The 121,896-nt window shown below is 36.8% G+C and overlaps 12 protein-coding genes across 24 annotated transcripts in view; 11 read left to right on the top strand and 1 right to left on the bottom strand.

The window, feature by feature from the left end:
- The window catches only part of coq7 (coenzyme Q7 homolog, ubiquinone (yeast)), a 3,517-nt gene extending 2,162 nt beyond the window's left edge, over positions 1-1,355 (top strand). For 2 of the 3 annotated variants that reach the window (XM_079884318.1, XM_079884320.1), the window contains exons 5-6: positions 924-992; positions 1,110-1,354. In XM_079884318.1, the coding sequence (XP_079740444.1) occupies positions 924-992; positions 1,110-1,187 (147 nt within the window). In that variant the 3' untranslated portion in view covers positions 1,188-1,354. Of the gene's footprint in view, positions 1-923; positions 993-1,109 lie in introns of all 3 variants that reach the window. The other variant, XM_079884319.1, reaches the window with a different exon arrangement.
- A 10,813-nt stretch (positions 1,356-12,168) lies between these two features.
- On the top strand, positions 12,169-20,061 carry notum2 (notum pectinacetylesterase 2). The gene is made up of 12 exons (XM_079883619.1): positions 12,169-12,375; positions 12,559-12,893; positions 13,100-13,152; positions 13,742-13,837; positions 13,912-13,972; positions 14,067-14,143; positions 14,228-14,327; positions 15,052-15,240; positions 16,994-17,094; positions 17,199-17,346; positions 17,547-17,594; positions 18,872-20,061. The coding sequence occupies exons 2-12, from the start codon at positions 12,580-12,582 to the stop codon at positions 19,170-19,172; spliced, it is 1,488 nt and encodes a 495-aa protein (XP_079739745.1). The 5' UTR covers positions 12,169-12,375; positions 12,559-12,579; the 3' UTR covers positions 19,173-20,061.
- A 7,213-nt stretch (positions 20,062-27,274) lies between these two features.
- ccr7 (chemokine (C-C motif) receptor 7) lies at positions 27,275-30,453 on the top strand. Of its 2 annotated transcripts, none has more exons than XM_079883809.1 (3): positions 27,275-27,463; positions 27,654-27,694; positions 28,742-30,453. In XM_079883809.1, the coding sequence occupies exons 1-3, from the start codon at positions 27,448-27,450 to the stop codon at positions 29,957-29,959; spliced, it is 1,275 nt and encodes a 424-aa protein (XP_079739935.1). In that variant the 5' UTR covers positions 27,275-27,447; the 3' UTR covers positions 29,960-30,453. The 2 variants fall into 2 exon arrangements, with proteins under 2 accessions (XP_079739935.1, XP_079739936.1); XM_079883810.1 differs by having other exon boundaries at positions 27,376-27,463; positions 28,907-30,447.
- Positions 30,454-38,139: 7,686 nt separating this feature from the next.
- cycsb (cytochrome c, somatic b) lies at positions 38,140-39,929 on the top strand. The gene is made up of 3 exons (XM_079882904.1): positions 38,140-38,292; positions 39,126-39,300; positions 39,394-39,929. Exons 2-3 carry the CDS (start codon positions 39,132-39,134, stop codon positions 39,537-39,539), a joined length of 315 nt encoding a protein of 104 aa, XP_079739030.1. The 5' UTR covers positions 38,140-38,292; positions 39,126-39,131; the 3' UTR covers positions 39,540-39,929.
- A 5,719-nt stretch (positions 39,930-45,648) lies between these two features.
- Positions 45,649-55,459, top strand: nfe2l2b (nfe2 like bZIP transcription factor 2b). The gene is made up of 5 exons (XM_079882770.1): positions 45,649-45,762; positions 48,809-49,021; positions 49,171-49,329; positions 52,748-54,127; positions 54,325-55,459. Exons 1-4 carry the CDS (start codon positions 45,727-45,729, stop codon positions 53,987-53,989), a joined length of 1,650 nt encoding a protein of 549 aa, XP_079738896.1. The 5' UTR covers positions 45,649-45,726; the 3' UTR covers positions 53,990-54,127; positions 54,325-55,459.
- mtx2 (metaxin 2) lies at positions 54,924-59,357 on the bottom strand. Its single transcript, XM_079882771.1, has 10 exons — positions 59,147-59,357; positions 58,718-58,765; positions 58,565-58,611; positions 58,374-58,446; positions 58,122-58,198; positions 57,949-58,041; positions 57,266-57,304; positions 57,014-57,139; positions 56,810-56,886; positions 54,924-56,257 (listed from the first exon to the last, which is right to left on the bottom strand). The coding sequence occupies exons 1-10, from the start codon at positions 59,184-59,186 to the stop codon at positions 56,053-56,055; spliced, it is 825 nt and encodes a 274-aa protein (XP_079738897.1). The 5' UTR covers positions 59,187-59,357; the 3' UTR covers positions 54,924-56,052.
- Positions 59,358-61,151: 1,794 nt separating this feature from the next.
- Positions 61,152-73,401, top strand: lnpk (lunapark, ER junction formation factor). 7 transcript variants are annotated; one of them, XM_079882894.1, is made up of 14 exons: positions 61,152-61,209; positions 66,241-66,289; positions 66,367-66,408; positions 67,548-67,735; positions 67,967-68,025; positions 68,129-68,169; positions 68,300-68,383; positions 69,018-69,069; positions 69,151-69,333; positions 69,936-70,041; positions 70,400-70,470; positions 70,551-70,715; positions 70,953-71,039; positions 72,198-73,395. In XM_079882894.1, the coding sequence occupies exons 1-14, from the start codon at positions 61,172-61,174 to the stop codon at positions 72,377-72,379; spliced, it is 1,347 nt and encodes a 448-aa protein (XP_079739020.1). In that variant the 5' UTR covers positions 61,152-61,171; the 3' UTR covers positions 72,380-73,395. The 7 variants fall into 7 exon arrangements, with proteins under 7 accessions (XP_079739020.1, XP_079739024.1, XP_079739022.1 ...); XM_079882896.1 differs by lacking the exon at positions 61,152-61,209 and adding an exon at positions 65,780-65,816; XM_079882895.1 differs by lacking the exon at positions 61,152-61,209 and adding an exon at positions 65,816-65,844.
- Positions 73,402-73,987: 586 nt separating this feature from the next.
- atp5mc3b (ATP synthase membrane subunit c locus 3b) lies at positions 73,988-76,328 on the top strand. The gene is made up of 5 exons (XM_079882902.1): positions 73,988-74,068; positions 74,282-74,369; positions 75,039-75,116; positions 75,428-75,618; positions 76,026-76,328. Exons 2-5 carry the CDS (start codon positions 74,331-74,333, stop codon positions 76,138-76,140), a joined length of 423 nt encoding a protein of 140 aa, XP_079739028.1. The 5' UTR covers positions 73,988-74,068; positions 74,282-74,330; the 3' UTR covers positions 76,141-76,328.
- A 540-nt stretch (positions 76,329-76,868) lies between these two features.
- On the top strand, positions 76,869-84,568 carry chrna1 (cholinergic receptor, nicotinic, alpha 1 (muscle)). Its single transcript, XM_079882901.1, has 9 exons — positions 76,869-77,062; positions 78,546-78,688; positions 78,819-78,863; positions 80,034-80,143; positions 80,292-80,487; positions 81,056-81,293; positions 82,060-82,283; positions 83,397-83,636; positions 83,831-84,568. The coding sequence occupies exons 1-9, from the start codon at positions 77,017-77,019 to the stop codon at positions 83,957-83,959; spliced, it is 1,371 nt and encodes a 456-aa protein (XP_079739027.1). The 5' UTR covers positions 76,869-77,016; the 3' UTR covers positions 83,960-84,568.
- Positions 84,569-84,950: 382 nt separating this feature from the next.
- Positions 84,951-98,594, top strand: wipf1b (WAS/WASL interacting protein family, member 1b). 3 transcript variants are annotated; one of them, XM_079883620.1, is made up of 9 exons: positions 84,951-85,054; positions 85,309-85,385; positions 92,801-92,887; positions 93,443-93,572; positions 93,827-93,997; positions 94,339-95,082; positions 95,177-95,389; positions 96,787-96,900; positions 97,095-98,594. In XM_079883620.1, exons 3-9 carry the CDS (start codon positions 92,837-92,839, stop codon positions 97,145-97,147), a joined length of 1,476 nt encoding a protein of 491 aa, XP_079739746.1. In that variant the 5' UTR covers positions 84,951-85,054; positions 85,309-85,385; positions 92,801-92,836; the 3' UTR covers positions 97,148-98,594. The 3 variants fall into 3 exon arrangements, with proteins under 3 accessions (XP_079739746.1, XP_079739748.1, XP_079739747.1); XM_079883622.1 differs by having other exon boundaries at positions 84,999-85,054; positions 85,312-85,385; XM_079883621.1 differs by lacking the exon at positions 84,951-85,054 and having other exon boundaries at positions 85,262-85,385.
- Positions 98,595-99,898: 1,304 nt separating this feature from the next.
- gpr155b (G protein-coupled receptor 155b) lies at positions 99,899-113,600 on the top strand. Its single transcript, XM_079883623.1, has 17 exons — positions 99,899-100,043; positions 101,262-101,735; positions 101,833-102,011; positions 102,098-102,318; positions 105,030-105,198; positions 105,294-105,449; positions 106,808-106,891; positions 107,287-107,407; positions 107,555-107,639; positions 107,793-107,883; positions 107,982-108,177; positions 108,750-108,821; positions 108,925-109,028; positions 109,176-109,271; positions 109,372-109,436; positions 109,523-109,660; positions 111,378-113,600. The coding sequence occupies exons 2-17, from the start codon at positions 101,318-101,320 to the stop codon at positions 111,424-111,426; spliced, it is 2,244 nt and encodes a 747-aa protein (XP_079739749.1). The 5' UTR covers positions 99,899-100,043; positions 101,262-101,317; the 3' UTR covers positions 111,427-113,600.
- A 1,054-nt stretch (positions 113,601-114,654) lies between these two features.
- On the top strand, positions 114,655-120,581 carry ola1 (Obg-like ATPase 1). 2 transcript variants are annotated; one of them, XM_079883625.1, is made up of 11 exons: positions 114,655-114,771; positions 115,400-115,500; positions 116,082-116,225; positions 116,322-116,449; positions 116,664-116,839; positions 116,965-117,045; positions 117,670-117,767; positions 119,704-119,844; positions 120,036-120,132; positions 120,208-120,330; positions 120,409-120,581. In XM_079883625.1, the coding sequence occupies exons 2-11, from the start codon at positions 115,400-115,402 to the stop codon at positions 120,508-120,510; spliced, it is 1,191 nt and encodes a 396-aa protein (XP_079739751.1). In that variant the 5' UTR covers positions 114,655-114,771; the 3' UTR covers positions 120,511-120,581. The 2 variants fall into 2 exon arrangements, with proteins under 2 accessions (XP_079739751.1, XP_079739750.1); XM_079883624.1 differs by having other exon boundaries at positions 114,657-115,312.
- Positions 120,582-121,896: the final 1,315 nt, after the last annotated feature.

Consider the following 121,896-nt stretch of genomic DNA (forward strand, 5'->3'; position numbering starts at 1 on the left):
CCGGATACAGAATTGATTAGTTCATCTTTTGAGTCTTCGGGTTTGAGTCATTCGTTCTGACAAAAGATCTAATCATTTCTCTTTCCGGTACTGACAGCAGAGCCTCTATGGGACTGACAGGAAGAATGAAAGACTCGGTCCCGAACCCAAAGACTCGAGAGATGAACTAATCATTTCTGTTTCCAGTACAGAACCCATAGGATGTTGCGCATGCGCGGTCAACACAAAATGAACGAATCACTCTCTGAGACAACTCGGTAGTCCCGAGTCATATTAAAGATTCGATCAAAATGAACGAATCGTTCATGACCAACCCATCACTAGTTAATTCATTCTGTTCAGTCCGTCAAGGTCAGACAGTAATAACATGAACACAATGGAGAGCACACTTTCTCTCCACTGCCATTTTTGTGGTGTTTATTTTGTTATTGAGAGGAAAGCGCGCAGCTATGGAAGCTTTTTTCCGCCACAGAATAAAACATTTTAAAAGATAACTGCGACTTTTATCTCACAATTGTGAGTTTACATCTCGCAATTCTGATTTTATTTCTCAGAATTGTGAGATATAAAGTCAGAATTGCGTGTTATAAAGTCAGAATTGCGAGATATAAACTCACAATTGTGTGTTATAAAGTCAGAATTGAGAAGTCAGAATTGCGAGATGTAAACTCGCAATTGCGAAAAATATTTGTTTGACCAGACTTCGTTCTTTATAACACTAACCTTCATTCAATTTGAACTTTCTGTGATATTTTATTCATTAAAAAAAATACTAATAAAGCATGTGTGTTTGGGCTTCACTTAGAGTACTTGTGCATTTGGCGAATTCATCTTGTTTTAGTTTTTTTTTAGCAAAATGCAAAAAGGTGGATATCTCTAAAATACACACTAAAACATAAACTAAATGTTTTTAATTCAATCAGATTATTAAAGAATTCCGTGATGATGAAATAGAACATCATGACACAGGATTGGAGCATGACGCTGAGTCGGTGAGTTTTGCATGTGGGTTTCCTTGTTGGAATCATGGGAAATGTACATGTTACACTGTTTTGCAGTGGGGTTTTTTTCATGTCAAGTATTTTATTAATTTGTTTGTCCCTCTTTAGGTGCCAGGATACTTTCTTTTGAAAACAGCTATACAGGTTGGCTGTAAAGCTGCCATCTTTATTTCTCAGCGTATTTAGAGTCATTTTAACAATGTATCACATGTAAATATGGTTTGTTTCTCATTCATGTAAACAGTTGATGTAAAGAGAACACATTTTGAAAGAGTTTAAATGATGCTGAAAGAACATTTGGTATCCACAAGTTTTATAATTCAAACATAATATACCCAAATAAATGTATTCACAAAATCATTGTTTTATGTTTTATTTGACCTGGAGAGGACATCCTTTACAGAGAGGCTATAACAGAAACTATAGCAGGATCAAATTAAATATGACATCATTATCACAGTTAAAAGTTTATATTTTGATAAGAGGTTTTAAGTAAAGTCAGATGACTTGGGCTTGAAGATTGAAATTATTGTAATTTGGAAGTAATGAAATATGAAATGCATATTATCGTGTATGTTATCCTTATGGCGTCACCTGGTGGTCAGAATATGGAAAATTACTTAAAGGGATAGTTCACCCAAAAATGAAAATGCTGTCCTCATTTACTCACCCTCATGTTGTTCCAAACCTGTATGATTTCCTTTCTTCTGCTGAACACAAAAGAAGATATTTTAAAGAAGGTTGATAATTAAACAGTTGCTGGTCCCCATTGACTTCCATAGTATATTTTTTTCCTACTATGGAAGTCAATGGGGGTCGTTTGGTTACCGACTTTCTTCAAAATATCTTCTTTTGTGTTCAGCAGAAGAAAGGAAATCATACAGGTTTGGAACAACATGAGGGTGAGTAAATGAGGACGGCATTTTCATTTTTGGGTGAACTATCCCTTTAAAGGGATTGTCCACCTATGATGAAACTTCTGCGATCATTCTTTCAAACAAAGTCATTGCAAACCTGTATGCATTTCTTTCTTCTGTGAAATATAAAATAAGATATTTTGAAGAACTGTTAAAGAACAGTTTCGGTTCCCATTACCTAAAAAATACAGAAGTAAGAAGGGTTTGGAGTGACTTGAGGGGGTGGACTATCTTTTTAGGGGTGGGTTATCCCCTTAATGCAAGAGATAATGTAATGGACAGCTCTATGAAAATCTACCTTGCTATGAAGGCCAGACCTCCAGAGAACATTTGTCGGAATATTTTAAGATCGTAAGAACAGTGGAAGACATTTACTTGTCTTCATGTAACAAGCACTTTAGTTTACAGTGCGTACGTTTCCTGGAAATAAACTCCATGACCTTGAAATTACTAGTACTATGTTCCAACATTTGAACTACAGGAACATGAAAACAGACACGAATGTAACATCTGACACTTATAAGCAGAGATTCTGTGAACTGAGCAGTTTGTCTTTCCTGTAAACCAATTTTTCCACGTCACAATGGATCAGATGTTTCAGTGTTCGGATGACATCACCTTCCAGCCATACTGCTGCACACGGAGACAAACTACTGGTGCGCTCTAGTTCACATATATAAACAGTGCGTTCATAAATCATAAATCATGTCCCTCAGTTTAGCTCCTGTTGCAAAACACTCATAAATTTCAAAGGGTTTGAGAAGAGGTTAAACAACTGTCTATTGTTACTGATTTTGTTTAGAACAGGCATTTTGTAAATGACAGCTGTCAAACCCTTCTGAGACGCCACATTGCTTCATTAGGTGTGTTAATTTCTCAAGAATTCAGAATTCTCAGAATTCAGAGTGTGTTGATTTAAATGAATCTCTTGGCTTTTGCTAATAGACTGCTAAATAGTGTTTATCTAACTTCAAGTACACATTAATGGCATTGGGGTCATTTGTTGCCTATGCAAGAGTGCATTCTTCCTCCACTTAAACACTAACCTAAATATCAATGTCTCTAAGCACTGATTTGATGTTTTTTTTGTTTTTGTTTTTTGTTTGTTTTTTAAATAAGTTGTCTCTTAATAAGCATTGAAATTATTTCCTAATTTATGTACATTCATTTTTTCGTTCACTGTTCACTGCAGTCGCACATCCATATTGATTGTCATAGTATGAAATTTTCAAAGATACAAGTTCACAATATATAAATCTAAACTCATTGATTGTAAATTGTGTTTCTATAGACTTCTAGTTCACCATTTCTCTATCCCCACAATGCCCCAACATGTCCGTTACGCTGTTGCCATCATTAATTTGTTAAATATAGAATTTCAGTATAGGCTACACTAAATATTTGAACTTCTGATCGCCGTCTTTCTAATAACATTTTACAAAATTCATCTATTGATGCTAATATTCAGCTGCTTAAAGTACTTAGCACATGGTGAAAACTTGCTAAAATACAGTGTCGTTAACAGGGACATTGAGGCGCTCATTGGCGCCCCCTTCAAGTTCGTGGTGCCCTAGCAGCTCTCTTCGTTGATGCCTATAAGCAACCCTGAATGGATTAAATACATGCAATGCATACATATGTAATGCCTAAAAATAGTTTAATGTTAGATATCAAGTTTTTAAAAGTTTTATACTGTGAAGGAAATGGTTACTTAAAACTAAAATTACATTTTCTTGCAGTATTAAAGGGGTGGTTCAGGATTTTCGACATCGGACCTCATTTTCAAGTGAGCCTGGTTGTTATTCATCAGTGGAGACAGTTTTCAAAAAAATTCATCCAGTCCTTACTTTTGGATAGTTCGCCTATGCTAGGCTAGCGCAAGTCAACGGTGCACGTTAGCCTGCCATTAAAACAGTTTTACCCACTCCACAGTACACCAAAAGCAAATAAATTATAACGCCAGACTATCGATGTAAATGTCTGTTGAGAGAGTAATGTTAGAAATCAAACTACCCTTTCATCACATTGCATTAGTTATAATTTGTTCCCTGTATTTATAAGCAGTCTACAGCAGCTGCGGAGTTATATTTGGTTACCTAGGAAACCGAGAGAGAACCGTTCAACATAACAATCACGCAAGTGTATTTACCATAGACAGTATGGTATTTACCTGCCGCTGACAATGTGATGAAAGGGTAGTTTGATTTCTAACATTATTCTCTCAACAGACATTTACATCGATAGTCTGGCGTTATAATTTATTTGCTTTTGGTGTACTGTGGAGTGGGTAAAACTGTTTTATGGCAGGCACCGTTAACTTGCGCTAGCCTAGCATAGGCGAACTATCCAAAAGTAAGGACTGGATTAATTTTTTTGAAAACTGTCTCCACTGATGAATAACAACCAGGCTCACTTGAAAATGAGGTCCGATGTCGAAAATCCTGAACCACCCCTTTAACATTTATATGCTTTTGAAAAATAATTGTGTTGAATATAACAATAGAGGAAACAAAAGAAAAGTACCAAGGAATCCAAATGTGCTTTTAGCTAGTAAGAGAGAATTATTCAAATAAAGAGACAATCATATTAAGAAAAATGATGCAATGAATCATATCTTTGCCATGCACGTATTCTGTTGTAGCCTACTCTTTTGTTCAGGGGAATTCTCTCTGAAATTGGTCTAAGATCCTCCCTGCCGTGATTAAAAGCATATTCAAAGGCATTGTCTGGAGTCTGTCTGATTACTGCTGTGCGGCAGGCTAGACACTATATCTTACTGATAGTGCTGAAGGGAACACTAGAGACCTTATTCCCAAGTTATAGTGTTATAAAGGGGCGACACATCTGACTCGATGCAGGTGTCAAAGATGAGACGCCTAGTAGAGTATTGCATTTTTTAGGTGTCGAAGAGGATACGCCCCATTTAACTTAAGTCAGGTTTGCTTAGGAAAAATCTACCACAATATTTAATTTTATTATGGATAATATGGAAAAATAAATGGAAACAATATTTTTTTCCCATTGCTGCAGATTTAAAAAAATAAATAAATAAATTGACATAATGTTATTCTGCCCCTCTATTCTCTGGACGACAGCAGAATTTGCACTTCTTAAAGCCCACCTGAGTCAGTCAGGGGTTTATTTCTGTTTTAGATTAATAGTGCTGACAGCTTCGTTGTATGATGTAAGATGTTTAAAAAAAGCAACAAGTATTGAACTGCGTATTTGGCATCTGGATTGTGTGACAAAATTACTATAACATAAAAGCATGAGTGATGAGAGTCCAGTCAAGCTGCAGGTGTTAATACCAGTAAACCATAAAACCGACAACTATATTATCTCACTGTTTTAGAGAACAGAGAGAAAATACCAAAACTTTGAGTCAATGCACAGATGTGTTTGCAAAAAACAAAACAAAAAAAAAGACCATAAAATAAAGGATGTTAAAATAGAAGTAAACAATGTTATTTACTTTTCTTATTTCTTATTCTATATTTTTACTTTGCATTTTTTTCTTATCCCAACTCCTGTCTTCCAGGTGTACCTATTTGTCATGGACCATAAATGTATTTATGTAAGCACAGGATATATAGCATACAAAGCAACCAATTTGCACTTATTACTGGGATAATCCCCTCTGAGCAATCTGAGGTTACCTTTTCAGTTGCAATGGGTTAAACCTACTTGGGAACATATCAACCTTTATGTCAGCACCCCAAATACTTAACCATAATGCCTCCTACAATAATGTCCCACAGTGCCAGAGCCAACAGTAACCACAGAAGCAGTTCCTGTCTTTACCACTTCAGTCTGTCATCATAAATATAACATCAGTCTATCAGATCGACTCAGTTAATCTCACTCACTTCTCAATCTGTTGTTGTGATGAGGCTTTTTTTAAATGCATGATCACTTCATCAAACATGGCAGATGTTAGCTACATAATAATTAGGTTTCCATGCAAGCACTGTGTTTGATTTGTTTTTCTTCTTCTATTTTTCTGCCCTAAAATTGTATAAGAGTCAGAGACCGTGAATCATAGAGACCCCAAACTTGGCAAGATGGTCCCAAATGTGCACAACTATCTATGTTTTAAATCATAACTTTGGAACCGTAAAGGCTAGAAACAAAATACTCATAAAAACTTTTTCTGTCATTTCCTGCCAAATGGTCCAATTTGCATGAAATTTGGCACATGCCATCTTGAGACCCTTATGATTACAATTATCTAAGGAATTTCTAAGAATCTACTGTAAGAGATGCAAATATAAAAGCCAATGAAAATTTGGGGTGTTGCTTTTGTGGTTTTCAAGTATTACTTGGATAAACCAACAAACATTGATGCCAGCAACTAGTCAGTTTGCAGCAGCTAATCAGGGCCGACTATTCAGAACTAAACATGTTTGTATGTAGTGTCAAACTGAGGCTGTGTACCAAATTTTGTAAGAATCTGCCACAATGTGCTGCTATAATAAGCTAATTTTATATATACAATTAATCCGTCATTCAAATTTTTTTGAAAACCCTACTTTGTATACTCGTCCTAGGCTGTTTGTCCAATTCACACTAAACTGGGTATCCACCATCTCAAGATACTGCAGACAAATAGTTATCAAAATAATTTTGATTCATTTAGTTTGTTGTGGTGATAGGCTGATATATTTGTGGGTGTGGCCAGTGACAAATTGGCCTATATCTTGTGAATATAATGTCCAAACTTCACAAAACATGGTACATAATGGACAAAAAGACAGTCTGAGGAAACATGCCAAATGTCATGAATTTCTGATGGTCAGCTGATGCTAACAGTAAATTCGATCAGCCGTTTATCTCAATAATACTGACAGATGAGTCTTTTTCCATCAGTTTGGATGGCTGAATATTTTTTCAGTCTTTGTAAGTATCACATTTTTGTGAGCTCTTTTATTAAAACCTAACTTATAGTGTCATTGGAGATTCAAGACTTGATGACTTTGTAGTAAAAACACATAATATTTGGAAAAATGCAGGCACGAGTCATTGGTGCTTGGACCCTGATGATTCAAAATGATTCAAATTTATTTTTATATTTATTTGTAATAAGCAGGATTACTCGCAAGATTAAGTATTTAAATACTTTATAATTTGTTTTTAAATTTGTCAAATTAAAATACTTTAATTTGTTTATGAGGAAACATACATCAGGAAACATATAAGTCATGCATAAAGACTAACTGATAATTATGCATTAATAATAATGTGTGTTTTGGATCCTGTGTAGCTGTATGTCTGAGAAAGAACTGTTTCACCTAAACTCACTTCTCAGAGGAATCCACTTTTATTGCAAGGAAATCGGCATCAAAAATAGACTTAAAGAATTCAAAACATTATGGCTCCTGTATCTGTGAAAAATTGTTGCTGTAAATTTTGAGTACAATGGTAATATAAATCCACACAAACCATGAAAACTTTCGGATGCACATCATTTTGTTTCTTGCCAACATCTGAAGCATCCAATAAATCCCTGAATGTTGAACACCCTCTCTAGCTCATACAAAATACCTGTATAGATTTGTCAGGTATTTTTATGCATAAGATGAAAGTGTGTCTGATCATGTTTGTATTGTAAACCCTAGTCTGCTGTTAAACTAATGTCTCTTCCTCCTTATATTTCTCTGGTTTATCACATAAACAAAATGCTGTCATTATTTACTCACCCTCATGCCTTTCAAAAACTGTATGATGTTTTTACCACAACCATTATTCTTATTTTTAGACCTTGTAGGTTAATGAGTATATTATACAGAAATCTCAATGTATTAAACTGATGACCAAACTGTGGCGTATATTTTGGCCACCACTCCATTAGTATAAGTGTATGAGTTGGGGTGTAATAACATTAGCGCATAGAACAGGTGAGCATATGTATGAATGTATAGATGTTTGTCTTTGTAAGTCATGACATTGTTTGAGGAGCCTACAGTTGTGTTGGCACCTCCAACGGCTGCATTTCGGATCAGATGGGGCAGCTTATGTGAGGTCCCAGAGGGTGGCGTGACCCCAGGGAACATTAATCAATGGCTTTGACAGGAGTGTGGCTTCAGCAGCATGACTTCAAGGCCATTCTGCTGCTCAGCACTGTCATGAGTTTGTGCTGGCTCTTCAAGCTATTTGCCCAAGCATTTGATAAGGCCCCACATGACCCAACTAGTGGACTCTAACATACACTTACAGACGGATCCCAATAGTGCTCAGGATTTAGATAGGTTTTGTAAAAAAAAGTGATATAGGGGGTAAAACTCTTGAACAAAGCACTTCAACCCTAGGAAACTCAATGGCAACTGCCCTTGTAAAAAGTATAGGCTACTACATTTTTTTCCCGGCTGACATGTAAAGTAGCAGTGTTTCTATACAGTCCAAAAACACTGGGATCTAGACAGACAGTCAGTGTAAGTTGCCCCCTTTAAGGGATAGTTCACCCAAAAATTAAAAAATTCTGTCATTAATTACTCACCCTCATGTCGTTCCAAACACGTAAGACTTTCGTTAATGGAACACAAATGAAGATCTTTTTTATCAAATCTGAGAGCTTTCTGTCCCTCCATTGACAGCTACGCAACTACCACTCTGATGTTTCGAAAAGTTCATAAAGAGATTGTAAAACTAATCAATATGAATTAAGCGGTTTAGTTTAATCAGAGAACATAAACAGAAGCTCAACCGAACCTGCTTGACATGCTAGAACAAACCTCATTGTTTCTTGCGGAAGCTCAAATGTGCTGGGTAACACGAGAATGAACCTCATGCTTGAGCTTCTGTTTACCACAACTGATGTCTGAGTTGATGAATGTTTATATGTGAATAAAAGCCTCAATTCAATCTGTTCATCATATAAAGCAATTCAATGACGTCCAAGGTGAACGTTAAGCTTTCTCCAATGTTAGAACCGTGGAGGTTGGTATCTCCCGTAATAAGACCATCTCAGTTACTGCATAATTGGTCCAGAACACTTGAGTAAATAGACGCTTTTCGCACTTTCAGGTTTGAAACGTGGAAGTAAACGATAGAAAGGCAAACTTTTGATTGCATTTTAAGGAAATTTCATAATTACGGTTACTCCAACATGACAGGAAGTCACCATTTACAGTTGCAGTACATGGGAGACCACAGCAATTACTTTTTGCGTTCCCATTTGCTCCAGCAGCAAAAGATAAAATGCAGTATTGCATTTCAATGACTTTCTAAAAAATAGATGGAGATAGATGGATTACTGCTAGTCAGAAGAGAGAGATATGTTAATTATTGTTTCTAATTTAATGCCAGGGTTATACTGTATAAGTGTACAGTGTAGAGTTAAAAATGTACACAAAAATATGGTTACACTTTATTTTAAGATGACGTAGTTACATTGTACATACTCAAATAAGTACAGAAAAATACTATTGAACTACATTAGGTTTGGTTTATGGTTAGTTACTTGTAATTATTCATAAATTAGTGTTATTACTACAGTAAGTACACGTAGTATCTTGTGACTACGTCACCTTAAAATAAAATGTTACCCAAAATATTTTAAAATATGTATTGAGCAACTTGATTAATGATATATATCAAGGTCAAAAATTGTGTCATCACACATTGTGTGGAAAAAAGTTTATTGCTTAATTGTTCAGAAACACACAAGTAAATTGTTTTCACAGTGGTTAGTGCATCATAGGTCAAAGAACAATGCAACACAACAGGTGTAGTATGTTCAGCCATGTAATACTACACACCTACAACGTTCTAATACACCTCAGTTGGGTGTGGAATGATGCGATGAAGCTCTTGCATGATACAAGTGACTTTTGAGTTGCACTCTTGCTGTGCAATCTCAAAATGAAAATCATGCCACTTGTTTTCTATGGCTATTACATCATGGAGCCTGCCAAGGCCATCAATCCCATTGACTGCTTACAGAAGGTTAACATGTCATCTACCATAACGCCTGCTTCAGCACTTTAGTGGGCGTCTCACACTTTGCACCAATCCAGCAAAGCCTGAGATGTCAGTGCTGATGACAAACAGCCATAATCACCGAACTGTTCTCAGCAAAAATCATCACTCCTCTTGGGGCTTACACTGTGAGCGTGCAAGTCACCTGCACCTTTGCATATATATTTCTCTCTCATAAAATGCACTTGAGCACTGCTGACAGTCAAAACTATCTATGATTTTCAAATGATCCCATACATCCCATGGTTCAATTCAACCTACAGCTCTAGATGAACTTGGATCTTGCACTGAACAAGCCGAACAACTGCCTGGTGTGCAAATCGCAAGCATTCAGCTTAGGTGTTTAGATGATGTGATCCCTTTGGATCACGACCTTTACACATTACACTGCTCTGAAAATCAGATCTATACAGTTCTCGGAGGCGCGGCATGCTTTGATGCCTGTCAGCTGAGAAATGCTCTCGCCTGCCTTCAAATGCAGTGTTGACACACACACGGACACAGACAAAGTGCTCGGACCACTCAAGTGCTTAATGTCAGGAACTGACCTTGGCTGTACATTCCAAACAAACCGAGCGCTAGTTCTTTGCTGGCCAATGGCTTGGTCACTTGATTATGACATGGAATTGGTTTCCATTTTAGCGAAAATCAGACATTATGGTCATCTGTTCCTCTTCGTGTCATTTCTGGTCAAAAGTCACGGAGTTGCTTCGGGTTCAGACCCACAGACAAAGCCTAACTATCTGTAGCATCTAGCCAGCTTCTGCAAAAATCTATTGAAGCAGATATCAAAGACAAAAAAAGACAAAGCAATGCCATCTAAAAGCTTTTTTCAAAACATTCTGGCTTGTATTGGAAAAAGCAGGTGAAGGATTTACACCTTTTTTTTCTCTGTTTTTCTGCATTTTGAGGTCTGCTTCGCAGATTGTTGCAGTGAATTTTGGGAAGACAGGAGCACTGTGCGTGCTTCTAAATACAGAAAGAATGAAGAATGTTTTAAGCTCAGTAGATCAAATTCAGAAATGTCATTTGATTAGCTGTTTAGACATTTTTGTCTAAATATTTTCACATATCTGAAGCGTTTCTGGCAACACTTTAAAGACTTCAGGTCTTACAACACAATGAAAGGTAAAACATCTTGAGTCTTAAACTGTGCCTACGAGAAGTCCAGGTTAAGCAATCATAATCTTTTATTATATTATATTATATTATATTATATTATATTATATTATATTATATTATATTATATTATATTATATTATATTATATTATATTGTTGGTTGGTTTCTAAATAATTTTTTCATTGTCTACGCTGTAAAAAAAAGTTGCTTCCTTATTTTTAAGGACAATCAACTTGGATGTTTAAGTCATTTCAACTTAAATTACATTAAACTGACTTTAAAAATGAGTTGAATCTTGTATAACTTATTTTAAAAAAGTTGAAAACTGCTTAACTTATTTTGATGAGTTAAAGCAATGTAAAAACATTTGTTGTCATAATTTTTTACAGTGTATATGTATTAGTAGGATTTTGTTGTTGGTTTTATTGTACATTTATTGAAATAATATTCCTTTTACCTTTTATTGATTCTTGTTGAGTATACCAATCTTTTTTAAGTTGTACCCAGCGATTTCTGGATAAAACTGGATTGACAATTGATTACCACAATATTTGTAGAAAATTCTCATGTCACAGTCTAATAAAGAGACCTGTGCTTGTATTTAGATGGAAGTATAATGCTTTAGTTGGTCAGATGCAAAGATAAAAAGTTTTCCCATGCCGAAGATGTAACAAACTTTCCATGACATCATTCATTTACATATAAATTTCACCATGATAGATACGCAGAGTGGATAATGACAGCATCAGTCTCAGCTGCAGCTTTATGTGAAGGTCACACTTTAACCCTAGCATTAAAATCAGCAGATACTTTGTAATTCTGTGCACAATTCACTGCCATTTTACAAACATCTCTTTCTTTAATTTAAGAGTTTGCATTTTCAGAAGAGACACTCAAAGGATTATTAGGAGTGAGTGAAGAGTTTCTCCATATTTGAGTGAGCTTGGGAGAGGTCTGCTCCAATGACCTAGAGCCACATGCCATGTAGCTGCTGGGTTATGCAGGTATTTCAACCATGTAGGTGTTTAAATCAAAGTCGAGGGGAGGGCGGGAGGGCTTGTTGTGAGACTAAGTTAGGTGGGGAGGGGAAGTCTGTGAAATATGGTTGGGAGAGCGCATGTTATCTTTTCTCCTCGCCATTAGACGTCCAGGTTTGGTGTGTCATTGGTTGCAGCCCAGAGCTGGCACCAGCTCAAAGGGGATGTTGAGAAATGCTGCCCATATGGTGGCACTATAAAATCTAGCACAGACCACAACCAAAGACAAGGATCTGTTCAGGACGCCAGCACAGCATCAATTCAAAAACCACATTTCCCGCAGCGCCTGAGGATTTTTGGGGACCGGGACCAGTTGCTTAAAGGGGTGAGTGTTCATTTTAAGACTGTGGCCATAAGGTTGAGCACTTGTAATTTCATTGGTGGTGTCAGATTAAGTCATTAAATGAATTAAAAGCAGTGTCTTTTCAAAGCATGGGCCCTTTATGATCAAAATTAAGATGTTGCTACAAATCGTTTCATGCGGACTGTTCTGTTTGGCCTTTTTTAGGGAGGTCCTGTCGGATTTGATATGAATATTCTGTGTCGTGTTATGTTCCTGCTTCTGCTGGGACTCATTTCTTGCCAGAACAACAATCGCAATGTTAAGCCAGGTGGAAAACCTGCGAAGAAGCCTAACACCCAAGCTGTAGAGGCAACCCAGCATGGTCCTGAAGATGACCCAAACCCTGGGCTGGCAGGTGCTGCCGATTCCAGTAAAGAAACAAATCCCGGAGGTCGCGGCACCACCCAACAAAGCGCATCTGTCAACAAGCCCGTTGATGAAATGAAGCTGTACTTTCTTAAAAACACATTAGTGACATGCAACGACGGTACTGCCGCTGGGTAAGACACAGCAATGATATCTTCACTGCTAGCCAGAGGTGCATTTAATGAACTTTTGTACTGTATTAAACTGTATGTGTCAAGTTAATGAACTGTAAGACCATTAGCTACAAAATTGTAGCAGTGTGGTGTTGTCACATTAAATATTGGTCCTATGACCGTTTTTGATGTTCCACAGACCATCTATATTTATTTGTGTCCCACAGGTTTTACCTAAAGGAGTTCAAAGGAAGTAAGAGATGGCTGATATTTTTGGAAGGTGAGTATTTTAAACAAAGTTAATTTTGTCGAGAGAGGTCAGCGGGCTTAAATGCGATGCTCTGCGTTATTTTGACTGCTGGTCATCTTCTTAGACGTCATTTTTCTTGCTTTTTCGGAGCACGTCACATCAAGCTGGTTCACCAGTATGTGGAGAAGATATATAGTTTCACTGGACAAGAAAAGTAACATGCAATGTTGAATTAGCCAAGTCAAAATTAAACAATACAAGAAGGCGAGAGCACATAAATAATGCAACGTCTCTCAACAAGAGGAAGTGACTTTAAATAGAGGGGGAGAGACTAATAAACTTACTAAACATGTAATTGTTACAATAATAAGCCGGAACTGTTCTAACAGGCTGACGTGGATTCATTGGACTGTTTTTGTTAAAAGAATAAAATAATATAGTAGACTAATGTATGGTAGATTAAATCTGTATCCTCTCTACCGCAAGTTGTTGTTTTTACCAGAAGGGAGGAATCACAAGTTAAATACAGCAAATTTGTGCCAATATTCAAACTGTCTAAGCTTTTGAATCTGCACAAAGGATGGCTAATGTGAGGTTAATTCAAATTAATCATATTTAGGTGGCTGGTGCTGCTACAACAAAGAGACCTGCGATTCCAGATACAAAGCTATCCCCCGACTTATGAGCTCGACTGACTGGCCTCAGACACGCAAAGGTTGATATTAACCAGACACACATCTGCTAGCATGCCATACTTCAGTGATTCTTAATGAAAACAATTATTTGCAGGAAGTGGTTTGCTATCAACACAAGCTGATGAAAATCCTCACTGGTATAATGCCAATATTGTGTAAGTTTCTGAAAAATTCAAGAGTGAGATTTATATCACCTATATAATTAACATCTGACTGACTTATGTATCTTATCTGATGTATCTTAACTAGGTTTGTTCCCTACTGTTCAAGTGATGTGTGGAGTGGTAACAAGGCAGCATCAAAATCCAAACAGGGAAAAGAAACAGGTATATTTCAGTGATACATTTGGTCTGACCATTACCATTTTTGTTACCAAAATTAGGATGCTCTATTTCTTTATCCTGCCATAGAATATGCTTTCATGGGATCTCAAATCATTCGGGAGGTGATCAAAGATCTTGCCCCAAAAGGACTGAAACAAGCCAAAGTTGTGATGTTGGCAGGAACGAGGTGAGATCTCACTGGCTGTGTAACCAAACTCTTGTTTGAAAATAAAGTTCATGACATTCACGACATTGATTTGTATCTGTATGTTACTCAAATTATGGAAATGATTTATAGTAAAAGATAGATTCATTAACAGTATTAATACAGTGAGCTTTCTGCATTGTCTGGCCTCGAAAAAGGGTTTAGAGGTTAACTATTATTATTATTATTGCTCAGACAATTATATTTGTGGATGTTCTGCAATTTATTTCCACAAAGAACTATAACTATTATAATTCCCATAATTGGATTTGAATTAACTTATAAACAGAGAACACTAGCAACCATTACACCTGTTGCTGCATATTGAGATCTAATAACAAGATGCTATGAACAATTGAAACAGAGCCATCTGGATTACCATGAAACCCTATTCCCGTCCATGGACCACCCCTTGAGTTTTACCACAAGACCACCTCCATACACTGACCGAAGCACTATTTTCAGCACATCCTGTTGTCTACCATTAAATTTTTAACTGCAGCCTGTAATGCTATAGACAATGACATAATATCTATATATGTGTCCTGCCATGCAGGATTCTTCCTAGGTTAGCAACATGCTTTGTTGGTTTTCCCAAAGTCATTTCATATTCAAAGTGATATTTGTAGTTCATTGGTTTGACTAACTAGATTTTGGGGGCTGAGGTAATATTTTGGGATTGAAAGGTTCTTATTCTGTCCTGCAGTGCCGGTGGAACAGGTGTGCTGCTGAACATTGATAAGGTGTCCAGTCTTCTGGAGCAGCTGGGTGCAGATGCTCAGGTGCGCGGCCTTGTCGACTCAGGCTGGTTTCTGGAAAGCAAACAGCAGAAAGTTCCTGACTGTCCAGACAGTGCTTCCTGCACCCCTGTAGATGCCATAAAAAAAGGACTTCGGTAAAGTATACACTCAAGCTATGGGGTTTTGGTTTTAATTTATTACACAAATACTTAAGAGTGAACTGAATAATAATTTAGGACACTTAATTCCATGTTATTTACAATTAAATTAAAATGTATTAAACTTTTATAATTCTAATTTATATTAAATGCAGTTAGTTGAATATGTAGTTGAACTAGTGCTTTTTTGACCCATTTATGTAGGACTTAAGTAAACCTTTATGTGTAATTTTTTGTTACACTTTATTTTAAGGTGTCTGTGTTACAGTGTAATTATACATTTAAGTACTGAGTAATAATAATTTACTACATGTACTTACTATGGTTGGTTGGTTTAGGGTTAGTTACATGTAATTATGCATAATTTATAGTTATTTCTACAGTAACTACATGTAAAATGTGTAACAAGGACACTGTAAAGTGTGTTACCTTCTATTGTCTTTGAAATATGGTGCACTGCTGAATGTACTTATAAGCATGTATTATGAACGTAAAATGTTTAATTTGGCATATTACAAAGTGTACTTAAGTGTGTTAAAAACAGTCATGTACACTTAAGTGAGCTTTTATTTCATTACAGTTTTTCTCAATCGCTTTGGCACATTTTTTTAAACATTCTTAACATTCTCCAAACTGTAAGTGCAATAGTCACAACTGTTTGCTGGAACATCACAACTCTATTGCATGTCTGCAAAACATAGTCACTCACCCAAAACACTGGGTCAAAATCTTTAGAAGTTTTATCACCATGGAAAAATTTGTTAAATATAAATTTTACTTTTTTGATAACACTAACTGCTTTGTTTTGTCTGTGTATCACACTGAGCATTTTAAATACAGATACAGACAGTAGGTAAAAACTGACTGGGAAAACTCAATACAGTAGTACACAAAAAGAAAATGAACATTTGTATTTACAGTACATTTATTTTTGCAGAAATGTGTTACATGTAAGCTGAAAATTCTTCCTTGTTCATTTTTACACACTCTTTTATGTCTTTCTCTAACACATACATATATATTCATGCATATCTTCCCATTGCTCTTCAATGACAAGAATATTCAGTTTACATGTAACACATTTCTACAAAAAGAATTACTGTAAAACTACAATTGTATTTATACAATACTGATGTAGCTGCTGCTGCTCAGAGTTGTGATGTTACTCCTTGTTCAAAAATGGTGGTGATTGTGCTGTCAGCAAACTCCATACACACACACACACACACACACACACACACACACACATATATATATTCTTATTTCAGTACAAAAAAAAATCTTTAGCAAACACAGAATGGATCATTTTGCATGCGATGGCTCACATGATGAAAGAATGAAAGAAAGAAAGTTGTGAAGATTTTGACAATTTCACTCATAAGTTTTGATCAATAAGCCATGTGCACTTAGTCATTGTACTTGTTGTTTTGCACACATGTGCCACAAGAAATTCAAATCTGACCTGAACAGGAAGCTAATTGTTGAGAGATCTGAACTTTTGAGGGGGAAAAAAAGTCTCATTTGAGAATTGAGCCAAAGCGATTGAGAAAAACTGCATTATACCTCCAAATACAAAAAAAAAAAAGTAAGATTCAAATTACACTACAAGTGCACAATTAAGTGCACTTCTTTTGTTGCTCATACTGTGCAACTATACTGTTTCTCATATAGGATTAGGCATTTGAATTAAACTTCAGTGCATAACTCATCCACATATTGTTATTTTCTGATGATTTAATATCTCTGTTAGTTTTTGGAGTGGTGTTGTTCCAGAAAAGTGCAAGCAACAGTATAAAAGAGGCGAGGATTGGCAATGCTTTTTTGGACACAAACTGCACTCCTACATAACCGGTGAGGGTGTGCTGTCTGTGCGATATGAATGAAAACATTCTCACAGAAGTGGCTAATGCTAATAAGAATTACTTCTTTTAAAATAAGGATGTGTCCCTTTGTAGCTCCGCTATTTGTTGTTCAGTGGTTGTTCGACGAGGAACAGCTACGAGTGGAGAACATTTACATGGGTGGCCAGTCACTCTCAGAGCAGCAGTGGACCTACATGCAGAACCTTGGAAAAGAGCTAAAAAACTCTTTCAAAGATGTTACGTGAGTACATTACTTTCATAATGTATTAAGTTACTAATAGCTGAATAATCACATCAAAATCATGTCATCAATAGTAATGTACAGTGTAAAATTTGATTATAATTACTCTTCATATTAGGAAGCAAACGTGTTGAATCTGTGTTTTGCTCAAGGTTGTATATCTTGTGTGTACTAAAATGTCTTTCTGTATGTTGTTTTAGGGCCGTGTTCGCCCCCTCCTGCCTTTCCCACACTTTGATAACCAAAAGGTAAGGACACGCAGGCACCCTGAGACACACTCCTCATGGGTGAGCTCACAGCCTGCATTTGAACACTCGTCCATCATGATGCATTCTAGGTGTCACCAAAATGCCACCTCATGGTTTCACACTTAATTAATGGCTCTGTCTATGAGCTCAGCTGAGAGAGCAGTGGGACAGATGATTTGTGAGGTGAACCGTGAAACTCAAGCTGCTTATAAAGAGACTGGTTAGACTGAGGGGACATTAAATTGCCAATTAGTTCAAACTTTCGTCTAAAGTGCACTCAAAGGGGCATTAGCAAGGGGGCCGCAGGATGACTTAAAAATACATAGATTAATATAATTAATATAATAGTTAATATATAATTAATATTAATATTAATTAAATAGTACACTATACTGGTACACTAAAAATGACATTGGGAATGCACTCTTTCCACACTTAAGCACTTGACATAGTGCTAAACACATAGTTTTACTTCTATAATGTGATTTATTTCCTAATTAAACAGCATTATTAATTTGGAAATGTAATGCAGGACTGTATTTTTTATTTATTGGGAATTGATTGGATTGTGAAAAGCGTTCCATTTCAGCCCTATATTGCCGCTTGCTAAAACAATGCCTAGCTGGTTAACATTATGTAACCCAATTAAAGTTACTAAGACAAAAATGTTCAGTGATCAGATTCCAAAAATTAAGAACCTTATTTTACGTTTTAAAATACTCGTATTCAGACTACAGTCACTTTTTTATTGATTACATGATTACATGTTATTCTCACAATGGCAGTCAAATATTCATAATTCATTGATTCTCCCTACTACTTCTTTATCTTTTAAATTTTCCTTTCTAAATAAGCCTACTGTTCAGAAGGTCTTCCAGGTTTGTGGAATTACACACACAGACACACAGCTTTTCATCACTGCATTTACAGACATCTTATTACTTCTGTTTTCTCAACATTGCAACATTGCATATCTAATCAACTCCCGATGAACACATTCATTCATATTTGAACCTGGAAGTTATGATTTGAAAATGAAAGTTATTTAACCATGGAAGGCTTTTGTCTTTTGTACAAATGTACAAAATCTCGTCATTTGTATGTAAATGGCAGAATTGCGACTATCTAGAGTGACGTAAAAGTCTCACTAATTCTGATATGACTATGAGGTCGCATTCAAAACAGATCTGTAGGAAAAGATCAGATTCTACGCGGTCTGTGCTGTTCACACTGTTATGAAAAACACAATTTTTCCTTTCGGATTTTTTCTCTTTCAGTAATTGGATGGATTTCCAGGTGAAGGGGACGTCACTTTCCCGTGCTCTGCAGTGCTGGGACAAAAGTCTTCAGGAGGCCAATAAGAACAGCAAAACCGCTCTGAAGGGCTGTCCCTTTCATCTCATCGATAACTGTCAATGGCCACAGTGCAATCCAACTTGTCCAGCCCTGATTGACCAGGCCACACAACAGGAGATGACTCTGCTCCAGGTGCTGGAAAGTATGGGCTTGGACCTGCAAAAGCTAGGCTTGGATGCGAGCGGGGATATTTCAGCCAGCATGGTCAGCAATGGTGGCTAAATTAGCATTAGCAAGTGGTGGTGTTCTTATCGACACGGTTCACCTCATCCATAAATTCGAGATTGTTCAGTGGCTTCCTCTCTGGCCACTTCCAGAGATGGACCTGGGTTTGTCTAGTGAACATGTCACTGGATTTCAGTACCGACAGTCTGCCTTTAAAACCATGTTCTATCAACAGGAATGATTTCGGATTTCAGGGTTCTCCCTGAGTGCCTCTAGACACAGTTAATCAATGGTTATCACAACTGCTAAATAATCTAATGCATCACTTCAGTTAAGAGAACTAGTGTCTGAGTTCAGTGTTTTAACTAAAACTGTCTGACAGCATCATACTGTACAAATAGAATCAAAAAGAGCTGAATTTACTGTTATTAAATCTGAAGAATGTACAAGTTGCGAATCAACATGGATTTAGTAGGATCTTTGCATCACGTTTTGGAGAAAACCAGTGAGCAGTCTAATAACTGCATGTATTTAAAAAAAAAAAAAAACGTGACAGGACATTGCAGTAACCACATTTTCCAAACATCCTGCCACAATACTTACTCTACGTTATCTCGTTCTCGTATCTTCATTATTTCAAGTGCATGCTGTTTTAAGACGTTGTAGTCTCTTTTGTAGGCGAGAGTCATAAAATGAAAGACATTGATGTGAATGGATAAATGTGCTAGCTGTTTATTTTTGCCTTATATATGTATAAGTGTGCAATTAGATATTGACAACCTTCCTCAAATACAAAAGCCTTCCTCATTCATTCAATCATATAATTATCTCGCATAATTACACTTCTTGCCTATTGTCATGATCTGTAATATCCATCAAGTTCTTTTGACATTTATAGTTTGTTTAAATTATCTTGAACACAAATAAAAGACGAATTTTAAACTTTAAATGAACAAGATGTCCTATTTTTTGGTCCCTATGAGGAAAACAGCTTATAAATCAAGTGATGTTTTTTTTTTATCATATTAAATTATTTTATTTTTTACTTTACAATAAGGTTCATTAGTTAACATTAGTTAACTCCCTTAGTTAACATGAACTAAGAATGACCAATACTTCTTCAGCATTTATTAATCTTAACATTAATTTCAACATTTTGCAACTACGGGCACTTAAAAGTCCCAGGAGTGAAATTTTAGATTTATGTTAAAATTTGTCATTTGATGTTTCATAAATATAAACGTGGTGTCAATAAACACCTTGACATAAAAAATAATTAATAAATAATATGATTTAATGTAAAATTATGAAGCATTTATAGGTCCAAACACCATTTTTGCTCATGTCCCACACCCGTGGTTTCAATGTTGAGATACTTCAAATTAGCTAATTCTTTTACAATATTACATTGTTTCAATTGAAATTGTTTAATATACAGATTAATTTACAGCATCTTAAAATTCTTTGTATTATTTACTGATAATTTTTATGATTTTTTTAACTAAATGTGCCTGTCCCACACTTTTGAGTCCTTACCGCAACAATGAAATAAAGCTTTTATTTTGAAATTTTATCGAACAAAAACAAGTCTAGTTTCTATGGAAACAGAAATGATCACTTGAGCACATTGCTGACAAACTGGGCCACCACAATACCTCAACTCACAAGATACCAAAAAAATAAGGTAAACATCATCTTTTCTACTCTAGTATTTATTGTGCGTCCTTACCATTCAGCTTAATAATTGTGTATTTTTGAACTACATTTTAAAAATAAATGTATATTTCTGTTGAATTCATGTATATTAAGATGCTAAGAGTCAAAACGTATGTGGTAGGCCTTGCTAGGTGCCAGTTAGCTAAAATATTAGCAAAAATGTAATTTCCACAACATGTCTTTACCGCAGCAAATTTAGGTGTTGCGGTAAAGACCTTGTGTTGCGGTAGAGCCAAATTCAAGATTTACTGTATATTAAATTACAAATATTCAGTATATTATTAGTACTGAAGTATATATTAGTATATATATTAGTATATATATATAAACATACCATTTTTTACATAAAAAAAAATAATTTTGTCCTTACCGACACAAGATGTCATTACCGCATCATTGCTCTATTTTCATTTTTTTTCACATTTTCATTTGCAAAAAAATAATTTTACACTTAAGTTGAGATGATTAACACATTGAAATTGCAACATCTGTCATAAAAAGTTAATTATGTTATCCTTTGTGCATATGGAAACAATTGACATCTAAGGTTACTGTAAATTTTTTACATGGCATTGAAAAAAACATGAAATTTCCTATTTTGTATATTATTTTTTTTATATCAGTATTTACAAAACTGCATCAAATTTGAAAAAGCTATTTAAATATATTACATTTTTTATATAAATTACTAAAGAAAAATGTATAAAATGAACGTTATTGTAACGTTGCGGTAAGGACACTTTTTAAGAAGATGACCTGAAAAACATAAAAAATAAACATGTTCCAGATTAAAATCTTAATGACTACATTCTATTTTGTGTACATTTTTATATGTATTACAGACTGTGATGGTTAAAATTGAAATTCATAGAGGTTGATTTTTTTTAAATTGGGATAGTCAAAAGTGCCCGTAGTTGCAGAAACACCCTAATACGTTATTAAAATCAAAGGTTGTGTTTGTTAACATTAGTTAATGCACTGTGAACTAACATGAACAAACAATGAACAGCTGCATTTTTATTAACTAAAATTAACAACGATTAATAAATACTGTAACAAATGTATTGCTCATTGATATGGGTAGGTTTAGTTGGATGTTTTCCAACTTTACAGGTCTGACTGACCTATAATGTGAATTCCACACCTTAAAATCTCCTCTTTGACAAAATAAAGGAAAATTGAAGGGGAATAGCACAGTTAACAGCCAATTTACATTACAAAACACTGTGATTGAACTGATCCGTTTGAAATGTGGTCTGAGCAATTCTTGTTCAAACCCAGAATGATTTCCTAGTTGTAAAAATGTGTGATCAACCACAATCTTATCAGATATCATATTTCTACTCTTCAAATGGCTGTATTGTTGCATTTTAACAATACCAGGTTTCACATCATCTCATTGAAAAGATAACTAAATTTACTGTCTGAGCAGAACATTATGGACTCGAATTTCAAGACTTCTGCATTCCTGTTTGAACTGCATTTCTTCTTTTTTTTGCTAGTCAGAAATATGTTTTAGAATTGTACTTCTTCATTTCTTATATTTCTTTAAAGGAAACTACTTAATAATATGGGGATGTTGAAAAGCTTACTGGCCATCTTTCCAGGGCATCCCCCGACTGTGGCCCGAGACGCTGGAATAGGCTCCCGCAAGGCGACCCTACAGAGGAGAAGCAGTTTGGAGAACGGATGAATTAATGAAAAGCTTTTAGGCTTGATGTCAATGTCTGGCAGGTCTGCGAGGTTTTGTTTCCCCATGCAATTTCCTAAAAGAATCAAATGGAAACTTTGAGTGGGAGTTTCATGGGTAAAAAGTAATCGCCATGTTTTCACATTCGTTATTAAGCAAAGACATGACTAAGACACTTCTCATCAGTGTTTGAACACTTGAGGGGAATTTCACTACTATATACATGCATAAACAATTCATTTTGAGAGGTAGAAAACGGTGAGGGAAAACAGGTCATATGTAACTATACAGACAAGACTAGACTGACTTCCTGTAAACAGCAGTTTGACTGCTGTACAGGTCTGAAGTCACTGAAGTTACATTTCTTGATGTTCATTGAATAATTAAGAATAAAATGTGTATTGCATTGAAACTTTTTCCTAAATGAAAGTAGAAAAGGTTTGTGCTCACATCGAAAGCAACATTGTTTATTTTGCATCTCTAGGCTATTCTTCTGATTAAAATGTATGCATTATATAAAAATTCAATGTTTCAGGTGCAAATTCTGAAGCATTTAACTTTAATTTCCCTTTGATAAGATACCAGGGCTGGCTAAACCACTAGAGCAATGCAAGCGATGCCTCATGTCTCAATAATACTTGATATACTGGAATTCTATCAGCGACGTTGGTTCTAGAAGGTTTTTTTTTTATTTTTTTCATCCATTTCTCACATAGAGATTTTTAAAAAGTCTTTGTTAAAGCGTTATAAGCCATGAACCAAGGTGAATCATAACATTACAAACTTTGATTTAAGAGCCGTTCCACTGAATGGGTGACATTTCTGTCCCCAGGACATTATAAAAAATGCACTTATAATGAAAATTAACTCTAAAATAAATTGTATTATTAAGCAAAGTGTCCCACACATTAAGCTAACTGCAAATTGAAAAAATATAATTAAAAACAAATAATAAAAACTACCTAGAACACTAAAAAATAGCATTTGTTGCATGTCCCCATGTCTGTATCTCTATACTTTACCCTGAAATAAAATGATTAAAATGTTTTTTGTTTTTTTGTTTTTTTTGCATTGGTGTGTGACTTTATATCCAATCTATGCTACAAAAAAAAAAAAAATTGTAGATAAAAAACACATTTTAGTTGAGTCCCTGGGTTTTCACTCAGTCCTGTTACCGTAACACATACCCTAACTCTCTAAAATTAAACTTGGTACATTCCACAAGACACATTTTTAACAGGAAGTTGCATCCTCTGGATCTTCTGAAGGCAATGGGAAGATCATAACTAAGTCCTCTTATTTTCATTTCTGTAAATTTGATGAAATTGTAACTATGACTGAGAAGGTCAATCTCAAATAGGCTACCTAAATTATTTCTTAGATGTTTTTTGTTTACTTTAAAAATATGAACTTTAGGTAAGTCAATAGAATTTGCTCAGTGTCCTTATGCTATTAGCATGTATGCTATGTGGCCATATGTCATGTATTTGATAACTTTTTGCTTAAAAACGCAATCCTGTTCCTTTCAGTCCTATTCCTTTCAGTACTGTTACTCATATGAAAATCAGTCAAAATTACAAAGGTATAAGACTTTGTACTTTACGCCTTCAGTGATAGAAAAAACTACAGTCCCATGAAGCACTGCAAACAGTAATCGAATTAAGAACAATGGAGGAATATAAAACTACTTTTTTAAAGTGTTGATTATATATATGTTAAGGTTACACTTTACAATAAGGTTCATAGTTAACATTAATTAATACATTAATTAGCATGAACTAATAATGAACTGCACTTATACAGCATTTATTATCCTTTGTTAATTTCAACATTTACTAATACATTATTAAAATCTTGTTAACATTAGTTAATGCACTGTGAACTAACATGAAAAAACAATGAATGACTGTATTTTTATTAACTAACGTTAACAAAGATGAACAAATACAGTAACAAAAGTATTGCTCATGGTTAATGTTAGTTAATACATTAATTAATGTTAACTAATGAATAGTATTGTAAAGTGTTACCTATATTTCTTTTATTTATTTATTTTTTAGCTTATTGCAAAATATGCACATATTTTGAAATATATAATTATTTTGAGAGCGTAGAGAGACCGACTTGATTACATAACTAATTAACAGTACTCCGTTTGGTGGAATTTTCGGTACAGCATCATGGGTAATTTAGTTTTTCACTATTCCGTTGTTAAACACGATTATTTTAAAACTAAGTTGAAGTAATATGGAATAGTTTTTACTTCCGGAACCCAACTGTTGCTCTCTATTAAGCATATTTCCAACTAATTTAAAATGTAAACACATAAAACATCACTATATATTTTAATAGCTAGTAAATAAGCTAAAGAAAAAAAATATATATATATATATATATATATATACACACTGTAAAAAATTTCTAACCTCTCCAAGTCAAAATTTTCTAGTGACTGGTCACATCTAAATTTTTAAATTGGCCCAAGTGCAATTCTTGTTGCAATAGTCTGTTAACATTGGCTCAATGAGAAATAATACGTCAGACTAATTGAAAAATGTAGATGTTATCAGTCACTAGAAATGTTTGACTTGGGGATGTAATTTTTTTACAGTGTATATATATATATATTGATCTTCTTTATTTGCCTTTTATGCTTGTTTGGCAAAGTGAAATCCACAATGTGATCTCGGGTTGCTTGGGTGGGGTTTTAATCTCCTCCACCATTTGACGTACCAAGATAATGTTGTGGTTTTGATAGGTTACATCTTCCTGTTTTCGTTAAAACCACAATTCTTCACAACTTCTATTAATTATAACGAAAGGTAGGCTATATAGAGATATATCCAACAGCGTTCATAGGCCACTGTCTTAAAGTGCACAAGCATGCTTGCGTGCACTTTGACAAACTTTCCATATAACGACATGCATCACTTTGTTTTTTTTTACTCGAGGTGGTTTGAGAAAAGGAAATTTCATCAGAGTGTTGCTTTCTTTGTGATTTTGGGGTGGGGGGTTGTGTGTTCCTTTTCTCTCTCTTACTCTTTGATCTCTTTTTGATGAAGCTTGATAGCTGTAAACAATCTATGACCTGCTTTTAAAGAGTGCAAATTCTTTCGCCTTTGCCCAGATTCTCTTTTTAAATTTTCGCTGATTATCAAATATTTTTTTGTCCGTAACCTTGATTTGTCGAGCTTTAATTTAAATGTATACGTTCTTTATTTTTTAGCATTAAAGTTTGTTTTTTTAAAGATTCTGCTCAAACTTAAGTCACTTATCATTAAATAAAAAATAAAAAAAACACAAACACCAATGGTTTTTACATAAACAGGTAAGTGTACAGGTGTGATCGTACCAACTGAGGTTTATTCACATTCACAGATTGTGTGAGCGGAGTGCAGCAGTTCCTTTACCTTGCAAATCACCTGAGTTGTGGCCGAAACACGTCTTCCTGCTTAGGCCTCTTTTCCTGGCAGCAATGTACACACAAACCCACAACTGCACGCGTGCAGCAGTGCGTTTACCTGTGCAAAGTTGAAACTTAGGGGGGTGGAGTAACAAGTGGTTGAGGACAGGGAACTTCAAATAACAGAATAGTGGGGAAAAGCATGTTAGCCAAAATAAATTTTTGCAGTTTTATAGTCTGCCCTTGTTTACAGCCTACACTTTAGTTCAGGATTTTGACAGAACTTGTACATTGTAAAACATCATAGAATAGTCAGAAGAAAGGCATGCTGTGGTGTGATACTTTACAAAAATGATGCTTTCTTATTATTCAATAAGCTTCTAGTGGATATTTACACTGAACAAAATTTTGTTTTTGCCCCCATTTTTCATGAGCCTATTTCTCTCAAATATTGTTTGCAAATCTGTCTAAATCTGTGTTAGTGAGCGCTTCTCCTTTGCCGAGATAATCCATCCACCTCACAGGTGTGGCATATCAAGATGCTGATTAGACAGCATGATTATTGCACAGGTGTGCCTTAGGCACTCTAAAATGTGCAGTTTAGGGGGGTCTGGGGGGGGGGGGGGGGGTCCGAAAACCAGTCAGTATCTGGTGTGATCACCATTTGCCTCACGCAGTGCAACACATCTCCTTCGCATAGAGTTGGTAAAGTTGTTGATTGTGGCCTGTGGAATGTTGGTCTACTCCTCTTCAATGGCTGTGCGACGTTGCTGGATATTGGCAGGACCTGAAACACGCTGTCGTATACGCCGATCCAGAGCATCCCAAACATGCTCAATGGGTGACATGTCTGGTGAGTATGCTGGCCATGCAAGAACTGGGATGTTTTCAGCTTCCAGGAATTGTGTACAGATCCTTGCAACATTCATGGGGCCGTGCATTATCACGCTGCAACATGAGGTGATGGTCGTGGATGAGTGGCACAACAATGGGCCTCAGGATCTCGTCACGGTATCTTTGTGCATTCAAAATGCCATCAATAAAATGCACCTGTGTTCGTTGTCCATAATATATGCCTGCCCATACCATAACCCCACCGCCACCATGGGCCTATCAGTGCCTTAATGGATAAATATGGCTATTACATTTTCAGAATTCACTTATTATGACGCAGTGTTTAAGAAATTAAATTGAAACAGTGATGATATAAAAACAATGCAAATAGATAATACATTTTGTTTTCATTATTAATGATATATTATTAATATTATTAATGCTGGTTTAATTCAGTGAACATAGCAGAGGGAAAGTATTTTACATGTTAAACAAACGTATGGTTGTGCAAAGGTTAGACAGATGTTGTTTTTCTTGAAACAGTACAGGTTGTGGTAAAAACCCTTTCCTCTGGTTCAGAGTTAAAAGTGGTGCTTCACCTTTTCAACACAGCATGAAACAGAGCTCTCGTATTCACTGTGTTGTTAGCAGTCCCGGTGAAACATTCAAAGAGAAAGTCATCTGAAATCATGCATGCATTTTCCGGTAAGCAAATCAATTTATCTGCTCAATTAAACTGTCAAAATATATATAAATCTTTAAAAAATATAGAGGATGTGGTCAAAGAAGAGAAGTGATCCATTAGTGAATTCGCTTTAAACCTGCTTGCCTTTTACTATGAATGAAGTTTATCATTATGTGTACTCTCTGACACACTGTCTTTTTTCATTGACAGTCTTTTGTCCTGTGTTGCTGATATGGTCGTGTCACATAAAGGTAATTTCATGGATTAAACCAGGAAAAACCGCACTCACCTTTAAATTTGACCTCTAATTCCAGAGGGATATTTCACCCAAAGATGAAATTTCTGTCATCCTTTATTTGCCCTACTCGTTGTTCAAACCCTGTATGACTTTATTCTTTCATGGAACACAAAAGGAGATTTTAGGAAGAATGACAAAATCAGTCACCATTCACTTTTAATGTACCTATTTTGCATATGATGAAAGTGAATGGTGACTGAAGCTGACGTTCTGACATCTTTTGTGACCTACAGAAGAAAGAAAATCTGTAACACTTTACAATAAGGTCCCATTAGGTAACAATATTACTACAAAACTAATATTAACTAACAATGTGCAATACATTTGTTACAGTTTTTAATACTCTTTGCTAACGTTAGTTAACCTGTCCATGTCAGCTCAGGTCCATTAAATGTTATTAACAGATACAAAATTTTATTTTAATAATGTATTAATAAAAGTTAAGCTAAGATTAACTAACTAAGATTGATAAATGCTTTAGAAGTATTTTTCATTGTTTGTTCATATTAACTAACACTGACTCATTTTAAATTTAGCATTAACTAAGATTAATAAATGCTTTATTGTTTGGAACTCTCTTCCTCTTAAACTTAGGGATGCTCAGACTTTGGGGATTTTTAAAGCTCAACTTAAGACATAATTGTTAAGTATTTTTCTTTGTTAGTTCATATTAACTAATGTAATTAACTGTTAACAAATTAAACCTTATTGTAAAGTATTAGTAGAAAAACTAATGGGTTTGGAACGAGATGCCAGAATTTTCATTTTGGGAGAACTATTTCTGGAGGTCTACTTATTTCTCTGTACACCTTTTAAATCCAGGATTGTATAGTAGAAAGCTTTTTCAAGCACTGTACATTTCAGCTCTAAACAGGAATCATGTACATCATGTACTTTCTTGGGGTTGTACATTTATAGTGTAATGGCACATTTTGTTGAGTAACTGATTACTTGGAAGGTTTTTGCATTATTTCATTCTTCTGCATTACCTTTATTTCAGAAAAGTTGGTCCAATGAGACAACTGAATTTCAGAAAAGTTGGACCAATGAGACAACTGAATTTCAGAAAAGTTGGACCAATGAGACAACTGAATTTCAGAAAAGTTTGTCCAGTGAGACAACTGAATTTCAGAAAAGTTGGTCCAATGAGACAACTGAATTTCAGAAAAGTTGGTCCAGTGAGACAACTGAATACCAATCCACAACAGAATATGACGATTCCACAGATATGGATTATGGTGATAGTGTATTCCTTTGCGAAAAAAGGTCCAACCGTACATTCCGCAACTGGTTCCTGCCCACCATCTACACCATCATCTGCCTCCTGGCTCTCGTGGGGAACTTTCTGGTCATCCTAACCTACCTTTACTTCAAGAGGCTGAAGACCATGACTGACGTCTACCTGCTCAATCTAGCCATGGCTGACCTGCTGTTTGCAATTTCGCTCCCCTTCTGGGCAGCTAGTTTCATGAGCAAGTGGCATTTGGGTCTGTATCCATGCAAGGCCATGTTCACCATCTACAAGGTCAGCTTCTTCAGCGGCATGTTCCTTCTCACCTGTATCAGCGTAGATCGCTATTTCTCCATAACCAAGGCCGTCTCTGCTCATCGCTGTCGCTCCAGTGCGGTCTATTATGGACAGGTATCTTCCCTGATTACATGGGTGATGGCGGTGATCTTTTCTGTACCTGACTTGCTGTTCTCTGAAGTCAATGTCAATGGCACCTGTATAGCAAATGGCAACAACTATGAGGACTACCGCATTAGGATGCTGGTAAGCCAGATGGTCCTGGGTTTTATACTTCCAGCGATCGTCATTGGATTCTGTTACATCTGTATCATCAAGACCCTAGTCCAAGCCAAGAACTTTGAGAGGAATAAAGCCTTCAAGGTTATCATTGCAGTGGTAGCTGTCTTTGTGTTCAGCCAACTACCCTACAATGTAGTCATGGGAGTGACCACTCACCAAACAACGGATTGCGGCAAGGACAACATTCGTCTTTATGCCATGGATGTGACCAGGGCCGTGGCCTTTTTGCGCTGCGCTGTGAACCCATTCCTGTACGCGTTCATTGGGGTGAAGTTTCGCAATGATCTCCTGAAGCTATTGAAAGACTTGGGATGTCTCAAAAAGAGCCACCTCATGTACACCCACTGCGGTAAACGAAGATCTTCTGTCGGCCTGGACACCGATACCACCACAACGTTTTCCCCCTGAATGCTCATATCTACTTGAGAACAGACTCCAAAACAAAAAAAAAGTTTTGCCAGTTTCAGTTATATAGTGGTAAATTGTTTCATAAGCTCAATTTAGAGGAAACCGCCTGTGGAGGACTGAATGGTGACATATATGCAGACATTACTGCAAATTTGCTATGCAGTGTTACTAATTACTTACTGTACAAAAACTTCTTCCTGCTTTGTAACAATAAGCTTTTCACTTCTTGTTTTTAAATTTCCCTTTGAGAGAAGAATTCACTTTCAGTCTTTGTGTTACATGGTATAGCCATTTTGTTTTCAATATCTTGTCTTCAACATCAGTTTGTCTATATTGAATGATCTTTTAAAAATGAGACATTTTTAAGTTATGCTAACTGTTCAATAAATAAGCCGCATAATTCTCTTTCATGGTGAAATAGTTCTTTAAAATATGCCTTCTTCTTTATTCTTCATGTCAGAGTTGTTTTAAAACTGAATAAATATAATTTTTTTAAATATCTGACTCAAGTTGCTTTGCGTGTTATAACATTTCTGTCAACTTCACATCTTCTGCACATCAAAATAACTTCATTCTCCTGTCTGTGTGGGTAGTTACACAACACATCACCTTAAAATAAAAACCTAGCTCGCGCCACGTGAAGGGGAACCACAGTTAGAAATACCAACATAAATGCAAACATTGTGAACTATTTCATCCTATGGTTTCTCACCCTCTTTACTAGTTGTGAGGAAGACATTTATACGCATTGTCTGTGGTCACAGTATGTACTACATATGTGGTTGTGATGAGTGAGTCTGTCAGAGGTAAAAATTTCCGCCATGCAGAAAAGCAACATACACCTTGATTTCATTGATTCATTTTTAAGATATTGTCCAAACATTTGGTCTCAAATTGCACATGTGCAACCCACAAAAAACACTCAAAGAGAAACAATTAGTTGGATAGTATGAATAGGTATGAATAGTGTAAGTGCCAGAGGCTTTAATGTTAATTTCACAAATATTGCATGATTTTTTAGAAGGCTATATTTTACATGCACCATCTGTTACTGGTTAGTCATTACTGAAGGGATTTTGACAGCCTGTCTGAAATACCCATGAGCAAAGATGAGAGATGTCGCACTTTTAGGGGATTCTTCTCAAGCTGTCAGAGTGCCAGTGCTTTCTCCAGGTATTACAGATCACCTTACATTAAAACAAAACAGAAAAAAATGCCTTATTCAGAAATATGTATATTTTCTTAATGAATTTGTCTGGTTTTATTCTCAGCATTATCATACACAAGTTTTTTGTTGTTATTGTTGTTGTTGTTGCTGCAGCAACAGCATGCTGTTTTGTTTTTAGATTTTTTGCACATTGTCGGGGAATTACAGTTAGACCACATAGAAAGACCAATATGACCAGGTGTCAAAGTTGAAGTTCAAATAGTTGACAGAGAGTTAACTGAAGACAAAGTTCTCCACACTTCCATAGGCCGTAGAAAATGAGTAATAGGATCCAGCTTCAAACCAACTTAATATACAGAAACACTAGTACTCACAGTCATGTGGATAATCAGAGGATGGCATTTCTACAGATTCAGATAAGTTAACAGATAATTCTAGCAGCATCCAAACATGGTATTTTGTTCTTCACGTAAATGAGGTTTTTAAAAGATACCATATTTGACACATACGTAAGAAACTTCGGTAAGGGTCACAGGTAAGTCATAAATTCCGGAAGGACTCTTCTCATCTGGCGCACCGTTGAATTCTCCTGGAGACTATTCTTTTGGCATGGTCGCATGCCTCTTATTATTAATAAACAACTCCTGTGAGCACAATTAGATAAAACATTTGCCCTTCAAGGAGGAGTTTTCCAATTACATCCACACTGAGCGCTGACATAAACTTCTACACATAATTCACTGCCATAGTGAAACATATCCAGGGGTTGGACAATGAAGCTGTAACGTCTGGTTTTAGACCATAATAATTTATTAGAATGGTGTAGTAGAGCCTCCTTTTGCGGCCAATACAGCATCAATCCGTCTTAGGAATGACAGATACAAGTCCTTTATTGTGGCCAGAAGGATTTTGAGCCATTCCTCTTCCAGAAGTATCAAAGATATCTGCAACTTTTACTCTCTACTTGACTACATTTTTGAATAAGCTATAATTTACTAGCTTTGTTAAAATAAATTATTGTTAATTTATAATTTTGAGATGAGTAATGCAGTCACTCCTTATATTTTGCATGGCACTTTTTAATTTAATTTCTAAAACAGTTTATTTCTGCTACAGAAGAAGCGATATCACCATCTACAGGACATATGACGTGCGTCACCCAATTGTCACAGGTTTTTCAAATATGAGATTAGATCTGCTCTTACTGATGGAATGTAAAATCAGTGACCACCAGGCCACACATATATAGGCATGAAACCTATATATTGGCCAGTGTTTCATTTTCATTCCAACCCCATAGTGACCAATAGTGCTATAAACCCTAAAAAGAATTACACATGCATGTGTAAGTGGATACATGAAGTGTGTTATTGACCTTCATGACCGTAGACACTGTTGTCTTTACATTTCTCATACAGCTATCATGAGAAGAGCAGAAAAAAACATGGCAAATCTCTTTCTACAAAATGTAACTCTTGATCAATTACAAAAAAAGCACATATTTAGCGGGGCTAAATGAGTTAACACTGTTACTACATTCCTGACATGGGTCAGACCCTCCGTCACCTCTCAGATTCCAAACACAGACATTGCCTGTAACATAAATACCAGAATAGATACAATGGTTTTGAGAAAACTATGATTTCCAATTCATTATGTAATGCAAGAAGAGGGATTGTAAATCCTCCCATTCAACATCTAGTCAGCCTTTACTGCTTAATGTTAGGTTAATATTATTCCAGGATAGGCGGCATACAGAGTTACTGAGCCTTTTCTCCTTTGTGATCTTGCATGGTATTAACGTCAACTTCAACAATACAAGACTACACCTGCACTTCTTACCTGTATGGGATAGATTGTAAACCTTGAATGTTTGTTCATGGGCACTTTTAATTAAAGTTGTAATGCCATGTGACTAAAATGACATGACAATGCTGATTGGCTGAAGGTACCACTGAGCAGTAATCGATTGTCGAGTTCTCCACTGTTGCTTAGCTACCTATGATCACGCGCGTGAACTCGTCAATCGACTACTATGGACTTCGATATATTCATATTTTTCACATCTACTGCAGTCAGATTCACCGTGTTCACTCTGAAGGAATAACTCACATTGGCTGTGCACTTGTAATGACACATCAAGGATGTTAAGAGGCTAAAAGCAGGTTTAAAACTTGCCCCATTGAAGTCAACAGGGTGCAAATTTTAAAAAGAGGATAACACGGTGTAGGCAACACCGATTTTTGTCGTTGTTCTCTGTACTGACAGCACTCCAAATTTACAAAAAAATGAACTCAATGTTAAAATTGACTGGAGTTCTCTTTTAAAGAAAAAATTGCATAGTTCTTGTAATTGTTTAACTATAGCATTTGTTACAACAGGGCTATAGCCTAATTACAGGTAAGGCCATTAATTGCTCTTGATTACCATATGTTCACCCCCCCCCCCCCCCCCTTTTTTTTTAATCTATAGCATTTGCTATAATAATACAAAAAATTGCCTACATATAGAAACTATAGCTACAACATTTTTGGCAAACAATATATTATCTTAACAGATAATCTATTATAAATTCTACAAGAAGTTAGTCAACATTTGCCACAATAAATACAATAGAAGAACATGATACATTCTATTAAAGGTGGTCATGAGTAGTTTAAAACGCTTCCTAATTTATGTTGGTGATGATGGTTCCCCCCTATTTTCATCAGTCTGTTTAGTTTATGTGGCTGTTTTAGATCATGTTTGCCTTTCTCCATGGTGTTTTAAAGTGGTAGCCTACATTAATCACAACAGAATTCAAATGGGTTGAACATTTTATTATCAGCGTCGCGCAAATCTTATCACACTTTTGTAGCACGCTGGTGAACGCGCGCGCCACACATATGGTAAATTAAATAAACTGGGCTTCAGTCATTTTGCGCAGAAAATTGGTCCGTTCGGTTCGTACGGGAACTTAGTGCTTAAGCTCCGAACACGATATAAATAATTAATTAATAGCTAGATTTATGTTTCCATTAGCCATGGTTCAAATATTTTACCCCCGCTAAACCCTTTGAAATAAGACCGTATTATATATATCCTATGATTAATATTATTTCACTCTGTGCTGTAGTTTCTACATGTAGGCTACCCACTAGAGCGCGCTCTTGCATAAAACTATCTTGATACCGAGAATTATTTGAGCACATTACGATGCAGTTATAAACTTGAGCAGCAGGGGTCGCCGCCTTTCTGCAAACAGCAAAATGTGAGAGGAAGAGACAGAACAGGAAACTATTAAATGTGTTGGAGGTGGAGGAAGTGCAGCAAGGAACACTAGGGAATAATATGGGAAGGACATAGTCACCCCTAAACCTACAGTAGGAGCTAAAGGATTCATAAAGCAATGTTTCAAATTTTGAAGCCTTCTTGAATCTTAAGGACAGAAAAAAAAAAGGATATGGACAAAAAATGTATTGGTTTATAAATAACTAAAGGTCATCTGAGAACAGCGTCTCTCACAGCCTTTCTTTCACAGTCTGTGTGAACAGAATCAACACCAATATCTCTGTATGCTGTATTAATAGACTGACTACATTAGGTTTCCCCAGAGGTATGTGTAAATGTGTCAACAGTAGAGAGGATAAGCCTGCAATGACAACTAGTTAGGAGAGAAGACATGCTGATTGTGAAAAAGAACATGGCTTCAAAGCAATGATTTCTGTCCGTTGCTATGGGAACCATTCACAATTGGCTTGTTGTCTTGGTAACAAGGGCATTATGAATTGAGTTTAGCAGTTTGCAGTCAGAAAATTTGTTCTTCTAGTATTGTTGCAGTTTGATTAAAGGAAAGTGTTAGTGGTGTTTGCGATAGATATGAGACTCTATAACCATTTCATTTTTAATTTTAAATATAAAAAGTCGGATATTACATGTCATGGATCTCTTAAAGGGTTAGTTCACCCAAAAATGAAAAATCTGTCATTAATTACTCAAACTCATGTCTTTCCAAACCCGTAAGACTTTCATTCATCTTCGGAACACAAATGAGGATCTTTTTTATTAAATCTAAGAGCTTTCTGTCCCTCCATTGACAGCTACGCAACTACCACTTTGACGCTTCAAAAAGTTCATAAAGAGATTGTAAAACTAATCAATATGAATTGAGCGGTTTAGTCCAAATTTTCGGAAGAGACTCGATGGCTTTATATGATGAACGGATTCAATTTAGACTTTGTTTTATTCACATATAAACATTCATCAATTTACACATCAGTTGTGGTAAACAGAAGTTTAAACATGTTCACTTAACGTGCAAGAACCAATGAGGTTCATTCTCTTGTTACGCAGCACGTGTGGTAGTTGTATATAGCTTTCAATGGAGGGACAAAAAGCTCTCACATTTCATCAGAAATTTTATTTGTGTTCCGAAGATGAATGAAAGTCTTACAGGTTTGGAAAGACATGAGGGTTGGGTTTGGGTTAGTGTTCACCCCTCTTGTGAAAAAGAAGTGAGGTTGATTGTACTGAATGTGCACTTGTAGTGAAATTCAAATCTTGACAGTATATTTTTTTTAAACGGATCTTGTAGATTATATAATATTAGTGAATGCAAGACCACTTAAGTGTCCTTAAAGAGAGTACACATTCATGACTGTTAAGTAACACTTTTAAAAAGTCCACTTTATAATAATAGTCAAATTAAAAAAAACATTTTAAATCAATGTTTTAATAATCTTTTGTAAACAGGTAGGCTACTTATTTTCATGTGTTGACTAATATACTAAAGCACATGTTAAGTACTTGATTATAATTTTAACTATAGTGTGTTATTTTATATAAAATTTAAAGTAAATACATTTTAAATTGCAACTTCCTTACAAATATGTCATTACAAATATATTTAAATACATACAAGTTTTGATAGAAATGACATTAAAGTATATTTTAGTTTACAATTAATTCTTGTCAGTACATTCAACAGTACACTTAAACCATATTTCAAAGACAATTTAATTATGAAATTACATATAAAGATGTACTTAAGCCCTACTTGCATGGATCAAATTAAGCACTATTAAGTTGCATTTAATATAAATTCAACTATAATGCAGTTTAATTTAATTGCAAATATATGCAATTAAGTGTCCACAACATCACATTTAAGTATTCTTTTAAAGTGTACAATTTTCATAACAAGTACCCTTTTTAAAAGTATGTTAAAGTGTACTTCTTTTTCACAAGGGCTTGTTGGTGTCTGTTGGTTCAGTGTGAAAGTATCCCAACATTCGTAATCCAACTGCATCTAAATGGCACTTCAGAATGTTGGATCATGGTGTTTGTTAAGCTCTTCAGCTAAACTGATTATCTCTCCTCAATTAGAAGGCTATATGAAACATTATGTGTGGGTGCAAAAATAAGGATTAGGAAAGATAACTTCCCTGCAAATAAAAATGCTTGTTGCGGGTGTTTTTTCCCCACCTTTGTTGAGAAACAAACATATTTGTTGATCCTGGAACAACATTTCAAACAACCAATCAGATTTGTGAGACAAATTGACAGTTATGTCAAGTTTAGGATTACAACCAGGATTAGGTGCTTCTAAATCAGTGTTATTCACCTATGATTACCCTATGATTTTAGGGAGGAGTTATGGGTAGGGTTAGGTTTATGGGTAGGGATAGGATTTGCACTAAATTTTTGGACTGGAATGTTGTTCCAACTTCCAGGATCAACAAAATATATGTTGATCCAGAAACATGTTGCACCAGGCAAAATCAGTGTGACCGAGGGGAGTCAGAGATTGCATGATATGCTTTTTATGTAAAATTGCATCTTTACACGGAATTTAGAGGTGGCTCAGAGCAGTCTTAATGTGTTAATCAGAGTCTGCATATATTATGGTTGTTATAAGTCACAAATGACAAATCATCAAGTCATTTACCCTGGAAGGTCCAGTTATGGCATTCCAAGGTCTGATAATTTTTCTAATAATGAAACAAATGCACAAACAAATGTGTGCACAATTAGATCTATAACATGCATTTAGAAAATACACAGGGTGAATTTCCACTCAGTATTGACCACTTGAGTTTAAAACTAATTTAATAAGTGCCATGACTCATGTGTAATGTTTGTGGGCTGTTTTAACATAGCTATCCGTAGTAAGGAAGGTTGGGATCAGTTAAGATACACAGATAGCCTATGTGTATTTTCAAATGAAAGCACATTTTCAAGCAGTTCTCCTTGAGAAATTGTGTACATCTGCCACGACCTGATATTTTTCATTCCTGACAGTCACGTGCATGTAGCCTACACCACTGTAATTATAGCCTCTCATTTATGAGTCACCTGTCTGTCAGCTTAATTTGTTGAAAGGGAAATACCAAAAAACTTGAAACGTGTTCTAAAGAATTGATTTGCATGCCTGTTTAGCCAAGAACAAGAACCGTGTGAATGGATACGTGCTGCCATGTAATGAAATTCCAGTCATGCAGTAAAAAAAATAATCACATGACGCCATGCACGTCAGCACAGGAACTTGATGTGTACGAGGAGGCGCCTTTCGCTTGAGTAACGCGCACATTTGAGACTCGTTAAATCTTGTTTTCAGGGTAACCACGCCTTCGATAGTTTCTCATGAATTATTTAACCATACAATTCCAGAATTTAAGTTTAAAATAAACTTTTTTTTAATAACTAGAAAGTAATATTTATTCGCAATTACAATTTTTAAGACTGTTAAATATTTCCATCACTGATATTTTATACAGGCAGTTTGACCTTGGGGTCTTGTCAAATTGTCATTTTTAAGAAAATACCGACGGTCATATATATATATATATATATATATATATATATGCAATTTGTATAAACAACGTTTCCGGACTCTGAACTGCGCTTTATCTAAACCGATTATCTCTTTAAATGCACTTGTCTGTCACAACTCCATAGATGGATCTTCAGGAGAACAGCTGCGGGACCGTTACCAGATTCGTCGGAATGAGGCACGTGACGGTTCAGGCAGCGCATGATTGTGACGTAAAATACCGGAGCCTCCTCGCGCCTGTAAAATGAAGTGACCTTTCTCTTTCGCCCTGAACAGAATCGGTCCGCCGACTGGCACGAGCAGAGTACTACGTCCCGCAAGACAGGCAAGGAGCTTCCTCACACGGTCTGAAAGGTAACATTTTAAACCGATCACATCGTGTCGAGATCTGTCCGCCCTGTTACAGATGTGATGTTTGTATGAAATGGAGGATTTTAAAGATGTTCTGAGGAAGGATGACGTGAGGTTGCGTAAGCTTACCGGTAACGTTAGTTCTCAAGAACAATTGTATGTCGAGAAAGGAATATGTAGGGTTTAATGATAAAAAAAACCTCTGTTTGTTTTTAATTACAACAAGAAAAGACTCGGTTTATGTAATTGAGCAATAATAAATGTTAAGTAATTCTTGGGAAATTGTGTGCTTTAATGTGAGGCTAGCCAGATATGAATCTGATATGGTTAGCTGCTGCTGTGTTAGCTTCCGCAACGTGGATCTAAAGCCGGTTTACGAATTTTGCTGTGTTCTTCACAAATGTATAGTTTAAATGAGTCTTTTGATAAGGTAAGTAGGGATTTTGTCAAACAAACTCTAATCCGACTGCTTATTAATTTTAAGTTGGCTATAACAGGCTGATTCCTAACGAGCTATACATCTGTGATTAAGGCTTCTTTTAATAAAGGCGATTTGAGGTTATCCCCGGATGAACAACTTAATACCAAGATGTTTACTGATACGTAGACTTTTTTGGCAGGGGAAGCATGCTTATCCATCTACCAAGAAACCTGCAGCAGATGCTTTACATCTCCCTAGGTGGTGAACTGATCTTATAAGCTGTTTTAGAGCTTATATTGGTTGATTTATGTCTTGAATCCTTGAATGACCTTCTGATGATCTGTCCACTGTGTTTTTAAACAGTTTACCCTTCAAATGCCTTACGGCAGTGTTTTCACATCTCCTTTTCTTCTAGGTAAATATGGGTGACGCTGACAAGGGAAAGAAGGTTTTCGTCCAGAAGTGTGCCCAGTGCCACACTGTTGAAAACGGAGGCAAGCACAAAGTGGGGCCAAATCTTTGGGGTCTTTTTGGTCGCAAGACTGGCCAGGCAGAGGGGTTTTCCTACACAGATGCCAATAAGAGCAAGGGTAAGGCTAATTGATAAAAGTACAGCTTGTCTTTTGTTTCACAGTGAGATGGAATGGTATTGTTTAACAAGTCTTTTTGATGTCTTTTCTCAGGCATTGTCTGGGGTGAAGATACCTTGATGGAATATTTGGAGAACCCCAAGAAGTACATTCCAGGCACAAAGATGATCTTTGCCGGGATCAAGAAGAAGGGCGAGAGGGCAGACCTTATTGCATACTTGAAGTCAGCCACATCATAATACAGATGGAGAATGAGGAGGCGGCAATATTTAAATTAAATGTTTGTAGTTTGGATTTGAATGTCTTTAACAATATCTATTCAGACAGCGTGACAGATCAGGGGCCCAGGATCATTCATCATAAACGGACATGCTTCTAAAGCCAGCCCATTTTAGCTGTGAGGATTTCCATTTTTTGTTTGTTTGTCCAAGTAAAAGTCAAGTTACTGCAGGTTTCCACTGAGGGAATGAAAACTCACCTGGTTTCACAGGAGCTGTTGTTAAATTATTAAAATATACTAAACCCTGTTAGTATTTGATTTGCAATGAGTTGTCTGAACAAGCAGCATGCTTATTGGTAACTAACTGTAATGGATGGATTTGAACTGTCAAATAAAACGGTCAAAATGGTCCATTTGTTATGTTTTTTTTCTTCTAGCTTTTCGTGTTGTAATGCACTTGCTCTTTGATGATGTGCAGTTTAAAGTGAAAGTGCAACATTTATTCAGTATTACTTTTCAAGTTTGTTTCCAGTCCGGTGACATTGTACTTGAGACTCAGGATATAAAGCGTCAGGTATTCTTACAACCCTCTGAGAAATGTCAGGGCAAGTCCTGGTAAAAAGATGTGGCATGCATATGGTTTGCCTTGAAAATTGAATCGTCATCATAGTCATGATTCAATATAAAGGGTGCAGCTCTTGATTGATTTACAATGGAAATTTTAAGCTTTCTGATCAGGAAATTGGGTATCCATAGCACTGCTGTAAGAAAATTCTAACATTATTATTGAATAAAATATTATTGCAAATTCAATAACACTAAAGTGCTCTTTGGTTAAATAATTTTGATGATTAGGAAACAAAATGCTTTGTTGCTTTGTGTCCTGTTTTTCAGATACATTATATCCAAATGATAGATACAAATCTGAAATAACTAACAGTAAAGTAACTAACATTAATGGATACAAGCCGATTTAATTTAATCTTTAGCCTGTACAGATTTGTTAATTGGTATATGTGACCTGTGTACTGAGCTTAGCAGTGTAGCTTCATGAGTAATTAGTTTAATTTAAATAGGACAGACGTGTTATCAGTTTGAAGGATCCTTATCAGAGCTAAGCTTTGACTTTTGACTCGAACGTTATATCTAGATACGTGCAGTTCACGTCAGAGAGCAAAGTCCTCCCAGAAAAGTGCACAGCTGGTCAAATCCAGTCTGATCAGCTATTTTACATCAACCCTATAAAATAATCGGGTTTTGTGAAGATTCATAATATATTTTGAATATCATAAAAATATTTGGAATATCATATGGAATGTCAGGAATGAAACAATCTGGTTTATATGCTTAAATAACCTACCCTGAATCACAAGTTTCAATGTCATAAGAAGTGTCATTCCAAATGAAAATGCCGCCATCTAGTGGACACTACCAGTTACGCAACGCTATTTTGTAACACTTTTACACAAAGGTTGCACAATCAACATGAATATTTGATATAGCGCGTCAGACATGACTTTCATTCGTAAACTGAAACAAAAAATTTTCAAGATGCTCCAAACCTGTAGGAATTTCTTTCTTTCTTCTGCGAACAAGAAAGAAGATATTTGAGAAAATACTAAAATATCTAGTGTTTTAGTAAAAATGGAAAATACAATGGAAGTCAAGTGAATGGAATGTATGTCAGTGGAATACTAGCATTTTGGCCTGTTGCAGTGATTTCGGTGTTGCGAACATGTATGTGATATGTTTTACGTAGAGTTAAGAGTTAAGTCCTGTTTATTTAAAGCTATAAGACGAGAATATCTTGTTGATTGATTGATTTATGCCTTTGACATAAATAGAGAGTAGGTCTACCACCGTCTGTGTCATGGAGAGGAACCTCTGCTCTGTCACATGTACTGTGTGTCGAAGATGTAACAGTGTTAAATTACAGTCAACAAAAAACAACATCCTTTCACTTCTTATTTGATCTATGTTTGACCGACAATCTATGACCGGACTGTGAAAACGGGTGCCAGGTAATCTTGTAAAGTTGAAGTGTGTGTGACTGTTTCTGTGACATCAATATCCTCAACCTCAAGGTGAATGTGTCTACAGAAACTGAGATACGAAATAAGACACGAGCTGGAGGAGGGATCAGAGCATGTGCTGCCACACAACTCCACTAGAGGTCAGCAGACAATTAATTCTTTCTTTCTTTCTTTCTTTCTTTCTTTCTTTCTTTCTTTCTTTAAAGTTCTTTCTTTAAAGTTCTTTCTTTAAAGTTCTTTCTTTAAAGTTTTTTCTAAAGTTCGGTCTTTCTAAAGCTTTCTATATATAAAGTGTTAAAACTGTAAATGTTTTAACAGTTAACCTATATTTCATGTAATAATGTATGTCACCTAGCCTACCTAACATAAACCATTTTCCACTTTAAAATATACTGAAACCACCATAAAATAGAGATGGTGAAAAAATGGCACATGATTAGATGCAGTTACAAAATTGACTTTTAGATCCACTTTGGCTAATAAACATGTTTTATTATTTTTATCAAATATTTTAATTGAAAGATTGCATTAAACATTTGAAATTAACTATAAGGGAAAAAATATGAATTTAAATAGTGAAAACCATATTCATATAAATTTTAATTGCCTGGCAAGCCAGACCTACATCATGATGTTAGGTCTGGCAACTCACCACAGTCACGGCACAATCCGAGGGGCGGATAAACGGCTGTCTTTCAAATTCCCTCTACACGCAATAGGACAACGCTTCAACCAACCAGGGGTGCGTTTCCCGAAAGCATCGTTGGCCAACTATGGTCGCAAGTTCCGTCGTTACCAATAGAGTTCAATGGACATTGCGATGAACTTGCGACCATAGTTGGCCAACGATGCTTTCGGGAAACGCACCCCAGAGCGTTTTCCCAACAGCGGAGCTTACGTTAGTTGATAGATTCAACTTTTGAATCTGGCCGGCAAAACTCCGAACACATCTTCCTTTTTTAAGAATGACTTAAGTGCCGTTCTTTGCTCTTTTCTCAAAGAAAAACTTAACTCCAAGTCCTACAGAGTCGCGGCCAAAGCCGATTCGAAAGACTGTTCACCAGCAGCAGCAGCCATTCTTTGTTTTCAAGTAGCAGGGAACCGTCGCAACTCTGTCGTCATTATGTTAAGCCCGCCCCGCCTACTCGTTAAGCCCGCCCCGCCTACTCTATACACGATGTGATTGGCCTGACCCAATTTAGGTTTTTACAGCTCCGAAAGTCAACGGAGAGTTGCTAGACTACCCTGGCTGCAAAATAAATGTTGCTGCCGCTAGGGTGCGTCTAGATTTCTAGGCTAAAATTTTAACCTATAATCTTTGAAATTATAAAATTATGTTAAAGGTATAGTTCACCCAAAAAGTTCTTTCATCATTTAGTCATCCTCAAAATGTTCCAAACCTGTATGAATTTCTTTCTTCTGCTGAACACAAAAGAAGATATTTTGAGGGATATGGGTAACCAAACAGTTGATGGACCCCATTGACTTCTATATGGAAGAAAAAAAATACTATGGAAGTCAATAGCTTGTTATCGACATTCTTCAAAATATCTTGTTTGTGTTGAGCAGAAGAAAGAAATTCATACACGGTTGGAACAACATGAGGGTTCATTTTTGGGTCCCTTTAATGGTTGTTGGTGAAGCTTGCATCCAAATATGACATACTCAAGTGCAACATACTTAATAACTGCAACATTTGATTTCACTTAAGGCCTTTTTTTATGGATAACATTCATAATAGTCAGCAGAGTAGTCTCTTTCAGGCAATACAGTAAAATAGTGAGAGTTTAGCCACTCTTAAATACATTATGTGTTATGTATTCAACAAATGAGAGACTGACTGGCTACTTCAAATATATTACACTCATACGATTATAACTTTCCATAAACCATTTTGGTTCCAGGCAGCAGAACTGAGCAATATAAACCATTATGAGTTCCAATAGAATTTACAAGCCAAGAATACAAAATTGTATACTTTCACACTTGTGAAATATCCTTGACAGGGTAAAGAAGAAAAACAAAACACGGTTCAAAACATTAGAAGGTTTAATAAATCCGCAAGCCGTAAACCAACCATTGAGGTCATTTGAATCATCACATCATCATACATTTCCATTGTTCATTTTAATAACTGTGTTGACTCCATCTCATTTTCTTTATGCTGTTAATAATTTCTAAATATACATAATCATTATATATTTATATAAATACTAGTAAGAGAGGGATTTGGTTAACGGATCTGAAAGTTCATTTGAAGTCAACATCTAACAAAATTAGATGAACAAAAGGCATATTCCATGTTACAGTTAAGTATATACTTCAAAGCAGTCACAAAACGAATAAAACCAAGCCTTTATTTTCTCGGGGATCAGTATGGATTTGAAGGGTGGAGCTTCTAAAGCAAAGTTCTGTAATGCACTGACCACACACTCACACAGCCAGAGTGGACCACAGAACTTTCCCCGAGGAGCCATGGTTGAGTGTGTGTGTTTCTCTGTATAAGTGTGTCCATATGTGCATATGCGACATTGGCAGAGGAAACCTGTTTTTGAATTCTAGAATTGTCTTTAAAATGTATCAAACATGTACTGCTATCAACTGGGACTGGGCTTCAGTCAGTCTGCTTGCAGTTGCCTTGGTTGAGAAGGTAGCCCTCTCAGGACCAATCAGCTTCTGAGGATCCTGGGAAGTAAAACACATGTTAGAATGTATGTCCACTCACTAGAATAAGCTGACGTGTCTTCATGCATTTACAACTTCAAACTGTTGCAACAATATTTAAGAAAATCGTAAAATAATTTAACACAGTCTGTAATGGACTTATTTCATCCAATTGCAAAGGTCTATTTCAAGAAGGGGGGGGGGGGGGGGGGTATTTTACAAGAAAAAAAAGTTTTTCAATGAAGAGTTTATAGGCTACGCAATTTATGGAAAATATACATGTGAAGTTTCCCACCTAATATAGGCTATAGCATGGCAATTCACCAATTTCAGAAGCATATTTAAGGATCTACAATGAACCTACTGGCCTGTATGAATTTGTGAAGAGCTAAACTATTATTTGAAACAAGGTTCTCTTCTCAGTGTTTGTATCTAAAACTTCTCAAATGACTTTGTAAAATAGTTTAAGCCTGGCATCACTTTAAGAACTGACTAAAAAGTAATTTAGTACGCACGCTTTCCTGAGTTTATTGCATCCCGTCCAAAAACATAAACTTGAGGCCAAAGCCACTGATGAAAGTTTAATACTGGACTGTAAAGTGTCTGCTTACCTCGCAGTTGACCGGTGTCTCTCCTAGCTGTGTCTCGAAACAGAGTAACAGACTGAATATATCGCTGGACTGGACCCCCTCTCTGCCGTCGCTAAAGGAATGTCGACGTGGAGCTGCCAAACGTGAACGTGTAGGGTACTCATGAACGCGCTCGTCGGAGAGTCTTCTCTGAGCTCGTACCCTTGGCATAGGTAGAGTGGGCATGGCGCTAATCGCAGCTACCTGTCACATTTCGTGGCGTGTTGAAAGCTGAGGGGGATGAAATTCTTGAAAGACGTAGCCTACAATTGATTCATTTAAAAAGCTGTTTAAATATATCCTATATATTTCGTTGTACTTCATAATCCAATGCATTGTAGGCTACATTGTGCACGTTTAATACTGGGAGCGGTTCGTTACGCGGTTCATCCTCACAAGAGGTTCATCCTCGTTTTACTTGGCCATTAAACTTATATTAAATTATATTTGTGGTTGCCTATAGTTCTGGAAAGAAAATCAGAGCGATTTTTATGTCATTTTACGTTTTAATGAGGTAAACTTGTGCTTCTATATGTTTGTGTATGTAAATAATCAAAATAGATTTTATCAACTTTTTCCTTGATAAGCAAAAAGGTTTGTAATGGCATGTTATAAAGTGTTGTAGGCATGTCTCGTTGAAGGCTGCTTTGTAGGAGGCGGGCCAATGTTAATATTTGTGTTTTGCCGTTTGATTGGCTGACGTTTTGTCCCTGAATTTGTTATCTGATTTTTGATTGGCTGATGGATAATGTGGGCGAGTCCTCTCTGTATTTGTGATCTGTTACACACGCGTGTCGTCAGATTTGATTCAGCAATGTGCTTTTGCTGCCGCTTATATTAGTCCTCCATCAGACAATTTTATCCACGGCAGCTTGAAGACATGGACGACCCTTCAGCTCAGTTTCTACATGATTCGGTAAGTTTAAAAAACAATATTTTCATGAGAAACCAAATATATTTTGTTAAACATTCACACTGGACTGGGTTCATGAAACATCAATGAACTTTGGTGCAACTTATGGGGAAAAAAAATCAAGGACTCATTTGGTTTTGAAGTGTTTTTCCTATAATTTGTGACTTACTGAGATGAGCTTGAAAGAAAAGTGACCTACAACTTAAGTAAGGTTAAAATTCCAATGAGTTTGTCTAATAATATTTAATTTCAGCTTGTAAGCCACTTTTCTAAACTGGCTTCTCAGAATCTCAACCTCTTTTTAGTAAAATAATAAGAAATGTAATGATCCAACCAGTTAAGAAAGCAATCATTAAAATACAGATTTTGGGAAAGTGTGTGTGTGTGTGTGTGTGTGTGTGTGTGTGTGTGTGTGTGTGTATGTGTGTATGTGTGTATCATATTACAATGATTTCTAAAGGATCATATGATGCCATCACATGAACTTTTTTTTTTATATATTTTTTTTATATATATATATTAAAATAGGATTTTTAAAAAAAAAAAAGATTGTAATACAATTTCACAAAATTACTGTTTTACTTGATTATTGATCTAATAAATGTATCTTTGGTTGGTGAGCATAAGAGACCTCTTTCAAAAACATAAAAAATCATACTGACCCCAACGTTTGTCATAAACAAAAATATTTGTCAATTTTTTGTAACCAGTTAATGTGTTGGATAACACCTGTTTACCGGTGGTAAATCACCTTAGATATCACACAAATGGCTCAGAATTGTAAAGTATTTTGGTGGTCTAGCATAATTTGTTATACGGACCTTATATTCATGTGACAGCATAATAATTATTTTAATTAAGTAATTATATGCGCAGTAGCATTTAAAAAAAAAAAAATGCAGTTAGAACATATTTTAAAATTTTGCAAATTGATCCTTTTTTATGAATATTAGGCTATAAATGGGGAATGGCGGACAATGAGAAAAACTTTGTGGCCGAGATCTCTGACGCAGGGGGAGGCCACCCAGAAAAAACAAAAAAATTGTCTTGGCTGTCACGAATTCAAGTGAGTGGGTTGGTTAAATAAACATTTCACTTTGTGCACCTGATCCAGACACACCTACTACCGCACTACTGTTTCAGGGTGGATAGCCATTTACCCCAGAGAGAAGAGTTAATTCACAAATCCGTTGTCCTTTATGCACACAAGGCTCTATCAGCCTGTATACACTTTAACACAGTTGCATCATCACATTCATCACCCAGCTGTAGGCGTGAGTATTCACCTTTCACTCAGCTCACCTTTATACCTTCTTTCTCCCAGTTATTCTTGTTCTGGATTTTTTTTCATTATATGATGATTTGTTTTTCCGCAGTTGCTTAGTGAATTAAATTCACAATCCCCTACATAATCTGTAGCATTTATTTACTTGCGTGACTCCAGCGAGACAAGTTCAAGGCCTTTATGACCGACTCCATTACAAATGCGATGAGCACGGCAGTTTTGTTTGTGTACCAGCATATAAAGTGCGCTCACTCAAAGGACTGCGGTGTCATGGCCTTCAGGTTAACACACATACACAGAAACAGCAAAGCTGGAATGAACATACACTAGTTACGGGGTCTGATAGTGCTAAAATATGCTTGAAAACATTTTAATCATTGCCACTGTTGTACAATGTGCTCTATCTTCCACCTTGTAAACACCATTGGTAATATCTAATACTGATAGTGAATTGAAAAATGGATTACAAATTAAGCTTTAAACTATAGTAAATGACAATCTGACTCCTGTTGTTCCCTGCTGGGTGATTCTCTGAGAGAGATGGTATGTTAAATAAATGACTATCATTTTCTTTGCCTCTGTCCAATCTTGTTTGCTGATAGAAATTCAGTCAGAACTAGGCTAAATTAACATGAAATGAACTAATCTTAAACTGAACTGAAAGGTGTGTTGTGCCTGGAGAAACAGATGTCCTGCATGTTCTTCTCCCCAAAGATTCTGTCATCTTTGCTCATGGGTACTCAGTTTTTTTTTTAACCTGCATTCAGGTTTGTTTGTTTTCAGCCAATCAACTGGACTGTGCCAACCAGACAACATTTACCCCTTTACCTGAATTGATCTGATCTGAAATGAACTTACCTGCCCTTATCTGCCCTTATCTGAACTGATATGAACTGACATGAACTTCCCTGATCTGAACTGAACTGAACTGTTTCTATTTTCAGTTCTACAACTTGTAGTGCGCACCACAGATGTCATTGATATTATTTTGAGTAGAAAACAAAGTAGAAAACACTAAAGCACTTTATTGGTCTCGTGTCATATATCATGTGAATAAGCTCCCTCAGTGGCAGCACAACCTCTGACCATATACAATCAGGGCTCATAAATTCTCAGATTACCATTTTATGATATCAACAGAAGTGATTACAAGGGATCTTATATCTTTTTTTTTTTGTCCACAACAATATCGTACGACCCCATAACTTCTCCAGCCGTTTGTGAATGCCCATGGAGTTATAAGATTCTATATATTTACATGACTTTTTCAGCCTATGCAGGTTTTCCAAAACAGTGGGATCCTTGATTCTTCAAAGAAAAACTAATGAGGTGGTGTATTAAAATAAAACATATCTTAATTGGTTGTTGTTTAAGCTTATTTTAATCCTTGTTTTGTCATCTTGGTTTAATTTTTTTTTTTTTTTAAGTCATGAAGTTTGAAGCTTGAAGTTTGGCTAATGCTCCCTGGTTGAGAACCATTGTCTGATATGTAAAGTAAAAACGTATTTACTGTATAATTTTTTTTTTATTGTTATGCTACACCAACCTGTTTCACTCATATGACCAGTTTACAGGTGTATTTGGTAAGAAGGTGCACCTGCAAGGCAAATGAATGTGAATGCAAATCACGTACAAAAACATGACTGATTTTGCCAGAGAGTTCACAGAAGGTTTATGCAAACATGCTCTTATTGTAATATGAGCGTGTACGGCCACATACAAACATGGTAAATTGTCTGTTTTCCATTATGTCTCTGTGTTTAGGATTTGATTGATATTTTATGGAGGCAGGATGTCGATTTGGGGGTGGAACGAGAGATCTTTGATGGATGCCTTCGGCAGAAGGAGGAGACCATGAGAGCAAGCGAGAGACAGTTGAAAAGCGAGAGAGAGCTTGAAAGGATAATGCAAAGGTTACAGAAACTTGACAAGGAGACTGGAGAGTTTTTGCCTACGTCTTCACCTGTGAACTCCCAGGTAACCATTTGATTAACTACATATAAACACTGTGCATCCCTTAATTAATATAGAAAACCATTCATTCTCTCAAAATAGCGCCTGCACACACACCCACTCACTCTCTATTGAGTAGTGTTGCTTACAGAGTTATTTTACCTATGTTTTAGGCTGTGCCCTTCTCAGAGACGTTGCCCTCTACGGTGTCTACTCAGCATTCACCCGTTACCCAGAATCCCCTGCTTTCTGCCCTGCTATTCTCGAAGTCTCAGAAGCTTCCTTCTCAGGAGCAGGCTTTTAGTGAACTTCTGTCACTGCCAGACTTACAGGTGCTTATGCACACAATGCAGAAAGACACACACAGACATGCCTGAACTGGTACATGATTGTCTTTTGAGTTTAGTAATACATTTTCGATTTACAGACTAAGTAACATTAGATTTAAGTAACCTAGTAGTAATTGTAATAGTTTCTCTCTCTCTCTCTCTCTCTCTCTCTCTCTCTCTCTCTCTCTCTCTCTCTCTATATATATATACATATACATATATTTATAAATATAATTATTCTTATATTATTTTTTCTAAATAGTTACTTTGGCTCAACCTCTGTATATTTAAAATGTGCTTTATAAATAAATCATAGTTTAATTTCAAATATAATTTAATGTATAATAAATAAAAAATTAAAAGTACAAAAAAAAAATCTTAGTTGTAAAGTGAGGGGTAATTCTTTTCGTAACTTTAAATGATACAATAACATAATTTTATAAAAGTATGTTGTTTCATACTAATCTTAACTTCTTAGCTGTTCAATATATTTAGGTAAAAATTAATGTAAGCAAATAGTACCATATATCTAATCAGCCATATTAAAAAGCAATAGTCATTAATTTGAGGTGTGTGCTTATCTGAGATACAGTGAGTTAATGTTTAAAGTATATAGCATGCAGGTAATGTCCCTATCATCACTGAAATAGGCGTTCTAATATATATGAAGATTCCAAAATATAGTAAAAAGTAAAACAGTAATATTTGTGAAAAATGATCTGTTTTATAATGTACTATATTAAAAAATGTAATTTTATTTCTTAAAAAATTCTTTAAAAATAATAATAGCATTTCCTATTATTATCAATGTTGAAAACAGCTGTTAATTTTTGTGGAAACCATGATACATTTTTTTTCAGGATTCTTTAAGGGAAAAGAGTGTTCAAAAGAATTCAGCATTTATTTAGATAGAATGTTATTGCAATCATTTAAAAGTTTATCTTTAATGCCTCCTTGCTAACAATAAAAGTATTAATTTCTGCAACAACAACAACAAAAAATGACTGACCCCAAACCTTTGAACTGTAATGTACTTATTATACATAATAAGTTAGCCATTAATGAATAGAAAGTTCTGATAATTTTTTTAGAAGATAAATATTTTGTAAATGTCTTTTGATTGATTAAATGCCTCCTGGCTAAATAAATATATTAATTTCTTTAAAAAAAAATCTTTCTGACCCCAAACATTTGATAAGTAGTGTATATAATTTAGTTTATCATGTACAAGACAAGTCACCTTTATTTATATAGCACTTTATACAATACAGATTGTTTCAAAGCAGCTTTACAGTGATGACAGGAAAATGATTCAGTGATGCAAACAGTTCATTTAGGCTGTACAGAAGCTCTGAAAGAAAACCGTGTCATTGTTCAGCTGAAGTCAGTTCAGTGTTGATTCAGTTCCGTTGTAAAGATCATCAATTATAAAATTACTTCATTTCCACTATAAAGCAGCACTGCAGAAAATGATGTGTGTCATCGTCACTGCTTAGTTCAGTTATCATGCAGTCAAATCAATAATATTGTTGAGTATTAAGTGGTCTCAACTAAGCAAGCCAGAGGCGTCAGTGGCAAGGAACCCAAACTCCATCAGGTGACCGAAATGGAGAAAAAACCTTAAGAGAAACCATGCTCGGGTTGGGGGGCCAGTTCTCCTCTGGCCAATGAACAAACACGGTGTGATTATGATTCAGGCTGCATCACAAGTCAGAAGTCAGATTGTGGATTGGTAGCGTTCAAATATTTTTCATCCAGTTCATTTTGCTTGAAGATCGGATTCATCACGCCAGTATGGAGACGAAGCTGGCCATAGGGGTCTGTGCAGAGACCTTGTCTGGTTCTTGTGGTTTTGCTGAAGAAACTGTGCCGATGGCTATCGTGTCGACGAGGCCTTCTCAGGGGATTGTCTAGTTGACAGGATCTCTGCTGACATTCAGGGCTGTGATGAGGTCGTGTCTAGGTGCAGGTCCACCATCCGATCTGGATACTACCCGGATCCAGCTGACTATGGTAACCTCAGGATAAACAGAGAGACTAATATTAGCATAGTTGTCATTCTTTTTATGATGTAACAAGTTCATCAGGTGTTACAGGAAGTGTTCCCGGTTCCGGTTGACCTAATTTATGCAGCCTTACAATCATTTAACGGATGTGAATATAAATGTGGTAATGTGTATACCAGGTTAAAGAGATGTGTTTTAAGTCTAGATTTAAACTGACAGAGTGTGTCTGCTTCTTGAACAATGCTAAGAAGACTTCCAAAGTTTGGGTGCTGAGTAGGAAAAGGATCTACCACATGCAGTTGATTTTGATATTCTAGGTTTTATCAACTGGCAAGAATTTTGAGATTGCAATAGATATGAAGGACTATAACGCGTTAAGAGCTCGCTCAAGTACTGAGGAAATAAACGTTTTAGTGCTTTGTAAGTAATTAGCAAGATTTTAAAATGTATGCAATGTTTAATAGGGAGCTATTGCAGTGTTGACAGAACCGGGCTAATATGGTCATACTTCCTAGTTCTAGTAAGAACTCGAGCTGCTGCGTTTTGAACTAGCTGGAGTTTGTTTATTAAGAGTGCAGGGCAACCACCCAGTAGAGCATTACAATAATCTAGCCTTGAGGTCATTAACACATGAACTAACTTTTTTGCATTTGTCATTGAGAGCATATGTCGTAATTTAGATATATTTTTAAGATGGAAAATTTTGTTTTTTTCAGATGCTAAAATGTGGCTTTTAAATGAAAGATTGGCACACCCAGGTTCGGATGATGAAGACTTGACAGAGCAGCCATCAAGTGTTAGACAGTATTCTAGGTTATTACATGCTGAGGTTTTTGGTTCGATAATTAAAACCTCTGTTTTTCAGCAGTAGGAAGTAGTAGGAAATGACTAATACCAATTCACAAAATTAACGGAATGCAAAAATTTAATGATGTTTCGTCAGGCCGTGAAGAAATATAGAGTTGAGTATCATCAGCGTAACAGTGAAAACTAACGGAATTCTTCCTAATGATATCTCCCAAGGGTAGCATGAACAGGGTGAAAAGCAATGGTCCTAGTACTGAGCCTTGAGGTACTCCATGCTGAACTTGTGATCGATATGGCACCTCTTAATTTACTGATACAAATTGATACCGGTCAGATGACCGAAAGTATGATTTGTACAGTCTACGTATGTACATTTGCACTAAAATCTTAGTGGCCAGATAAATAATGCACAATTTATCAAATAAATGTAATAATTTTTAATACAAGGGAAAAAAAAATGTCTAATGATCAACTCCAAAAAAGTTTAAATGTTTGATGGGTTGCCTATAGCATGCCTCACTATAAATTATCAGAATAAAATTGTTCTTAACATAAAATTATTTAAATATGCCTAATGTATTTGATATACTGTTTTGTTTCTCTGTTAGTATTATCTGGATGTCTTGGAGTCTGAGGGCTCAAGTTTGCCCGAAACTTTTGTTTCGGATATCACCGAAATTTGCCACCATCAACTACCAGAACCACAGAGGGAAAACTCAACAGATGGCATCAGTGAAGTCACACAGACAATAGCAGACTCTTATGAGGTTGCTCAGCCTTTGTCGTGCATGCCCTCTGACCCATTAGAAGTCCTAGAAACATGCATACAGACGTTCTCAGATCCAGGCAATCTTACACCTTCACCTTCAAACACAATTTACAGCTGTAGTACCCCTAAGAATCAAGGAATTTTAAATAAATGCCAAATAAACTCAAGCGATTCAACCCTCAGTGAGTTTTGCCCTGATATAAATACATATACCATCAATACTAGCACAGTCAGTGAACCAGAACAATTAAATAGTGCGCCTGGAAGGAACGCTCCACAAATGCTTTCACAATTTGAGGAGCGTCACATTCTTCTGGGTTTTGATGACTCTGCTTCTGTTAGCTCTGTGGATTTAGAAACATCCCTCTATGCGGCTGACACCTTAAGCAACGGCCAATCAGAAAAGGATGAGCTGGAGAGCATCCAGTCAGATTACAGCGATCTGCTGCCTTTATCTCTCCACTCTGAGACTATAGAGGCAACAATGTATGAAACTGCTATGTGTGCACAACACCAAACTCAAAATGAATCAACACCTGAATATTCACAAAGAGAACCTCAGTCAAATCTCACAAGCAGAGCTGCAGGTGTCCGGCGTGCGTGTCGTGATGAACAGCGAGCCCGAGCGCTGAGTTTGCCGCTTAGTGTGCATGACATCATCAACCTGCCCGTGGAAGCATTTAACGAAGCCATCAGCTCCTGCAAACTTAACAACGCTCAACATGCACTCATAAGAGACATTCGAAGACGTGGCAAAAATAAAATGGCAGCCCAGAGCTGTCGCAAACGAAAGCTGAATAGTCTCGTTGATCTCGAAGACGAGATTGAGGTTCTGAAGAGGGAGCAGGATAAAAGCAAGGAAGAAAAAGAGAGAAACACTAGAGATCTTCGCGAGACGAAAGAGAAGCTCAGGAATCTCTACAATGAGGTGTTCAGACAGCTGAGAGATGAGCATGGAAACTCCTACAATCCTAAAGAGTACAAACTACAACACAGCACTGACGGCACGGTTTACCTGCTGCCACGTAGAACGGCCAACAAGAAAAATACACTGTCAGAGGATGTAGCTACTGCTGTATAACACACCTGAAGTACCTACAGCAAAGATTCCAGTTGTTGTGGAGTCATTGGCCCTGTTTATGTCTGGCATTCACATGCATCTCTTTTGACCACTTGTGAGCAGATTTTGTTAAGGGTTGGTTTATCAGTTTAACCCAGGGTTCACCAATCTCAGTCCTGGAGGGCCGCTGTCCTGCAGAGTTTAGCTCCAACCAGCTCCAACACACCTGTTTGAAAGTTTCTAGTACTAGTGAGACCTTAATTAGCTGGTTCAGGTGTGTTTAATTGGGGTTGGAACCAAACTCTGCAGGACAGCGGCCCTCCAGGACAGAGATTGGTGAACCCTGGTTTAACCAGTTAAAAGAGCATCATAAGAGCATTAAACCTGCTGTTTTCAGTCATGCAGTACAGATACTGTTTATTTGAATGGGGAAACACTGAAATCTCCAAAATGTTGTCAATGTTACATTTTACTAAGCTAATTATTTCAAATTAGCAATAAAGTCTGACAACTATGGTATTATAAAATGTACATCTTTAGCTTGAATAATGAGGCTGGTCTAGCTAATGCAAACTCAGTTCTGTTCAAAAGCTTGAGATCTGGAAGATGTTTAATGTCTCTCATGCTCACCAAGGCTGCATTTATTATATCAAAAATACAGTACCAACAGCAATATTGTGAAATATTTCTATAATTTAAAAGAACTCTTTTCTATTTTAATATATTTTAAAATGTAATTTATTAGTGATGGCAAAGTTGAATTTTCAGCATCATTACTCCAGTCTTAAGTGTCACATGATCTTTCAGAAATCAATCCAATATGCCGATTTGGTGCTCGGGAAACATTTCTTTTTATTATCCATGTTGAAAAGAGTTGTACAAATTGTACACACATACATTTTTCATGATTCTTTGATGAATAGAATGTTCAAAAGAACAGCATTTAGTTAAAATATTTTTTTGTAATAATATAAAAGTCTTTACTGTTACTTTCAGGCAATTTAATTCATCCTTGCTGGATAATCTTTAATTTCTTTAAAAAAAATCTTGTTGACCTTCGTTTGAACAGTACAGTATGCTGTGTATTTAAAATATATAGAAAATATATATGTGTAGACCTACTCATGTAGATCCATATCACAAGTAATACTAGCCTCATGGGTAGAGCTTGGGCAGAGGTTATTTATTGACAACTTTACAGATTATATGATAAGATTCTGCATAAACTGAATATTCATGATGTAGTTGGAAAATGTAAGCATTTTGGAAGTCTGTCAAAGATAAATATTCAGATGAAAATGTATCTTTTACTAAAGATTTGATGCAAATACTGTATATCTGAAACACAAATCTGCTTTTTGAGTACTTGTGTGTTCTAATTAATATGCAAGCTTTAACCACATACAATGGATTTAGTATTCTAAAACTCTACATAAGATTGTCATGTAATTCCTTTATATATTTAAATCCAATAAACACTGTTTAAAAGCTAAATACAATTTCACAAGATCCATTTATGTATTCACTAAATGTTGACTATTGGCTATGCTTTTAATTTTATGCAGCATTAATGTGCCCCCTGCTGGAGCAAAAACAGCAAAATTATGCTGGGAGTGTTTCATCAATATTAGAGATCTGCCTTTACATTACAACGTTTTAAAATACATACCATAGCCTACATATAACACATTTAGAATTTGCATGAAAAGACATTATTAACACAGAAACAAACAAACGTCCAACTTGAAGTTTATTTACTTCATAGGCACTTTCCATTTACACATCAGACAAAGGCATCACACAGTGGAAAAAAGATTTACATCAACTAAATCCTTATACACGAAACCTAGTTCTACTGTTGCGGCAGGCAAGTTCCCGTTATGGCATAACAAACAGGCAAAGGAGTAGTTCGGAAACGTGTTGGGAATACTTTAAATATTCACAAACCTTTATTTAATGCCCCTTTTCTCCCTCCTACTGATCTGTTTGATATTTTAAGTCTTTTAATCCACATAAGGATATCAAAGATGTCAATCATTTCAGCCTGATCAAAGGAGTGAGAAATAATGGGCAAAGGGTGGTCCTCAGGGAAGAGAGCTTTTGGAATGGCGCGAGGACCCAAACTGGCCTTCTCGGTCGTGCTCCTTAAAGTAAGTCTGTTCAATACGATGGCAAAAAGAAAGCAGGTTGGTGTAGGATTTAACCTTTTCAGCAAGCTCGTCGCTGGTCAGTTGTGTGGTGAGTATGGTGAAAAGATGACCAAACACCAGAGCGTCTAGTTCAGTTGGCCTGTGACATTTAAAGTACAACAATTAGCAAAGGCACCATGCAATAATTGAATTATGCTGCATGTCTGAATGTGTACAAAGCTTCATTTACTACATTTACAATTCAGCAGAAACAGTAATGCTGTGGAAATATTTATACAAATTAAAATATCTTTAATATTAAAAATAAATATATATATATATATATATATATATATATATATATATATATATATATATATATATATATAAATGGTAATATATTCCTGTTATGACAAAGCTGAATTACTCTAGTCTTCAGTGTCACATGATCCTTCAGAAATCATTGTAATATGCTGATTTTCTGCTCATGAAACATTTCTTATTATTATCAATGTTGAAACCATGAAGCATTTTTTCAGGATTCTTTGATGAATAGAAAGTTCAAAAGAACAGCAGTTACTTGAAATATTGCAACATTATAAATGTTTTTCCTGCTACTTTTTTTTTTTTTTTTTACCAATTTCATGCATCCTAGCTGAATAAGAGTATTAATCTCTTTAAAAAAACGATAGTGTATGTGCACAAAACATACTGTTTGTTGAAAAAGTAGGGCTGTGTTCCTAATCGCTGTGACAAGGCCTGACAGCACTGACTCACATCTTCATACACCTGAGAAGAGAAAACCCACACAAAGCCTTATGTAGTGTACATTGGCTCCATTTATTAAAGAAAAAGACAAACTAACTGGGTCAATGAATTACACTTCATTTATCTGCACACACACAAATAAAAATACCTGCTCCAGATTCTTTCCAGACCATCCAATTGCATTCATCTTCCTCCGTATCTCCCACTGCTTCTGATAGGCCAGAACGTGATTGAGGGGCCAAGAATAGGGACTACTGTATCGTGGCCTAGAGATCTGAACACATATTACCATTAAATGCATACCATGATCATATATGCTGACATGTGGTGCCATAGATGTCATCTTTGATAAGATATGCGTTATATATGATTTGTGGATGTCCTTATATGTGAAACATACCTCTGTAGCAGTATAGTCATCACACCACTGGATATACAACTAGAAAGAAGAGGCAAAGTTTGCACAGTTTATTATATGTTTAACCATATAATACTCAAATAACACAATCCATGAGCAAAGATACATAATGTGCTGAAAATTTTGGCATTTGTAACAAATGTATCAATCTGATTTTTTTGTATGTGGCTAATAAATACCCTACCATTCAAAAGTTTGGGGACAGTAAGATTTGAAGATTAAATCGAATGTTATTGTAAAAATGTAAAAGCCTCAATTTCAAATAAATGCTGCTTGTTTGACCATTCTATTCATCAAAGAATGCTGAAAAAAATGTATCACGGTTTCCACAAAACTATTAAGCAACACAACTGTTATCAATATTGATAATAATAAGAATTGTTCCTTGAGCTCCAAATCAGCATATTAGAATGATTTCTGAAGGATCATGTGACACTGAAGACTAGAGTAATGATACTGAAAATTCACAGGAATAAATCACATTTGAAAATATATAAAAATAGAAAACAGTTTTATTTCAGTTCTATAACATTTCACAGTATTACTCTGGCCAAATAACTGCCGGTTTGGCATAAGAGACTTTTTTTTTTTTAATCCAATCGACCTCAAACTGAGCGGTAGTGTATGTAATACACAAAGACGTGCTGATGTGTGCAGGTCTGTACCTCTGCAGTCAGCAGCATGTTATTGACCAACTCCATGTAAGCCTTCATCTCTGCCCTCTGGACATCATCCAACCCGTCACTCAGAGCATGACCCTATGGACAGCTCAATGTCAACCAACAGTCAAATATTCTAGTATTCATGTGGAGTTTGTTTTTTAGAGTGAGAAAGTTACCTTTGCCTTTGTGAATTGAACAATCGGCCCCAATTCTGATACAACTTGATTTCCAACGTGGATAAAAGGAACCTTCCCTAATGAACAGAGAGGAAGAGTCATTATAAGACATATGAACAATCACTAACTCATTCTGATGAAAACAGAGCTCTTTACCACTAGCTTTCCAACATAAGATAAGAATAAACAAATCCCATAAATGAAACAAAAACATGAAAATGACTGTAAAATTAGGAGAATTTGGTTACTCACCTGACGGTGACATGTATTCAGCATTGGCACGGCAGGACACCTGCACTGGCAGGCCGCACATCCTCAGGAAAGTCTGCAAAACAAGATTTAATTACCTATATATAAATAAACCTAAAACAAGTGACAAACTATTCTGGTTTTTGAAGATGTGAATCGGTGAGCGTGTGAATGATTATAGCACAACTTTTCACCTGAACTGCCAGCGAGGACGCAGAATCTGACAGCAGGATTTGATCCTCTGCACACCAAAAAAGGAAACCATATTAATGTTCATTTCATTTATTTTATGGTTGTAAAAATCTCATGCTAAATGTAAATGTGACAAACAAACAAAAAACAGTTACCTTTAAGAGGTTGGTACAGAGTAGCATTTTCAGGCCATGGCTCAGCAGCTGCAAGAGAAAAACAATACAACTGGAAATATACATTTCGCAAACAATACTGTATCTTTCAATTTTTCAGAAACTCTGACCCTTAAATATCCACCTATGTGAGACCACATTATAATATTTAATAGGTTTCTCTATCTTTGACCCTGAAAATAGCATTGCAAACAACAGAACTCTAACTTAACTGTTGTAAAGACATCTGATACATTTATAACAGACTCGTGACCAGAAATGTTGGTTTTTCTCAACTAATATGGAGAGAAATTAAATGACTATGATGAAAAGAAGTAACGTTACAGATTATCATCCTAACCTGCCCATCTCTAGCACAAAGCACTAACACGCCTATGGTCTCGCTACATTACACACAAGCGTAAACATTACCTGCAATCTGAGAGACGAAAGCCTCTGCAGCAAGAGACATGACAGCGCAGAAAAATCTACTTTAATCGAAGCACAACAACGAGATGGTATTAATTTCCCACGCAAGGGCAAAGCAAGCTCCTGTCCCCGTGTAGTGACGTCACCCAGAAGTTTTTCCTGCTTTCTGGCCAATCACGTTCCTCCTCCTTCTTCTTCTTTTTCTTTTTGTTATATTGGCGGTTGGCAAACCAGCTTATGGTGCATTACCGCCAACTACTGAACTGGAGTATGGAGCGTCAATGTTTAGGAAAATAATGAAACAAACATAATGAAACAAACAAATATATATATACACTGTATATATATATATATATATATATATATATATATATATATATATATATATATATATATATATATATACAGTGAGGAAAATAAGTATTTGAACACCCTGCTATTTTGCAAGTTCTCCCACTTAGAAATCATGGAGGGGTCTGAAATTGTCATCGTAGGTGCATGTCCTCTGTGAGAGACATAATCTAAAAAAAAAAATCCAGAAATCACAATGTATGATTTTTTAACTATTTATTTGTATGATACAGCTGCAAATAAGTATTTGAACACCTGAGAAAATCAATGTTAATATTTGGTACAGTAGCCTTTGTTTGCAATTACAGAGGTCAAACGTTTCCTGTAGTTTTTCACCAGGTGTGCACACACTGCAGGAGGGATTTTGGCCCACTCCTCCACACAGATCTTCTCTAGATCAGTCAGGTTTCTGGGCTGTCGCTGAGAAACACGGAGTTTGAGCTCCCTCCAAAGATTCTCTATTGGGTTTAGGTCTGGAGACTGGCTAGGCCACGCCAGAACCTTGATATGCTTCTTACAGAGCCACTCCTTGGTTATCCTGGCTGTGTGCTTCGGGTCATTGTCATGTTGGAAGACCCAGCCTCGACCCATCTTCAATGCTCTAACTGAGGGAAGGAGGTTGTTCCCCAAAATCTCGCAATACATGGCCCCGGTCATCCTCTCCTTAATACAGTGCAGTCGCCCTGTCCCATGTGCAGAAAAACACCCCCAAAGCATGATGCTACCACCCCCATGCTTCACAGTAGGGATGGTGTTCTTGGGATGGTACTCATCATTCTTCTTCCTCCAAACACGTTTAGTGGAATTATGACCAAAAAGTTCTATTTTGGTCTCATCTGACCACATGACTTTCTCCCATGGCTCCTCTGGATCATCCAAATGGTCATTGGCAAACTTAAGACGGGCCTTGACATGTGCTGGTTTAAGCAGGGGAACCTTCCATGCATGATTTCAAACCATTGACAGTCATGTTTAGCTTCTTCCATTTTCTAATGATTGCTCCAACAGTGGACCTTTTTTCACCAAGCTGCTTGGCAATTTCCCCGTAGCCCTTTCCAGCCTTGTGGAGGTGTACAATTTTGTCTCTAGTGTCTTTGGACAGCTCTTTGGTCTTGGCCATGTTAGTAGTTGGATTCTTACTGATTGTATGGGGTGGACAGGTGTCTTTATGCAGCTAACGACCTCAAACAGGTGCATCTAATTTAGGATAATAAATGGAGTGGAGGTGGACATTTTAAAGGCAGACTAACAGGTCTTTGAGGGTCAGAATTCTAGCTGATAGACAGGTGTTCAAATACTTATTTGCAGCTGTATCATACAAATAAATAGTTAAAAAATCATATATTGTGATTTCTGGATTTTTTTTTTTTAGATTATGTCTCTCACAGTGGACATGCACCTACGATGACAATTTCAGACCCCTCCATGATTTCCAAGTGGGAGAACTTGCAAAATAGCAGGGTGTTCAAATACTTATTTTCCTCACTGTATATATATATATATAGTTTTACAATATCAAAACCGTGGTACAGGTGTGTGTATGTCAAGGCGGCATATACAATCATCCATCAACTGAGTTCAAGGATTGAGTGGAGGATAATAGCACCCAAAAAAAAAAAACAATTAAGAGTCAAGAAATAAAGACATTCAACATAAATTCTTTAGAACATTCCAGAGATGGGACCGAATACGCCAGAAATCATTAGACCTCCGGCGTAAGTCTAGTCACAAGTCAGTTTTTCTAAAGGTAGGACAATAGCAATTCGACCACAGAAGGGACATGAGGAGTCACAACAGAAGTATACATTTTCTTGCTACAAATATGTAACACACGCTCTAGATCATGGTCGAGGTGTAATTTAGCTTTACAATTCAAGAGATAGGCTATATAGGATAGAGCAAAAGATTTACCAATGATCCTCTGATCAATTTTATGTAGCCTATCTCTTTGCAGTACCTTGATCATGTCACAAATAAATACATTTACAAAAGAAATAAAAACAAAATACATTTTGAAAACATTATATTCTTATAGGCTATCATTTCCTGATTCTTTTAGATAATTTATCAGAGCTATTCTAATATGTTTGTTTCATTGAAGCTGACTCATTAAATGCTCTAAATTCATATGGTTTGCACCTTCTTCCTTCAATTTTGTTTCCAGTATTTGTCGTTCATTGGTAGGCTCTGCAATGGAGAAGGGCATGTTCAACATTCCGCAGTGTCCATATAATCCAGGATGATGATTCTGAACTTTGTTTTTCGGTATGGTCGATTCTGATTCTTGATTCTTCTCGTCTTCTCAGTCTAAATCCTACTATTCCTACTTCCCTTTGGATTCTTTAGCCTATAGTCTAGGTAAATCCTCCACTTCCGATCGCGGAATATGAATGTGGCCTTTCACTGCTTTGTGCTTTTTGCAACATAGGGCCTGTTCTTAAAACCTTGATAGCCTATTTTATTTCGTTGTAACCATAATACAAAATCGTGTAAGGCTTTGAAATTCTAAATATTTTATATGTATTTATGTGCTAATGTATTTTAATAGTGGAGTTGCAAGGTGCCATTAGATGGGCGCGAGCCTTAAATCATGTGCGCGGGCCGGTAGCGCGCGCGCGCGCGCTCTTTCCACTGTGTGTGAGCTGCATCTCAATTGTTCTTTCGTCATATAATTGTTATACCAATGTTGATTACAATCCTTACTTACATCTCTATGTGAACAATAATATAAGCATATAACCTACATATTAATAGCAGGCCTATGTGAAAACTTGTAAAATGAAGGTCTATGTAATAAAACAGACGCATAAAACCTTTCTTCGTTGTTTTAAAATGTAAATATCCCATAGGCCTAATACTTATATATAAAAGATTAATATAATAGTCTATGTTATTAATAGATGAACAATAAACAGAGATATTGAATTATAATATATATTATAATATAATATATTTTTTATATTATATTTTATATAATATATTTTTTAATTATTGTTGGCTAGGCTATTGTATTCATTAATAAACATGAAAGGACACATTTGTACACTCGCATTTTATTAGAGCTCATTAGATTTAATACATTTACAGATATTTCCAAGTCACTTTTCAGCTCATGCATGCATGCATTTTATGGTGCTGTAGAATTTTCCAGGCTTGAGCAGATGTCGGAGCATCTCACCCTGTTCTCCAAAAGAAAGGGCAGAGAATAGAAACAACATTCAATACAGTAAACACTTATAAACCTAAATATGTTATAATTATTTAGGATGTTAGACAAATCACGACAGTGGTATTTTAACGGCAATGAAAAAACAAAGACTTAAAGAAAGAACCGTTTGTTTTGCAATTGCAATTTATTCAAATAAACGAAACATCATTTTAACAGTGGTTTGGTCGTTTATGGGTTCTATTCAATAACTGAAGTGGTTTTATCTTGAAAGCAGACGTTTTTGCATCGTCCATATACTCCCCTAAAACCGAATCTGTGAATGTGCAGTGGAAACACACATTCGGTTCTACAGGGTATATATAGACGACGGAACAAAGCTTTGCGCAGAAATGGAATATCTGCAAATTGGGAGCACATCGTTTTCCACAGTCCAGAAAACAAAATGAAAAGGCGTTGCCTAATTCGCACCCGAAAATTGAAAAGGCTACACCCTTCATTTCAAGCAAAAACCTTTTAATTAAAATACAATTTAAAGGTTAAAAGACATTTTTATCAATTGTTCGGCCACATTAAAATATAGGCTAAATAAAAGAAAATTGTGCTATTTTGAATATTTTTTTATTTCATGTTGCCAATTTCAGACATTTTCTATTTTTGTATTTCCAAATCGAAATAAAATTGGTGTCTTGTTTATGTAATAAAATAATTTAACTGCAATTTGAGAAATCTGCTAGTAAGCCCCCCCCCCCCCCCCCCCTCTCTCTCTCTCTCTCTTCTCGCCGCAATGCAGTAAGGTAGTAAATTAAAACGACCCTCTCGCTTTCACATTTAAATGATTCGTTAACAAAGAAAACAGAACAATATAGGCTAGCATAATTCAGGTTTACTCGTAGAAAACAAATGCATAACACATTTTGACTTTCTGACTTCATCTCAAACTTGTCATGTCTTTATAATTTATATTTAAAATTTCTCTCACTCGACAGACCAGACTATACGAATTGTCCCGTTATAGCTTCACAATTAGGCTACGCATTGATAAAGCGACTGATTATTCAGAAAAAAATCATTACAAATTATTTTAAAAGACAAAAATATATTAGCCTAATGTAAGTTTGATTTTGCAGCTGCACTTACCATTTGATGTAAAAACGACCTATTTAGAATATTCCCTAAGGAAAATAGACGAAAAGCTATTTTAAATAAGAGGGGGGAAAAGCAAAGAACAAAAAAGCAAGTAAAATATTCTGCACAAATGAAACACAACGAGAAATGCTGAGAGACGTCCTCGTCCGGAGCTTTTCTGTTCGACAAAGCGCGTGGGAAGGGAAGAGAGGGGCCAATATTACCGCGAGCCCGTGGCGCGTCTCATCTGTGAGACCCAATGACGGACGCGCGAGGCTCGTAAAAACCGTTTTACAACCTGAGCTGTAAATCAACTTTTGAGCTGGGAAGAGCTTAGAAACCGCAGATTTTCTACACCACAGTGGCGTTGCCAGCGTTGCCATTTACATTCTACAAAAACGAACAAATAAAGGAAACAGAAACGCCCGAAATACCTCAAAATATATAGGGAGAAGTCCGGTAAAATGCGCAGCATTACATTATTGTACTTCCTTTATTGAACCACAGGTTCTTTATTGGCATCGATGGTTCCATGAAGAGCCCTTAACATGGAAATTGATATTGGACAAAAGGTTCTTTATAAAGGAAAAATGTTCTTAAGATTATTACAATTTTCTTTGCACTTAGAAAATGGTTATTTTAACTGTTCATTGAAAGGTTTTTGGTGAACAAAAATAGATCTTCAATGGCATTACTAATGTGAAAACCTCCTTTTGGAGCCTTTATAGGCTATTTCTGCACATTATGGGCTAGTTCTTTGCGTGTTAATTCGGGCATAATTTTATGACGAAAAAATCTAAAAGCCCAAGTCCTGCTTTAGTATCAAAAACATACGTTTAGCCAAAATGGGTCTGTACAGATATTTTCAAGTCATTTTCAGCTCATCATTAAACGGAACGCGTGTCGCCTGTTTAGCTGCAGTGCTGTCGAATGTTTTTTTCTTTCTCCAGGCTTGAGCAGAGGTCGGGGCATCTCACCCTGTTATCTTGTAAATATCTTTTAAAACAATTGCAACTTTAATTAAAATCATGCAATTTCATTTAGGCCTATAGCATGACTTTAGAAAAAATAATGCAATAGGCTACGATAAAGGTGTTAAAATGTGTGTGCGTGTCTGTGGTGGGTTGAGAGAGAATTTATATTTGTGCATATTAGAATAAGCACAATTTGTAACATTATAACCTGCCCTATAACACTAAACTTTAATATTGAAATTCATTGTTACCTTGATGTGTGCGCGCGTGTACGTGTGAAAGAGACATGTATCGCTCGGTAGAACAGTTTTATGCAGCATTCATAACAGTTAAGGCTAGCTGAGCTCTATACAACTTAAAATTTATTTTAAATTGTGATTGCATTTACATTTTGCTGGGTTAAAAAATAATTGGCGAGCTAAAGATTCCTGGTCTTTTTATATTTTTTTATTGTTGTTGTTTTAGCAGAATTATCAAAGATGTAGCTAATTTATAATGCCTCACCTTAACATATTCAACAGGGTCCTCTGAATATATAGCCTAAACAAGTGAAAGGTTGTTTAAAATTAGCTCACAAATTTCTTACAGATGCTTATCCTTCTAAAATATGCGTATAAACCTTTTTTTTACAGTCTACAACTGTTCTCAATACAATTCGGCAGCTAAAACACCCTCGATTCCTATTTTTATATTTACAAACTGTATATTTGCAAGTAGGCCTATCACCGTTCCTTAATTTCATAACCTTCCTTCTTTCCATTGTTATTTTAAATAATTATTATTAATTAATAATAATTAAGATAATAACAATAATTATTTTATACTGTAATTCGTGATTACTTTCTTCTAACTAAATTATACGTAGGATTGAACCATGCAGCCAATGCATTTTTAATGCAGAATTAAATTTAATAATCATGGTTAGATGCGAAATTTTGGTTCAAGGCTTTTAAATGTACGCGACTTTTATTTTGAAGGTTCAAATTAACTTCCGAAAACTAAATACGTCACCGTCACACGCACAGGCTCAGCCTCCGTTCCATCTCTGTAGAAGGCAAGTTAACGAGTGAACTCTTGCAAATGTTTGTCTTACAAAATGCTCCACCGAATATTAATATAATGAAAATATGTTTACATCACACTGCTTACGGTTTTCCACTGAGCGAATTAGATTCAGGACAGTTTTAGGCTGGTGAAAAGGCAGGGCAGGTGTTTACTGCCAGTCAGTCCCTGCCTGTTGTCGTAGTAATAACCGTTTCAATAATAAGACCAGATTTGCAATGTTTTCTTATTTGTCAGGTGAATATACTGGTATTCCTTTAAGGTTTGCCTTTCCAACCCATGTTGTTGATTAGATGACTGATCCCAATTCCAAGACAGGATTGTGTTTCCTAGTAATGAATGTGCAAGTGATGTCTTCCAGACAGAGGCAGTGAATGTGTTGTAAGCGTTATTAGATGTTTTTTGTTTGCTCTAAGGTCTGGATTTGCAGTTCTGACAATGGGAGCCATAATTTCACGGTGGAAGGTGTGTATTTCACTCTTTTTGCCAGTTTCCCTAATCAAACCCTTTCAATAAACAATGTAATCGTTATGTTTTTACAGACTAAAACTTCCACTGTGGATATTCTAGAGACTCTGGATAAGGTATGTTCCCCACTGTTGTCCTGCCCTTTCAAACCCGCAGACTTCTTTCAGCCATTGTGACCTTATCACACATCACAGAGCTGTATGTCATCATCTGAACCCTTTTACTGGCTGCATTTCCTTGCTTTACTCATTCCTGGCTCTCCTCCCGAAGCCTCCATCTGTCTGGAGACTGTATTGACAGGACCATCTGTTCGCTGGATTGCTGCGGTTGACCTTAACTGCCCAGTAGTGGTCACTGCTTTGGTTTAGAGTGAGCTATAGGAATACACTTTGCAATACCAGAGGGCTTTTATGTTTAATTTCACCCCAAACTTTCAACTGTAACTAACAGAGCTCATGTCCGACATTCAGTAGTCACAGGTTCTGCTTTAGCAGGGTCAGTGTTTCACAGATTTATGTTGTGTTTAGGATTCTTAATGGCATGCTGTAACGTGGCACACTGCGACCATTTTAACTTACTTCACTTTAATAAAATTGGATAAATCCTCAAGCCTGATATATTAAGTAATATATGTTTTTGAAATGAAATAGTTTATTGAAAATTTAGACAAAATATAAAATGAAATGTAAACAAAAAGTTTGCGTTTTGTATCATATTTGATATAAAAGGCATTTATGGCCCATATTGTACTCAAAAAGGACAAAACACATTCCAAACTGAGCAACAATATGCATTTTTGTGCAGTTGCTGATATTTATAAGTAAGATCAATGTGACTACTTGCATAAAACGCATATTGACTGTCTATGTCTCCTAATAATAAAATGCTTACTTTTATGATCAAAGCTCTGTAGTTAAAAACATATAATGCATGTACATGACCTGTATGTGGACATTTTTACAATTATACTAAAATGCCTTTTGCTCTCTAAACAAGTATAAACTATCAGTCAGACAACAGAAGGCATGTAAAAATTGTGTAAAAACAGGTTCTTCAGCAAAGTTTTGATGATGATGATGATGATGATGATGATGATAATAAGAAATGCATATAAAAAATAATACTGTAGGCTTTATAGGGTTAAATGAGATCATATGAACGCATTCTACGTTACCTTACAAAGCATTTTTACAACATATAACATAATGGCATTGCTAATTAACTTACGATATTGCATTATGACTTGAATCCATAGGACATAACTGACCTTGAGGAGTTCCGTACAAAGAACCAGCGCTTGCTGAAGTTGTGGGTGGGCCGGCTTCTCTTCTACTCATCTGCTTTGTACCTGATCACATGTCTGTGTGTGTATTACCTGTACTTCCCTGAGCAGTGGAGCGCTCGCATCATCACTGCCCTGCCTCTGCTAGCATTTCCAGCACTGTGAGTCCTAAGTATTATTGCTGGACAGACAATGATATATCGTATTAAGCATGCTTATTGTATTACTATTTTTAGTCCAGCTGATGTAATTATGCAGGCATTACTACTTATTATATGTATTGCATACTTTTTAAAGGTTGTTTATTTAAGGGAGGTCAATGTTATTGTATTGTCAACTATTTAGGTAGTTTTGTTCTCTTGCATAATTTGATCTTTTATGTTTCTTCATAGAGTGTTAATACTACGAAAACTACTCATCTTCCTTTTCGCCAAACGCACAGAGAGAAACAGTAAGCTTATTATATGTTGTTTACTTCATCTTTTCTTCATTGTCTTCACGAACAGTTTTGATGTAATTTGATGGTCTGACTGGTCTTTTTTTTTCTGTTTCAGATGAAAAACTAGATGATTTAAAAACAAAGAAACGAAAAATAGTAAGTGTGATTTCAGACACATTAGAACCGAAGCTTTCTAAGGAGCTAAGCTTGTTTGTGGATTCCAATATTTCAGATGAATAAAACTGTCTGTATGTTCCATAAAACAAATGAATTCTGTTTTTGTCAGCTTGAGGAGGTGATGGAAACGGAGACCTACAAAAATGCTAAGCTCATATTGGAGAGATTCGATCCAGAATCTAAGAGGAAAGCAGTAAGTCCAGTCATGTGTAATATTAAAGGGATAGTTCACCCAAAAAATGATTCATTTTACTCGCCCTCATGTCATCCCCGATGTATATAACTTTCTTTCTTCAGATAAACACGAACAAAGATTTTTATGAAAATAATCAATCTCTGTGAGTCCATATAATGCAAGTGAATGGGTGCCGCTTGGCTGAAGCTTGAAAAACCACAAACAACGATAATCCATACAACCCCAGAAACAATTTTCTTCAATCTTCTGAAGTGAAACGATAGGTGTGTGTAAGAAAAATATGCGTCACAACATCTCTCGTGAAAGACAGTAGACCAGTAGATTTATGAGTTAAAGTATTTTTCTTACATACCTATCACCTCACTTACCGTCATGATCGCTGTGTGTGGCTTTTCAAGCATCGACCGAGCTGCACCCTTTCAATGGTATTTTATAGACTCACAGAGATTAATTATTTTCCTAAAAATGTTCGGGATGGCATGAAATTATGAGATAATTAAACATTTTCAGTGAACTATCCCTTTAAAGCTTGAATAGGGTTTCAGACAGATGAAGGGAATATGGATTTATGTTTGAAGCTAGCATATTTAAGATGAGTTGTGGTAGATGAATGCTTGGTTTGTGTTTACAGGAAGCAGAAGCCACTCCGGTCAGACCCCACATGACCCCTAGACCAGGACAAGGTTTGTGTTTCCTTTTGTTTTTTGACTGAGTTCTTTTGTTTTCTGTATGCACAATGCACTTTATACTCTCATTATATACAGACCTACGGCAGCGGCATGTTGCCATGGCAACTCCTGGACCCGGTCCCATGACCCCAGGAGCCACACCACATCGTACTGCCCCAGGAGGACCTCCAGAGAAAGGGCTCGCTGGGTCTCCGGCAGAAACATCACAACAAATGATGAGAAGAAACATTAATCCTTATTCACCAGGACCTGGATCAGGTTTAGTAAACTCATACGTGTGTTACTTACATGTCCTCACATGAATAAGTAAATGAATATTGTAAAACAGATGTGAAATTCTGATAAAATAGCAGATAATATATCCTGTGACCATAAATCAATTGAATTTTATAATTAATGGCTCATATCATGCATTCTTTTATTCTTGAATAAATGTACCTGATTTATGAACATTGGTGTCTTTTATCATAGAGTATATGGCTGAGATTAAAATACAGTACAGTTTTAACCAAATAAGTTAAAACAAAATCAATCATTTTAAATACTGAGATATGCATTCAAATGTTTTGAGATATGCTATTAAATGATTAGAGTTTTTTAGATACATTTTAAGTGAGTAAATGTAAAAAGTCCGGGAAATGAGCATGCATAATTAAATTTTCAGTATTGACGTATATTACCAAATACATTTTACAAACTGTAATATAGGCCGATAATCTATATATTGTGCATCCATAGTTTTAGCTACAGACTGAACATTATAGACTTTTCACTGTCATTTGCATTTACTTTGAAGTTCTGGCATATCATTTTCCCGATTTGTGGACTGATGAAGTGTTGATTGTTCTTGATCATTTCAGGTATGCATCCCCCTGGGCCACCTCTCGCTCGACCCATTCTTCCACGAGAGCGTAGCTCTGTGGACAGAGTCCTTGAGTATTTGGTGGGAGATGGACCTCAGAACAGGTATTACACCGGAATAATATACACCCGGCTTGACTTTCAGGCTACTCAGAGAAACACACTGAACACTCTACAGCAGTGTTCTTCAACCCTGCTCCTGAAGGACCCCCAACACTGCACGTTTTCTTTGTCTCCCTAATCAAACACACCTGATTCAATTCATCAGCTCATTATCACATGGGTTAATGAGCTGATGAGTTGAATCAGGTGTGTTTGTTTAGGGAGGAAAAGAAAACGTGCATTGTTGGGGGTCCTTCAGGAGCAGGGTTGAAGAACACTGCTCTACAGTCCAGAATTATGTCAATACATGTGAGAATGATTTGTCTCTTGCCTTCCCCCCCATTTATTCTTATACATTCAGATATGCATTGATTTGCCAGCAGTGTTTTTCCCACAATGGTATGGCTTTGAAGGAGGAATTTGAGTATGTAGGTAAGAGCCTGTCAGAGCACACTATGGATCTGTGCAGCTTTTGGCCTGAGGATACTCATGTGTGATGTTTAACGTTACAGCATTCCGTTGTGCTTATTGCTACTTCATGAACCCGGCAAGAAAGACACGCCCCCAGGCACCCAGACTCCCAGAGTTCAGTTTTGAGCGCAGACTTCGCTCTGAATCTCCTGAAACACAATCTTCGGCCGCCACCGAGACACCAGAGGACAGTGACGCCCCTGAAGGTATTTCATGCTGCTGACAGCCAGTGACATCATTATGATGACCTCATAAAATCATTGTGGCATCTTGTCATGTCATTTTTCAATCAGTCTTAAAACTGCAACTGGAAAGCCTCCAAGAGGAGAGCAAACAAATTTGGAAGTCCATGCATGCAGTTTTGAAATCATTTACATTTATCATTTGTATGTTAGTGTATGTATGAATGTATGTTGTATTTTATTTTATTTATGTGTTTTTAGACCATATTGTCTCGGCCCGCTCCTCTCGGGTTTCACACTCTGGCACCCCCTGGAGTAAAGTTCATAGTTTCAAGAGAATTCACTCAGGTCCCAGAACCTACGCACAGACTCACTTTACTTACACATACACTACCATTCAAAAGTTTGGGGTCGGTGTGATTTTTCTATTGTTTTTGAAAGTGTCTTATGCTCACAATGGCTGCATTTATTTGATTAAAAATACAGTAAAACAGTAATATTTAGATACATTTTAAAATAGCTGTTTTCTTTTAAATATATTTAAATGTAATTTAAACCATTGTTTTTTTACGGTCTTTTGATGAATAAAAAAACCCTAAAAATAAAATTTATTTGATATAGATTTGTTTTGTAAAATTATAAACATCTTTACTGTCACTTTTGATCAGTTTAATGTGTCCTTGCTGAATAAAAATATGAATTGAAGTAAAAAATAAAAATCTTACTCACCCTAATCTTTTGACCAGTAGTTTATGCACTGCATGATGCTTTGGTGCTAAAGTATTCTCTGCTCTTTTCAGTTACTGTGGGTAACATAATCATGATCGCAATCATTTCATATTCCCTCTCATACACAAAATCACACAACACAATAATGACTGTCACCATTACAAGGCGAGAAGGTGTGTTTGTAAATGGCTGTAAATGGTATATATGAAAAATGTCTTCTAATGTGTGATTTAAGTTTTTTATTTTTATATCTGTCTTAATGAACATTCTGCATTTGACATTCAGGTATTTTTTGCTCTATATTCAAATAGATGTTTTTGTCCATTTATATATCTATATCTATATATATATACACACAAAAATAGAAATAGCAATCAAAAAGATGTTTTTTTATTTTTGTGGAGCAACAGTTATCTGCAATGTTAATATTAAATTTAGCAAGATGGTAAGATGCTTAGAGACTGAATGTCTAAAATGCTGAATATTTTTCTTTAAAAAATCCGATCTGATCTTATTTTCAAACCTAAGTGCATGGTTCATTGTCGTAATTTTAGTTTTTTGTACGATTAATAATAATTTAAGCTAATTTACAGTTTTGATAATGCATATTGTGCTTCTTTTAAACATGTATTATCATACTGAATGAACAATTCCACAAATTATATTCTTTTTATGATGCATTAACAGGCCTAATACGCATACTTTCTTACACACCCACAACAGTGCCATGGCTCTCAGGAGTGCCAATTATTTTATTTCATTATTTAACTTTTACAGATGACGTGGAAAGAACTACACCTGCTGACCCTCAGGACCCCACCGCTGAAGATCCCCCTGTCGCACATGAAACCGAGGCAGAGGTGTCACAGCCTCGACGTAGCCCGTCCCCCTCAATGGATGTCCCACAGGAGGAAGCTGCAGCTGAGGAGGAACAGCAGAAAGAGGATGAATCAAACTAAACATGTTTATGATCAACACTGTTCACAAGAGCTTTTGGTTTTTGGCATGTTTTGTTTTAATTTGTCTCTCTAGCATGTTCATTTAGTACATCTTAGTAATTCTGAAGGCTGGTAAGAGTTTTTACTGCTGATTTATTTAAATGCACCACATCGTTCACATATAGTGGGCTAATCACATTACAATTTGTAATATTAATGGTGTGGTGCGGACCCGGTGCAGTTCCTGTGCATGGTTTGTTTATGAGGCTGACAAAACAAACTGCAGTTGCTAAAGTGTTGAAGCCTAGAATAATTTTACAGTGTTAGCATTTAATATTGCATAGTAAATGACAAAAGCAGGTAGCAAGAAATGTTTAGCCATCATAGCTATGAGTTTAGCTTTCATTGTGTTTACAGAATTATTTGAAACCTGCAAAGTGAGAGCTGAACAAAAATACACTCTTATCAAAAGCGTTGGTCTTCTAGAGAAGTGATGCTTTTAACTTTTTTTTCCTTTTTTTTTTTTTTGCTAAATGCACTATTTTGATTCTTAAATATTTATTTATTTTGTTTCGAGTTGTTTTAATTGCTTGTGTTTTTCTGGCCAATGGTTTACTTATTTGTGAATAATTCAACTGTTTTGTGCCTTTCTGGTTAAGAAATATGACTTTCTGCACTGTTTACAAGATAGCAAAATCTGTCACAATAATTGGTGTCCATACATAGGATGTTATGCATGGATGTTTACGCTTTACAAGTCAAATGATGCCAGAAGTGACACTAAAATGTATTCATGAATAAAAAAATTGGATGAGAATGATAGTTTGGTAGTTATCGACTATTGTTCCTCTAAATTCTGCATTAGTTATTTCGTTGTGGTGTTCATGGTGAATTGATTCTTATCTCAACAGCAACACATAATATGTATGTACTTTAAAACTGGAATTATCAGTTTGTACTTGTTTGTCAATACTTGCACATGTCTGCTGCTTTTACAGTCTGTACATGCCAATAAATGTTTCTTATCTAAAGCATGATTCTTTAAACATTATCATGAAATTGAGGTTTTTCTCTAGTAGACGGCAAATTGGAGTCTACCAAATTAATGTTTTAGAAATGAAAAAGCACAATATGGAAAGGCTAAGTGAGACATGAATGTTTCTGAGACCTGTGCCTCAGCAAATCTTTCATGCATAATTAACTATAGATAATAGATCAATAATTTTAAAGTAGATTCAGTGTTTTATACCAACAGTTCCTTTTTTATATGTGCCCTTGTATTTTTATACAACCCCCTAAAACAAGCTATATTTTGTCATGAAATATTTGTTGAAAACTATAAATTCTCTCATGATCCTAGTCATCTTTTTCTTGTGTATCCTTAGTAGCCTATTAGCAAGTATGAGAAACTTAAGTATGTTAAGTTTAGTAGCCTAATTGTTTATATTTTATTTACAAAAGTTGTCTGTGTGCTATGTCAATTTACTTTCACCTTATTTTAATACACTCATTTCTCTTATACATATTGTTGCTGTCTGTTAGAAGAGAGAAAAGGCAGTAAATAAGAGTGTTTTCTTTGCCCTCAATGCGGTTTTAAATAAAGCACCATTGAATGACCTTCAAACGCGTCATTCATGCATCCGGGTGCTTCATTAAATAGAGGGTCGGGCATGCGCAGTAGTTCCTCAGCGGTTCGACCTCTGCAGCCGGGTAAGTAAAGGAGAGCTAAATGGGAACCGGCGAAGCTAAATTGTCACAATCGTATACCATCATTGCGCTTTAAATGTATTTTTCAAATCATTTGATCTATTTCACGTTCTACTGATTGTACTACCCTTGGAAAAGCAGCTATTTAGTGCCTGATATTGTTTTGAAAGCGCTGATATTGCATTGACCTTAAACTGTCGTCTTTTTCCCCAATAGAGACAGACGCGGGTTTATTCTTCACCACAGTCAGCGAGCTCAATCAAACATGTACGCCTGTGCAAAGTTCGTGTCCGCACCCGCACTGGTGAGTATTTATGATGATTATGATGAGCTGCAATACAATGGATATGGTCAGAGAGTTATACAAGAGGCCTGGTGCACCTAACTCTGTCCATTTGACATGCGTTATTTGCATCTAAATCAAAAATTGCTGCTGCAAAATTCGTGTTTCTATATGTCATTGTGGCTAATATGTCAATGGGCAGCTAATAGCTGTTGTGTTGCTAATGCTATCATCTGAACTGCGATTCCACCGAAGTCAAGGTCATTATAACAATATGACAGTATGCCTGTCCATGTTTCGTGTATTACTGAAATGTGAAACAACTCTTTTTAAATGTATTGCATTAGAGCTAAAGGGTAAAAATGGTAGTGATGGTTGATTTTAATCAAGGCTGCAATGGTTATGTCCTGGTTTGTTGCTTTCCCTTTGCTCTGGACTTGCCACAAACCTTTTATTCCTTTAAATATAAATGTTGTGTTTTGTTCAGTTGACATTTTACCAGTCACATTCCAGATGTCATGTATAATTTCTAATTGTTGCACATAATAAATGTACTTTCCTTGACATGGCCCCTCCCACTTCATTCAAATGCTGAAGCAACAGTCCTGTGTGTCAGCCTGAAGTACAGCACTCCTAATGAATGTAATCTTATGTCTTGGGTGCTAATGGCTTTTCTGATCCGTGTCTCAGGTCCGCTCTGGCTCAAGGGCGCTGTACAGACCACTCTCTGCCTCTGTGCTCTCCAGGCCAGATGTCAGCTCTGCAGAGGTGAGCGGTTTATGTATTTGCTGATGTTTAACATCAGTGGTACTTAAATGTTCTTTTGAACACAAGAATGAAATATGCATTTTCTTTAAAGCTGTTTTGAAGCTAAGTATTGAAAGAAATGCTATTCTTGAGTTTTTCCCTATGCAAGGACTTTGTCACCTTAAGATACATTCCTTCATTATGTGAACTTGCTTGCATTATAAAACTGTTGCATAATGTCATTTTAATTTATCTGCAGAGAGATTTATTTTTTTGTCGAGGGATGGTTGTTGCAGTTCATTAATTTTGATTTATTGTGCCTTATTTTAAAGGCCAGCCCAGCCTTCCTGCCACAGACCGCCGTTTCCCAGGTTGCAGTGCGGGGTTTTCAGACAAGCGCCATAAGCCGTGACATCGACACAGCCGCCAAGTTCATTGGTGCTGGTGCCGCCACTGTGGGAGTGGCAGGTTCAGGAGCTGGAATCGGAACAGTGTTCGGCAGTCTCATTATTGGATATGCCAGGTAGACTAGACCAACACAAACCACTGAAATGACCCCTTAATGCTTACCCTCTTTTTTTCCATCAGCTGCCATATCCAGAAACAGAATGACTGCTTCTGGATATGGCAGTACTTGATGACTTTCCAGATGGTGGTCCAATGTAAACACAATTTGGTATTTTTCAAAAATATTTTTTATAGTTTCATTTTCAGTTATTTTAAAGTTTAATTAAGAACTATGCTTGACTATTGCAGCGATGCAAGTGTAGTATTGTGTAAAATATTGAGTTTATCTAGTTCAACTTGAGCAAACTCATCTGTCAAGCATCACACTGTTGGGAGCCGATGTCTTTTGTCCATGACCTAAAGCCAGCTTCATTACAGAGATCTGGTGATGAATGACCCATGACCTCTCCTTCTCTCTTACAGGAACCCATCTCTGAAGCAGCAGTTGTTCTCATATGCTATCTTGGGATTTGCCCTGTCTGAGGCTATGGGTCTCTTCTGTTTGATGGTGGCTTTCCTCATTCTGTTTGCCATGTAAATACTGCTCCGTCCACCTCTTCCCACAGCTGTGACGACGTGTTTTACACTGGCTACCAAAAGAGTTCTGTGTTGGTGTCATAAAATTGTACATTTTCCAAGTTTTGTTGAAGGCTGAGAAGATAAAACATGTATTGTAAAAATGTATCCAAATACAGAATAAATACATGTATTTCACTATTTAAAATATTCAAATGCCTTTTATTTCTTGAATGTAGACGCATGTCCTTTGCAGATTTCAAGCTATTTGGGGAGTGTTTTAAAATGGGTTACTTTTAATTATTTCAATAATTCATGTCAACCATTTATTGTGCCATAATTTGTTACAGAATGTCTCAGAGATTACACATTACTTGGTTTACCAGAAATCTAAATGATAATCCTTAAACTTTATTTAGTTTGTTTCTTGTAGGTTATAAAATGTATTTGATGTATCAATATATAAAATTATTGTGCAATAATTAGGTTTCTGAGTATAAAGAATTAAATGTACAAAAGCATCAGTAAATGTTGCTTCACATATTCTACAATAATTTATCATATAATTTCTTGCAACTACAAGGGGGCTACAGGGGACGAATTTTAGACTTTTATTTGAATTATTACCGTGACAACAATCGGTTTAGATGAACTGAAATGGTTACATTAAGACATTTGATGCGTAGCGCTTTAAGTTTAACCCAAGCACGCACGTGCAGCAATGTTTGTCTCGCGCTGACTCTGACAGCTGCCAGCGCGCGCCACATGCGTGTTTAACAATAGTGCAACTCTCACACACGCAGAGTTGAGCCACAGTCAGGACGCACAGACAACTGTAGCTGTGCTCTTATAGATTATTTCCTTCAGACGACTACACGGACTTTCCCATAACAAGGAGATGAATAACTTTATACTGATTTTGCCATTTTTGCCTTTTCTATTTGGTGAGTAACCACTTTTTCTTTTAGATTCTTGTATGGGGAACCTGCCCTATTAAATAGACGACAAAGTAATTAAAATGACCATGAGTTATAATACATTGATAAAGGCTTTAGTTTAGCTGTATCTATGCTATTATGGAGAATAATAGTGTACTTAGAAATCACCTCTGACGACTACGAAAGCGGATAATCGTTTAGCTATTTCACCCAAGCTTTTGTTGGAAACCGATACAGGTTCATTTTCATAGCGATACGTTATGCTAAAATGATTTAGTTTTTAAACACTTTTAAAAGTTTTCTATGCTTCTCTGTATGGTATGCAATGCATACAATGCGTCCCGTTTGATTGACAGGTGCAAGTGCGCGGCCTGCCGGCGTCATTCAGGTGCTTTGTGGGTGATATGAGATCAGTGTGTCAGAGGGCAATTTTGTGCTATTTGCTAACAAATATTAGCATCTCGTCTCTCTCTCTTTGCATTTTCTGTTTCTTTTATGCTTAATCTCTTAGCTGAGGCTGAAGTCAAGGCTCTGCTTCAGGGCGAAGTGATACTGGCTTAAACTTAAACCGGAAAAGCTCCTTGTTTGATGTTTGTATCTGAAATACTGTAAATGTACATGTGGACCCAAACGTTCACTCGTTTACCTGACTGTACACTTCTAATATGCATATTTGTAAAACAATGCAAATCAATCAAATATTGCAAAAGAAATGGTCACATTTTCTAATTAAATTATATGGAAATGTGGGAAATTATTTACTTAATTATTCCTCCCAAAAATGGCTCAGAGATGTATAAGAAACAAAACATCATAATTTCGACAAACCAGTGATACCCAGTTATCTGAATAAATTGCTTATTTGCCTGCAGAATTTCTGCATTACTTCCGTTAGTTATGGTTATTAAAAAAATAGACACCAAATTACTCAGACATCAGTGTGTCTTAGTGTCAGTGTGTGTCCTTGTGTGTGTGTGGGTGGCCTGGTTAACCCTATGGGGACAAAATGTCCCCAAAAAGATGGCAATATCTAAAAAACCTTGTCCTTGTGGGAACATTGTTTGGTCCCCATGAGGAAAACAGCTTATAAATCATACAAAATTATATTTTTTGAAAACATAAAAATGTAGAAGGTTTTCTGTGATGGGTAGGGCAAGGATTAGGGGACAGAATATACAGTTTGTACAGTATAAAAATCATTATGTCTATTGAGTCCCCGTAAAACATGAAAACACAACGTGTGTGTGTATGTCATATGCAGTTGCTTGAGTCCTTCAACTTTAATCCTGTGTGCTGTTTAGGATGGATGTGTGTGTGTGTGTGTGTGTGTGTGTGTGTGTGTGTGTGTGTGTGTGTGTGTGTGTGTGTGTGTGTGTGTGTGTGTGTGTGTGTGTGTGTGTGTGTGTTTGTGTTAGTTTGTGAATAAGAAGAGTAGGGTGATAAGTTATTCTCACAGGACATCGAAGTAGTGTGTGTGCTTGTGTTGCAGGACCAGCACTGTGCTCAGAAGATGAGACAAGATTAGTAAAGACTCTGTTTACCGGATATAACAAGGTTGTTCGTCCTGTCAGCCATTTTAAGGATCCAGTAGTGGTTACTGTTGGACTACAACTCATTCAGCTTATCAGCGTGGTAAATTCTGTTCATTTGTATTTCTTGTATTCTAATTAAAGTTTTATTATTACGATTAAAAGTTTACATTGCAAAACCATATACTTTTTCTTTTCTCTTACCCTCCATACCTACCTTTTCTTTTTTACAGGATGAAGTTAATCAGATTGTCTCCAGTAATGTACGGCTAAAGCAGGTGTGGGTTTGAGCTGCTGTTTCAGTTCCTGTGTGCTGATATCAAAGTAGATATCAAAATGTTTACTTCTGTACATTCTGTACTATAACATTTAATATGCCAAATACTTGGGTCACTTGAAACCAGTCAACAGCTCACATTTCAACTTCAAATTATAAGAAACAAATTTGAAATCATATTTTGCATGAAGAAAACCCCATTATTTTTATGTTAAAACCACTAAATCTCTTTATTGCAATGTGTCTGGTGTTGTCTTTCTTTTTAATGATGATTCTAATTACATTCTGCAACGATTTATTTTGATTTAATTAAACTAAGTTAATTTTAAAGAATAAATGGCAGTACAACATATGCTGCCTGCCATAAAATCACCCTAAGATCAAAATACACAATTCTTTTGGAGAATTGCAGTGTTTATTATAAATTATTTATCTATGCACACCATTATTCTTTTTAGAAAAATCATGTGCCATCATGATCTTTAAAGTCAGCATGAAACTGACTGTTTTTCTCCCCTATTGTGAAGTATATCAGAGTGAAACAGGTTCTCAAACAAGAAAAAATGCAGAACGGGACTTGATTTTGTCCAACAGGAATTGATTGGATTTCTGGATGGTTGTGGTACGCCCATTGCTGTGATCTCGTTACTGACAGGTTGCCCGGCCCTTGCACCAAAAAACACGTAATCAGAGAAGAGATCTTACTGCAAGAGGGAGGGGGAGTTATTTTGATTATTACGAAGGAGCGTGAAATAAAAAAAGCTATAGTGATGTGCATGGATAAATAATTTATAATAAATACTGCAATATTCCATAAAAAATAAGAAGTCAAGTTTGATTTCATGGTGAATTTAATCAAAATAAATTCCCCTCCTCCTTATAACAACATCTATCCTCTGACAACGTTCAATGGAACAATAACCTCTCCATTACTGCAACCTGTCACTCACATGAGATCACAGCAATAGCAAACCACAACCATCGCAATCAATTCTCAATGGACAAAATCAGGTCCCATCCTACATTTTTTCTCTCATTTGTAAACCTGTTTCATACATCACAATAGGGAAGAATATGATTGCAACTTCTGTTTCATGCCGACTTTTAAAATTATATACAGCCAGGAGTCAATACACATGTATCAATCTTTTTCTCCTTTTCTCATGTTCAGCAATGGAAGGATGTGAATCTGCAGTGGAATCCTGATGACTATGGTGGCATCAGGAAGATCAGAATTCCCTCCACTGACATCTGGAAACCCGATTTAGTGCTTTATAACAAGTATGAGTCACTTTGTCCTGTTGGCTTTCACCAATTGCATGTGTTTATCTGAGTGTATGTATGCTAGTGTGAGTCTATCAGGTAAAATAAATGAATTGAAATGTGCGTATACCTGGTCTGATATATTTCTTAATTTGTGTATCTGCAGTGCTGATGGAGACTTTGCCATCGTCCATGAGACAAAGGTCATGTTGGAGCACACGGGTATGATAACATGGACTCCCCCAGCAATCTTTAAGAGCTACTGTGAGATCGTGGTCCTTCACTTTCCCTTCGACCTGCAGAACTGCAGCATGAAACTTGGAACGTGGACCTATGATGGCAACCTTGTCATCATCAACCCAGTAACTATAACACACACATGATCACCAATCATCATGACCATCAGGATATAGTATCCATCTTGTTTTAATGCAAGCGCAGGTACGGCCATATGTAACTTAAATGTGTGAGGCTGGTATTTGTTATAATATAGGGGGTGGTGTGGCGCAATGGATAAGACACATGTCTTTGATGTGAGAGACCCGGGTTCGAATCCACTGTGAGCCACCAATGTGTCCCTGAGCAAGACACTTAACCCCTAGTTGCTCCAGAGGCGTGCGACCTCTGACATATATAGCAATTGTAAGTCGCTTTGGATAAAAGCGTCAGCTAAATGAGTAAATGTAAATGTAAATGTAAATGTAAATGTAAATAATATTATTTAAATTGATTATCATAATCATAAACACAAATGCAAATTGTTTTACTGTGCACTTTATTATTCTTCTAGTTAGTGGCTAATGAATAGGAAGTCTCGCACATTCACAGAAAATTTCTTGCTTCCGCACTGCAAAATAAGCTGGATAAATGACTGTACATTGCTTATTGTATGAACCAGGATATAAATGCATCTTTTTGTGTATGTCTAAGGACAGCGACAGACCAGACCTCAGTAATTTCATGGAGAGCGGGGAGTGGGTGATGAAGGATTACAGGAACTGGAAACACTGGGTGTATTATGCTTGCTGTCCAGATACACCCTACCTCGACATCACTTATCACTTCCTCCTGCTCCGCCTCCCGCTCTACTTCATCGTGAACGTCATCATCCCCTGCATGCTGTTCTCCTTCCTCACTGGGCTTGTGTTCTACTTGCCCACAGACTCTGGTAACTCTCTGTGTGTTTTTGTGAGTGTACATGTGTGCTGGGGTATGACCAAAATCTTATTTCATAGTTTATTTTGAATTCATTATATCATATTTTTGCTGGAAATATATTTAAAATATATAAATAACCATGGGGTAATGACTATTTTTTGAATAATCCAATGAATTAAGGAGGCCATATTATGCCCTTTTACAAAGGCTTGATTTTAGGGTCTGCTAAAATAGGTTTTCATGGTTAAAAGTTCAAAATTTTTCACAAATTTTACATTAATGCAGCACCTCTTTTCCCAGTCTGTCAGTAACACTCTGTTTAGTTCCTGTCTCTATGAAGCCCCTCCTTCTGAAAAGTGAAATTTGCTCTGATTGGTCACCTGGACAAGTGTGTTGTGATTGGTCAACCACTTCGGGCGTGTTTGGGAAATGTCACGTTTTCCACACACTATGCAGCTCATCTCAACTAGGCCTCGCCCCTTTTTTTGAGTATGCCTTGGGCGGGAATTATTTAAATATTGTGACATGTACGTTCCCTGAAGGAAACGCCTACAATCAAGGCGATCAGGGAGTTCAAAAACATTGCACACTTATATAGAGAATAACTCCCGCTGGAGTGGAATTTGTGTGTTGTAACTTGTACACACTAAAGAAAGTTGAAAATGTTAAAAAACCATAACTGGTCCTTGTTAAGTATATTACAAATGACAGGTACTTAGAGCTTGATGGACATTTTGAACTTCACTAGTTTTTGTCTTGTCTTGTGTTGTGTGCAGGTGAGAAGATGACCCTCAGCATCTCTGTCCTGCTTTCTCTGACTGTGTTCTTGCTGGTGATTGTTGAGTTGATCCCCTCCACGTCCAGTGCCGTTCCACTCATCGGCAAATACATGCTCTTCACCATGATCTTTGTCATTGCTTCTATCATCATCACTGTGATTGTCATCAACACACACCACCGCTCCCCCAGCACACACACCATGCCTGCCTGGGTCCGCAAAGTACGTATGTCAAAATAATGCCAATATCATACACAGCGATCTGCTGTGACGTCACAATCATGGTGCATTGTGGTCTATGGATCTGCCTGAAGTGTACATGTTGAGTAGACTCGCTCCCTCTGTCAAAATCGAGGGGTCAAGAGTCTGGCCAAATAAACTTCCATCGTCCACTTGACGAAGTTGAACGTGCTTCAAAATGGCGGTGGGGATTCCCTCGAGGGGAAGTGCTTAGGGAAGTTTGCGAGTGTATGTCTAAAAGTGGAGTTAAACGCAGCCTAGTACGCCTAGTGAGACCTTGATTAGCTGGTTGAGGTGTTTAATTGTGGTTGGAGCTAAACTTTGCAGGACAGTGGCCCTCCAGGACTGAGGACACCCCTGATCTACAGGGTGGGCCATTTATATGGATACACCGTCATAACATGGGAATGGTTGGTGATATTAAAGTCCTGTTTGTGGCACATTAGTATATGTGAGGGGGCAAACTCCTCAAGATGGGTGGTGACCATGGTGGCCATTTAGAAGTCCACAAACAGGACTTTAATATCACCAACCATTCCCATGTTATTACGGTGTATCCATATAAATGGCCCACCCTGTAGTATAAGCTAAAACAGTATATCATTAAGTTCACATGTAGTATAGTTCACAGTATAGTTGGAATACAAAAGAAAAACTTTGATGCAAACTAATTGTGTACTCAAAATGTACTACTGTTACACTTAAAGTACACTTAACGGTTTCATTTCTTAAACTAAAATATGAGCCAATTTAAGTCCTAAAATGTATTGAAATAGTACACTTACAAGTATACTTCTAGTACATTGATTTTTTTTTTTGGAAAGTTTTTTTTTTAAATATACTTGAACTTTGCTTAAGTTTACTTGGTATAACTTAGTTACTTAGCATTTTTGACACTTTGTTATTTTTACCTGGGAAAAAAACTAAACTTTTTTGGAAGTTACGTTCAAAATCCATGAGTTGAGAGTCATCATTTTTGCAGTCCCATTTGGTGCTGCTAGTAAAGTACAATTTTTACTTTTTTACAATTTTTGCCTACTTTGAGCTATTGATAAACCTGTTTATATTCTGATCAGGGATGCCTCTGTTTTACAGATCTTCATAGACACCATTCCAAACCTGATGTTTTTCTCCACCATGAAGCGACCATCCCAGGAACGACAGGAAAAGCATCTCTTTCCTGCCGATTTTGACATCTCTGACATATCAGGGAAGCCCATGCCAGCCTCTGTCACTTACCACTCTCCCATAACCAAAAATCCTGATGTACGTAGTGCCATCGAGGGTGTTAAATACATCGCAGACACCATGAAAAGCGACGAGGAGTCCAACAACGTGAGAATTTATCTCCATCATTTTATGCTCTACTTATCCATAATACTTTCTTTCTCCTTCATTTTACCCCTTAGCTTTCACAACGTTTGTTCTTCCAGGCACTTTTGCAATTCTTTGAACAGAAGTTGTAAAGTACTTACTCAACCTTCCTCTTCATCTGACTACTTTGTCTTTCACTCTGTCTGTTCATTTAGGCCGCAGAGGAATGGAAGTTTGTCGCTATGGTCCTGGATCACATTCTTCTATGCGTGTTCATGGCGGTGTGTATTATTGGCACTTTAGGGGTGTTTGCCGGACGCCTGATCGAGCTCAGCATGCTGTGAGAGTCCAAAGGCCCAACTCGAGCCAGGGACTGGAGTGACTCGACTCTCTGCTGAGCTGTAGCAAAGAGGCTGCTTGGAACAGTGTGCTTAGACAACAACTGGAAAATAAAACACACACCACTTGTTTCTCTTTATTTAAAGTCTATCTGTTATAACACTTGCTCCATCCCTCAGAATGTCAGTACACTGTGTTCTTATTTATCTTGACAAAATTAAGCACAGATGCAGAGAAACATGAGAACTCGTGGCATTTATTTTACGTAGGAGTGTATTATATTTTATTCTGTTTAATTTCTATGTTTGATTTGTTTCAAAATGTCTTTATTTTTCTTGGTTTGTGTTTTCCGTGGTAACCAATGTACTTGAATGGCATGATATTTAAAGAGAGAAAAGGATGAATAAACTGTTTTTGAGTGTATATAACTGCTCATTAAAAAAAACCTAAACCTAAGTAGCAAACAAATGGTTGATGATATTGCTGTTTTTATTTGGTCTGATTATTATACGTTTCTTTTTAGTTTGAAAATGTTTTTGATTATGCATACAGGCCTGATTGAAAAATTAAACATTTGTCTTTGAATGCATCATAAACTTCTTTGTCTAAAACTATTACAATAAGTGTACATGTTTTCTTTCTATAATTAATTTTGGTTCAGCGACTGTTTTATGTTCCAGGCATCTCACTTGTTGTTTTTTCTCACAGTGACCAGAAATCAAAATCAAATTTTTCAAATTAAAAAACTTTATTGTCTATCCCCACAGGGTAGAAAATTAATTGTCTTTAGACAAAGGACAAAAATATTGCATAAATCGCACACACACACACAAAACTATACAAATGATCTTAAAGTCCTATTTAGAAATGAGTACATTTAGAGGTTATCTATTTTAATCTGATTGACATGTCTGTTACTTCCACATTCAAACAGAGCTCAGCTTTTCTATTACACAGTCTACTCTACAGAGTTTGACAGATGTTTGTTTGCGCTCAGCTCGAGGCAGTCGCACACATCTGGAAACGTTGCATCACAGACGAATGTCCCGGATAAAGAAAACGAAGAGAGTCTGTTGTGTTGGTGGAGGAAGAAAAACTGGGTAAAGAAGACACAATTTCCACGATATCACGTTTTTTTTCTAAACATTGAGCTGTACTTCCCTCATCCAAAGAGATGTGATACTGATGAGACGTACTGAATTGTTGCATGCAGTATTAAAGCGATAATGTTATTCCAGTGAATATGATGGGGTTGTAGGCTGCACGCGCTGGGCGGAAACAGTGGGGAGAAGTTGTGACTGTTTTCTGCCATGAAGGAGTGGCCCAAAACTTGAGTTCCTCTGTGTTTGTGTAGTAGATGCTTCATGATGATGATCGTTGCTGCATTTGTTTCGTAAACGGAGGACGCGGAGAAAAAGACGCAAACCACCGGTGAGTGTTTATGCAGCATGTTGCTTTCTGAAAACGCGCGATTTAAGGATATAATTTATGATTTGATCTTGCCGTGATTTATTTATTCTCGCAAACTTGCAAGTATTGTGTGGGTTTTTATTAAGTTTTCAGTTTTTTATCCACAAAAGCACAAACGTTGCCAACTTTTAGAGGAAGTCTCCTCCACAGGGTTGCCAGTTTGAGCGTGTATATGTGGCAGGGAAAATAAGAAACATTTTTTTATGTAGTTCAGAGACACGACAAATCTAAAGTTTTGTCTTTCAACCAAATTCCACTGTTTTTTTATGAAGGACCATTGTCATTTCACAATTACTCCAAATCTGGTTGTTGCTGTTGTTGCAGACGGTTTCTGAATAGTGAAAGACTCGTTTTTTTGAGCCGGATCTTTTCAGTGAATCGGTTAAAATCGGGCCGAGCGATGCTCGGCTCGCTCGATTCACAAGAACCGGTTAATGAGTTTATAATAAGAGCAATATTTGGAGTGAGCTTTGGATTTCACTTATAGGGTGATAAGTTGCTGTAATTGAGGAATATCAGAGAAGTTACAAATAACTGGAAATAGGTTTTCAAATTGCATGAAAGTTTGATCAAAACACATACAAGTTGGTTTTAAACTATTTTATAAAAACGTGGAGAAACGTTTTCAGCCAAAGGAGGTAAATTAGTTTTAATGTTGTGTAATGTAAATAACATTTTATTAAGCTAAATAATGACTTTTGTGTGCTGAATCATGGCTCCAACAACCACCTTATTAAAAGGCTACCAATTTAATCGAAATTAAAAATGAATGTAAAATGAATAAATGTAAGTCTGTAAGTTAGAAACCACATACAGTATGACAAAAGAATAGTCGATTCAGTTTTTTTGGTAACCGGTTCTTTAAAAAATGAACTGTTCAAAAGAATCGATTCATGGACATGAGTCGGACTTCTGTGAGCATGTGTTTCTAATTGAAAGGCCATGGGGTCTCCACAGTTAGATACAATGCAAGTCATATGCTCTTCCCCTTCCTTTTTTTTCTTTCAGTTTTTTTCAATTCCTTTCTGCTTGTGAATTAAAGACCACATTATTTTGCGCTGTCAATGTCCCAAAGGGTTTCAAGTACAGTATTCTTTTATTTTTGCTTTATTCATTCCTTTTAAATTGGATCCCTCAAAGCTCTTCGTTTGTGTGTTAGTTGGCTTGGGATTGTGTGGGATTTGTGTGTTTACTGATGTAGAATTGTCTTGGAAAACAAATTAGGGATGTCAAGGTCAGTGTGTCTGACAAATTACTACCATGAAAATGCTTTGATCATTGAAAAGCTGAGAAATGTAGCTTTCAATTGAGATTTCTTTCTTGCATTAAAGACTTTTATTAGACAATGACTGCTGATGTGAATGCTATGCTCTTGATTTTTTTCATGTGGTTTTAAGCAAGTGTGAAATGTGACACTATTAAGCAACTGTTGGTTTAAAATCACAGTGAGTTGCTGTTGAGGCTGTGAATTTAGGTGTGCAGTTTTTAGTGAGAACTTAAGTAGGAACGAGTAATTTTAGGCTTCATAAGTCACACAAATGCATTAACTTCCTCTCTATGACTGTCATAACTTCTACTTCTCTCTTGTCTGGTGGTTTAGTGTTCTATCTAACCAGCCATTCAAAGAGAGTCAGAAATCATGTGACGGGATCTGAGATCATTCATTAGCTACAGGCTTGCATGTAGCCAGAGGTGTCAACATTATGCTGAGTTTCAGAAAGGAAGTGGACAATAAAGTGATGGAAAGACAGAATAAGAGACAGTGGGCACATTATTTGCTGGAGCATGCTCGCATTATGCTAGCTGAGCATTCGTAAGCTGCTTTTTTGCTTTTGATGTGGAATTGTAAGCAAGCATTGCAAAGTGCAAATCACTGAAATTCTGCTTTACAACTTGACTTGACACTTTCAAATAAACTAATGCATGGTTCTCTGTGGGTGGCCCCTTCCTGCCTGATTCTGCATGTATGATGTAGCAGGTTGTGGTTGAATGACTCCAACCATCTCTTCAGTTCTTAATTGAGTTAACATTATTTAGAGAGGTCTGGATATCTCGGATTTAACCTTTAGTTGTTGACATTGGCCTTACTTTTGGATTCCATAATTCAGGGTCCTTGGCTGCATCCCAATAGAGTGCCAGCCAACTTTTTCAGGTGCCTTGGTTCCGGAAGTATTTTTCCCACAGAGATTTATTTGTATTTTTTTAAAGTCTTTGGTGAAGCCATGAAGCAAGCCAACCAGCTACGAGGTGAATCACAACATTACAAACTTTGAAAATTGGACAAAACAACAAAGGTACAAGACTGTAAAGCCGGCATGAAGCAGAAGTTGTCTTTTTGTTCCCTATTGTCACGTATATACGAGTGAAACTGCTTATTGTACACTATTTTGATTAAAGTTTACAAAGGCACATGAATAAAAAAATTATGTGCACAGATAAATCATTTATAATAGATACTTCAATATTCCATAAAAAAAATATGATTTCATGGTGACTTTCACATAAAGAACTATGAAGTGTTGTGAATGACAAATTAAAAACGAGAGATAAATAAAAAAAGACTATTGATTTAAAGAGGGTATATAGAAACAACATATTTTACATTTATTGCAAAATATGCATATAATTACAAATATTTGAGTAATTTGAGTGAGTAGGGGATACTGTCCCTATCACGTCATTTGCAGGGCTTCATGGGAGTGGTTGGGCCATAAAGAGTTCTTTTGACACAGTTATCTTGTTTCGATTGTCTGATTGGGGAAATTTCTCTGCAGAATCATGGGTTAATTCGTTATTATTGAAAAAATAATTTTAAAATAATGAAGACAAAAGCATATACCATTGATTAACAAACCTCATAGCTCACAGTATGTATGTCTTTTAAGGTTTATAAGTTATTGTTCAAAATCAGTTCCCCTATGTAAAAAATTCTAGGACAACCTGGAAGGCTAATTTGGCATGGGTTCCTTCTGGAATTTCCTCTGGGTTTTTAGAAAAAAATTTCATGTTTTGCTCTACAATATAAAGTACACAGTTGTTAACAAGCTTCTACAGAAGGACACACTAATCTCACATACTATTTAGAACACATAGTATGCCAGTTGGGATGCAGGGTTGACTCTCTTGATCGTTACAGAGGTGAAATGCATTATGGGCTTGCATAAGACAGTGCTACACTAAAACACACACTTAGACTAATTCCAAAGAGAACATAATGTCTAGCCAAAGTCCCTGTTTTCGACATGATGACATTTCAGACTGCTGGATGTAGAGCACCATCCGGACAGTGTAGCCGTCGGGTGTATATAGCATCACATTCTCCATAGTCTCTCTCTCAAGACACTGGAATGTAAATGTAGTCCGTTTCCAGGAAACTTTTACTGTGCACCTCTTCTCTTCTCATCTCTTCTTCACTACATTTATCCTCCTCTCATACCCTTTCCTCTTGTTTGTTCTCCCCTGTTATTTCTACTTTTTTGCACTAATTTGCACCCCTCGTAAATCATAAGCGGCAGATCTTCCCGATTGGTTAGGTGAGGTGCAGCTAAAAGTTGAACACAATGGGTGCTTCTCAATGCTCAAATTGATGCTTCCACCGTCCTCCAGCTCGTGACCCGGAAACCGATTGAACTCAACCATTTTGAAGGACATTTCAATTCTCTAATTGCACCTCGAGAAGACGAGGAACGAGGGCTGCATCCGAAAACTGATAAATGCTGCCTTCGGAGAACGCATTCCTAGGTCGGATGGCATCAAGGCACGTCCGAATGCAATGTTAGTTTCCATTCCTGTCTCCTGAGATACCTTCATCTGATCGATTTTTGAAGGAAGCATAGATGGATCCTTCGCTGCCTTTGATATCCCACAATCCTGTGCTTTCCATTCAGTGACAGTTGAGCTAGAAAAATAAATAAGACATCTGAAAGTCGCGGCTGGTTGTCAGTTGTAAATGTACATTTTTGATCACCTATGATGTCATTTCCAGCGGCAGCGAGAGGTTACTATTGAAGTAATTTAATATTTTCCTAGTTTTCACCAAAGCTCACTCTAGATCATTAAACTGTTACGCTTCCGAAATCAGTTTTGTGAGGTACCTTCATCAGGCAGCGAGGCAACAAGTCAACTGCCTAAGGTTTCGGATGCAGCCGAGGGGTGTGGAAGCTGTGTGGAAGCGAAGCGAAGATACACAGGTGTATCCTTCCGAGGAAAGGAAGCGTGGAAAGGAAATGAGGATGCACAAAAAGAAATGAGAAGCACCCACTCTTTTCAAACAGGCCTCCTTTGGTTATAAAATCAAAAAGCCCTGCCTCAAACTCATGCTTTTGCGTCATTGTTGCTGTGTTTGTCTGGGGTGTGTTACCTGTACAGCAAATTAACTCGCTGCTAAACAACCATAGTATGTTAGTGGAGCGGCTAAGTGCTTATGTTTGGCAGAATCGTTCAGATTATGATACAAGCGTGAAAATTGGCATGGGTCACTTGACAAGAAAATTGTCCGAGCCACTTGAAATTTCAAGATGGCGGCCATTTTTCAAGATGGCCGACACCTTAGTGGAGCAGTTAAGTGATATAGTGGTTTATTTGGTGATACAAGCATGAAAATTGGCATGAGCAGTCTCTGTGGGTTACTTGACAATAAGCCACCTACAGCTACTTGAAATTTCAAGATGGCGGCCATTTTTCAAGATGGCCACCACCTTAGTGGAGCAATTAGGCTTAAGAAATCATTTAGTTGGTGATACAAGCATGAAAATTGCCATGAGCCTAATTGCTCCACTAAGGTGGTGGCCATCTTGAAAAATGGCCGCCATCTTGAAATTTCAAGTAGCTGTGGGTGGCTTATTGTCTAGTAACCATCAGAGACTGCTCATGCCAATTTTCATGTTTGTATCACCAAATAAACCACTATATCACTTAACTGCTCCACTAAGGTGTCGGCCATCAATTTTCTTGTCAAGTGACCCATGGAGACTGCTCATGCCAATTTTCACGCTTGTATCATAAACTGAACGATTATATCACTTAGCCGCTCCACTATGTTGCATAACTGGTAAATTTAACTGGTTAGTCTCGACTGTTTCCCAAAACTGTAGTAACATGGCTGCACTGCCATCTTTGTTCAACAACCCTGATTCGACAAAAAAACTGAATAATGACATCGCTCAAAGGTGGTGGAGGAATAACTTTTGCTAACTGACTGATTTGAGATTATTATAGTTGATTTACATGAACAACAGAAAGCTCTTCATTTTTTACCTACAGTACTTCACTATTTTTGTTCCCCTTCACTGCTGTTTATGAATGTTCATTGGAACTCGGAACTTAGTGTTTTAGGAAATACTGAATGCTTGAACTATGTTATTACGACTGAACTTGTGACCATAGTTGGCTAACGATTCTTTTGGGAAGGGCACCCCTGGTCAGGATTCTCAAACAAACAGATATTCAAGTACAGTGACATATTATAAATCTAATCAGCATGGCTCATGAATATTAAATAGGCGATGTAGCGTTCGACCCTGTAGTCCTAAGTTAACTGATTTTTGTAATGGTAGGTAGGTATGTAAGTTTTTACTGCCAATGGAATGGCAGAATCATCAGCTTGGTCATTTTACATTTACCTTTTTTTCCTTCCTACCACAAAATTAAGCTTTTAAAATCCTATGATTATTTCCCCCCCCCAAAAAAAGTTGTGGGGTATAGGGGAACTCAAACAATAGAAGTGATTATGAATGATTGCTACACTCCACTTCTGGGATTTCCAAGTAGTGGCTGAATTTTAGTGTCATCAACAAGGACCCATATTAGTCCTGATATGATCAGCCTAACTGAAATACACATAATTGTTTATGAATATGATATGCGTGCCTGCGTTCGACTGTATGATGACCTTTTTTTGTACACAGCATCAGGGTTTGCTCACTTTACAGTGAACCAAACTGACCGGATGTCTGCTTACCTCTGAATAGAGAGAGGGAGAGGGTGTGAGAGAGGAAGTGAAAGAGAGGAGGAGAGAGAAATGAAGTAGTGTGATGTGGCTGTTTGTAAGACGCCTTGAGAGATCTTGATGATGAAAGAGCAGATGTTTTAAGAGCTTGTGAGTATGTTTCCATGTTTGTGTGTCCACTTGTTTTCTTTGAGTCTCATCTGTGTTCACACTTCTGGATTTAAACCTTTTATTGTTTCTTAGCCATCTTTGTCTGGACATTATGAACCCATGTGGATGTGTGTTTATGAAAGAGAGAATGAGAAGTGAGAGGTATATTGCTGTAGCTCTTCCTGTTTGTGATCTCTTCCGGAAGTCAGCAGAAAGGGCCTTTCATCGAACTTGCACATGAATTCAGTGGAAAAAAATAGTTTGTAAATGTTGGCATTAAGAAAGAATGTAATATTTATTACTGTATTAGTTGTATATGTGAGTGTGTGAGAGAGTGTTACGAGAACTAGTCTATTACAGTATGCTTTTTGCATCTCAGAAGTTACCTTCTATTTTTGTTATGGCTTTTCCCACATGTTGTCATCATGCACAACAAGGGATCTTGGTGTATAGCACAATGGGGTATTTCAAGACTTGCAAACCCATTCAAAAACTTTGTGGCTATGTGAGACCACTTTATAAGGGTCATGTGGTCTGTTTAGTAGCAGTGATTTGGTGAATTGCTCAGGCTGTTTTTTTTCTTTTTCTTTTTAACCTGAAAAGAGTGGTGAAGTTTCAGATGTTGCTAATTGTGCTACAGTTGGGTTTCCTGTTTATGGTGTTCAAGCACCAGTACAAGGTCAAATATGATGGGCTTAATGACAAATATAAGTGTCACCATGAAATCATAATGAACAATTCATGTTTTTTTTTTATAGAATATTGCAGTATTTATTATTATAAATTATTTGCCCTATTTATTTATTTATTTATTTATTTGTCATTTTCTCCCCTTGTAATCTTTAATCAAAATCACTTCCCCTCCCACTTGCAGCGACATCTCTTCTCTGATGATCCATCAATTCCCGATAGACAAAATCAAGTCATGCCCCACATTTCTTCTTGTTTGAGAAGCCGCTTCATTCAGATATATCACAATAGTGATGGAAAGACTATCGCAACTTCTGTTTCATGCCAACTTTAATCTAGTTTAGAAAACTTGTGCCAGCGATCTTAGAAATGTAGACTTTGTATTAATGTTGGTTTCGTATGGTTTTAAAAAAACTTAAATTCTGTGCTACATTAAATGAAAAGTTTAAATTGAATTGCTCTAATGATGTCATATGGTGCGACCATAAAATAAAAAGTAATAAACATTTTTGAACACATTTTTGTATAAACGTTTTTTTTTTAAAGTATTTTTAAGTAAAAAAAAAAAAATGTTCTGTCTTTTTGTCAGGTCTCAGTAAGAGGAGGTGACACCAAGGAGAAAAAAATGCCGGTACCTCCTCCACCTCCCCCTCCCCCACCCCCCACCTTCTCTCAGGTACACACAAATAAACACGCATACTGGACTGGAATACGCTACGCAACTTTTTAAGATCTGAGACTTTTAAACACCAGGCATTATATACTTGCCGACCTCAAAATGGTTACAGATACAAACTGGGCATTATACACTAAACAACCAAGGATCACACACTAACAGACTTTCAAGTCGTTCTGAACACAACAAACTCATACAGAAACATGCTCCTCATTGCTAAGAGATGCATGACAAATGAAAACAATATGTGATTTAAAACTGGATCAAAATATCAAACATGTTTGATATCTTCCAGATGAATCAAATAATAGTCTGAAGCTAAACAAATTTGAGTCTGTGGTCATACACTACGCAATTTGTTCTGCTTACAAATCTGTAAATCTGCAGGCTGGATTTGACTTTCATCAGCTAGTATCAACTTTTCCAGCCAGCAAATTGGGGCAAAAATCTGGGAAAATGTTGTGTGGTGTATTCCAGGTTTTAGTGGAGTAGGCATGAGGCATCAATGTTTTAATGATTTCAACAGAAAATATCTATGCTTGTTTTTGCTCACAGGCAAACACTGAGAAGCCTGTCTTGAATAAATCGGAGGAGAAGGGCAGGAATGCTCTACTGTCGGACATCAGCAAAGGAGCCAGGCTGAAGAAGGCGGTTACTAATGACCGTAGTGCCCCCGTATTCGAAAGTAAGATCCTGCATCTTATGGAGTTACTAAGTTCTTGTACCAAAACAGCCAGAATTAAATGTTATAAATTATAAAATGTATAACTATATTTAAACAGGTTTTCTTTTCTACTGTACCTTTAAAACTCCTATGTAAATTACCTTTGTGATGATTGGCTAACTTTTTTTTTTTTACAAATGATATGATTAGCAACGCTAACTTCTTGCAGGTTTGCTCTCCAGTCCAAAATATTAAACATATCTTTGTTTTGACAGAACCCAAAGGTGGTGGGGGTGGAGGAGGAGGTGGGCCTGGAGGAGGAGGTGGGCCTGGAGGAGGAGGTGGCGGAGGGGGAGGGTTTGGAGGTGGGAGTGGGGGTGGAGCTCCAGGTGGTCTGGGAGGACTCTTCCAGGGGGGCATGCCAAAGCTACGCTCCACTCGAGATGGTGAGAACGCAAAAATATTTAAACATCGTGTTCTGTGTACTGGCTGGTTCCTTCACCCTCATTAGGGATTGACTGATATAGAAATCTTGGCCAACACCATTATGTTATGGCTGATAACGACATGGTTGCTGATGTTATAACTCATAACGGTTTCATCAATTTTTCTAGTGGTCACACAAAAGCTCCAATATAGAATTTGACATTAAATAATATTTGTAATATACAATTTATGAAACACAATGTAATATTTCCTTCAGAAAATTCAGAAAAGGGTGTATAGATATATAAAAGAACTTCACAATTATATTATTATCTCTTAGATTATTTGGTCTCTGTTTCAGACTCTAGTTGTGTCAGGCCTCCGGTTCTGCCACCTGGTGCTCGTAGCACTGGTCCACGGCCCTTTGGATCTGGCCCTCGTCCGCCTTTGCAACGAAGTGAATCCGTTGACCCCCCGCGCCCACGGATGACCCCACCCCGTCCTGAAACACCTGGAGGGCCTCCACCACCTCTTCCAAGTGCCCCACGTCCCTTTCAGAGTGGCGCACAGAGCAGGGGACCACCCTCACTTCCAGGGACTCCCCGCTTGGGTTCTGCCCCGACACCTCCACCTCCAAACCCCCCTGGACGGCAACCTGCACCTCCACCGGTGCCAGGTGGATTTGGTCGTCCTCCTTCAATTCCTTCGCCCTCCGTTGGTCATGCTGGACGACCCCCTCCTCCCCCTGCACCTGGTCGAGGTGATGACCGTCCTCCACCTGTTCCTCCTGTAAATCGTTCTTCTTTGCCTCTCACTCGGGACAGCCCGCCCCCTCCACCTCCTCCATCAGCAATTAATAAACCAACTCCTCCTCCTCCGACTCCTGCTCCCGCCTCTTTGCGGGCACCTGTAAGTGCAGCACCTCCACTCCCGCCAGGACGGCCAAGCTCGCTTTCTCCCGATGAGCATACGCCACGCCTTCCCGAACGGAACCTGTCACTTGGCTCGCATCCTCCTGCCCCTCCGCCTGGGCGATCCGGACCCCTTCCTCCACCTCCTTCTGAGAGACCGCCTGCATTGGGTAGGAATACAGGTGGACGAACAGGTAAACGAGGAGTGGCAAGTTGTTGCAGAAAGATTTGGAAATCACCTGTTTGATCATTTGATAATTAATGTGTCTTTTGTGTTTTTGTCCACAGGTCCTCTTCCACCTCCACCTCCTTCTGGTCGTCCAGGAGGAGGAGGAAGTGTGAGGTCATCACCAGCCCCTCCTCCGCCAAACAGACCAGGTGTTGAGCCTCACCGTGGTGGCAGTAGACCACCACTCCCACCAGACAGACCCTCCTCTGGACCTTTGCCCCCTCCTCCCCCAACTATGGGCAATGGATACCACAATCAAGGGCATAATATAGGTAGTGTGACATTCATATGCTTGCTTAAGTTCACCAAGAACAATTGTCATGTATTCTAGTGTTTTTCCATTGGTACAACTTACCAGAAGGTAAAAGTACACTACTCCCATTTGCTTGTTGAACTTTTGGTCTCAAAACCATTGACATTAAAAAGTAATTGTTCCTTTCTTTGCTGCTATAACAGCTTACACTCTTCAGGGAAGGTTGTCTAATAGATGTTGGAAGGTAGCTTTGAGGATTTGTTCCCATTCAGACATTTGAGCCTCAGTTAGGATGTTGGATGTTGGGCATTGGAGTCTGGCTTGCAGTCCGTGTTCTAAATCATCCCAAAGCTGTTTGGATCTGGGTTTTGTGCAGACTAGTTAGGTTCTTTCACACTATACTCCGTAGGCAATTTACTGGTGGCATCATATGACAGTACCACGCTCTAAACTGTTCATTTCAAGGGGGCACTTACTTTTGGCCATGTAATGTAATAGGCCAGTATTGCAACCTTTATTGCTGCCAGGTTCATCACTTGTTGAGGTCTTCTCAAACATTTCCGTTGTGGTCTTTGCTATTTGAAGAGCGTTTCTATATTTGGTTGTGTTGTAAGTATTTGCAGCGTGTTTCTGTATTTGGTTTCATTGTGAGTATTTTCAGCACACGTGTTGTCAATCTGATGATGTTTTCTTAATTTGCTGGTGTTTTTTCTATTTGCATGTGTTTTCTTCAGTTGCAGCGTGTTGAGCTCTCTCGGCCTCCATAATTGTTGTTCCGGAATCCATAGTCTCAATTTCTTTTTTTAATAATGAAACAAAGGCCCGGAGCAGTGGTGTTGCCATCTTGTGGACAAAACAATAAGTGCAAAAAAATTCAAGGTGCATGTGTGATCTAAGCTTAAAGTATGCAGTTAAAAAACCAGTCTGCACATATTCAGTGCCTACATGCTATGTATGTATATGTATGCTGATGATGAAATTTACATCACGCACAGTGTATGCATACACACTTAATGTACGTGGAAAGCCAAAGTATAATTCAGGGCTTAACTTACCAAGAACTTTATCAGCTTAACTGACAGCATGTCACACATCTATGCTGTCTATAGATTGTGTTTTGATCCCAGCATGTTCCTTGAAGTTACAATTTATTTCTATTTAGCTCTAAATAACACTGAAAGTAACTTAATTTAATCAATCAATCAACAATACTATTGATCAGCATTACCAAACGTGGACGTTTTACACTAGAAACAAACACTGATGTACTATTTTATTTAATACTGTGAAGCTGCTTTGATACAATCTGCATTGTGAAAAGCGCTATATAAATAAAGTTGACTTGACTTGACTTGACTTGGATTTGCAGATTATGTTGCAGATTAATTGTGTGTGCGTTTGATTTATTTCTCCAAGATGAGTGGGAATCACGCTTCACGTTCCGACCTGTATCAGACCTTCCACCCCCAGAGCCCTACATTCCCTGTCAGAAGACCTATCCTAGCAAACTGGCCAGGAACGAAAGCCGAGGTAACCAATCACAGCCGTGTTTTCTCATCTTTTGCGTTTTTGTTGCTATGCACATAGACAAAACTGACCCACAGCTGTCGCTTCCACATGCCAATGAATACTTTGAATAACATTCAGTCCTTTCAGCACAATCATGGTCTTACCCATTTGTTTATGTGCCTTTGTGTGTGTTTGTATATGTCTGTCTGTTTCAGGTTCAGGAAAGAAAGAGCGAGGTGCACCTCCCCTCCCCCCCATACCTAGGTGAAAGAAACCGTTTTTCTCAGGGCCTGACAATCCTTCCTTTACCCAATTATCTTGTTTTCTCTGGTACTGTCTGTTTTTGATATATTTCAACCAGAGTAGTTCATTCAAATATCAACAAAACAAAAAAAGTATAAAATAACCATAAAAAAACTGCACATGGTGTTCTACTATGAAAACATATATTTTATAGCATTTCGTTTTTTTGTTTTATAGATTATTAAATATTTGCTATTATGACTATGTCTGGTAAAAAGCTCTACAGTGATACTACAGCTAAGTTCGACTTTATTTTTGAGGATTTTTTTTGAGCAAGATGAATTGTTGCAGCAGTTTATTGCCCTTTAGGAGAGTGTTGAATGTTTCAGTTGTTTGTCTGTCACTTCTACTCCATCGGAGTTTGCTAGACACTCCTCGATGTAATTATATTTTAAGAAGGAATGCAACAGTCAGTTTTATGCCTCTCATTAAAGGGATAGTTCACCCAAAAATTAAAATTGTCATCAATTGCTTATCCTCATGTCGTTCAAAACCCGTAAGACTTTCGTTCATCTTCGGAACACAAATTTAGATATTTTGGTTGAAATCTGAGAGCTTTCTGTCCCTCCATTGACAGCTATGCAACTGACACTTTGATGCTTCAAAAAGTTTATAAAGAAATTGTAAACTAATCCATATGAATTGAGCGTAGTCTTTTCTGAAGAAACCCGATCGCTTTATTTGATGAACAGATTTAATTTAGTCTTTTATTCACATATAGACATTGATCAGTGAACATCGACAGAAGTTCAACCAAACCTGCTTGATGCGTGAGAACAAACCTCTTGTGGAAGATCAAATGTGCGTAAAACAAGAATGAACCTCATTGGTTCACTTCTCACACATCAAGCGAACATCCTTGAGCTTCTGTTTACCACAACTGATGTGTGAGTTGATGAATGTTTATATGTGAATAAAAGCCTAAATTCAATCTGTTCATCATATAAAGTGATCATGTCTCTTCAGAAAATTGGATTAAACCGCTCCATTCATATGGATTAGTTTTACGATCTCTTTATGAACTTTTTGTAGCCTCAAAGTGGTAGTTGTCAATGAAGGGACAGAGAGCTCTCAGATTTCGTCAAAAAGATCCTCATTTGTGTTCTGAAGATGAATGAAAGCCTTGTGTGTTTGGACTGACATGAGGGTGAGTAATTAATGACAGAATTTTCATTTTCGGGTGAGTATCTATTTAAACCATTGGTGACTTTGGTGAGTTTTGGCACCCCCTACCTTCCTGTTTTCATACAACACAGTAGGAATGTAGCGTTGACGTTTCAAAGGTAGATTGTATGGTGACTAGAACAATATCAGACTGAAATTAAATGAATGTGTTTGCTTTTGTACCATTGTGTGTGCATGTGTATGTGGTGATAAGGGCCAACACATTATAAAGAATGTGGAAAGTTCTCCAGTGTGCAGAGCTACAGTCTGTCAGGACTCTGTTAATCATGTAGCATGTATGGATGGTACTTTCACCAGATTTGTTCACATATGCAGTGCCTGATGTAAAAATAAAAAGGACTGAATTTATGGGGAAATGTGGATGTCCTTTATTAAAGGCTCTTTAGGTCAACCCCCATTTAAACAAGTCTGAGAGCTGATGTTGAATAGGACTAATCTTTAAATGAAAAATTATTTGCCTTAAAATCCCATAAAAGTGTGTTTCTATGTATCATGGGATTCTATCTGTGTTGAAGTAAGAAAAAAAGGCCAAAACTGTGTTTAAGAAGTGTTATATTTTATGATATATGTATGCACTTGCTTGTTTGGTTGATATTAGCTCAGTATTATGTTGCCTTATGTATGTTTCTCAGACATGTAGACACAAAGTGTACTGTTTGGTTTGACTAAAGCGCTTTACTAAAAGTATCATCAATAAGTGTATCAATCTTTGAATTACAATGTCAATGTAATGGCTTGGTTTATGCTGCCTTATGTTTGTTTACATAAAGAAGAGTTGCAAAAGCCTTCTAATGAAACATTAAAAGGAAAATTACATTTAAGTGATGTATGCAAAACAGCATAACCTCTGAAGCATCTTGAATTAGACGGAGAGGAGACAGATGATTGCACAGCCAAAAAGAAACAACAATTTGCCACCAACCTTATTAGTAATAGCCTACTACGGCCTCTCTTTTTTTATGTTCTGTTTGCACCCCGTTTATGACATTGTGTTGTGACCAGATGCATAATGTGGTACTTTATATGTTCTCTTTGTGCCTGTAGTTGCACATTTAAGTTTCATGCAACATATGTTGCTATTGTCTTTTGCTTTTCTGGTGTGCCAAAAATATGTTGTTTTCTAAATAAACATGCGCTAGACGCTGTATTTTGCTTTTCATTTAAATAATTGTGCATTTCTGTGCTTTTCAGTTCTTATATCAGTGGGCAACTTTTTGTTTTTTGTATTTTCAGTGCACATGTATTTTATTTTTGTTGATTTATCATAAATTAATAAATAAATGAAAGGAAACCTACAGTGTTTTAAAGTGAAAAATAGACCATGATGTGATTGTCTCCCGACATTTTCCGTCTTTACTAATATTAGAGGCAATATGACGCCCATCCACTAGCGCGCATTGACGGTGGCCAATCACACGGGAGTATTCCGACCATCAGTATGTTGTCTTCATTTCCGCCAATCAGCGACATGACCAGACGAGTTTAAGGCGGGGTTTGACGACGTAATAGGCTGACTCAAGCGTCAGTCATTGAGTGATTTGACATTGAAAGTAACGGAGTGCCGAAGCTCTAGAGATTCTGTGAGCAGAGTGAAAACATGGATGTTTCAGGCGTTTTGTTTTTCTTCAACATGATATGCAATCCATGCATTGATCATCTCGACACGTGAATACATGGTAGGTCATCGACAACCTTTACATTTCTGTTTTCCTCGCAAGGTAAGACTGAAACGTTTACAGTAGTATAGATGTCAACTGTAGCTTTGGCTGTGTAACGTTATTCATTGGCCTTGTTATCATAAGAAAAAAAAATTATATCTTTTAAAATTTTCAATATTATACTATTTTATATATGAATATATTATAGTTGGTCAGTGTCCAGATTTTTTTGTAGCTCATTTAAAAATAATAGTAATAATTAGTTGTTAATGTATTCATCACATAATAAAATATTTCTGATTTACTATATAATTATAGAATTTTATCATTCATATAGAATTGTATGTATTATGTTAACTTTACTTAAATTTGGTTATTTCCTTTTTTTAGTTACTGCAGTTTCAGCAATTCATTTATATAATTTAATATAATGCACTGCCCGGCCAAAAAAAAAGAAAGAAAGATTTAAATAGGCAAATACTTAAGAGTCTATGATGTGATTATTATGTTTCTAGCATGTTATATGTTTGGCATTTGTATAAATGTAAAATGATTCTTCATGCTCCCTCCTAAACATTTTTCACAATTTGAGCCTGATGAACCTTGACATTGTCATCCTGGAATATGGCCATGATGTGTGTGTCTTCGTGGTTGTTTAAAAAATGAAAAGCTACACACTCCATCAATCAGGGTTAGAAGAACTGTTGCCAAACATATTACTTGCAAAATAATCCTGACCTGCAAAAATAATCACTGCAATAATGATCCAATCATAGATGAGCTTATTTAAATCCAATCGGGCTGTGTATAATTACACAACTCCATGGCAGCTATAAATTCATAAACACACTTCTGCTGGAAAACAGTGACATATGTAGGGCAGCTGCACATTCTTCTTTTTTTTTTGTGATAAACTTTTTATTGTCTTTAGATATAAAAAAATAACATCCATGCAAACAAACAGACAGGGAAAATGGGGAGCAACAGACATATTATCAATAATTTAACAATCTGAGAAAAAAATAAAATGAAAAATATTTATATAATCCAATATGTTGGAAGAATAACATTGCCATGCATTAATGGTACTAGCTTTAGCTTTGTTAATTTGTGCTGTTAATTACTCGCATGTTCGGATTAAACCAGTTCTGTATTAGCAGCAGCACATTCTTTTGTTGAGCCCTCTCTAAAGTTTTTTCACATGTCTTTATTCTTTATGTATTTTTTTATTCCTAGCTTTCTGATCTGCACCATAAGATCATCTCTCAGTGGCCACTGTCAACCTCATCATCATGGAGGGCCAATATATCACCATTCATGGCCTCAACATCACCCACAGCCCCATCGGAGCACCGGCCATGTCTATCAACAAACTTTTCCCGGCTCTGCTGGAGTGCTTTGGCATCATTCTGTGCGGATATGTGGCGGGTCGCAGTGACATCATTAGCGTGGCACAGGTCAAAGGACTGGGCAGTTTTGTGTCATGTTTCGCACTTCCTGCCCTGCTTTTCAAGAACATGGTGCAGCTGCAGTTTGAGCACGTCGTCTGGTCGTTTCTATGGAGCATTTTGATCGCGAAAGTGTGCGTGTTCCTGCTAGTTTGTGTGCTGACGCTGTTGGTGGCGAATCCTGAGAGCAAATTCAGTAAAGCAGGGATGTTTGCTATCTTTGCCACTCAGAGCAACGACTTTGCACTGGGATATCCTATAGGTGAGGATCCTCTCTCACACACAAATACATCTAAAATACACATGCAGACAGTTCTGCACAAAAACATATTAATCATAAGATCATATTCCCCACACAGTGGATGCGCTGTACAGGAGTTCGCACCCAGAGTATGTGCAGTATATATATCTGGTGGCTCCTGTGTCTCTGATGCTGCTGAACCCTGTGGGCTTTGCTTTGTGTGAGATCCAGAGATGGAAACACTCCAATGACCGCAGCTACAGCAAACTGCATGTGATCTTTACAGTCATACTGCAGGTGTGTGCGTGTATCAATCTTAATCCTGAAGTTTCTGTTGATGTCAGCCTTTTTTCATGTTGGTCTCACCTCTTCTCTCTTTTTAGGTTTTGAAGAACCCAATAGTCTTCATGGTTATTGTCGGAATTCTCTCTCATTTCCTGTTTGGTGGACGTGTCCCTGTTTTATTAGGAGAGTTTGTTGATGGACTGGCAGACTCTTTCGGAGGGGCGGCACTCTTTTATCTGGGCCTGAGCATGGTGGGACAGATGGGTAAACTCACACGTACCACTGGGGTTTCCCTCATCCTGCTTATCACTGCCAAACTGTGAGTGAAAGAGAGTTGTATGCGGGGTGTTATGGCATAGTGGTCAAGTCAAGTCATCTTCATTTATATAGCGCTTTTAACAATTTACAGTAACAAACGGATCATTTAAGGCAACAGAGATTGTTTTAAATAAAGATATTTTCCAGCTAAAGTTAGTTTTGATTGATTCACTTCCGTCGCAAGGATCATTAGTTATTAAATTAGAGGCCGCTGAGACGACATCGTTCTCTCTACACAGACTTTAAACGCGAACCTGTGAGAAACGCTGATGGCGCTCACGTGCGCATCAAGAATTAATTCTATAGTTATGCGCATTTGAATATATGTGCCCAGGTTTGTAATTCCCTACAATCCAAGCCTTAAACTACTTGTCTGGCCTTAACATTTTGATACAGAATTTTATCACTTCGGGGTAGATACGCGAAACCGAAATTATCCCGACAACGCTTTATCTGTTGAGTGGAAAAGGGATCCTCCACAGGGAGAGACTAGTTGGCACTTTAGCACTGCGTTGTCATCGGGTCCAGGCGAAGGTCCCTTGTCAGATCTGGATACGGCCTGGATCCGGCTGGCTGCGGGAAAACCTCGGGATAAACAAAGACACTAAAATTAGCGTAGATGCCATTCTTCTTATGATGTAACGAGTACATCAGGACTTATGGGAAGTGTTCCCGGTTCCGGCTGACCTGATCTATGCAGCCTAACATTGAAGAAGTCTATAATGTGTTATGTGTATGCTAGGTCAAAGAGATGTGTCTTTAATCTGGCTTTGAAATGACAGAGTGTGTCTGCTTCCCGGACAATGCTAGGAAGACTGTTCCAAAGTTTTGGTGCTAAACAGGAAAAGGATCTTCCGCCAGCAGTCGATTTTGATATTCTAGGTATTATTAACTGGCCGGAATTTTGAGATCGCAATAGACGTGAAGGACTATAATGCGTTAAGAGCTCGCTCAAGTACTGCAGAGCTAAACCATTTAGCGCTTTGTTAGTAATCAGCAATATTTTAAAATTTATACGATGTTTAATAGGGAGCCAATGCAGTTTTGACAGAACCGGGCTAATATGGTCATACTTCCTGGTTCTGGTAAGAACTCGAGCTGCTGCGTTTTGAACCAGCTGTAGTTTGTTCAGGGCAACCACCCAGTAGAGCATTACAATAATCTAGCCTTGAGGTCATGAACGCATGAACTAATTGTTCCGCATTTGTCAATGAGAGCATATGACGTAATTTAGATATATTTTTAAGATGGAAAAATGCGGTTTTACAGATACTAGACACGTGACTTTCAAATGAAAGATTGGTATCAAAGAGCACACCCAGGTTTCTAACCGACGACGAAGACTTGACAGAGCAGTCATCAAGTGTTAGACAGTATTCTAGGTTATTACGTGAGGAAGTTTTTTGTCCAATAATTAGAATCTCTGTTTTTTCAGAATTTAGAAGTAGGAAACTGACACGTGTTGTCTAACTCCAGTTGAGTTTACAATGTCTTTAAATGCCAATCCCAATGCATCTTTTTCGTTATCTACATGTATATTAAAATCACCAACAATTAGTACTTTATCTGCAGCCAATACTAATTCTGATAGAAAGTCAGCAAATTCTTTGATAAAGTCTGTATGGTGCCCTGGTGGCCTGTATACAGTAGCCAGCACAAATCTCAAACGTGATTTATCGTTTACACTATATATTGCTATATTAAGCACCAACACTTCAAAAGAATTATATTTAAAACTAGATTTCTTAGTGGTTTTGAAAATATTACTATAAATTACAGCAACACCTCCTTCTTTGCGTTTCAGAAGAGGCTCATGTTTATAACAGTAATCTTGTGGGGTGGACTCATTTAAAGTAATGCAATCGTTTGGTTTTAGCCAGGTTTCTGTCAAACACAACAAATCTAGGTTATAATCTGAAATCATATCATTAACAATGGTTAAAGATCTGAGCTGCTTAACCAAAAGGCTGTAGTTTTGAACTCCACACTTGCTACTGTGATTATGCCAGTTATAGCAAACGTTACCATCAGACCAAGGTAACTAAGTTAACTAAGAAAAATAATAAAAATAATTTTCATTATTTGAAATGAAGCTGAAATAAAATAAATATATATTATAAATATCAGATGAAAAAATTTAAAACTAATAAAAACTAAAAAAAAAACGTAGAAGAAAATTAGAAATGTTGTCTTGGCAAGTAACTAAAATAAAATCAGTTGAAGATGAAGTATTAAAATGACTAAAACTAAAGGAACAGGTCAGGACAGGTCACTAAATCTGAACTACTAAATTAAATTACTAAAAATTAAATGGAAATAAATACTGTAAATATAAAAATAAAAGCTAATTCTATTAAGTTTAGGTTGTTTGTTAAAACAACTGTTATGTAAATTAAAGGGATAGTTCACCCAAAAATGAAAATTCTGTCATATTTCAAACCTGTAAGACTTTCATTCATCATCGGAACACAAATGAAGATAATTTGAATGAAATCTGAGAGACTTCTGTCCCTCCATTGACAGCCTACACAACTACCACTATGACGCATGACATGAGGGTGAGTAAGTTATGACAGAATTGAAATATTTGGGTGAACTATCCCTTTAATGTAAATTTTAAATGTAGTTAAAAAATATATAAATCTTATCCATTTTTGAATGCTGATTAATGCAATTTAGGCAGATCCCTGACTGTATATTTGTGTTTTCCAGGCTAGTTATGCCATTGATGTGTAAGGACATGATGGAGCTGTTGAATGCTGGTAATTCCAGCAATGTGAATCACTCTAGCATGTCTGATTATGCTTTCCTTTACGGAGTCTTCCCCACCGCTCCCAGTGTGGCCATCTATGCTGCTAAGTACAACATGGAGCTGGAGGTGGTAAGCTATGCATTTCTGTAAATGTCACCCAGACTCAGTCACTGCTATTGAACATTAGTTAACACAGATCAGTACAAGTGTTTTGTGTGTGGTAGGTGACCTCTGGTATGGTCATTAGCACCTTCCTGTCAGCGCCCATCATGTATGTGTCGGCTTGGTTACTGACCATCCCGTGGTTGGAGGCCTCGTCCCTGGTGGCGGAGCTACAGGACGTGAGCTTTAACATCAGCATTATCAGCCTAATAGCCCTGGTGAGTGTGTGTGTGTGTGTGGGTTTATGTGTATAACAGCACATGCCATTTGCTTACAGTGGATTAGAAGTGAGAAAATTAAAGACTTGTTCAGTTAGATCTCTTCTCGTCTATTCACTTCTTTTTTATAAAAGGTTTTCTCCTGTCCACTCCACTGTCTTGTGTGGTTCATTTTTGATTCTATTTTAATGTATTCTGTTATTATATTGTCTATTCTGTCTATTCAATTTGGTTCTGCTCTTTTCTGTTTAATTCTATTCAGGTCTGGAGTGTGTTCACTTCTTTTGTCTATTCTATTCTATTCTATTCTATTCTATTCTATTCTATTCTATTCTATTCTATTCTATTCTATTCTATTCTATCCTGTTCCCCTGTCTTGTGTGGTTCACTTTTGATTCTATTTTAATCTATTCTGTTTTGTTATTTTATTGTCTATTCAATTTTGTTCTATTCTGTTCAATTCTATTCAGGTCTGCTGTTCACTTCTTCTGTCTATTCTATTCTATTCTATTCTATTCTATTCTATTCTATTCTATTCTATTCTATTCTATTCTATTCTATTCTATTCTATTCAAGTTCTCTCCTGTTCCCCTGTCTTGTGTGGTTCAATTTTGATTCTATTTGAATCTATTTTATTCTGTTATTATATTGTCTATTCTGTCAATTCAATTTTGTTCTGTTCTGTTCAGTTGTTTTTAGGTCTGTTCACTCTGGTGTGTGTTCACTTCTTTCGTCTATTCTATTCTATTTTAAGGTTCTCTTCTGTCCTCCTGACTCATCTGGTTCACGTTTGATTCTATTCTATTATTATATTGTCCATTCTGTCTATTTAATTTTGCTCTGTTCTGTTCAATCCTGATCATGTTCTCTATTCTTTTATGTTTTATGGTTAATTTCTGATTCTATTCTCTTCTCTTCTGTTGACTTCTGTCTATTCTGTTCTACTCAGATTCTTTTCTGTCTCTTCTGGTTCACTTCTGATTCTATTCAATTCTGTTCTATTCACTGTTGTGTTATTCTCTGTTCTATTCAGGTTCTATTCTCTTCTTCCGTCTCTTCTGGTTTACTTTACTTTTGATTCTATTACATTTTTATTCAGTTTTATTCTGGGTTTTATTCTCTTCTCCTTCTCCTATTCTTTTCATCTGGTTAATTTCTGATTTGATTTTATTCTGTACTGTTCTGAAAAACTTGGCTTTATATGCATGTGTAACCATAGAGAACATACAAAAGAATTTTAAGAGGATTAGGAATCATAGTTTCTACATCAAACAGAGGTTTATAGAAATATCTTATCCCAGAAACAATGAGTTACAGAATCTGGATTACCAAAAAAATTGTGTGTGTGTGTGTTGCAGGTTTGGACCCTTGCTGTCATGCTTCTTAGTAAGAAGTTTAGGAGGCTGCCACATATGTTTGCCACAAATCTGTTTTTAGCACAGGTACATAATCTTGCACTCAGGCACACATATCCATAATTGTTTCACTCACTTGCTTTTTTCCCTCGCTGTTTCTTTCCCCCTCTCTTTAATTAGTGGCACTTTTTTAAAAACTCTTACCCCTAAGAATTCAGAAACTTGTTCCACGCAATTCTACAGACATGAATGATGTCTCAAATCATGTGGTTTATTGAGAAGAGTGCTATTACTAAAAGTAAATAGCTTTACCTACCCTAAATACCCTAACACAATAAAACTCGCTCAGAACACCGTAGTTGCCGCAAAGCAATGCCCTGGCAACCAGCAAGTTGTTTTAACGTATATTTCTTCAGAAAATGTAAAAATCGATTTTCTCGATTTACTTCAAGCATGCTATGTTTATTTTGTCTCTTATGCAGCTCCTAGCGTGTCTGTCGATGATCATGTGGAAGTTTGTGCTGAAGCAGGGGAACGTGTTTGGCCAAATTCTCACCTTTACACTACTTTATGGGTCTCTTTACAGTACCTACATGTGGACAGGTAACAAATCATCAAACACTTACTCACAGTAAACAATACTTGATGGATAAGGATTATTTTCATAGTTTGATTTTAGGTTGTGAGACATCTCCTTCGTGTTGTGCAGTTGTAGCGGTGTTTAGCAGTTGTGTAGATATTGTGTTATAGGTCTTTTGGCGTTCTCACTTACTTTATTGGGCAGAAATGAAAACTTGAAAGTGAAACCCATAGTTTTCATCATCTTTGGATGGGGGTGAGTATATATACGTGTGTGTTTATTATTCCAAATAAATAAATTCTTTCAATGAGAAATTAAATTAATTTTTAAAACTGATAGCAAATTATACAGCAGAATTCCATATTTACTGGAGAAAACACCTTTTGTGTTTTAATTTTGTTACCTTAGAATTCCTTTTCTGATTGTGGGCGGGCTGCTCATTATAGGACAAAGAATGAATGACAACGTAGACTCCGCCTTCTTTTACGGCCAGGGGCAGGTAGGTTGGGATTTTTGACTGCAACAATTTGTCTCTGCCCCCCCCCACCCCCAACACACACACACACACACACACACTAACTGTCCCTTTCTCTTCAGATTGTGTGTACTCTGGTAGTTCTGGGCTACAGCATCGTTCTGGCTGGTCTGTCTTTGTTGAGTTTGAGCCGAGGGGCCCAGGAGGAGCAGAACTATCAGGCTCTAGATCAAAACTCCATGACAGGCACAACAGAAGATGTTAGACACCCCCAGCCAGAGAACCAGAACTCATCTGAGCTAGATCATACCAACACAGGTAGATTGTATGTTATATATAGATTATATATGTACATATATTCTACAATAAGCAAAGCAGCTAACTTAAAGGGATAGTTCACAATTTTTTTTAATTCTGTCATCACTCACTCTCATGTTGTTCCAAACCCACAAGAGTTTCGTTCATCTTCGGAGGAACACAAATTATGATATTTTGAATTAATTCTGAGAGATTTCTGTCTCTCACCCAAAACATAGTTAAGAGAACATAAAATAAATCCATATGAATATAGCGGTTTAATCCAAGTCTTCTGAAGAGACACGATTGCTTTATATGATGATTTAGGTTTTTATTCACATATGAACATTGATCAGCGAGCATGCATAGATGGAGCACTCAGATTCATTTGGATTTCTGTTACAATCTCTTTATGAATGTTTTGAAGTGTAAGATGGCCTTGTAATTATGACAATTACAATTTTTGAGTCAACTATCCCTTTAACAACATCCCTTATTTGGTATAGTGACTGTAGTTGTTTTCAAAAAAGTGCTTTTCAAACTCTGTATATTTGTAGAATGTACGTGTATTGTAACTTCTCATTTGTTGACAGATGTTTGCTGCAGTGAACCCATGCCAGATATGATAGTCGGACATCTTACCGACTCGCCAGTGCCTTCAGCAGGTTGAAATATTTTTTACTTCATACTTATGCTTATCAAGTCATTAAATACTGTTTGATCGGCAAGTTTCATTAGGGAGTATAAGAGAGCGTGTTTTTATTCTAGGGATTTTCCTGAGCGAGGCATCAAGCTCCAGGCACGTGCAGGAGGAGAGACAGATAGCTCGACATCTGCTCCTCTGCCTGCTTCTCATTGTCGGCATGTTGGCTGTATGTTCACTACACATACCTTATGAGAAAGACATACACTCCCTCATAAACACTTACATCATCACATTGTAAATTATACTCCGAGCACTCAACATCCTCCAACGTCAAATTATCTCTTTTACATTTGGGACTGTTTTTTTCTTCCAGAACCTGTCCAGCTGCCTGTGGTGGTTGTTCAACGCAGATCCAGGGCGGCTTTACCTCGAGCTGCAGTTCTTTTGTGCTGTAGCCAATTATGGACAGGTGAGCACAGTAACACAACTCTCACTGCAAACTTAGAACATCTAGAAGATACATGTGAAGAGTTGCTATAAAAATGTAAAATATGCCTTTTCTCCATCAGGGTTTTGTTTCCTTTGGAATTTTTGGGTTGGACGAGCACCTGATTATTCTTCCATTCAAAAAGAGGTGAATCAGCCATGTTTGTGTCATTAATTTATTAATTTATTATTTATTTTGGATGTGGTTTCATCAGCTTCTTTGTGTGTTTGTAGGCTGGCTACTCTGTGTGGTTTCGGTCAGGATGAAAGCCTCGAGTCTGCTGCTGTTCCTGAGGAAATACGACTGACCTGTACACAGTTTGTGAGATACCACAAAGATCAGTGCGTTCAGGATGTTGTTCGCCAAAGAGGGTGAGTTATGTGTGTGTTCACATATTTTATATATGGTTTGAAATGAAATTATTTATAATTTTAGGGAGTATCAGTGCAACGTGGTATTTTTATCTATAGATGTTCATACCTTTGCACTTTCTTTTCATTTTCACATACATTTTCTAGATGTTAATCACAAATACATTATTAAACATATGATTAGTAGTTTATTTTTATTTTTTGGCCATTTTTATTCATAAAATGGGGACTGAAAATGATAGGGAAAACTGGGCAATCCAGCACACATTTATTATTAAATGTTATAACTGATAACATTTTTATATTTACCAAAGCAATAACAAGCTCACACCATTTAAGTAAACGTTTCTTTGAATGACTGTTCAGGATGCTTCAACAAATGAAATAGTGCAACAGACATATTTTGTGTTTCTTGGAACAACATTCCTGTCTGAAAATTTAGTCCTAACCATATCCCTACCCCTAAACCTAACCCTACCCATAACTTATCCCCAAAATCGGAGGGGAATGATAGATTAATAACACTGATATAGAAGCACCCAACCCTTGTTGTAAGCCTAAACTTGACATAAACTGTAAACTTGTCCCTCAAATCTGATTGGTTGTTTGGAATGTTGTTCTATGATCAACAAAGATGTTGACACAATATATAAATATAACAATAATGATAACGATAAAGATGTAGTTCTAAAAATCGTGCTAAATGTAAAAGAATAGCAGAGTCCACACCACAACTATGACGATAAAGGCACAGAGAAACGATATCGTTGGAATCACTGAATATCTGAAGTATATTTTAGAGTTGATGAACGATAAAAACATGGACAGCCAATCAGAATCCAGCTCGAGCATTTAGAGCAGCAGACGACAAAACTGCAGTGCACGCTTAAAATAAACAGAACGTTATCATTCGCTGGTGTGGACGCTAATATAGTTATCTTTAAAGTTATTGTTCTTGGTGTGAACGGGCCTTTATTCTCTAAATCAGGGCACACTGTTTCTGAACTCTTTAAAACACCTCAATTGTAGTCTTAAGTTTTCTTCCGGGAATGCATCACAATATTCCTGATTTAAATAATTCCCGCTAAAGGCATACACAAAAAAAGGGGCTAGGCCTTGTTGAGTTGTGTTAGTAGTGTGTTAAAAATTGCAATTATAGTGAAGGGCTTGACATTTCCAAAGTGGTTGACCAATCAGAACACACTGGTCCAGCCAGCCAATCAGAGTACATTGTACATTGGGCTTCATAGAAACAGGAACTAAACGGAGGCTGCATCCAAAATCGCATACTTCCCTACTATATAGTTGGCGAAAAAACGTCTGTGACGAAAGAAGTATGACTGAATTCACAGTACTCATAAAAGAGTAGGCAAAAAGTACCCAGTGCTACTTCCGTCGAGATTCTGAAGTGTGCATATTCAAAAATGTACCTACTCAAGAGAGTATGCAATTTTGGACACAGCCAGAGTGTTACTGACAGACTGGGAAGAGAGGTGCTGCAACAATGTAAAATGTGAAAAATAATGTGTTTTTGAATATTCAAGCGTGAAAACCTATTCTATTCTACTACACCCCAAAAACAAAATCAAGACTTAGGGCATAATAGGTCCTCTCCAAATTCAGAAAAATAACACACTTCACCTTTAAACCTTCCTTTTGACCTATTCCTGTTCTTTTTTCCTCTCTTAACAGTTTATTTTTTCACTTTTTTTCTTAGTGGATCTTCTGAATCTCTCACTGGACCTGTGGGTGAATCCTTCCTTTGATTGACAGGTGTACTCACTGGTGTATGGGCAGTGGGATCATTGGCTCTTGTATGTGGGTGTGGCCAAAGACAGAAAGGTGTGTCCTTGCTTTCAGGACACGGCTTCAGATAAACGTTGACTTACTTCATGTGACATATCTGTATTGCTTCCAGCTCCCTGTGATATTGCTTCATAGGGGTGATGTGCTCAGTGAATCTTCACTTTGTGGTGTCACACAAGCCGAAGCAAGAGCTAAATAGACTGATTTATGTGTCAGTATGTGTTGTACATCTTGAATTACTATGCATGGCATGCAAAAAGCACAGAACTCTTTTTCTCATATATGCACAATCAACAGCCTTTGAACTTCACACACACTTGCTCTGTTCCAAAGCCTAATGAGCTGCCTGTGTAGGCAGCATTTTAAGGCATCAAGTGAGCAACATGGTTATACTGCCTCCTGAGACACCTCATTTTAGCCCAATTTAAGGCAGCATTGTATGTGTTTTTTGTGAAAAGGCAATCCCAGAATGCACTATTACAAGCTGAGTGAAAAATAATTATAAGGTGGTGAGACAAATTAAAAATTCATTTTTAGGTGTTCAATTTTTCACATGCGTAAAGGATTGTATACCACGCGATTTTTGGCACACACCCACGTCATTCATACCACGTGGTAGAACTCCTCATTCTGAGCAACTCTGCCTCTAGGACCGCCACTGTCAATCAAATAATTTGTTAAATAGTGGAGATTATTTAAAAAAACAACCTTGATATTACATATATATATAGATATAGTTAACCTTGAACTATTCCTAGGTTTTTGGCTTAACCTCGATAAAATCACTTCGGCACAATTCTCGAGACTCTCTATAGGTCAGTAATTAACAAAGATAAATTAACTTTGGCTCTTGGATAGCTATAGCTGGATCATTTAGAAAATGGGCGTGGCCAAGTCGACCCAAAAGCTTATCATTCCTAAACGAAAAATTTAAACTTCACGAAAATAGGTGAGAACATGTTACATATGATTATAAACAAGCAAGCAAACTTCTATGGAAATTGGACCATAGGTGTCATTATAACTGTTAAAAAGGTGTAAAATGCTACATTTCTATGGCAAATCCCATGAAATGGCTGAAAATGGCCATCTTCCTGCCTGATTTGCATAGAACTGCACGGAATTGTCTGTGCACATGCGTCACATGATTCTAAAGAAGCATGGAAACTTTTGTGGCCATTTGTGTCACTTTAACTGTTATGAAGGTGAAAAAACATGTATTTCCTTAGTAAACTGCCTGTATTGGCTATAAATTGTCTTTTCCATCTATGATCTAAGTGATTACGTGCTTGCTAAATAAAACATAATACCTTTTTACGCATTGGCTTACCCCGATAATTGCTGCTCGCAGCTATATTTTTATTCCTGCATTTGTGAGGGCTATGTATTTATGGGTATTATTTTTATTAGATCCTGCAGAAGTTAAACACAGTTCAAATCTATTGCAAGTTGAGTTTCATATGCAGAAACCTTTTTGTATGATGCACAGAGTTGCTGCATCTCTAATTAGTCATTTATGGGTTTCACGATGTCAAGGATGCTGCCAGAAGGTTTTGAAACAGAGCAAATGACACACTTGTAAACCTCTGAATCTGCACTAATTATTATAGTTACATTAATTATAATGAAATGGTAACTGAAACACTGAAATATGCTGTCAACACAAGTGCTGCGAAAACACTGCTGACTGGGATTTGAATTGTGTGCTTTGTGTTAATAGATCCTTGTCTTAATGACAAGACTATATGGCCTTGTAGCAAAGCAATACAAGCCATGTTTACAAACACAGTTACGTTTTGAGAGCTAGCTAAGGAGAAATTCAGGACAATCTCTGGAATTTACAATGGGGTCACTTCATTTTCAATCAACATGTTTACTGAAGCGTGCAATCTCCCTAATTGTATATTTTATGTATGTAAATTTGTAAAGTTTAGCTGGTGTGAATCTATACAAGTGATGGCATTTATGTTTCTGTGACAAAGTATGTCATAATTTTATGTCTAGATATGTGAAATGACATTAGAAAGCAGGAGGACATTATTTTAATGTTGAAGTCATAAATTGTTTAATTTCTGTAATATTGTTCATACATTAAAGTCAAAAACAATATCATAAACTGTACCTATAAAATGGCAACTGCATGGCAAGATTCATACGTTTAAAGGGCAAAGCTTCAGCCTAAAAGAAAAACTACTTTGATAGTCAAGACAAAAAGTCCACACAAAGATGGCAATATCCAAAATCCTTGTTCTTGTGGGGAAATGTTTTGGTCCCCATGAGGAAAACAGCTTTTAAATCACACTAAGTGATGCTTTTGAAAATGTAAAAATGCAGAAAGTTTTCCATGATGGGTAGGTTTAGGGTTAAGGGATAGAATATATAGTTTGTGCAGTATAAAAATCATTATGACTATGCAAAGTCCACGTAAAACATGAAAACCCTGTGTGTGTGTGTGGGAGGGTGATAGTGGGTGTGTGCGTGGGTGTTTGTGTGTGCGTGGGTGGATGGGTGGGTGGTCCTGGTAAACCCTACGATATGAGGACCAAATGTCTCCAGAGAGATAGTAATACCAGTCATTTTTTTACCTTGGGGGGACATTTTTTTGGTCCCCATGAGGAAAACAGATCATAAATCATACTAAATTATGTTTGTTTGTTTTTAAATGTAAAAATGCCGAAGGTTTTCTGTGATGGGTTGGTTTAGGGTTAGGGAATACAATATACAGTTTGTATTGTATAAAAACATGTATATATGGAATTTCCCCATAAAACATGGAAACCCAACATGGTTGAAAAAAAAGAAGCAAAAAAATAGCATATAAAATAAATACAAAATAATAATAATAAATAATAGTAAATCTTAAATCTATTTTTTAAAGCAGTTTTAACAGCTTTGTTTGTACTCCCTGTAATAGTAACTATAAATAAGTTTCTAACTCCATAACCTCTTTTGAATATTGACAATGCCAGAAAACATGAGGTACAGTTTCTGGTTGCAATAAACAAACAAACAAAAAAAGTTATATTGGTTAAACTTACGTAGAAAGTGCTTAGCAGGGTCAAATTTGTGCAACATCGTAAATTAAATTTCCCTAATCTTGTTTTTAAAATGAAACAAAATGTTACATACGTCATGCACCAACGTCATTATATCGTAACTGGTTTCGACCAATCACAATGTGAGGATTCACGACTCTTCCGGTATGCACATTCTTTGCGTTTCGTCAGCCGAAGTGTGGAGTAGCGTGTGTTCATTTGAGCACAGCGAAATTCTCCATCTGCTTACAGAAATAGTGTGATATCAAGGTGATATAAGCGTAGGCTTTATCATATTTATATACAGATCGCTAAAACGTGGTATTTTTTGTTTAAATGGTCTGTTTTCGTTGCATGTTGTCCCCTTCGTATGACCGGCATGCTAACTTGCTACACATAGTAATGAATTGGGGATAGGGGTATTGATGCTGCGCATGCACACGTGTATCTCTGTTTGCTTCCTAGCGAGCAGTGAGGAACCCCTACCTCTACTAACCCGGCTGTCACTTAGCTGGGATGCAGGGATTTATAAGCAGTGATATGATATGTATTCTCTGGTCCAGGGAGTGGCATATATTTAGCCTCTCTTACAGTGAATCGGGCCGGTCAGTTTACACTCAATGCTGGGGCTATTTTGGGAACCTGCTGCCATTAGTTTGACTGTCGTGAAAAGGCAACTAGTTTCTGCAGTTAGCCAGGCGAAGAAGTTACACGTTGCGTGGCTTCTACTGCATCTTAATTATGCAAAATATACTCCATTCGTAATATTGCAAGAGGGTACTGATAACATTTTACCATGGCTCCTAAAAAGGTGTGGTAGCTGCGTGACAGGTTGTGTTTCTCAGTTAATTATGTAATGCATTAATGTGAAAGTGGGTATGATTGTTCTTCTCCACAGATGCCTCCAAAGAAGGGTGGTGATGGACCAAAACAACAACCCCTGATTGGACGTTTTGGGACTTCCTTGAAAATTGGAATTGTTGGGTTACCAAATGTAGGGTAAGTGTCTCTTCCAAGCTGGCATTTTGGCTTTATGCATGTGTGCTATTTTATTATTAGGATGGTGACTCATGATCTTGGTCCATTATGAAAATGACATAATCCTGCCACAGGATGGGCAGTGGTTTTTGAATGGAAACAAATTGGCGCTGTGTCTGAATATGCCTACTTTCATACTATATAGGATGTGAAAAACAGTACGCCAAAAGAGTAGTATGTCCTCTTTTTGTCTACAAAAAGTACCTGGATGACCTACTACTTCCGGTGAGATTCAGTCCCATGAAGCCATGGGAGAGGAGTTGTGAATGGCAGTGACGCAATGCAGTCATGTGACAGTGACAACATGGCAGATGTTCTACATCCAGATTTCATTCATACTACCCAATTTCATAATAGAACATACTTTTTAAACAGTGGAGAAGTAAGTTTTAAACCAAATGTAGTACATACTAGACAGTGGGTTTTTTGGACGCAGCTTTGGTCTCTGTGTATATATAGCAAATACTTGTTCAATTGTTATGCATAAATGTCAGTGATCCATGTCCTCGTCTTTTATCTCAGTTAATTTGTTTGTGTTTCAGAAAGTCAACGTTCTTCAATGTTCTGACAAAGAGTCAGGCAGCGGCTGAGAATTTTCCCTTTTGCACCATCGACCCAAACGAGAGCCGTGTGCCCATTCCAGATGAGCGCTATGACTTCCTCTGCCAGTACCACAAACCAGTCAGGTGCTCACTGCACGTCTGCATAATACAATTATCAGCACATTCTGTTCCTAGACATCAGTGACATGATCTTCATTTCTCTTTTACCTTTCCCTCCAGTAAGGTTCCAGCATTTCTGAATGTGGTGGATATTGCTGGCTTAGTAAAAGGGGCCCACGCAGGCCAGGGTTTGGGTAACGCCTTCCTCTCCCACATCAGTGCCTGTGATTCCATCTTTCACATGACACGTGAGTAGATTGCCATTTCGAACTTCAAACTGTATTTTATGAAATTCTTTATCTGTAAGTTACCATGTAGTTGCAAATAAATGTGTGGCACTGTGAGTGAGAGACATAATTCGACAATATGTGTCAGATAAAAACCTGAACATGTTGATATAAGAGATGAAATACAATCAAACAAAAAACCTGATGATATGTATATGAAACTGTTTTTTTGTAGGAGCTTTTGAGGATGAAGATATTATCCATGTTGAGGGGTGTGTTGACCCAGTTAGGGATATTGAGATCATTCATGAGGAGCTGAGGTTAAAGGATGAAGAGATGATTGGGCCAATCATAGATAAGCTGGAGAAAACCTCTGTCAGGGGTGGAGACAAAAAACTCAAACCTGAATATGTGAGTGAACTATAGATCCCAGTATGCATCTGACCACTGCAGAAATAAAACATGCTTCCTACTTTAACAGAAAGCCTGCAGAGACATGCACTGACATTTTCTTTTAATGTTTTCTTTGCTTGCAGGACATCATGTGTAAAATCAAGTCCTGGGTGGTTGATGAAAAGAAACATGTCCGTTATTACCCTGACTGGAACGACAAAGAGGTTAAAATCTTTTTTTGTCATTATTTTTAATCTAAAATAGAGATGCAGGAATGAGTCCTAAAACCTGGAAATGAGTTAGCATTTTTGCCCTTCTAATGGAGTTTTGGTTAAATGTCTGAAATAAGGTCTGTGATTAACAGAAGCTCAAGATAAATTTATGTTTTATTCTAAGACATAAAATACATCAGTTATAACTCACTCATATCACAAACAGGAAAACTCACCTGTCCACTTATGTTTATACTTGTGCAATCTATTTCAACTTGAGCTTTCAAACTTGTAAATTTTAAATAAAGATTTAAAGAGTTGTTGGAAGCTTAGTGGTGATGACGTTAAAGTCATGTGGTGTAGTTCATTGCCTATCTTTTTACTTCTGGCGATTGTATTAAGGCCCTAAAATTAATTTAACGTTAAAGAATCATAAACTTTTGTTTGTCACTAAACTTATTTTCTGCAATGGAAAAATCCTATTGGCTTTTTATAGAGGGAACAAGGGTGATGTTACCTTCTGGGTTGGCCTACAAAAATACAGTATATCATACCTGCAGAACTCTATACTCTGCCTGAACTTGCTCAGATTAAGTTTAGTTTATACTCTAACTGTTTTTTGTTGTTGTTTATCAGATTGATGTCTTGAATAAGTATCTGTTCCTGACATCCAAGCCAATGATCTACTTGGTAAACCTCTCAGAGAAAGATTACATCAGGAAAAAGAATAAATGGTGAGATGACATCTTAGCTGTTTATCTTCTGTTAGTGAATCCTTTCAGTGCTGGTAATACACATCATTTGGACCATGTGAAACAGGTCTCAATCTACTGGCCAGCGTGCCAATCCTTCTTCAAGTGTTAAAGGTGCAGTAAACAAATTCTGAAAAACACTGTTAATATATTTTAAATCAATCCAAACAAACACACCTTCATTGCCCTGCCCCCGAAATGCATGAACATACAATACATGGTCTCTTTATCATAGCTTAAGTGATGCAAAATAATGTTTTGCGAAGATAACAAAGGAACGTCAAGGAGGAATCTTGGTTCTGTGAAACATGGCAAAACCAATGTTACCAAAGCGACCTCGGCGTACATTTTCAAGCCTTCCCACTTGGGTCTCTCTAATATTAACGCAGGTCTCTAAGCTCTTGCCTGATCATTACCCTTCTTTTTCCAGTCTCTCTCTCTCTCTCTCTCTCTCTCTCTCTCTCTCTCTCTCTCTCTCTCTCTCTCTCTCTCTCTCTCTCTCTCTCTCTCTCTCTCTCTCTCTCTCTCTCTCTCTCTCTCTCTCTCTCTCTCTCTCTCTCTCTCTCTCTCTCTCTCTCTCTCTCTCTCAATTCAATTCAATTCAATTCAATTCAGAAAGCTTTATTGGCATGACAAAAAAGTACATTTTGTATTGCCAAAGCATCACAACAACATAGAAAATGATTTAGAACATTTAGTACACAAAATTATAATAATAGTTAAATTAAATAAAAAAGATAGTATTATATATGTATTATCTTGGCTATTTATTGCAAAAATAATAATACAGATAACATAAAACAATAATAATAGTGTAAACAAAGATTAATAAATAAAATAAAAAGGATTATAATGCAGAAATCATGTATATAAAAAACAAAAATAAACACGCTGAACTTGAACATTACATACGTGTGTAGGTGTGATGGGATGGGATAGGCTGTGTGTGTGTGATGGGGTGTGTTAGGCTGTGAGTGCCCCTCTCTCTCTCTCTCTCTCTCTCTCTCTCTCTCTCTCTCTCTCTCTCTCTCTCTCTCTCTCTCTCTATATATATATATATCTATATCTATATCTATATCTATCTATCTACAAGTGTGTTGTGCTGCATGGTCCGATCCACTTTCAAGAGCGTTTCTCAGAAAATTGCTTACTGCACCTTCAATAGTTTATCTTTAAATTCACCTTCTAAAAAAATTTGGAACCTGTACCCCCTGTTTCTAGTTTTGACACAGCACAGCTACACAAGCTATTTTATTTTGTTCATCCAACTGAGGCAAAAATGATTTACAAATGTCTTATGTTAATTGATTATGTATATCTTTAAATAATTGCCTGTTACATCATAGCCTGATAGTGATGTGTCTGGTCTCTTATAAGGATAGTCATCATAATTCTGTCATTGTTTACTCTCATGTCTCATGTCAAACTTGTATGACTTTCAGTCTTTTGTGGAACACAAAAAAAGAATGTTGTGAACTAAACAGTTTTGGTTCCCTTCGACTTCCATAAAAATACAGTGTAAGTCAATGGGAACAAAAACTGTTTGGTCACCAACATCTTCAAAATATCTTTTGTGCTCCACAGAAGAAAGTCATACAGATTGGAATGACAAGGTGAGAAAATGATGAAAGAATTTTGATCTTGATCTTGAATTGCGAATGCGATTGTCAAGTAATACAATGCGAATGCGATTGTCAAGTTTAGGTGTCATTGCTCCAGTACACTTGTAGAGCAGTATGCTAGGTATGTGAGTCACTCAATATAACTAGCAAATAACTATGTAGTCCAAATTCATGGTTGTTAAAACATTTGTGCTGCAACAGTTTAGCTGGTCCCCGATGGAGAACTGGCTTTCGTCCCCAGGTGATTTGAGTTTGGGAGCCCTTATGTAAAACATTTGCTATCTTTTCTTTTGTAGGTTGGTGAAGATCAAGGAGTGGGTTGATGCTCATGATCCTGGTGCGCTGGTCATCCCGTTCAGTGGGGGATTTGAGTGCAAATATCAGGATATGACTGATGAAGAGAAACAGAAATATTGTGAGGAAAACAAAACGCAGAGGTCAGGATTTGCTCTTTGCTCAATTTAAGAAACTTCATATTTTTTCACATGCAAAAAGCATTTTCAACAGTACTAAACTGATGCTCTAAAGTCAAATCATAATTTTGGTCATGCTTAATCTCAGTAGTGATATCATAATTCTTCCCTTGAAGTTGTTCACGTTGTGAATTTGTTTTGTTTTTTTGTTTCAGTATTCTGACTAAGATCATCAAGAGTGGGTATGCGGCCTTGCAGCTGGAGTACTTCTTCACAGCAGGACCTGACGAAGTCCGTGCATGGACCATCAGGGTGAGCAAAGCACATGTTCACAGACACGTTTTTACATGGGATATATTTGTGATGCACCTCTGAAACACCTTACAGAAAGGCACCAAGGCCCCACAAGCAGCTGGAAAGATCCACACAGACTTTGAGAAAGGCTTCATTATGGCTGAAGTCATGAAATTTACAGACTTTAAGGAGGAAGGCAGTGAAAACGCTGCTAAAGTAAGATCTTAAAAAGAGAATTGAAAATAGCATAGATTTTTAAAGGTTGAAAACTGAAAATGTGTCGAATACTTGCAGGCTGCAGGGAAATACAGACAACAGGGACGGAACTATATTGTGGAAGATGGTGACATCATCTTCTTCAAATTCAACACACCTAATCAACCCAAGAAGAAGTGAAGTCATCCTTATGCCAGTTGGTTGGAACGTACCATCTGTGGCACCTGCTGCGTCTCTTCATTTATGGCTTCGGAACATTTAAAACACAATCACACCTTAGTGGTTTATTTTTTATTTTATTATTTTGGCTGATGGCTGAAATAAATGTAAAGGCTGGTCTGCTTACAAAAGCTGCATGTCACACAGCAGTTTATTCTAATAAAACACTTCCTCAGACCAAAGTGTTTTCTGTTCAAGGTACTTTCCTAATCGTCTCATACATTTATATTAATTGTGTATGTGCTGCATTGATGTCAGATGGGATTTATAGTATTAAGCTGCTGTGAAACAACACATTTATAGAGATTAACTTAAGCAAATGTATTAGTAATACAGAAACCATCTGGGAGGAAAAAATTATTTGAATAATGCAATTTTTAGCATTTATGTGCTGCTGAAAATCAACCACCAAACAAATTTTATGAATATTTGTTAGATGTACTGTTCTGTGTGTGTGTGTGTGTGTGTGTGTGTGTGTGTGTTTGTGCGCGCGCACGCAAAGTGGATGGGACAAGAGGCTGCTCACTGCACAGCCATGGGTGGAGCGAGCATAAAATCTAACTCCACCTCTCTAGTTGTAATTTGGGTGTAATGGGTGGAGCTAGAAGGTCCAACTAAAACCCTACCCATAACTCTATCCCTCCACCCATTAGATCCACAGGTGGAGCTGGACTAGGTCAAGCTCAACCCAAGACGTCAAGAGAGGCGGAGCTGGACGTCATTTGGCTCTGCAGTGGGCACCACCTGGGTCGGACCGATCGCCACAACACTTGTAGCCAATCAGCAATGGGGTGCGTATCCGCTCATGATGAGGGAGGAGAGAGATGAGCAAGCGGGACATTAGTAGAAAGAGTGATGGCTGAGATATTACCAAACGAGGAAGAGGTCAGAGAAATATAATTGGAAAAAGAAATGTTATGACTGGGCAAGAGCTAGAACCCGTGTTAATAGGGTTCTTAAAGGCCCGAAAACAGATGCTGAGGTTGCTTTGTTTCTGCTTGATACGTGAGTAACATTTCACAGAACCAAGATGATGATGTTGTTGTAATATTAGCTATAGTAATGAGACAGCTGTTGTAGTTGCTTATTGCAGAGCGTGTTCGTTATCCTGGTGGCAGAGCAATGAGGGGAGGCGCGTTTCTGTTGGGTAGGGCGGGGTGTATGGGTTTAGAATTGTTGCATCATTCCAAATAAATAGATTGAGATTCACAAACAAATTTAAAGAGTTTCACAAAAAAATTATAAAACTCACAAATACATAAAATGAGATTTGCAAATAAAAAAAAATTTACAAATGTGTTTTATGTCACAAACACAACTTTGTCTGGCATTTATTTGTGAACCGCT

The sequence above is a fragment of the Squalius cephalus genome (genome assembly GCF_949319135.1).
Source record: "Squalius cephalus genome assembly, chromosome: 10".
NCBI classification, from domain to species: Eukaryota; Metazoa; Chordata; class Actinopteri; order Cypriniformes; family Leuciscidae; genus Squalius; species Squalius cephalus.

Coding starts and splice junctions, on each gene's coding strand:
- atp5mc3b (XM_079882902.1), top strand. CDS start 74,331: ATGTACGCCTGTGCAAAGTTCGTGTCCGCACCCGCACTG. Junction 75,117..75,427: donor CAGATGTCAGCTCTGCAGAG/GTGAGCGGTTTA, acceptor CTTATTTTAAAG/GCCAGCCCAGCCTTCCTGCC. Junction 75,619..76,025: donor CTCATTATTGGATATGCCAG/GTAGACTAGACC, acceptor TCTCTCTTACAG/GAACCCATCTCTGAAGCAGC.
- ccr7 (XM_079883809.1), top strand. Junction 27,695..28,741: donor TATGGTCGTGTCACATAAAG/GTAATTTCATGG, acceptor CCTTTATTTCAG/AAAAGTTGGTCCAATGAGAC.
- mtx2 (XM_079882771.1), bottom strand. CDS start 59,186: ATGTCTCTTGCTGCAGAGGCTTTCGTCTCTCAGATTGCAG. Junction 57,305..57,948: donor ACATGCTGCTGACTGCAGAG/GTACAGACCTGC, acceptor TCTTCTTTCTAG/TTGTATATCCAGTGGTGTGA. Junction 57,140..57,265: donor ATGACTATACTGCTACAGAG/GTATGTTTCACA, acceptor ATATGTGTTCAG/ATCTCTAGGCCACGATACAG.
- wipf1b (XM_079883620.1), top strand. CDS start 92,837: ATGCCGGTACCTCCTCCACCTCCCCCTCCCCCACCCCCCACCTTCTCT. Junction 93,573..93,826: donor TAGTGCCCCCGTATTCGAAA/GTAAGATCCTGC, acceptor TTGTTTTGACAG/AACCCAAAGGTGGTGGGGGT. Junction 96,901..97,094: donor GGCCAGGAACGAAAGCCGAG/GTAACCAATCAC, acceptor TGTCTGTTTCAG/GTTCAGGAAAGAAAGAGCGA.
- nfe2l2b (XM_079882770.1), top strand. CDS start 45,727: ATGGACGACCCTTCAGCTCAGTTTCTACATGATTCG. Junction 49,022..49,170: donor CTTCACCTGTGAACTCCCAG/GTAACCATTTGA, acceptor CCTATGTTTTAG/GCTGTGCCCTTCTCAGAGAC. Junction 49,330..52,747: donor TGTCACTGCCAGACTTACAG/GTGCTTATGCAC, acceptor TTTCTCTGTTAG/TATTATCTGGATGTCTTGGA.
- gpr155b (XM_079883623.1), top strand. CDS start 101,318: ATGGAGGGCCAATATATCACCATTCATGGCCTCAACATCACCCACAGC. Junction 105,199..105,293: donor ACAACATGGAGCTGGAGGTG/GTAAGCTATGCA, acceptor TGTGTGTGGTAG/GTGACCTCTGGTATGGTCAT. Junction 109,661..111,377: donor GATGTTGTTCGCCAAAGAGG/GTGAGTTATGTG, acceptor TTTTTTTCTTAG/TGGATCTTCTGAATCTCTCA.
- cycsb (XM_079882904.1), top strand. CDS start 39,132: ATGGGTGACGCTGACAAGGGAAAGAAGGTTTTCGTCCAGAAGTGTGCC. Junction 39,301..39,393: donor AGATGCCAATAAGAGCAAGG/GTAAGGCTAATT, acceptor GTCTTTTCTCAG/GCATTGTCTGGGGTGAAGAT.
- lnpk (XM_079882894.1), top strand. CDS start 61,172: ATGGGACCGAATACGCCAGAAATCATTAGACCTCCGGC. Junction 67,736..67,966: donor CTGCTAGCATTTCCAGCACT/GTGAGTCCTAAG, acceptor GTTTCTTCATAG/AGTGTTAATACTACGAAAAC. Junction 68,170..68,299: donor AAACAAAGAAACGAAAAATA/GTAAGTGTGATT, acceptor TGTTTTTGTCAG/CTTGAGGAGGTGATGGAAAC.
- notum2 (XM_079883619.1), top strand. CDS start 12,580: ATGAATATTCTGTGTCGTGTTATGTTCCTGCTTCTGCTGGGACTCATT. Junction 12,894..13,099: donor AACGACGGTACTGCCGCTGG/GTAAGACACAGC, acceptor TGTGTCCCACAG/GTTTTACCTAAAGGAGTTCA. Junction 17,347..17,546: donor AACTCTTTCAAAGATGTTAC/GTGAGTACATTA, acceptor ATGTTGTTTTAG/GGCCGTGTTCGCCCCCTCCT.
- chrna1 (XM_079882901.1), top strand. CDS start 77,017: ATGAATAACTTTATACTGATTTTGCCATTTTTGCCTTTTCTATTTG. Junction 78,689..78,818: donor TCATTCAGCTTATCAGCGTG/GTAAATTCTGTT, acceptor TCTTTTTTACAG/GATGAAGTTAATCAGATTGT. Junction 80,144..80,291: donor GATTTAGTGCTTTATAACAA/GTATGAGTCACT, acceptor GTGTATCTGCAG/TGCTGATGGAGACTTTGCCA.
- ola1 (XM_079883624.1), top strand. Junction 116,226..116,321: donor CAGTACCACAAACCAGTCAG/GTGCTCACTGCA, acceptor CTTTCCCTCCAG/TAAGGTTCCAGCATTTCTGA. Junction 120,133..120,207: donor TCCGTGCATGGACCATCAGG/GTGAGCAAAGCA, acceptor AACACCTTACAG/AAAGGCACCAAGGCCCCACA.